Genomic DNA, 144,179 nt, shown 5'->3' with positions numbered 1-144,179 from the left:
GAATGCTCAAAAATGTTTTTTTGTTTTTTGTTTTTATCCAAATGTGTTTTTTTTTTTTTTTTTAAATCTGTCTTCATTTCACAATCAGATTTTGCTAGTTCTTGCAGGAATGTTTTTATCAGCTGTTTTAGGTGAAATACAATTTAGTTTGAAAAAAGGGAAGAGTACCAGGTGTGTGTTTTTAGTATGCAAATGCTTTTCTATTTTTATATTTACATATTGATGACTTGCTATCTGAATTGCTTATTTGGAATTTAACTGCTGTGTGACCTAAGATTGCTAAAACTAGAGATTTGATAACCAAGCCAGAATGAATTGCCAGTAGTGTGCTGAAATTCCTGGTATTGGTGGGGTTTTTCACCGTGTAACCTACTAAAACAGTCTTTTTCTTTTAATTTAAAAAGTTTTTTTTTTTGCACCTGAAACAATTATTTCCTAAAATCATTAATCAGAACATAAGAATATCTTTCTAATGATGCATCATTTAAGTTGATACTCTGTGTAATTATCTGGGTATCATAAGATTCACTTAGATTCAAACAGTTGTTTTTTGTTTTGTTTTTTTTCTGGCATAGTTTATGACGGAATTATATCTGCTCCCATTTCTTTTTATGGACATACACCTTGGGGTACTAACTAATGGCCAAAAAGGTGAATATATTTTGAGGGATACTAGTCTTCAGTGCAGCTAGGGAGAAATATTCATAGAAATGTTGCGGTATTTTACCATTCAGATTTATTACTGAACAGTTCAGTGTACCTGACTTGATTTATCTTTCTGCTGAATTTTACTGGTAGAGTAATGTATCAGTCTTGGACAGTTGTGTAAAAATAGTGAGTTACCCATTAGCTTGCTGGTAAAGATGGTGCTTTGACAGTTCAATTAAGGTTTCATTAACAACTGTCTGTGGTGTTTTATCTCAAAGTAAGGGTTCCGGCTTACCAGGTAATGTGATCAGGGGCAGCTTGAGATACATTCATTGCCAATGATAGATGTTGCTCATTTGCTTTTAAAACATCATATATAATTTGACCTGCATTATCAAATGTCAGGACTTCTGGGTGCCCATATGGACATTTTCATAATACAGAAACAAAACACAAACAGTAATTTCTGTCATTTTGGAGAAGATAATATGAATGTATCCCCTTTTTTGTAGTTCACCTTTGCTAGAGAAAAATACCGAGCTTTAAAAATGTGACAACTTTGGAACAAAGTGCTTCAGGGTCTTATGAAGTGTATAGTTTAAAGAATTGGGGAAAGCTAGCCACATTAGAGCAGTCTGAGGACTGCTAAAGTCCAGGCGGTTTTGACATTGTCAACATAAAATGTAGATTGGATTAATGCTACATGCTTCCTTGATAAAAGTGAGTCCAAGAAAAGCCTCTACTTTATAAAAATTAATGTTTTAGCTTTTGATTTGTCTGATTAATTAAAAGATCAAAGATCCTTGGATTCATCTGGTCTGTTGTCTTTGTACTTCAAATAAAGTTGGGAAGCTTTGAATGTTTTTATTTTAATACCTTTAGCAAGTTACTTTTATCTGTATTTCAAAACTTTAGCATCACTGTGGTGACAGTGACTTATCACTAAGCTTTGTGATGTTGATAATTTACTCTTTCAGTCCCTCATCTGTGAAATGGGGATGGATCATAGTGCTTATGTCAGAATCAGTACTAGGTTAAATGAGGTGATTGTTATAAACCAATGTATCTAGTATACAGTAAGTCCTCAGTGGATGCTATTGTAGTTATTGCTGGCTTTAAAAAAAAGGTCAAAATGCTGTTGTTAATGTGCAGGAAGAGTCTTCCTAGGTTGTCAAATTTTCCATATGATATCAACATGCAAATTATTTTAGGAGGTATGACTTTAACTACTATAGAGTGGCCTCCTCGGTTGTATTCATGCGAAGGAGATAAAGAAGTTTGAATTCAGAGCCAAGGAGAAAATACTCTTGCATTCTCTCACTTAGAGAACAACAAAACAGAGCTAGTATGGGTGTAGTTTAGCAAGTGTTCTAGTTATCAGCTGTGCCCTTGGAGAAACTATTGTGGATTTACATACTGGGAAGTAACAAGTGAAGGATGTCATCACTGTTTAAGTTGCTGTAGCAGAAATTCACCTGTGTTTAGACGAAAAGTAAATTTCCTGTGAGGTGGGGGAAATGTGTGTGATTAAATGAAAAATTATTCAGTGTAAACTTTCATGCATGACAGAGATTTCTAACTTGTTCATCTTGTGAAAATTAGAGGTGTATTTTCTGTGGTCCTCTTACTCTGTAAATAAGAAATTAGATGTTGGAAAAAATGGAGAATGCTTTTGGGATGTTTGGGGAAAATCCTGGATTTAGTTACTTCAGAAAGAGTGGTAATACACTAAAAGTGTATTTTGCAATCAACTGTTTTCCAGGTTAAGAATCTGTAGTGTAGAGAAGCTTCACTTCTATCAGCCAGGATTAACAGACCCTGCTGGGTTCTGGGGGTTCTGCTTTGTGCGAAGAGCTTTGAAGATGCGGAGCCCGCACCATAGAAGGAAATAGTAGCTCTTCTAGACATAAGAGCATCCGTGTGAAACCAGCTGTAGGGAAGTCTATACTGTTCATTGCAACTACAAATAAACATATCTTTAGAAACCACAGGTTCTTGATCATAAACAAGAGTTAGAAGATAGAAGTTACACAGTCTAATATTACTGCATCTATTTCTTGGTGACTGAGAGCCTTTAGTCTGTAACATTCAAAATGATTTTAGATTTTAACTCTGAAGATTATCCATATTATGTTTTAAAAAAATCACAGTATAACAAAGAATAAGCTTGTTTTATTATTGGAGATTACTTTAATGATATACTACTAAATATCAACTTAGGAAAAAAAGACTTTTTTTTTTCTTCCTTTGAGACAGGGTTTCTCTGTGTAGCCCTAGCCCCTGGAACTCACTCTGTAGACCAGGCTGGCCTCAAATTCACAGAGATCCACTTGCCTCTACCTTCTAAGTGCTGAGATTAAAGGTGTGCACCACCATCACCTCCTGGCAAAAAGACTTTTTATTTTTTTAATTGAAAAATGAAAAGTACATTTCAAAAAACATTACCTTTCAGACCAGCTTAAGCAACAGTATCTCTAAATTAAATGACTTCTTAGACATTAGTCAGTTTGGGGGATGGTACGGTCCCCCTTTCTATTTGCTATGCCAGAGGAAGGTATTTGTCAAATGAATTAACTGGGTATATGTGTGGATATAGATTTCAGGGCTTTTTTTCCCCTGCAAAGCATGACATCTGAAGATCAAAGTTATTCTTTGATGTAAAAATGACCTCTACTAGCACACTGGAATGTTTTCCTTTATTCTTAGACTTGTCCAAGTTTTTATTGGCTTCCATGGTATAACAGAGTGGCGAGTAGCTGTTTTATTATATTTTTAAAACTTAAAAAAAAAATCAGGCTTATAGTTGGGTGGTGGTAGTGCATGCCTTTATTCCCAGCACTTGGGAGGCAAAGGCAGGTGTATCTCTGTGATTTTGAGGACAGCCTAGTCTACAGAGTGAGTTAGTTCTAGGATAGCCAAGGCTAGAAAAATCAGGTTTATTGATATATTAGCAATTCAAAAATCAACTTCTTATATTGTCTGTTGCCTTAATATGCTGATTTACTTTATTTGATGGAAATTGTCAAGGCCAAAGTAATTTCTTCCAACTGTCATTTAACCAGTAAATGGAATGAAGCTGCTTTGTAGATTATGTTTGGTTTTAGTTACGATTCCCTGTGCATCCACGCTACTCTAGTGAATTATTTGTTAACTGGGCCATCTAATGCACATCAGCAATGATTTCCTAACCAAAATAGCTTGTCACTTTGATCCTGTTGTAGCTTGGGGGTAACATAGAGAGTGCCTGAGGCATCAGTTATAGTGTACTCAATGAACATGTGACCAGTCATGATAGATTTCATTGGTAGTTCAGAGGTGCCTAGGCAAGAAATATTAGCAAAAATTCTAGCACTCTGAAACTATAAAAAGATGACTTCTAAGGAACAACTATGCTGAGATTGAACTTTTAACAGTTCATTATAATGGTGTGAGTGGGAGTAGTGTATACAGGGATGTCTGACATGGATAGTGATGTGTTCTTACACCTAGGTTCACATCTGTATTTTGAATTCGTTTGGCTAACTCTGCTGTCAGACAGTGAAAGTTTTTGGTACTTGGGACTCACTAGTCCATATCTTTTTGTTGTTAGCTTGCGATGCACTGGCACTCTTAAGAGACAGTAAGTAAGGATAGTTAGTTCTGTGGCTGATTTTGGAAGCCTCTTTCAAGTTGCTTCTGTCATTTCTGTTTGTGGTGTATTGTACTGCGTTACAGGGAATTATCTTGTCTTCTAAGGGTTATGATCTTGTCCTGAAGGAGTTTATAGTAACTAAGTAATTTGAAAAATAATGTTCTTTACTCTCAGGTAGTTCACAAAGCCTTAGTAAAAACTGAAACTAGTTAGGAAGATGAGCATGATGACTCAACTTCTTGTTTGTAATCCCAGCACTCAGAAGGCTAAGGCAAGGGGAATGCTGTAAGTTCAAGGCTAGTCAGGACCACATAATGAGTTCCAAGCTACCTTGGGCTCAGAATAAAACCTTACCTAAAAAACAAATAAACAAACAAACAAAAAACTGAAAATCCAACAAAATAAAACTCTCAACAGCTTAAACAGTGCAGTATTTTCACTTCTGATAATACCTGTGTATTATTGTGTGTAGGTCGACTGTTTACTAGTCACTGTGCTAGGTGATAAGAATTAAAGATGTAGTCTCCCTGTGGCAGAGAGAGTTGTAAATGGATAGTTATAATTCAGGGCCATAAATGCAGCAAGCTAGGTGGTACCTGGATATTATTGAGGGCATAGAGAAGGGATTCTTGTGGAAGGTGTGCTGCTTCCTAGAATAGGTAAACTATTCATGGAAGAAACCTGCTTGTTGGCAAATGGGCAGTTTCTTCATGTAAATTTGTGTCGTGTTTTTGTGATAGTAGGTGGATGGGCCCAGATGCAAGAAGCCACTTGGTTGTAGAAAGTGTTGCACGTGGGGTGGTAGGGGATGCAAGCTAGAGCTAGACCAAAAAGAGGTTGGGATGTCATGCTGGAGTAGAGGTTATTGATGTGACAGGGGTGAGAGGGCAAGACTCTTAATCTTTCCATGAAGAAAGTACCAGATATACATACAAGGTATCTAGAGTATTAAAACTTCACAAGGGGAACGATTAGAGGAAATTAAAAAAAAAATATTTTTGTGCTTGCTGTGTGTCTGTGCATGCATGCACACACATGTGTGCCATATGTTGATGCTGGGTGTCTTCTTGTGTCTTGTATCTTCTTTTATCTTCGCTCTATCCTTTTTGAGACTGGGTCTCTCACTGAACCTAGACTGGCTGGCCAGCAAGCCCCAAAGATCCTCTTGTTTATGCTTCCACTGCGCCGGGATTATAGGTCCTTGCCACTGCCCTGATTAAACTGAGTTCTTGGGATCTCGAACTTACGGCAAACACTTGACCAACTGAAGCAGCCCCTCCCTCCCCTTGTGGGGGGAGTGAGAATAAAAAAGAGGCTGAAACCCTGTAAATGACAGCTATTGAAAGTTTTTAAGTAAGAGAATGAAGGATTAGATTTAATTCTTTGAATGTTTAAATTAAAAGATAGAGTTGCTAAGGACTGTCTGAGCCTTAGGGGATATTCTGCTGTGGTGGAAGAAGTTGCTGGAGGCCAGACTAAAGCTCAGTCAGATGGGAAATGTGTTCACCATGAATGACAGCCCTGTGTGGTAAGAGGCTGTTAGGAGAAGAGGGGTGATCTTGGTTCACATTAAAAGTCAAGGAAAATTAGCATGAAGAAAAGGCCATTGCATTTATCAAGAAGATAAATCATTGATGGCTTTTGAAAGAATGATTGCATTTGATTTTCTCCTTCCAATTGTGTGTGTGTGTGTGTGTGTGTGTGTGTGTGTGTGTGTGTGTAATTTCTCTGTGTAGCTTTGGAGACTGTCCTAGAACTCACTCTGTAGCCCAGGCTGGCCTCAAACTCACAGATATCCGCCTGCCTCTGCCTCCCGAGTGCTGGGATTAAAGGCGTGTGCTGCCGCCACCACCCGACGAGAGAGATATATTTTAATGTGTGTGTGTGTGTGTGTGTGTGTGTGTGTGTGTGTGTGTGTAAGATAAATGCCACCATGTCCAACTTTGAGATCAGATTTTTTTAAAAGTTCTAAAAAAAGATTTATACGTATGAATGTATGTATGTATGTATATATGTATGTACATCACATGTGTGCCTGGTTTGGAGAATAAGAAGGGGGTCAGATTTCCTGAAACTGGAATTAAACATGGTGTGATGTGTGCTGGGAACTGAACTTGGGTCCTCTGTAAGTGCAACATGTGCTCTTCGTTATTCTTGTTTTGTTTTGTTTGTTTTGAGACAGGGTTTCTCTGTGTTGTTCTAGTTGTCCTGGAACTTTAATGTTTTAGATTTCCTCTCTTGGGGCCAGTGAGATAGCTCAGTGGGTACAAAAGCATTTGCTGTGTGATTCTGAAGACTAGAGTTCAATACCCAGAACCCACAAGTTATCTTCTGGCTCCCATAGGCCTGCCATGGCACATGCATGATTCGCCTGCCCCCAGACATGATAACAATAACAATGATAAAATAGTTTCTCCCTCTCCCTACTTTCTTTTTCTCTCCCTTTCTCTTCTACTAGACATTCAACCCACCAGCCTTTAAAAAATATTTATTTTATTTTTAATTGTGTGTGGGAGTATGTACATACTAGTTAGGGGCCTATTGATGGGATTATAGGAAGCTGTGAGCTGCCCAACATGCTGATAGTTGAACTCAGGTCCTCTTCAAGAGCAACAGGAGGTGCTCTTAACTGCTGAGCCATCTCTTCAGCCCTATACCACTAGCCTTTTATTTGATTGGTTTCTTAAATATTTGGAATGACCTTTTCTTATTAATAATTTTTTTTTCTTGAGACAGGATCTCACCATCATCTCCTAGGCTGGCTTAAAACTTCTTGTGCCCCATCTTAGCCTTCCCTACTGCTAGGACTCATTTTTAAATTTGCTTTTTGCATACTGGGAAATGAACCTTGGGACTTGTCCATACTAATTGAATTTTACCACTGAGCTACATACATCCTGAGCCCTTCTTATACATTTATTTCTGAGGCAGGGTCTCACAAAGTCACCCAGGCTGGCCTTGAACTCACTGCAGCATCCTCCTGCTTCAAGTTTCCAAGTCGTTAGGTTTATAGGCTTTTCAACATCAGGCCCTGTTCAGGTTTTTTGTTTGTTTGTTTGTTTTGTTTTCTCAAGACGGTTTCTCTGTGTAGTCCTGGCTGTCCTGGAACTCACTCTGTAGACCAGGCTGTCCTAGAACTCACAGAGATCCACCTGCCTCTGCCTCCCGAGTGCTGAGATTAAAAGCATGCGCCACCACTGCCTGGCTGTTTAAGTTTTAAATAAAACCTAATAAAAAATATTTGTTTTGTTGTTGTTGTTTTGTTTTGGGTGTATCATCAAGTAAGATGACTGGGCAATAGTATGTGTTTACATTACTTTATAAGTTAAGTTCTGAAATTGGATAAGGGACTTACTAATTTGCAGATAGACTTCCCAGAAAATGACTGTTGGCCCAGCTTTTTTTTTTTTTTTTTTTGGAGCTGAGGATCAAACCCAGGGCCTTGCGCTTGCTAGGCGAGCGCTCTACCACTGAGCTAAATCCCCAACCCTAGCCCAGGTTTAAGGTTGCTGCAGGGAAAGACTGTGACTTCCTATATTGGTTTTGCAGGGGAAGGAGCTTTCAGGAATGCACCCAGCAAAGCGTAGTGCTGCCCAGAAGGAAAATTATGAATGTGGTTTGACGTGCTCTAGACACAGTGGGGAAAAAAAGGCAAAAGAAACAGGTGGAATTGTTTTTAGTAATGTGTTTTATTAACTCATTATATTGAACATACTGTCATTTCTATTAAAAATTACTAATGATGTATTTTATGTTTTTCATACTAAGGCTACAAAAATCCAGTTGCTTAGAGCACATTTCAATTTGGACTAGGCGCTTTTAGAATAGGTTTTTAATAGCCACATGTTCTGTCTGCCTCATTGACCAGCACAGTTCTAGTCTTTGGCCCCTTCTCAATTTATCCACACGTCTGTACCAGTCCCTGTGAATGGAGATAAGATGTTAAAGATAACTATTTAAAAAGTTTAAAGGAAGAGGAAAGCCTGGGGATACAGTTCAGTTTGTGGAGTGCTTGTCTAGCAAGGACAAAGCCCAGGTTCTGTCTTAGCACCACATAAAATTAGAGCAGTCTGGCTCACACCTTCCTGGCAGTCAGCTGTAAGAGGAAGGGCTGACTGCAAGCAGTGAATTTGGGAAGGGCAGTCAGTCACCAGTGACTGAGGTAACACATTCATGTAATTTATGTCAGACTTAGACGAAGTAGAATCATGTTCTTTGCAGAGGAATTGTCTTGTCTGTCCTGCATTACTTGGGGGTATTTTCCTTTGTTTTGAAGCAGAAAGTAAAATTGGTACCCAGTCCTTGCCATGTTTGCTTTCTGTCAACTAGAGCAGATATCTCAGTTGAGTCCTTTCTTTTCTTAGTGTTGTAGTTTATCATCTAGATAAGGTTCTCAGTTTTGTCTTCAACTTAGTACTGTAGAACTCGGTGGTGTCAGACGGCTAACTCCTTACTGGGAAATAAACAACACAAGCTTTTGCTTATCTGTTCCTTGACCTAAAATTCTTGCTTTGAGCTACAGAGAAAGGTGAAGTGAGGCATTTGAACAAATAGATAAAATTAGTCGTTTGACCTAGATTGCAGCTTTTCCCCCCTTTCTGTCTGCATGGATAAAAATCATCCTCCAATTTACATAAGCAGGTGATTTTTTTTTTCTTGCATGCTGATTTTCTTAATGTACCATAGCAGAGAGCTATAGAATTGCAAATTGTGTAAGTAAATTGAACTAAAGCAGGTGACTTTATTTCACTGTATCATCTCACCTGTACAGAAGCACCCAAAGGGTGCAGTTATCAAGTGCTTGTCTGGAAAGCTGGAAGTCAGCCAAGCTAACCGAGAGCGGTTGTAAAGGCTTTCATCCTACCCTTGCTTTGCTTTCCTCTCTTCTCAAGTTATTTTGATTCCCATAAGACTGGACACTTAGTAATACAAATGTGGGGGAAATTTGAGCATATTAAAATAATCTAGAAGCTAAATAATTAAAAGCATGTAGGTACTATGCAGATATAGGTGTGTTTGCATTGGGCTTTAAGAATAATGTGAGAACTTTTAACTGCTTAATTGGTTGGCATTTGTATTTGTTTTCCCAGGCTCTTTACATTATAGTAACTGAAATTGTGAATTGAGTTGAGTGTGTACTATAGCCACAGTTGGAAGTAAAAATTGATGTGATATTTTAAAAAAGTTAATGATGATGTGATTAGGATATTTCATTAGAATATTTCTAAAATAGAAATTTAGAAAAGTATCTCAGTTGGCTTTAGGGACTGTTTCTAAGAAATCATGAGGGGAGATATCAATCAATAAAGCATCTTTATTAAAATATTCCAGCATTAAAGTTACTAAAGAATGCCATTCAGTTCCTTTCATGTTTTAGTTGTGCGTGTGTTTGTGTGCACATACTTTTTAACAGTGCTAGTGATGGATCTAGGATCACACATGTGCTTGGCAAATGTTCTACCTCTGAGCTACAGGTCTACCCTGTAGCTCAGAACCACGGATGTTACAGTTTTCTTCATTTATTGGCATATATGGAGACTAAATTATACTCTCTGTGCCTTTGAATCAATGACATGGAAATGAATCATAATTTAAATGAATGAACGTTCAGTGAGGCTCCCCCTACATACTCTTTCTCCCGAGTTTAGGAAAAGTAGAAGAGCTTGTGGAACAAAAGTCAAGAGCAAACGGAGGGCAGCATTTAAATACAGAGGGACAGTGGCAGTGTGGCTTAGAAGCTGTGTCTGCCCTCTGATTAAGTCCTGGTTCTGACTGTCATTGAATGTGGGCACATTATTTTCTCTCTGTACTCAACGGTCTTCATGCATTAAATACTACGTGTGGTGGCAGTAGGTCACTGAGGAGTGCTTAGTACCATGTAATGTTAGCTGTCACTTACTGTCGACTTTGGTTGTGTACGAATGTTTGCTTGCATGTGTGTTTGTACACCATGTGTGTCCCTGGTGCCTGAGGAAGCTAGAAGGTGTTGGATCTCCTGGGACTGGAGTTACAGGTGCTTGTGAACCACCATGTGGGCACTAAAAAATGAACCGAGATCCTCTGGAAGAGCAGCTGGTGCTCTCAACCATTGAGATCTTTCCATCCTCTCTTTACTTTTTGAAAAACTGAAAGCCTCAGAAAAATTTAAGAATTACTCAGTCATCTATCTAGATCATTGTTTATTGACTTTCGATTTAGTTGGGTTGAGGCAGTTTCTGCAGAAATGGCTGAGATTGAGTTTTGATTTAATTTACACTTAAAATGTTAAGAAATTTCTGGTCACTACATCAGCTTACTGTTACGGAGTCAGTTTGACAAGCTTTCCACTAGAGAAGGCTCTTGGAGTTTGAAAGCTTGTGACTCTTCTCACACTTAGCATGAAATCCAGTGCAGATCACATGTAGAGCAGAAATACCTCACTCTGCAAGGGTGTTCCTTTTTGTGGAAGTAAGAGAGTGTTCTCAAAATATGGGCCCAAAGATCAGGTTTCACAGTGTTGGGATAGAGGGCATGATCTAGACTGTTGTGTGGTCAAAGCTAAATTTTAACTTACCACAGTTTTTAAAATTTTAAAGTAAATTGCCCTAACACAGTCTCATGAGCTGCTGCTGATGTGATTTGTGTCACCCAATTCACTGCTCTGTATTTTTCCATACCAAATAATTCCTTTCTTAAACTCATTTTCAGTAAACGAACCATTGTTTCCCAAAGGGTAATGATTATCTCTCTATATAGTACAAAGCCCGAAGAAATAACTTTCCAGTCTAAAACATTAGTTAATGATTAGGAATGACTGAAGTCGTCATTCTGTAGGTTAAACTACAACTGTGTGTATGAAAGGGCAGCTGCTGTGTCAGCTCTGGGCCACATGATATCCTAGCTTTACCAGAAATGAGCTGACAGCAAGACTTGAACCATGAAATCTCTTGGTTTAGTTATCAAAGGAGTTTTCTGTCGTCAGCACAGTTATACTTTTAACAGAGTTTCGTAAATGCCTAGAAGAAGGTGGTTGGAGTTGAAATCAAAATGACTCCGATAGGCCACAGTTACTGGTTTACTTGATATAGTTGATATCAGTATCTGCAGATAAAGTCCCCCAGCAGGAAAGACAAAAATAGGGACACTAGACTGCTTAACTGGGGTAGCTGGTTATAGTATGTTAGCTATCTCTGTAGGTGGATAAGCTTTAAATAACTAGGTTTTAGGTGGGGGTGTAGTGGCTCTTGCCTGTAATCCCTGTGCAGAGGGGGCTAAAGTGAGAAGACTGCTTCAAGTTCAAGGCCAGCCGGTGCTATAGAGTAAGATGCTGTTGATTTAGAAAACCCAAGCACACACAAAACAAAAACCAAAAACCAAAAACCAAACAAACCAAAAAACAAAACTCCGAGAATGTAGTTTTTCCTTTTCTTTTTCAATGCTAATGAAAACTAAACACTTATAATCACCATGGGAGAATGTAGTTTTTCTTGTCTTTTTCAATGCTAATGAAAACTAAGCACTTATAATCACCATAGCACATTATCTTCCCCACGGATCTCCTGAAAGGGACGTGACAGTGGCTCAGACCTTGTTCACTTCCTCAGAGCAGAGTGCTTATTGTTTGTTCTTTAGTTGAAAGTTTCTAACACAAGTCACTCTGGGATGGTGGTTCTTAAAAAACAAGCGCTGTCACATATTTTAGGATCCCTACTTGCTCATGCAATGGAAGGATTTCTGTGAGAGGACACTTTTGATGGTGTTTAGACAACCCCTCTGGTGGTGGTTTCGTCTTTTTAAAGAAAGAGCCCTAATCTAAAAATAGCATAGGGTAAGCCAACTATATTTTCAAAAATAACCCTTTATTTTGAAGAGGAAGTCTCTTCCCTTACTTATATGTTTTCTGTGATCTACATAAAGAATATCCTGGGTTGTTAGGGAGAATAGCAAGGCCCTCAATGCAGTGCTGAATCTCATGGTAGAAAATGGAAACTGTTCCAAGTCACATCTAACATCAAAACCATGCCAAAGCACTCTGATGCTAGCCCAGGAACAGTTTAATTCTGAGCTTGTTTTTCTTATTTCCTTGTTTCTGTTTTATGAATTTAGGAGTAAATGGTGGCTTAGCACTGCTTAGCGCCTTCGACAGATAGGGGTGTGCTTAGATGAGTCTGAAAGCTAGAGCAGCCCTGCTTGTCCTTATCAGATACGTGACTTGCAAGTAGATCCTCCCAGTCTGTGGCATGTTTCTTATTCCTCTGAGGCTTTATTTCAAGAGGACTTTGACTGGGGTATAACTTATTTACAGAATTCAGTGAACTCTTATACAGTTGTGTAAATGTCACAACATCCAGTCTGTAGAACAGTTCTGTTAATCACACCAAGATACCTTAAACTGTATTGTTTACTTTTGCTTATTTGGAGGCTTTATATAAATTATGAAGATTAAGTTTACTTTATTTCAAATGGCTTAAAGGAAAGTATAAATAGAATGTGTGGAACTTAATAATTTTTTTGTTCTTTTTCTAATTAACAAAGGTAATAAAGAATTGAAATGGGTTTGCTTTATTCTGTGTCAACATTTTAATGAATCTTTGAGGAAATGAATATTCAAGGTTTCTATAGAATCTGTGTGGTGAGTAAATGCCCTCGCCACACAAGCCTGGCAGCCTGAGTTTGATGCACTGGCACTCACAGTAGAAATAGAACTGCCACCCACAAGTTGTCTTCTGACCACTACACATGCATATGAATACATTCCTATCACAATAATACATTTTTCAATTATGAAAACAGAAAAAAGTAAGGGATCTAAATGCTTCATAGCATGAGTACTCTGTTTATTTGAGCTCCACAAGCTAGGGGAGAGGCTGAACTGGGCCAAAGGTGGTGTGTCTTTTAGGGCCAAGTGTGCCAGCCCACTCCTGAAATCCCAGCACTTTAGAGCTGAGGCTGAGAACTGTGAACTTGACGTTAGCCTGGGCTATCTCAAAACAATGTCAGTAGACAAAAATTCTCCTTTGAGGCATACCTATGCTTTTTCTTTTCTAGCTTTGTAGTGTCCACCCCTGCATAGTATTTGCATATTTTTCACCTTATAAAACTTTTTTTTTTAAATTAAACTTGAACTTTTTCTCCTCGGGCCTCCTAGGCAAATCAGCTCGTGAAGGTAAAACCTCATCTCTCCTTCCCTTCCTTCCACTGCTGCCAGAAGCTAATTGAATGGACCATGAACATAAACTTAATACTTTATGTGAAGCATTTGGCCACAGAAGTTGCTGTTGATGCTTGGGGTGAAGAATGGAAGGATTGTGTGGCCTGAACTGGTGATGGAAACAACAGTTTTCCTGTGAAACAATGTGTCTTGATGCATGACTAGGTGACTTACTATTGAATAAGATGCACTCCTGGAATAGACCAAGGAGAACTGGAGAGAGCACACAAAGAAATCTGGTGTCTCATAGTAGATGCCAATCTAAGCGATCTCAACTTGACTGTTACTAAAAAGGAGAGAGAATATTCCTGTATTTACAGATAACTACTATGCTTCTCCATCTATGACTGTGCTGGCTAGTTCTATGTCAAAAGGAGGGAACTTCAATTGAGAAAAATGTCTCCATAAGAACCTGCTGTAGGAAAAACAAAAGGACCTGCTATAGGGCATTTTCTTTCTTTTTTAGATTTATTTATTTATTATGTATACAATGTTCCACCTGCATTCTTGCCTGCAGGCCTAAAGAGGGCACCAGATCTCATTGCAGGTGGCTGTGAATCAACATGTGGTTGCTGGGAATTGAACTCAGGACCTCTGGAAGAACAGCCATTGCTCTTAACCGCTGAGCCATCTCTCCAGCCCCAGGCATTTTCTTAATTAGTGATTAATGAGGGAGGACACAGCCCATTGTGGATGGTGCCACCCTTGGGTCGGTGGTCCTGGGCTCTGTAAGAAAGGCTGAACTCTTCCATGGCATCTGCATCAGCGCCTGCCTCAAGGTTCCTGCCCTGCATGAGTTCCTGTCCTCATTGCTTTTTATGATGAATTAATAGATGGAATAAATCCTTTCCTTTCCAAGTTGCTTTTGGTGTTTCATTGTAGCAATAGTAACCCTAACTAAGACAGTGAGAGAGCTTGCAGGACCTGCTATTTTCAGTCTCCCTAAACAGAGTGTCTAACAGTCTATTGTCTAAAATGCCTTTAAAAAGATAAGAAATTGAGAACCAAAGCACCCAAGACTCAGCCTCTTGTTAGTCTCTGTCCTGTAATACAAACATGGTGTTTTGGTCGGAAGAAGTGACATGATGCTAGAAACAGTAATGAAGAGGCTGCAAAATACCCTAGACGTTTAGCCAAGGCAGTAACGGAAGCCAGAGTACAAGGAACAGAGTGCAAACAGACATAGGTAGTTCTACTGCCATCTTCTGCTTCCTACCTGAGTCTAGTCAAACCTAAGAATCCCGGAAAGAGGAGATGGTTCAGCAGGTAAAAGCATTTGCTGCCAAACAAAGGATTAGACCTTAAAGAGGATATGGTGGTGGGGGAGAGAACTGAGGCAGGGGAATCACTTGAGAGTTTTAGGCCAGCTTGGGCTATAATAGTGAGTTCAAGGCTAGCCTGGACTACAGAATGAGATGGTAAATCTCAAAACAAACAAATCAAAAAACACCTGAAAAATGACATTTAGTTATTTTGTGTGGGTGTGTGAGTAACACAGCGTGCATGTGGAGGTCAGAGGGCAGTTTGCAGGGGTCAGTTTTCTTCCTCCTCCATATGAGTTCCTGAGGTCCAACTCAGGTCGTAAGCTTTGTCAGCAGCTCCCCGAGCCAATGATTGGTGGGTGCAGTCTCACTATGTAGCCCTGGCTGGCCTGGGACCCACAGGGATCTGCCTGCCCCTGCCTCCAGAATTAAAAGCATGTACCACCTTATTTTATTCTTTATTACATTTGTGTTGGGGCGGCGGGCTCATACCAAGGTGTACACATGGAGGTGAAAGGACAACTTACACTTCACCAGCTAAGCCGTTTTGATGGCCCCAAACCTAGAATCTTATATCTATGTGGTGTGTGTGTGTGTGTGCGTGTGCGCACACACACGTACAACATGCTAAGAAAAATAATGAAAATGCTGCGGAATATTTTAAGCTTTTATCCAAGAAAAGCACAGGGAACAGGGTACAAACTACCATAGTCAGTCCTTGCTGACAGTTGTCCCCAAAAAGTATTTGCTGGGATGACATCCTAAAGAGAAGATAATGTGACAATCTGAAAGTCCTTCCATGTTGCTTCTGTTTGTCTTCTATAAATAAAGTCCCCAATTCCTGTCTCAGAAGTTGTTCTAGAGTCAGACTTAGGCAAGTTTTACCCCTTTGTCCTCATAGACGTTCACTTAGTAGTGTGGAACATCTCATCTTTCATTCTTGGGATTTTTTTTACAAATGAGGATTAGCAGAAAGGAATTAAGACCAAATGAGAACCCTGAGAAATGTGTGAATGAAATGGGAAAAGGGTGTTTACTTGCTTATTGAAAAACGGCAAGCCAGAGAAAAGTTTGGGTAAAGTCATGCTTATGGAAAGCCCTACTAACATAAGAGGTCTATGTTTTTAGCCCTTTAAATAGCTTATGATTTCAGTTAAATAGCACTATGATTTCAGTTAAATGGTTCATGAAAGTCCAAATTTAAGATGTCAAAAGCAAATTTTCAAACCCAGCTATGGGAGTTTGTAACATTTTATCAATAATTTGGATAATAACAGAAAGCTTATCAGATTTGTAGATCATTGGGAGCCAAGAAAGATGGCTATAAACATGGTAGATGACAGCTATTCAGAGTGGTGTGAGAGCGACAGGCAGAAATTTAATCAAAAGACTTGTTTGAACTTGGTGTCATCTCTTAAGTTGGGAGACAAATTTGTTGAAGACCAGTGTACTAGGCTTTGAAAGTTGAGGTAAACTGGGACTCTAATGTTGTACAGGGAAGGCAGACACGAAACAATTTACTTTTAAGTTCTTGTGTCTGTACAGACTCACATTCTGGTGCTTAGCTGGTGGTGTAATTTTTAGTTACATTGGCATTGCATCTCCGGTTTCCTTGTCTATCAAGTAGAGACTGATGGTATTTATCTTGGATTTTTGTGAAAATTCAGCATAATAATGATCATAAAATGCTACCATGTTTTATTCCTAGTAAACATCAAGACAGTAGCTGTTTGTATTATTATGTATTAGCACATCTCATCCGGGTTTTATGGAGAAAAAAGTGAGTGATTGTGATAACTAGTCTTGTGGATGAGGCCAGTGAGGCTTTCTCTGGTACTGTTCCTATCTGGAAGAAACATAAGTACTTGAATATTTGTAAATAAATTGCAGTTAAAGTATGCATCCAGGACTGGAGGTGTAGCTCAGTTGTAGTGTGTTTGCTTACTATATACATGGCACACAAAAGAATAGAGATATGCACAGGATGCTTATTGTGGAAAGACATGAATGATATACCCAGAGCTTCAGTTTGGGCAAATCTAAAAGGACACTTTCCCAATATTACGTTGTACATAGTATCTTGATAGTTACATAGTGACTTCTTTTCTTTTTAATTAGACTTGATTAAGGGAATGACCCCTCAGGGAAATTTTGATGATGAAAAGATGCAGGCACATCCAACCTTTTTATGTTGCAACATGACATTGTCATCTACAAAGTTTACTAGAGAACCTTTTAAGAGCACTTGTTGCTCTTCCATAAGGAATGACCCAGCACTCAAATCAGGTGGCTCACAACTACCTTCAACTCCAGTTCCCTCCATGGCACCTGTGTGCATGATACACATACATATGCCCCTCCCACAAGTTTTAAGAAAAAAATTTAGTGTTAATGTTTATGATTTTGTGTTGAGCTACATTTATAGCTGATTTGGCATCTGTGGCCTATAGGCCACAAGTGGGGCACAGAATTTTTTTTTTGTTTGTTTGTTTGTTTGTTTGGTTTTGGTTTTTTTTTAGCCTGTCCTGGAACTCACTCTGTAGACCAGACTGGCCTCAAATTCACAGAGATCGCCTGCCTCTTTCTCCCAAGTGCTGGGATTAAAGGTGTGTGCCACCACTGCCTGGCCAGAAATTTTTTTAAAAATTACAGTGTAGAAGAAATATTTGTACAGTACACATCTGAAAGATCACTTATAACTAGAATCCTAAAGAGCACTCAAAACCTAGGACTGAGCTACAAGTACAGCTCAGTATCAGATAGACTGCCTAGCATGTGCAGGGCCATCAGGTAGATCCCAGCATCCCTAAAGGGAAAACAATGTTAACGAAACAAACAAACCTTAAAAGTGGGCAAAGGCTTGAATAGAATTGCTTTGCAAAAAAAAAAAAAAATTATAGAAATATGGCTTAGAAGCACTTGAAAAGATGTTCAATATCTTCAGTCATCAGGGGAAGAAAAAACCTGCAATGAGACAGTACTACATATCTACTAAAATAGCAGTAGTTAAAGAGAAAAAACAGACATTACCAGATACTTGCAAGGATGTGGAGCAGATCAAACTCATACTTTGCTGGGGGTGGGGTGTGTGTGTGTAAAATTATAATCACCTTTAAAAACAGTTTGCCAGTTTCTTAAAAACTTATATATGATGTGGCCATTATACTTATAAATATTAACCCAAAAGAAATGAAATTCACTGTCTATATTAGATATATAAATATGGATGAATGTTCATCACAACTTTATTTGTAAAAGCCAAAATTAGCTGTACATGGCGGTACACATCTTCAATCCCAGCACTGAAGAGGCAGAGAGGCAGGTGGATCTCTGAGTTTGAGGTCAGCCTGGTCCTTGAAATGAGTTCCAGGCCAGCTAGAGCTACACAACGAGAGACCTTGTCTCAAAACAACAAAAGCTCAAACTAAATGTTGGTGAAGAGGTCTCAAGTTACAATGTACAAGTGCAGTGAAAAGAAACTGTTGGTGCTGATGCATGCATGTAACGATGTAACACAGATCACAAGGACTCAAGGCAAGATTGGGTACCTTTAACTGTTGGATAAGTGATGGGCCATTTGTTAGAACAGTTTGAACTGTATGGCATGTGTGGATGGCTGTAAAGCCTTGTGTGTGAGGACATGGAGGCTTTCCTGACACAACACTTGAATGTTTGTAAATAAATTGCAGGTATGACATATATACAGGGCTGAGGCTACAACTGTTCTTTCCAGGAAAGTGACTGTAAAGGCAAAGAAAAGTTCAGTTGGTACTCTAGGGTTGAATTGAGAGATGGGCTGATTTATAGGCTAAAGGGAAGTACCATAGAGAGGAAGAGGTTAAAAACTGAGGACCAAATGATACTGGATAGAGAATATGAAAAGAGAATAGGATCCAGAGACAGGAAGCAGAGAAATGCTGAATATATTGATAATAAACTGGGCAAGGGTGGGACAGAAAGCTAGCCAGTCCTTGCATCCTTTGCTTTGTTTTCTCTGTAAGAGAGCTGCTGGCATCACTAGTAGACAGTGAGGAAAAAGGAGAGAGGTAGAGCTTCAAACAGCCGAGTGAGGAATCGGGAAAAGAAATAACTTGAGACTAGTGCTAAGATTTTGAGAGAACTTTGAGGGTTTGCTCATCCAAGAGTATAAATATATAAAACTGTGAACCACATCAAATAACCAGTCATATCAAATAACTATAAAAAATTCTCAGTATCTGGAGATAAGGTCCATGCAAGTTATGTTTTCATGTCACTGCCAATCTGACTTAAATCGGGATGTACAATAGGAGTATCACTGACCCATACTACTGTAGCTACATTCTCCCAGCTTCCAGATCTGTAGTTACTCTACCAGTGGGCCTCAACTTTCCTAATGCTGCAACCCTTTAATACAGTTCCTCATGCTGTGGTGACCCCCAACCATAAAATTATTTCATTGCTACTTCCTAGCTGTAATTTTGCTGCTGTTATGAATTATTATATAGATATCTGTGTTTTCTGATGATCTTAGATGACCCCTAAGAAAGGACCATTTGCATCCTAGGGGGTCATGACCCACAGGTTGAGAACTGCAACTCTAGACCATTCTCCTTAGTACTCCCCCCCCCACCACCACCACAGGGTTTCTCTGTAGCTTTGGAGCCTGTCCTGGAATTTGCCTTGTAGACCAGGCTGGCCTCGAACTCACAGAGATCCACCTGCCTCTGCCTCTCGAGTGCTGGGATTATAGGCGTGCGCCACCACTGCCTGGCCTTAGTACTCTTTGATCCACCTTTTTAAGAGAAATCTGGCCGGGTGGTGGTGGTGGTGGGCGGTGGCTTCGGCTCACAGCTGTCTGTGACTCCAATTCCGGGGGACCCGACACCCATGGCAAAATACCAATGCATATAAAATTAAAACAAAATAAATTAAAAAAAAAAAAAGAAATCTGATCACTCTAGTCAACTGTTTAAATCTATTCAATAGCTTTCTAGATTCTGATAAAATCATGAGGTATTAGCAACTAAGGGTTTTCATAATCTGACACCTCACCTTTATTTTTTAGCAATTGCTCCCTCAAGCTACACTCTAGGCCACAGAGAACACATAACACGATCTCTCACGTACCAGTGGCTTTGCACGTGAAATACACTGTGCTTGTGGTGCCTTTCTCTATACCATGGCTTTGCTATTGCTAGGTGGTCTCTGCTACTGAGCTTCAGTCCTAGGTTTTGAGTGCTCTTTATGATATTCTAGATATAAGTGATCTTCAGATGTGTAGTATACAGATATTTTCTTCTACACTGTAATTTAAAAACTATTTCTTCTGTTTTGTTTGAGGTTATAATATAATTAAATCATTTCTTCCTTTTTCTTTCTCCAAACAGTCCCATATACCCCTCCTTGCTCTTTTTAAAATCTTGGCCTCTTTTATCATTGTTAAATTTTGTGCTTGTGTGCATATGTGTGTGTGTATACATATAGATATAATTCATTCTTAAATACATAGGTATGATGACCTCTTCAGTTTGTATAATGTTACTTGTATATATGTTTTTAGGGCTGACCATTTGGTATTGGATAACCAATTGATGTACTCTTTCCTGGGGAAGACTGTTTCTCCCATTCTTAGCATTTTTTTTTTATTGCCTGTAGTTCTTTGTGTAGGGTTGAGGCTTCCTGTGTGCCCTACCACTACTAATCCCCATTAGCACGTCTTCCGTTGAGCTCACGTTAGGCAGACAATATTGGTGAGACTTTATAGGTGTAGCTTCTCACATTCCTAGGAGCAGCCTCCCTGTCATCTGGCACTTAAAATCTTCCACTCCTCTTCAGCAGTGATCCCTGAGCCTTAGGTGTGGGAGAAGTATTGTAGATGTACCAGTTGACTGGGCTCCACAACTCTGTATTTTGATTGGTTGTGGTTTTCTGTAATTGTTTGTCTGTTACAAAGAGAAATTCCCCTAATGAGGGTGAGCATTGCACTTATCTGGCTAGACCCTGGAGAAGGATGTCTACACTGCAATTAAAAACTTTCTCTTTTAATGTCTTTTATAAGTCAGACATTTTAATTTTGGTGAAATCTAGTTAATTTTTTCTTTCGCTTATCTTGGTTTTTGTGTTTTATCTAGAAACTCTTGGCTAACTCAGGGCATTTATATTTATCCCATTTTCTACTAGAAGTTGTATGGTTTAATGGTTTATGTTGCATAAACATAAACCATTTTATTTTTCCTTTATAGGTTATATAGAGGTATGGTTTTAATTCTCTAAAATCATACTTATTTTCAAGTTATGATACAATTTTGTGTGATACAATTTTGTTGTGATGAGAACATATGGTCCATATGCTATCATTTTCTTCAAAATTGTTGAGATATAGCTTGTGGCCTTGTATGAGATCAGTTGTTACATACATTCTGTTGCCTTTGAAATGTTTATTTTCCATGTTGAGTGTAGTGTGGTAGTTTACATATGCTCACCTACTGATGGCTGTTAATTTTTAATATTAGTCTTTTATGTCTAAAGCTTTTATGAATTTGGCTTATTCCTTATCGATACAATGACAAACTTTTATTGTAGAGGTTCTGAGGTCGGACCAAGGGCTCTGTGCGCTAAACAAGTGCTCGAGTGCTATGTCCCTCTCTCTGCTCTTTTTTTCTCTGTGTTGGGAAAGGCACTAAGTTGCCCAGGTTGACCTTGAACTCACTGTGTTGGGAGTGGGGGTTGATTTGAGTCAAGACCTGGCTTAAACAGATTTCAAGTACTCATTTTGATGAGATTTTAGTCAGCAGTCAACTAAGATTCACAACATTTTCATCAGATTTCAGTCATACTTCAATCAAAATTGATTTTTATCTCCTTAGGAAGTGCACCCCAGTGAATTCTAACCATGCATCCCCCTCCCCTTTTCTGCCCTAGGCAACCACTTTGGGTTTTGCCATCTTTGATTAGCTTTTTTTTAAAATTTTTTTATTTGTTTTTAGATTTTATACAGCTAACTATGCGGTAAAGATATGTACATTCTTAGGGTTCAGGCTGTTCACTGTGTTTTTACAGTTCATCCATGTCACTTGCATTTATCAGTGTTTTCAGTACTGAATCTTACATCAGTGTGTGCATAGCACAATTTATTCAACTGTATGTTGTTCCCAGTTTTAGGTTGTTATATTTGTTCTCTTTTCTCTGGGGATAAACGTCTAGATGTAGAATTGCTGAGTTGTAGAGTAGATATATATTTAACTTTAGTGAAACTGCTAAACCGTGTTCCAGAGTACTTTTTTTGTTGTGCACCACTGCCCCAGAGGTGTGAGGTTCTGCTTGACTATGTGTGTATACTTGGAACATATGATAGTCTTTGAAGGGGGCCATTTTAGTGTGGGAAACGGTATCTCGTTTTAGTTTTAATTTGCATCTCCATGGTGACTAATGATACTTGGCTCATTTTTGTGTGTTTATTGGCTATTAGCATATCAATTTTTTGTCCAACTAAAAAATTGGTTATTATCACGATAGTTTAGGAGTTTTATATTCTTTTTCTGAATATCAGTCTTTTATTTGTCCATATTTTCTCCTAGTCTCTAATTTGCCTTTTCATATTGTTAAAGTATTTTTTGATGATCAGAAATCTTTATTTGGGAGAAAGAGACAGGTTTCTGCGTGTATTCCTGGCTGTCCTGGAACTTGATCTGTAGACCAGGTTGACCTCGAACTCAAAGAGATCTGCCTGCCTCTGCCTCCCGAGTGCTGGGATTAAAGGCGTGAGCCACCACTACCAGGCTAAGCTTACTGTTTTTTCTTCTTGTACTGTTAGTATTTTTTGGTTTGTGTAAACCTTTGCCTACTCCAAGATCAGGAAAGTTTTCTTTTTTCTTTTTTCCTAGAAATTTTGTAGCTTTAGTTTGCTTGTTTAAGACAGTATCTGTCTCATTAGTTTTGCATATGGAATGAGACAGGATTAAACAGTCAGTTGCTACTTTCTCTTAACAACAACCTAGTTTTGCAACTTTAAAAAAAAAAAAAAAAAAAAAGAGGACTTGTTGAATAGCTTTGACCTGCTTTGAGAACCAGTTGACTATGTAGACATGGTATAGTTTTGGATTTTTATTCTGTATCCCTTTGTCTATTTTGTTTGTTTTTATTTTTTGAGCCAGGGTTTCTCTGTGTAGTCCTGCCTCACCTGGAACTCACAAAGATCTGCTGCCCTGCCTCCTGAGTGCTGGGATCAAAGGCGTACACCTCCACTGCCTGGCTTGTCTGTGTTAGTAATACTGTATTTTCCTGATTACTATAGCTTTGGGATAGCATTTCTCAGTATTAGCACTATTGACATTTTGGGCTGAATAATTTTGGAGGAAGGCTATGTTTTATATGGTGTCCAGTGTTCCTGGTTTCTACCTGCCTACTTGAGATAGTCTCTCCAGTTGCAACAGCCAACAGCTGTCGCTATATAATACCAAGTAACTTTGGGGTGACAAAAATAATCTTTGGTGTCCCGCCAAGGTTAAAGCAATCCTGGAAAATCAGCTCTCCAGTTTTTTTGTTCTCATTTTAGATTGTTTTTATTCTAGAAACTTTTCTAATGATTAGAGAATTAGCTTGCCACTTTCTTTAAAGAAAAGTTGTTTGGGATATTTATCAGGAAAATGTTAAACCTATAGTTCAAATAAGAGATTTTACTTCTTACATTGAATTTTCTAATCTATGAACATAGTATATCTGCTGACTTACTTAGTCTTTAAATTTTTGACAATATTTTGGAGCTTTAAGGTTTTCAATGAAAGGTTGATAAAGATTTTGTTAGAGGGTACAGATGTGGAACATATTTTGTAATTTTTCAATGCTATTAGAAGTATTATTTTCACTTTCAATTTTACTCCCCAGTGCCAATGACAAGTAACCCCTCTGGCTTGCTCCCAATCTTAAACTCAATTAAAACATGGAATTTCTTGAGGGAAATCTCTCTCAGCAGTCCTGTTTGTTCTACATGAAGGCCCCATGAGAAAGAATCTGCAGGCGTGGTACAGAATCTTGGACCTAGATATCTTCAGGTTTCTAATGAATCAAACTAACCATTTTCAACAAGGAAAGGTTGCTGAATGACTTTTGTTAAGGGCTAGAAATGTAACTCCATGCACAGGCCCTATCTGTTCAGTTCATAACAACACACACACACACACACACACACACACACACACACACACACACACACACAGATTTAGCCCTTTCTCTTCACTGTTCTTATGAATGAAAAAGACTAGTGTTTTCTCTTTTAGCAAGGGCTTGTCTTTTTTTCTGGAAGTTTGTTCATTTACACTTTCCTTGAGCTCCCAACTTTCTGTGTACAGCCACCTAACCAGCCAGCCAACAAAAACTATGACTTTGTTACATACCCAGTCTTTTTTTTAGTCTCCTGTTTTCTTTCTTCATCCTAACTAGAAATGGCTAACCACTTCCTTTGTTTAGTATTTTCCTATGGCTTTTTACTATAACCCCTTATTATGCTCTTCTCTGTGTGTGATATGTGTATGTACGCATGCATGACATAGTGATCTATAGAGGTCAGAACGCAACCTTGGGTGCCAGTCCTCGCCTTAGACTCGCACCTTGCTTCAGATAGGCTCTCTGCTAGCTGGCAGTTAAGTTCCAGGCTTTCTCCTGCCTCCACCCTGGCTTTTACATGGGCTCTGGGGACTGAACTCAGGTCTTCAGACTTGCGCAGCAGGCACTCTATCCACCAAGCCATCTCCTCATCCCTATACTTTGACTTTTGACAGTTCTGTGTATTCATATTTTATGTGTCTCTGGATAAAGTCTAGTTTAACATCTTCCAAGTGAAGCGTTTAATCCATTCATGTTAATCATGGTAATTCTTTTGTATGTTTCAGGGTTTGGTTCTTTGGTCTGTCTACAAATATTCAAGTAATAGGACATAAATAACATGGTATTTGCATATAATCTACACACATCATCTATATATCATTATTTGTTGTTGTTTTTGTCAGTGCCTCACTGTGTAGCCCAGTCTGGCTTCAGAATTCATGATCTTCCTGCTCCAGCCTCCTGAGTACTGAAATAACAAGGTGTCCGTCACCCTGCCTCACTTCCTGTGCACTTTAAACTATCTTTAGATTATAGAGCAAGTACGTTCATCGTAAACAGTTCTATACTATATTGTTTAGGAAATAAAGACAAGAAACGTCCGTTCACTGCACATGTTTAGTACAGGCTTTCCCTCCTGAATATTTTAGTTGTTGAGTCTTTCTTCTTCCTATTGTATGTCTTGGGACATGTTGCAGATGCTTCATTTTTGTATTGGATTAGCCTCTCCCCTGCAGTCTTTTTGACATGCTCTGTAGTTTTCACTGGCTGTGACTTAAGTGCTTTTATGTACTCATAGTCATTGGAAATTTATTTCTGGTAATTTTGAAGCTGGAAATTAGGGATTTTGTTTGTTTTAGAGATGATCTGGGTCCTAGAATGGCTTTGAACTCATGGCCATCCTCCTGTCTCAGTCTCCAGAGAATTCAGAATACAAGTGTGTGCCACTACACCTAGTCCCACCTATGTATCAGTAAATACTTGATTTGAGCTTCCTAGGGTAAACAGCTTGCTTGAATTCTAGCCTCATAGGTATAAACCTGTGTCCAAGCATTCACAATAGACAAAATCCTATAGCATAAGTTACTTAGTTTCAGCCTATCTGCAATATAAATGTGTTTCTTATACCTAGATGGATTGAAATAAAGTTTTAAAAAGAAAGGTGAGGGGGAGAATTCAGTTCAGACATGTTTCCATTTTACTGTTTTTCTAAGAATCAAGACCAGTGAAGACCCCCATTTCCCTTATCTCCATCTGGGTATTATTTTTCCTATTTTAACAACTAATAAGGCAGCCTTGTATGGGATCTTGACCTGTTTATAACAGTCTGTGTCTCTGCTAGGGGCCAGGTGGTTTTCTGACATGCCATTAAAAACCTATATTTTATCTCCCAACAGTTGGCCAATACCTTTGGAAAAGCGCTGGCTGTAGTGTTATGTACCCTTGTGAACTTGTTACTGTCTTGCCCTGGCCACTAGGCATTCACTTCCTCCAAGTTTAGCCACATAGTAAAGCACACATTTTCAACCAAATTTACATAAAATTGATACTTGTTCAATATTTGGGAGTTACCTCTAAGCCATTTCTGAAATAATGTTTTTTGTTTTTGTTTGGTTTGGTTTTTTGAGACAGGGTCTCTCTGTGTAGCCCTGGCTGTCCTGGAACTCACTCCGTAGACCAGGCTGGCCTCAAACTCTGAGATCCTCCTGCCTCTGCCTCCCAAGTGCTGAGATTAAAGGCGTGCGCCACCACCGCCCAGCAGCGGTGACATGATGTATTTTGGGGAAATATCTACGACCTAGGATGCTCTTCCTCCCTGTCAGCATTCTTCCCTCACCTCCTGTGGACTGCCTTTATGCTTTTCCCCCTCTATCAAGATCAGCACTCCTCTCCACCCATCCCCCAGACAGGAGGATTACTTTCTTTGTTAACATACTTTATATTCTTTTCTTAAAGGAGCTATACCTGTGAACACAAGATACAGGATTTTATTTCTAGTTCTCGTGTGTATCATAATCATTGTCTAAAGTTCATTGAATCTAGCTCTTTAAAATGTTTACTAAGTGAAAACTGGAAATTAAAAAAGGAAAATGTGTTTGGGAACGTGAGCTATCTATCCAGCCCCCAACTCTTCAAAGTTCTAGCAAGGGTTGTTTCCAGTTTTCATTTAATAAATATTTTTGAAAATTCACTTTAAGGAACATTTTTCCAAAGGAGCCTTTTGTTTTAATGTTTCCCAAATCAGGATGTTTCTTAAAAATCACTTACATCCTGTAGATTAATAAATACTATTTATTTATTATTTTATAATTCTATTATATAAAATAATAACTTTTTTAACCAGTGGAGACTTTGTTAATGAAATATGGTATAATCTTATTGCTCATAAAGAGAATTGGCTGTATTTACACTATGTGATCTGGCAGACAAATCAATTTTTAAAAGCATTCAGAAATAGACTCTGGGCATTAAACTGTCACAGACAGCTGACTGACTGTGGTGTGACTCGGATGGAAACAGCTCTAAGGTGATTTGTGTGTAACTGGCAGTTACTTTTTATACAAGGTCCTGTTGAACAGACTGTTCCAAGTACCAGAACCGATGAATCCAGTGCAGGCAGTCACTAGTCGAAATGCACACCCCTCTCCTACTCCTGCACCTGAGGGGCCACTCATGAACTATGTACAAATTATTATACAAGAGTGGCATGGACAGCAACTGCTTTGCATTGCTTAGGCAATATCTCTGTATACTGTGCCTCAGTTTCATCTGTTTCTAGTCTTGAATTTCTTTTGGAATTTTTGACATAATTTGAGCCCACAGACTTCTTTCTTTTGTTTTGCTAAATAGGGATTTGAATGAAGGGAAAATGCCTAACTTAAAACCGTGGCGGGTTTTCTTCATGAGCTTTCACTGCAGAGCCCTGAGCTGGTATGCAGCCTCCTCTGCTGAGGACTCGGGAAGCCTGCATTTTCCGGATAGGATAGTACCACGTTTGCAGTCCTCTTGCCTTCAGTTCATCTTTCTGACCCATTTTCCTCTCCTTAGACTCTTTCTTCTTCTCTCTTTAAACTGTACACTGTGTGCTTTCTTCTTAGCTACCTTCCATCTGTTTTGAAATGGGTAGGATATAAATAAAAGCTAAAAACAGCAACAAACAAAATTATGTTTTAGCAGTGTTTTTGCATGTAGTGAAAACAGTAACTAAAGCTTGTGAAGTGAAAAGTCCAGTTTGTTTTTCATGTGTCTTAAATGAGGTTGATGTTTTGAGGAAAGACGAGTTCTCATGTGGGGGTTCTCAGAACTGTTGTGAGCCATTTCATGTTATTTCCAACATAGAGACACAGGACCTTTACAGAAAATGGTGAAAATGAGGATGGGGATGGCAAGATGGCTTAAGCTGGCGAGGGCGTTTGCCACCAAGCGTGATGACCTGAGTTTGATCTCTAGGACCTACATGGTGGAAAGAAAAGACTTTAACACCTGACATCCTCTGACCCTCACACTCACACCTTGGCCTCTGTGTTAGTTAGCACATGCACTGAAATATATACATAAATTCAACAATAATGTAAATCCAAGTTTGATGCTTTTAAAATTTATGATTGAATTCTATTTGGACAGTTACAACAAAACTCACAGGCTGTGTAGTTTATAAACAGCAGGCTTCTTGGTGGCTCAGAAGTTCAGATCAGGGCTCCAGAGGATACAGTGTTTAACTAAGGGCTGATTTCCTGGTTCTAGACACAGTGTGTCCTCACATGGCTATGAGGGGGAGGCAGCTCTCTGTGGGCCTCTTTTTCTGTGGAAGTGGTATTTTACCATGTAATCCAGGCCTGTCTGGTGCATACCATCATCCTAACTCAGTCCCCTTCATGCTGTGATTACAGATATGCATACATGTTACTGTGCCTGACTGTATAGGTAACTTTTACAGTGTTGTGGTATATTCTCTCTATACCTAGTTTGTTGAGGGGTTTTATTTATTTATTTGGTCATTTTTGTTGTTTGTTTGCTTTTGTTTTTGAGATGGAATCTCACTGTGTAGTCTGGATTTATCTCAAACTCATGACACTCCTTCTGCCTCAGCCTCCTGAGTGCTTGGATAATAGACATGACACTGTGGGCTGCCTTGAAACGCACATTTTCAGAACTGTAAGTGGACTGACTCATCTCACCACATTTGGATCTCTCACCAGCTGTACTAGTCATGAGAAGTACATTCAACCAAGAGCCTAAATGCAATGAGTGACCCCAGATGAATGCTGTGTGTCATTCCCACCACGGCTTCTGCTTTGCTGTACACTTCTGTTTCACACACTGGGTACAGACCTCATTCCTTGCCTTCTCTTTCCCTGTTTTGCCAGCCCTTTGGTATAAAAATTGTTACTGAGAATTTATTTTTTGGGAATATTTAAATAATTGTGCCGTCTCTAAGTTAATTTAAGACATTAATCTAGAGGTAACATTAGGGTTCTTGATCAGTTTGATGCAGTAGATGCTAAAAGTTTGCATTAATATTAAGGTATGTGGGCATTTCAGATTTTTGACCACGATGTGTTTGAATTCATTCGTACTGGAGACGATAGAATAACTTTAGATTTTTCAGGTTTTATAGCATTAACATTGCATTACTGTGTTAGTCACTGTTCCTTTGCTGTGAGGAGACACCATGACCAAGGCAGCTTGTAAAAGGAAGCATTTAATTGGAGGCTTGCTTACAGTTTTAGAAGATTAGTCTTTGGTCATGGTGTGAAGCAGACAGACACACATGGCACTGGAGCAGTAGCTGATCCATAGGGGCGGGGAGGGGGGAGGAGATTGGGATTGGTGTGGGCTTTTGAAAGGCCTCCTCCAACAAGGCCTCACGGCCTCACCTCTTAATTGTTCCTAAACAGTCCATCAACTGGGATTAAACACTCAAATATGTGAGAGCCTGTGGGGACGTTCTCATTCCGTTATCATAGGCCTCCTGTAATCTTTGAAAGAAATTTAATTATTTTAAAGAAAATACAGGTTTAAAGAAAGTTTCAGGGGGTGGTGATTTAGCTCAGTGGGTACAAAGGCCTGGGGTTCCATCCTCAGCTCCAAAAAAAAAGTTCCACTCTTATCTGGACAGTGGTGGCACACGCCTTTAATCCCAGCCCTCGGGAGGCAGAGACAGGTGGATCTCTGTGAGTTCAAGGACAGCCTGGGGTACACAAAGAAACCTTGTCTTGGGGGGGCAAAAAAGAAAAAGAAAGTTCCAATTTTTTCCCCTCAAGTATATTATATTAGAATTTATTAAACAAACTGGGTGTAGTATCACATACCCATCATCCCAGTATTTGGGAAGTAGAAGTTGGAAGAACAGTCTTGTTAATATCATGAGTTTGAGGCCAACCTGGACTACATGAGACTGTTTCAAAAAATAAAAGGGGAAAACAGCCCACTGGAGTCGTTAGGAGGTTGTTCTTCGTAACACGTGTGTTTGTGCACTGCCTCTTATTTTGCACTGAGGAGGAGGAGGAGGAGGAGGAGGAGGAGGAGGAGGAGGAGGAGGAGGAGGAGAAGAAGAAGAAGAAGAAGAAGAAGAAGAAGAAGAAGAAGAAGAAGAAGAAGAAGAAGAAGAAGAGGAGAAGGCGGCAGTAAGCACCGTGCGGAGCCAGTTAGCTTCTGCCCAGTGCTGCAGCATTTCCAGTGGCACAGGTTTTGAAGTCAAATGAAAAACTACGACAAAAATGGTATTTAATGGAGCGCTAGGGGACAACTAAGAAGTGCTTATCATGGCAGGCTAGGCAGTACTGTGGCAGTCCAAGCTCCCAGAGAGCACATAGGATTATTTGTAATGAAGCCTTGCATTTCCAATATAAAGTAAATAAAATCAAGTTCTTATCCAGGCCTGGTGTGCACATCTGTAACCCCAGCACTCAGGAGGCTGAGAGGAGGTGGGGGTTCATTGAAAGTTTGAAACTTAACCTGGGCTTCAGGGTGAACCTGCCTCAAAAAAAAAAAAAAAAAAAGTTCATTATTAGATTTCCTGACAACATGACAATATGCCTTTTTTTTTTTCAAGCATTGAAATGAAAGTGACTTTCAAATTTCCTCTGAGGGCCGGTAAGGTAGCTAGCTCATGGGAGAAAAGCACTTACACCAAGCCTGACAACAGAAGTTTGATCTCTGTCCACATGGTGGAAGATGAGGACTAACTCCCTCCACACACTAACCCTGCATGCAACACACATATAACACACACACACACACACACACACACACACAAAATGTTAAAAGTAGTTGTTTCACCAGGCAGTGGTGGCGCACACCTTTAATCTCAGCACTAGGACGCAGAGGCAGGCACATCTCAAGGTAAGTAGAGTTCCAGGACAGCCTGGTCTACAGAGCTAGTTTCAGGACAGCCAAAACTACATGGAGAAACCCAAAGTCTCCTTTAATGACCTTAAAATAGAATAGAGACACTTTAAGAAAGAGTAGGTTTTGTTTTTCAGATTAGCTTTAGTTTTACAACAGTTGATCTTTGTGGTTTATAATAATTTTAATTTTATAGCTAAATTGATGTGGAAATACAGCATTCCAGTCTGTGTGTGCCACGCTCACACAGCATCCATAGCTAGCAACATTCCTGCTCTTCTTAAGGCCAAATAACATCCCTGTGTATGTGTGTGCATGTGCATCCTTTATCCATTCATTGACTGATACACAGATGCTAGCTATTACAAATAATGTTACAGTGAGCACGAGTATGCAGTCCCTTCAGGGTCTCACTTTGGTGAATTCTTTTAATCCTAGCTAGCGCTTGGGAAATTGTTGTTTATTTTTGGTCTTTTGCTCTTTGGGAGGCCTGCCACCCAGCTCCCAAATAAATCACACACAGAGGCTTATTCTTAATTATAAATGACCAGCCTTAACTTGGCTTGTTTCTTGCCAGCTTTTCTTAACTTTAAATTATCCTGTCTTTTCCTCTGTGCTTTTACCTTTCTCTGTTTTTGTATACCTTTCTTTCTTTATGTTGCTGTTTGTGCCTGGACCCTGATATCCTCCTCCTTCTCTGGTTCCTTCTTTTTCCTTCCAAATTTCTTCTTCTGTGTATTCTCTCTGCCTGCCAGCCCACCTATCCTTTCTCTTGCCTTGGTATGGGCCATTAAGCTCTTTATTAGACCATCAGGTGTTTTAGACAGGCAAAGTAACATGGCATCACAGAGTTAACCAAATGCAACATAAACAAAAGTAACACACCTTAAAATAATATTCTACCACACTTAACTGTTTTCAGTAATGACTGGGCCAGTTTGCATTTTTGCCAACAATACATAAGGCTTTCATTTCTTTCACATTCTTGCCAGCATTTGTTATGTTTAGAGTTGTTTTGGTGGTGGGCATCTTAGTGGATGTAAATGGTACCTACAATTTGTGTTTCCCTGATAGTGATGTTGAGCATCTTCCATGGGCCTGGTAACTATTTGTGTGTCTTTTTTTACATTTCTGTCCTAGTTTGCTTTCAGTTTGGTGGTAAACACCGTGACAAAAGCAACTGGAGAGGAAAGAGTTTATTTTAACTCACAGTTTGAGTAACAGTTCATCACTGAGGGAAGTCAGGGCAGAAACACAGGGCAGCAACTTGAAGGCAGGGACTATGGCAGAGACCAGGGAAAAACACTGCTTGCTTCCTCTGCTTATCTCAGCTACCCTTCTTCAGTTCAGGCCCACACTATCCACTGTGGGCTGGACCCTCTGATATCAGTAAGCAATTAAGAAAATCCCTCACGGGCTGGAGAGACGACTCAGTGATTAAGAAAGTACTGACTGTTCTTCCAGAGGACCCGGGTTCAATTCCCAGCACCCACATGGCAGCTCAGAACTGTCTGTAACTCCAGTTCTGGAGGATCAGATACTGAGTTACACACAGGCAAAACACTACACATGAAATAAATAAATTTAATTGAAAAGAAAGAAAGAAGGAAGGAAGGGAAGGAGGGAGGGAGGGAAGGAAGGAAGGAAGGAAGGAAGGAAGGAAGGAAGGAAGGAAGGAAGGAAGGAAGAAAGAAAGAAAGAAAGAAAGAAAGAAAATGCCTCACAGACACTGCCACAGGCCTGTCTGATCCAGGGTCCCTTCTAGGTGTCTGTAGGTTTGTGTCAAGTTGACAATTGAAGCCATGATAACTGGGTCATTTTGTTGTTAAGTTGTAGATATTCCTTCTAGACATTAGCCTCTTGTTTCTATATATTCTATCTAGAATAAACCTCATGGTTTGCAAATGTTGTCACCCATTCTGTGGGTTTTCTTTTCATTGTGTGGCTTATTTTGCTGAGCAGAAGATTTTAAGCCTTAAATAGTCCTGTTTTTTGGTGTCAGATCCAAGAAGTCATTTGGATCTGACTTAATGTAACTTTTTCTCCTGGAAGCCTTGCTATTTTGGATGTTACATTTAGGTCTTTCATTTGTGGTTGATTTTTGTATGTGATATTAAAACAATCCAACTTCATTCCTTTTTTGTTTTGCTTGTTGTTGTTTTGTTTTTTTGAGACTGTTTTCTCTGTGTACCTTTGGTGTCTATCCTGGATCTCGCTCTGTAGACCAGGCTGGCCTCGAACTCACAGAGATCTGCCTGCCTCTGCCTCCTGAGTGCTGGGATTAAAGGCGTGCGCCACCACTGCCCAGCTTCCAACTTCATTCTTTTCAGTTTTCCCTGCATAAAAGGAAGTTTTCCCTCCTGAAATCTGCTGCTTATTGAGTAAGCCCTTAAGTAATAATGTTGCATCTGCATCATATTAAGATTGACTTCTGACAAGTTTGGCCAAAGACAGTACTTTTTTATGTAATCTTTGTGTGTTTAGCCTCTATTAGCTACTTAAAGGTGCTTATGTATGTACATGTATGTTTATGCTTGTGTATGTGTACACACTTTTGTGTTTGTGCACATATGCATTATGCATGTTTGTGTGTTTATTTGCCATAATACAGAAAATCTGTTTGTGTTAGCTGAATTATAAGAAAAATACTTTGGCAGAATGCAACTTTACAAGACTCTGATGCTTAAGTATGAATTTCTGCTGATACATTCATCACACTTTTATGAATTCCTTGTTTCTGAAATTAGGACACATCTCCAGCCTTTTACAAAGGGGCAGGTGGAGTTAAAAGTACAGTCCCCTCTGTTCCCTTCTGCTCCTCTTATCAAAAGATCAGTTTGGGATTGTGAGCTGCAGTTGAAGAATGCAGTCTCATATTGACCTCTAAAGTTGATAGTCCAAAGAGATTTGTTTGTCTTCACCAAAGCTTGTCAGGTTTTGAATTGACGAAAGTGCTTTTGGCTGCAGGAGCTTTGAAAGGTAAACATTGGGGGATAGCATGTTTGGAGAACTCAGTAATAGAATATCCGCAGAAGCACATCTTAGGATTTCCTCATTAATCCTGAGTGCTGTACATAAATAGTCATTTAAGAAAGACCTTTAAGCTGTTAGGATCTGTTTACCATGCAGTTAGTGTGAGCTTTTGTGGCTCTTGCTAAAGAATGTTTTAGTTGGTCATAAAAGTATTCGGATATTGGAAGAATAGCCCAGTGGGTAGAAATGAACAGGAGCCCACATTAGGTTGTTGTATTAAATCTCACTCCTCCATGCTGTCTTTTGCTTGCTGGCTGTGTTGTCTTTGTTTTCAGAATTCTGTGCGCCAATGAAGTGGCTTAATCTCTAGAATCTAATTTTGTTTTGTTCTTGATATGAAGATGATGGCTGTTGTGATGATGCCTGGCACAGCACCTTGTTGAATAAGGAAGGTGATATATGTATCTCCCTTTTGCATAGCACATGAATTTGTATGTAGAGAACTTTATTACTTTTTTTTTTTCTTCAGTTTTTCAAGACAGGGTTTCTCTTTGTAGCCCTGGCTATCTGGAACTCGCTGTGTAGACCACCTGCCTCTGCCTCCCAAATGCTAGGGTTAAAGGTGTGCACCACCACCACCTGTCTATATTACTTTTTAACAACAACAAAAATAATAATAATATTCTCCATTTTGGAATACAGAATATTATTTTATGTGATATTAATAGGAAGTCACATTTAAAAAGGAAAACTTCTGTACTAGATTCCTACATAAATTTGAGAGTCTTAGGTATCTAGTGAATGCTAACCAAAGGGATGTAAATACCCAGTTGTGTATAGTTTCTCAGGAAGGAGAGAGGGAGACTTTTTTTTTGGGGGGGGGGGGATACAGTCTCTTTAAGTAGCCCTGGCTGTCCTTGAACTTTGTCAACCAGGCAGGCTTTGAACTCACAGAGATTTACCTACCTCTGTCTCCCAAGTGCTGGGATTAGGTTTGTGCCACCATGCCCAGCCCCAGTTGTCTTTTTATATTTGTTAAATTTTGACATAGAATCTCACTAAATTGCCCATGTTGACCTTGAAATCAGTCCCCTGCCTCACTCAGATTTCTGAGTTGCTGGGATTATAGGCCTGTATTACCAGGCCTTGTTTACTTTTGTTATTATTGTTGTTTTGTTTTGTTTTTTTTTTTTGGTTTTTTGGTTTTTTTTTTTTTTTTTGTTTTTTTTTTTTTTTGAGACAGTGTTTTTGAGACACTATAGACCAGGCTGGCCTCAAACTGATGACAGTCTTTCTATTTTAGGCTCTTTACTGCTGGAATTACAGATGTGAGCTCTGCCGGGAACCCTGTTGTGGATTATAGTTGAGATTGTTGTGTGATAGTGTTATAGCAATTAAGCATTTTTTTTTTTTTTTTTGGCAACATGGGGTTTTGGCCATAAATCTCCTATATGTTTACATATATTAACTAATAAATCTCTCTGACCATTCAGTAGAAATAACCTTTTCTTTCAGAGGTGGAATTTTCATGTTGCTAGATAACCATGAGAATTTTTTTGACCTTAAAGGAATAAACATGAAGAGAATATACAGAAGTGGCCATAAAGGGAAAATTCAAACACACTGAGTGGTTCCCAGATTTCTCTGCATCTAGACACTGAGCGCCCCTGTCTAACACAAAACAGTTATGAGAGAAACAAACTTGGGACTGTGACAAAATCCTCTTAGCCTAATATTTGTGAAGACAAAGGCCCATTGAAGTTAAATATAGTGAGTTGAAGGCATGGTTCAAAGCAGCAAACTAGCTATGAGCACCTTAGTCAACACATCTGGATCTTGTTTTCTCATTGCTTAGGGGGCAGTAAAAGAATCTGGGTCAGCTTACACACACGTTAACCTTTATTGGCTTATAAAGGAAGACTAGGACAACACTGCCAGACTTTGTGTTCATTTTTATTAGTCTGTCTTTGAGACAAGGTTTCTATTTCTAAGAGCTCAAGTCAGCTGTGGTCTTACTATGTAGCCCAGGATCCTCCTGACTCTGCCTCTTGAATTCTGGGAATACAGGCATGTACTTCCAGTCTCAGTGTTTTTTTAAAAAAGTTTTGAATTAGAAAATACTACTTTATTAAGTGTATGGAAGCTATGAATGACTGAGCCATGAAAAAACAGAGGTGATAATGAGGCTAAGGTTTTCACGCCCAGAACTCTGAGAATTCTGTGAGCTGTCAACTGTCCCGGTCTGAGTTCTCACTGCTGCCTTTGAGTTTCTGCGGTACTGTTCTGTGCTGTGAAAGTCAGTTTCAGCACATTGAAATTCAGCATCTCATTCATCACAAAAAGCCTGGCTACAATAGTGGCTTTATTTTAGTTCAAGTGTTTAAGATTTTTGTTTATCTGATCAAGTTAAAATGGTTGTCTTATGTACCCTGCCTCCCAGGATACTATACCGTTAGCAACTTTTTCTGTTAGCAAATTTTTATGACTGATAGGCTTGAAACAGTTTATTGAATCTTGCAGAAAGGAAGTTTCTGTTAGTTCCCTCCCTACTAAGGGTATTTTTCTAAGTAAATAATTAATTCCACACCCAACTGAGAGGGAAAATACCCATTTTATATTTTTTAGGTTTCTTCTGGAAGAGTAAATAGTTTGTGTGTATGTCCTGGACTCACATATACTATTTTGGAATACATCCTTTCTAACAGAAGACACGGGAATGGAATATTTACCTGAGTACTGTGCTGCCTTCAGAAGTCCTGTCTCCAGGGCTGAGGAGAGAGTTCAGTTGGTGAAGCACTGCTGGAGCGAGCGTGAGGACCTGAACTCAGCCTCTGGCACCCACGTAAAAGCATGCCAGAGATGCTGCTGTGCACTTGTAGTTGAAAGATAAGAGAAAGAAAGGGAACTAGAACCCTGCTTGTTTGTCAAAAAAGCATCCCAGCACCAGGGAAGCGGAGATGGGTGAATCCCTCGGGCTCTCTGCCAGTGGTAATCAGTGAACCTTAGGTCCCAGTGGGAGACCCTGTCTCAAAAACCAAGGTTGGTTCCTGGGGTTGACTTCCATCCACCACATACAGGTGCACCCACCGTCCTGCACCCCGACCTCCATGTGGATTGACTGACAAGCTCGATTGAGAAACATCTTGCTCTTTCTTTTCACTAAACCACAATTTAGAGAAGCAGCTGTGGGAATGTTTGTCTTTTATGTTTTGGTCTGCCTTAGGTTGTTTGTGTATTTGGTTAGGTCTCTCTGTGTAGCCCAGATTGGCTTCAGTTCACAGTCCTCCTGCCTCCTCAGTGCTGAGATTGCAGGCATACTCTGCCTGGCCCCATAACTACAGTTTGTTCTTTAGAGTATTTTCAGTATAATGTCTGTACATGATTGAAAAGCTACAGAATGGGTTTTTTCTTTTTTCTTTCCTTTTCTTCTTTTTCTTTTTTCTTTTTCTTTTTCTTTTTTTTTTTTTTTTTGAGACAGGGTTTCTCTTTAGAGCCTTTCCTGGAACTCAGTCTGTAGCCCAGGCTGGCCTCAAACTCACAGCGATCCACCTGCCTCTGCCTCCCGTGTGCTGGGATTAAAGGCGTGTACCACCACCGCCCAGCTCAGAATGCTATTTTTCATATCTTCTACTCAAGAAAAAGGATACTGAGGGTTTTGGTTTTGGTTTTGGTTTTTTAAATCCTTCCTGGAAATCATACATAATTCCATCTATACCTCATTGACCAAAAATAAGTCACACCAGCATCGTAGCTGTGAGAGAAGGGAAATCCAGTATTTTAGTTGGATATATTGTTGCCTTGACAAAGCTTGCAGTTCTGTTTCTGATGAAAGGGAGAATATACTATCAGCAAGAAGAAGTTTGTGGAATACCCTACTGATATGTACTGACCAACACAGTATGAAAGTATGTTTACACAGGGTGATGGTGGCACACGCACTTGGGAGGAGAAGGCAGAGAGAGGCAGGAGGATCTCTGTGAGTCTGAGGCTGCCTGGTCTACAGAGGGAGATCCAGGACAGCCAGGACTGTTACACAGAGAGACCTGTCTCAATCCCCCTCCCCGTAAATGTTTGTTTGGTTACTGTGTATAAAGCATGTAGGACTTCTAATGGAGATAGACCCTGCTTACACTTATGTCTCATTTTAAAATGAGAATTAAATGGACAATGGACAAGCAGAATAATTTTTGTAAGGATTTTGGTGAATCTTTTACTATCAAGTAGACAAATATCTGAGTTTTCACAGAGACAGAAAAGCTAAGCACCTTACATTCATGTGAGCGTTCCTGCCTCGTTTCCAATATGCCTAGAGTTTATATCTTTACAAGTTAGGATTTCATTTGGTAAGTTCAAACCTTTATACAGGTTGCCTATATATATGTGTATGTGTGTGTATGTATGTCTATGTGTGTGTGTGTGTATATATATATATGTGTGTGTACCTATACATACATATACATACATACATACATACATACATACATACACACATACATATATGTCCCGAGTGAGAAATAACTGCGTCAGAGGTGAGTTGGAGTGTGGAGGAGCAACAGATGGGATTGAGTCAGAAAGGTCTGTTAGAGTCTCTGCTTCTTTGCATTTTGCGCTCTAGCCTCAATGTCAGGGACATGGACGTGATCATTATGCCTGGGAAGATAGGTAAGGTCGGGTATACATGGAAGAGAGGATATAACCAGAAGTAGATTTGGCTTCTAATGTTGGATAGAAATTTAAATTGTATTGTTTTTGTCTCTCTCTCTCTCTTTCTCTCAATTTCTCTATGGTCCTAGTTGTCCTGGGACTCACCATATAGACCAGGCTGGCCTGGTGCTCACAGAAATTGACATGTGCCACCTGGCATCATTTTTTGAGTTTTTTTGTTCCAAGTGTTTGAAGAAGGAAGAAAGTTTGCATTAGGTGAGACTACTAGGTGAATGTTAGGATTGGACAATCTATAAGTTCCTTTAGGCACTACGAATTGTAACTTACAATGAGGTTGGATTTTAGGCATGTGTCTGTGGTGTCAACTTGAGAAATGCAGTGTTCACAGGCTTTTAGCTTGATACAATGATGAAATTACCAAGGGGAAAGTTTAGAGAAAAAAAATGGGATAAACTTTTGGGAATGCCTACATCCTCCATAGCTCTTCTATGTTTTGGTTTTTTTTTGTTGTTGTTTGTTTGTTTGTTTGTTTGTTTGTTTTTTGAGACAGGTTTCTCTGTGTAGCCCTAGCTGTCCTGGAACTCACTCTGTAGACCAGGCTAGCCTTGAACTCATTTTAATCCCAAGTGCTGGGATTAAAAACATGTGCCACCACCACCTGGCATTTCTTTCTTTCCCTCCCCCTCCCTCTCTTCTTTCCTTCCTTTCTTTTTAAACCCATGGAGTTTAATTTTGTGGGGTTTGGGTAATTTTAGTTTCTTACAGTCTACACTTTACCGGCTACATCTGTGTTGTAGGATGTTACTCCAGTATCCCCTTCCTTTCTTCCTTCCTTCCTTCCTTCCTTCCTTCCTTCCTTCCTTCCTTCCTTCCTTCCTTCCTTCCTTCGACAGATATCACTACTTTACTCGGCAGTGGTCTGTACTTAATCAAGAAGCATGTAATAGCCAGGCAGTGGTAGCTCAGGCCTGTAATCCCAGCACTCGGGAGGTAGAGGCAGGCAGATGTCTATGAGTTTGAGGCCAGCCTGGTCTACAGAGCTAGTCCAGGACAGGCTCCAAAGCTACAGAGAAACCCTGTCTCGAAAAACCAGAAAGAAAAAAAAGAAGCATGTAATATTGGAGTGTTTCTCCTGTTTGGTATTAGTAGTTATTAATGATAAACCATTCCATGTTTGTTAGCTAGGACATTTGCATAAAGTGAAAATACTTCATAGTCTATTTGATTACTTATTGAAAGGTACAGTTTGCTTATAAGATAAAATAAGTACATTATTTAATCACTATTTTCTTTTTTAAAAATAAGAGTGGGTGTGATGGCACATGCCTTCAACATTTTTTAAAAATTATATTTTGCATATGGGTGTTTTGCCTGCATATATGTCTGTGCACCACATGTATGCCTGGTGCCCTTGGAGAACAGAGGAGATCCCCTGGAATTAGAGTTACAGATGGTTGTGAGCTACCATATGGGTGCTGGAAGTTAAATCTAGGTCCTCTGGAAGAGCAGCTAGTCTCTTAACCATTGAGCCATCTCTCCAGCCCCCACTATCTATTTTATTTTATTTACTTGTTTACTTGTCTGTTTGGTTGGTTGGTTGGTTGGTTTTTCAAGGCAGGGTTTTTCTGTATAGCTTTGGACCTTTCCTGGAATTCACTCTGCAGTCCAGGCTGGCCTCAAACTCACAGAGATTCGCCTGCCTGCCTCCCGAGTGCTGGGATTAAAGGTGTGTACCTCCACCACCCGGTTCCCGCTATCTATTTTAAAATAATGACAGCACATGAAATGAATCAGTGGGTAAAGGTGCTTCTAGACAGGCCTAATGACCTGAATTTGATCCTGGGGACCCACATGATGAAAAGAGAGAATCAATCCAATAAGTTGTCTTCTGACTTCTACACAAATGCATTGACCACAAGTGTAAACACACACACACAATAAGTGAGTAAACAAGTTTTAAAAAGAACTGGTTCACTAACATCCTCTGATAGTGAACCATCGATGTTAGTTACTAACATGTGTAGTTAAGAGTTTTCCTGCCTGGCCCAGTCAGGACAAATCTCTCTTACCCGCCAGTCCCACAGTCGCTCAGAACCAACCAAGTAAACACACAGAAACTTACATTGTTTACAAACTGTTTGGCTGTGGCAGGCTTCTTGTTATCTACTTCTTCTGTCTTAAATTAACCCATTTCTATTAGTTTATACTTTGCCACATGGCTTGTGGCTTACCAGTGTCTTTACATGTTACTTCTCATGGCGGCGGCTGGAGATGTCTCCCCCAGCCTTCTACTTCCCAGAATTCTCTCCTCTCCTGTCCCGCCTATACTTCCTGCCTGGCCACTGGCCAATCAGAACTTTATTTACACAGAGCGATATCCACAGCACTTCCCCTTTTCTTTTTTTTTTAAAGGAAGGTTTTAACTTTTACATAGTACACTTACATATAACAAAACAATTATCAAGCAAGAATTACAGTTACAATATTAAAGAAGATATCCTATCTATCTTATATTTGTGAATCTAAGGTTTTATATCTAACTTATCTTTTATCATAACTGAGGAAATTATAACCATCTAGTCTTCAACCACATCAAAGACATCAGAAGGACTTAATATTACCTGAGAACCGGGAGAAGGATGTAAGCATTTTTCAGGAGTCTTGCAAGAGTAGACAGAGACAGCTGGCAGCCTGGACAGTCACCTAATGTTCCTTTGTAAAGTTGGGGCATCTGTTTTCAGCCCACAGGGCTAGAGTCTCTTGGTCACTTCTCTCAGTGTCCTGTAGAATGTCTGGCAGTTTCCTCTGCGAAGCAGGAACCTGAAGGACCATTTTGTCAAGCAAAGTTCAGTGGTCACCTTTCTATGGGTCCTGCACGTACAGTCGATCAAGCAGTCCAGGCAAGAACAGTTTCTTGCCAAAATGGCTATTTTTGACAAGGTGAAGATAAGATATGAAGTGTCTTCAATGCCCATCCTCGTCTCTGAAGTAAATAGGTGTTGCCAGGAGCAGACATGTCTCACTGTCCAGAAAGTCTAAATTTTAAAAATATTTTAAATGCCATATTCTGAAGGTCTTTGAAGTATTTGAAGATTACCTATCTATCTGAAATATCTCTATGTATACCTAGAAGACTTAACTAACATGGCTATGAGTATGATTATCACAGATGATTAATTATTAATCTATTTTTAATTATCCATTACAATTTTAAATGAGCTATACAAACACAATACCTTAAACACGAGTAGAAATATATACATAGTATAACAAAATTAACTTTAAGTTTGTATCAATAGACTAAAATCTATACCAATGTAAAACATTTTAAACAAGTTGTTGCTCTTTAGAAGTAAGTTCCTTCCTTAATCTACCCTTTCATCCTATCATATCTATATCAAACATGAACCTAATCTTCGGATACTTTCCTTGCATCGAAATTCTCATATTGATGTGCCCACTCTTTTGGTCCCTGGGATCCTGAGTCCTTTTGACACAAACCTAATAATCTGGAAGCTAGATGTGACAAAGTGTGTTAGTCCTCCCCTGCACACTGAGATAAGTTTGTATCAAGAATTCATATTAGTGATTTGAATTTGAGGTAATTATTAAAGTCCTTTCCCATATGTTGGGAACTCTGGTATTCAAGACTCTAGAAATAATAGAACTGCATATGAGTCCTCATCAGTTTTCTCCTGGCCCTTACAGCACTCAGGATAACAGCAGCATCCTTGCAATTAGTGAAAATAGGTCCATTTATTTAAACAGCTGTATTAAAGCATGCTTACTCTATAGCAAACAGTACATATTGAAGAATACAGTTTGGTAAGTTTGATACACACATGAAACCATCCTCTCAACTAATCTTTCTCTTCTATGCTTCAAGCCTCACCTCCATTTCTAAACCTTTTCCCATATATGTTTGCACTTTTCAGAATTGTATATAAATGAGATTGTATAGAGTGAACTCTCATTATCCCGTTTTTGCACTTCATTTTGAGATTCAACTATGGTGTTGCCAAAATCAATAGTCATTTTTTTTTTTATTGCTTAGTAGTAATCTCATAGGACTATACCATAGTTTTATTTATTCACCTGTCAATAGACGTTTGGCTATTTCTAGTTTGGGGATCTTACAAATAAAATGGCTGTGGACATACACTTTCATTTCTTGTAGGACGGAATGATTGAAAAATAGAGTGAACATATTTTAACCTTACTTTTTTCATATACTTCCTCTTTTTGACCCTATCTTGTAACTTTTAGACATCTTATACCTGTGTTAGTGGTAATATTTTACTATTAGTATTTGGCTAGCTGTTTGTATTTTTTGGATAAATATCTCTTCAAGTCTTTTCTTGGAAGAAGTGTGTGTGTGTGTGTGTGTGTGTGTGTGTGTGTGTGTGTGTGTGTGTGTGTTAATAATTTTTTTTAACTTGCAAATCAACTGTATGATTTGAGACAAGTTCTTTTAGTTTGTGGCCTGTGTTTCTAGACTGTGAGTAGTCCAGGCTGTAGTTCAGGCTTTAGTCCAGGCCAGCCTCAAACTCACTATGTCTTCCTGCCCCTGTTTCCAAAGAGCTGGGATCACAGTTGTGTGCCATCATGTGCAGCTGTGGGCTTGTCTTTTTTGCTTTCTCTTAACTGTGTCTTTTGAAGAGCAGATACTCTAAAATTTTATGACTGCTTTGTTTATGGATTGTGAGTGGTTTATGGCTCCATTTTATCCTCCATGTTAGCTTTGTAGCTGTTAACTTTTTGTTGTGCAATTTCATTGATTGAGGGTTTACAATATACATTTTTAAAAGGACTTAGTTAGTTTTACTTATGTGTATACATGTACCTACATGACTTTATGTGTACCATGTTGCATGCAGGTGTCTTCAGAGACCAGAGTACATCAGATTCCCAGGAACTGGAGTTGTAGGTAGTTGGTCCTGTGGGTGCTGGGAACTGTGCAAGGGGAGGAGGCACTTTGACCCAGTGAGCCGTCATCTCTCCGGCCCTTGCAGTACCCATCCCGTCTGCACCTTCACTGGCTATTGTACTGCTTTATGTACAGAGCAGAGCTTTACTGCCGTCTGCCTGGCCCTGCTGCTGCCACCGGCTCATACATTTTACTCCACTACGTGTTTCACATTTTTATTTTAGTGCGCACTCCCTCTCCCTGTTTTTTGTTTGTTTGTTTGTTTTGTTTGTTTGTTTGTTAAATGAAACAAGGTTTCTCTGTATAGTCCTGGTTGTCCTGGAACTCACTCTGTAGCCCAGGCTGTTCTTGAACTCACAGAGATCTGCCTGCCTCTGCCTCCCAAGTGCTGGGATTAAAAGTGTGCACCACCAGCATTTAGCTGACTATCTTTTAAGATTTAGATAAAGGTGTTTATATTCAGCTATATGTTGTTAATATTTCCCATTAAAAAGCACTTGTTTCCAGTGCTTTTTATTCCTTTGTGAAGATCCAGTCTTTTACCTGCTGTCATTCTTTGGGCTCATGCATACAGTGAGTATATCTAATAATAAAGTGTATCAGAAACAGGTGTAACATTAATAGTGTGTGATATCTTAATAAAATATATCTGATACACATGTGACAAACATTTTATGTGGACAGTGGCCTATGACTTATTTCTGTGTTTACAAATGTGTCTACTATCGATGTAAGACTTATTTTCTTAAAAAGCAGTTATGTAAAGTTTCATGGTACAGTAGTTCCCTCCACTTATCCTCCAGTGATGCATTCCAAGACCTCACAGTAGTTGCCATCCATGGAAGGCTGAATGTGCTGTGCTTTTCCTGTGTGCCTGTAGTGTTGCCATAGAGTACCACGTTTATCAGTCTTTCCAGTTCTGTGCCTAGATGTCCCATTTCCATCACTACTTTTGTGTTCTGGGAACATTATTAGACAAAATAAGAGTTGCTTAAACAATCCTGAGATGAGGCCGGGCGGTGGTGGCGCACGCCTTTAATCCCAGCACTGGGGAGGTAGAGCCAGGTGGATCTCTGTGAGTTGGAGGCCAGCCTGGACTACTAAATGAGCTCCAGGAAAAGGTGCAAAGCTACATACACAGAGAGACCCTGTATCGAAAAAAAAAAAAAAATTCCTGAGATGCCGTGACAGCTCAAATGTGTACAAATCAATAAGGAGGCACATAGTATATGTACTGTAGAAATGCTGACTGAAGGGATAAATTCGTGTCTTAGGGAGAGGTGGAATGGGAAAACTATAGTTTGCATCCTAATCAGGCAGTATTCTTTGAAAACATAACTTGCTTAATTTTAGAATTTTCACTTATTTTTTTCAGACTGTAGTTCACTGTGTATAGGTGAAACTTCAGAAAGCAACCTACAGAGAGGGGGTTTCTACTGTACTCTGTAAAATGGGACTCTGGTAAAACTTCTGCTGTTAAGAGGCCCTCATTAATTTCACTTTGAAGTATCCCAGAAGACACATTAATTCAAGTAAAACATCACAGTGGCGGTGTCCCTCTCCTCACCCTTCCTTCTCACTAACACATTTGTTATGTATCTTCCAAAAAAAGAACTTGTCATGCTGGCATCTAATTCTTTTCCTTTTGACAACCAGCTTGCTTCTGTATTCTGAATTTTGTTTTAACATCTTTTGAAATATTGCCGGGTAGGTGGCCCTTGTTGAACCAGAAAGACCAGAATCATTAGAGCTGACAATATACAGGTTTTTCTTACACGTGCTGCCAAAAGGGCATGGCCTTTTTAGATTGCTGCTATGTGGCACCTGCAGCCTTTTCTTCCCATGTCTGATGGGAAGGACTAGGTATCCGTGGCAGCACTAACTAACTTGTTTTGGCCCTATGCTCCCCTCTTACTGCAGTAAGATTACTGTGCTGCTGCTCATGGGACAGAGGAAACAGGGATAAGAGAGGGCGTGGAGACAGCAGTGATCATTTTCTCTCCTAAAAAGAATTTAGGTCACTGAACCGCATTATTTAAAACATTAGCAGTTTTGGAAAACAAGATGTGCACATTTCTTTATCTTCTTTTTTATTTTCCTCTAGTGCTGGGAACTGAACCAGGATCTTGTTCATGTTCACAAATGTTCCACAACTAGTCTACAAGCCAGCACCTTTTGTTTCTGTTTGTGGGGTTTTTTTGTCATTGGGTTGTGTGAGTCTGGGTCTTCTGTAGCTTGGGCTGGCCTTGGACTACATCCTGTAAGCTCTGGGTTGAGGGTATGCATCTCAGTATTGTCTTGCTCCCCTCTCCCCCAGTTTTACAATGGACGATCCTCCTACTTTCCTCCCCAGTGCTGAGGTTATAGATGTGTGCCACCAGCAACCTGAGATTTTTCTTCTCCTTTTGAGCAGTTTGGAGCTTTTGAACCTTGAGCTACATATTTCCTAGACAGATTCCCTACAACTGAGCTACATCCCCAGCCTCGAAGCCCTTTGTTTTTGTTTTTTGTTTTTGTTTTTTTAAGACAGAGTTCCAGTGTGCCTACCAGGCTGGCACATTGAACTCACTGTATAATTCTGGCTGACCTTGAACTCATTAGCCTTGTGCCCTTTTTAAGAGTGCTGGGGTTATAGGCATGTACTATTATATGCATTTCTTCATAACAAATAAAAATGGATTTAGATGAAAAAGACAAGCAGTACAAAAACAAATAAAATACACATACACAAATCTAGAACATTTGCTTAATATATGACAGTTCTTCCATTTTGGTTTTGTTTTTCTTTTTGGAAGCCCTGGGCAGGAATTTTTTTCTTTTTTGGGTTTTTTGAGACAGGGTTTCTCTGTGTAGTTTTGCGCCTTTCCTGGAACTCACTTTGTAGACCAGGCTGGCCTCGAACTCACAGAGATCCACCTGCCTCTGCTTCCCAAGTGCTGGGATTAAAGGCGTGTGCCACCACCGCCCGTCGGAATTTTCTTGCTCCCACTAAAAACATAAGAATTGGGGATGGGAGAGATGGCTTATCATCATGTTTTTGCAGAGGACCTATGTTCGGTTCCCAGGACCTACATCAAGGAGCTTATAATCACCTATAACTCCAGCTCCTGGAAGACCTGACACTTGGGATATCCGTGAGCATCAGTACTCATGTGTGTATATCCACACACAGACATGCACACATATACATACTTTAAAAAAAAATTAAAAACCATAAAACAGTATTGTAGGAATATTTAGTAGGCTATCTCATCCTCAAATTTAATAAGCTGTGTTTTATAGAATTTCTGTTTTCTAATTAGGTTTAACTTATTAAAACTACCCTTTCTTTTTCTTTTTCTTTTTTTTTCCTCTCCTTTGTTTTGTTTTTTCGAGACAGGGTTTCTCTGTAGCTTTGTACCTTTCCTGGATCTCACTCTGTAGCCCAGGCTGGCCTTGAACTCACAGAGATCCGCCTGCTTCTGCCTCCCGAGTGCTGGGGTTTAAGGCGTGCGCCACCATCAGTCAGGCTAAAGCTATCCTTTCAATAAACACTATTGTGTAATAAATGATTAGAAGATAATAGTAAGTGAAATAAATGTACTGTGTATCCTCCCCTTTTGTAGAAGCAAGTAAGAAACTAAATGACTTGTTTTTTGGATGTCCTTTAAAGTTTTTCTAAACTAGATTCTAGGAAATAGTCTCCCCCCCCCCCAATAAATTAACTGACCATCAAGGGAGTTGGAGAGGATGTACCTTAATAAAACAAACAGTTGCGTTTCCTTTGAAATATTCTTGTGAGCACATGTTGTAAAAGTTGATACAGTGGTTCTCTTAAGTTCTGACTCTGAAGTATGTGTATCCTTTCTTTATTTATTTTCTTCCAGATAGGGTCTTGCGCCCACTATGTTACCTAGGCTGCCTTCTAATTTATGATCCTCCTGTTTCAACCTCCTTAATGCTGGAATTTTAAGTATGCATCAGATGCCTGTCTGAAAGATACACATACTTAATGAAACCAAAATTGCATGCTTCCAAAAGAGCTTGATCTGTGTATAACAAGCATTTCTAAAACTAGAGCTTTTGTGGGGGTCTCCATTAATGCTCCCTCCATGTCCTCCTTGTGCATTCTTTAACTTACTCCACAGGCCTCCCAAGAGGATCACAGTTTATAATAAAAGAGGACTCCTGGTAATGGAATTTGTGGTCAGAGGGCCCATGAAAGTCCTTGGAAAGCTGTGTAATTGCTGCTTCTAGAACGTCACACTTCAGAGAGAGAAGCTGACCCTACAGTCCGAAGGACACTAACTGGAGAGCCCAGTAGACTAACTGACTCCTCAGTGGGCTTTACCGTCAGTGACTCAGGGCAAGTTTGTTAACTTCTTGTGCATCAGTTTTCTTGTCTGAAAAATGAAGGTAAACAATCCTTGCCGTGAATTGCACATCAAAGGCCTTCACTATTCATTTATTTCATTTGTTCAGCAAATGTATTAGTGTTGTCCTGGACATTTTAATGGTTTCTGCTACTGTTAATAATTGATGAACGTTATGTCAAGCCTTATTCTGCTGTCAGACTGCACAAATCAGGATATAGTCTTCATTGTGACATGTTAGCATTTCACCTGAGTGTCTCTAAAAAGAGAATGACAGAACAATTGAAAACAAAGACTCCTGCTTTCTAGTGTATGATTGATTCATAGACTTTACCAATGCTGATTATATTTTCATCAAGTGATCCTTAATATCTTTTTGTTGTTTTTTGTTTGTTTGTTTGTTTGTTTGTTTGTTTGTTTTTTCGAGACAGGTTTTCTCTGTGTAGCTTTGGAGCATTTTCTGGAACTCCCTCTGTAGCCCAGGCTGGCCTTGAACTCACAGAGATCCACCTGGAATTAAAGAGCTGGGATTAAAGGTGTGCACCACCACTGCCTGACTTAATATCTTTTGAATACATAAAAGGCCTTGCTATAGACTGAAGAGGTGGTTCAGTGGTTAAGAGACCTTTTACTGTGAAAGAGACCTTTTACTGTGAAGTCCTGAGTTCAAATCCATAACACCCATGTAAAAGGCTGGCATGGCTGCATGTGCATGTGCCCTCAAAAATTGGTAGGCAGAAAAAGGCTGGTCTCAGGAATTCCCTGACCAGTCAGCCTAGCTGGAATGTTGAGTTTGGGTTCAGAGAGAGTTAGATTGATCCTCTCTTAAAGGACAAGACAGAGCAAACTACAGGAAGACACACACACACATCACATACCCAAGTAGAAATTAAAATGAAATGACTTATTCTTATTTTTTTAAAGATTTATTTATTACATATACAGTATTCTGCCTGCATGTGTCCTCGCAGGCCAGAAGAGGGCACCAGATCTCATTACAGATGGTAGTAATGTGGTTGCTGGGAATTGAACTCAGAACCTTTGGAAGAGCAGTCAGTGCTCTTAACCTCTGAGCCATCTCTCCAGCCCGACTTGCTCTTATTTATATGAGATAAAATTAAGATTTCTGAAAGATTAATTTTTCAGAACTTTGTCATTCCTTATGTTTCTGAGCAAAAACACTTAAAACCAGGGGCTGGAGAGATGGCATAGTGGTTAAGAGCACCGTCTGCTCTTCCACAGGACCCTGGTTCAATTCCAAGCACCCACATGGCAGCTCACAACTGTCTGTAACTCCAGTTCCTGAGACCCAACACCCATGGCAAAACACCAATGTATGTGAAATAAAAATAAATAAAATTTTAAAAACAAACAAACAAATAGACACTTAAAACCAAATAGTTTGTGAGTCTGATTATTTCCTTTTTAGGAACCTAAAAGCAATAATTCGTTTTATTGTTTGTAATCTGAAGGCAGGGGGATGAAGATAAGAAAGTGAATTTTTGTGCAGGTGAAAAGGTGGGTGGGTGTAAAAGCTGGGCCCTTGTATTATAAAAGATTATCAACATAATCTCATAATTCACATAATCAGACTTCAGGGTGAATATAAGTAACCTTAGATACATTGCAATGCAAAAATTTGAATTGCTGAGATTTCTTTTTTGTTTGTTTTTTTGGTTTTGTTTTGTTTTTTGAAACAGGGTTTCTCTGTGTAGCCTTGACTGTCCTGGAACTCACTCTGTAGACCAGGATGGCCTCAAACTCAGAGATCTGCCTGCCTCTGCCTCCTAAGTGCTGTGATTAAAGGTGTGCATTACTAAAATTCTTCTGTCCTTTATCTGCAAATTGTGTTATTTTTCTTGTGTCATTGTCTCCGTGTACCAAGAAGCACTCTGCATCCTTACAACTCTTCTTTACCCAAGTCAGGGCCTTCCACTGACTCCTGTTTCGTAGTTCTAGGCTTTTGGGGGTGATGGGGGATATGTGATATGTTTACTGGCAGAGTAAAGTGGGAAGAAACTTTGACTGGAAAGAGAAGCAATAGACCCCTGGAGTGGAAATTGAAGGAAAGACTGTCTTCGTGGAGCAAGACTGGGATCACACTGGGTGTCAGTTAATGTTGCATGTGCTGCTGCTGCTGCCGCCTCCCTGCCTTAGGCCTGTTGCAGCTTCCGTTTCCTCCTGAGAGTGCAGTGCTTCTCTAGCTTTGAGGAAGTCAGTTTGCATAGTGGTCTGGACCCTGGGGAAGAGTTTGCTGGAAATCTTGTGTGGCGGCAGTATTTTCAGGTTCATTCCATTTGTAACTTGAGAGCAACAGCTTTGTAAATTGGAATTGTATTGCTTTCTCCCTTTTTTCTTTTTAATTTTCATGCTGTACATTATTGTAGAAGAAATTTAGATCTCATGGGAAAAGATGATGCATCTCTATCTAGCTTCTGCTTATAGAGGAAAGGATCCCAATGCTGCAATGTGGCTGTATACTGCTATTGCCAGGGCCTTTATTAAGAAGCAAGGTGCAGGGCTGGAGAGATGGCTCAGTGATTAGGAGCACTGGCTGCTCTTCCAGAGGATCAAGGTTCTTCTCCTAACACCCACATGGAGGCTCACAACTATCAATAATTCCAGTTATAGGGGATCCAATTCCCTCTTCTGGCCTCTGTAGGTACCAGACATGCACATGGTACCCAGATGTACAGGCAGGCAAAGCACCAATACACATAAAATAATATATACATTTTTATTTATTTATTTATTTATTTTCCCAAGACATGGCACAAGTAGAATCCACTTCTTGCTGGGCGGTGGTGGCTCACGCCTGTAATCCCAGCACTTGGGAGGCAGAGGCAGGTGGATCTCTGTGAGTTCAAGGCCAGCCTGGTCTACAAAGTGAGTTCCAGGACAGCCTCCAAAGCTACAGAGAAACCCTGTCTTGAAAGAAAAAAAAAGAAGAATCCACTTTTTGATCAAGATTAACCATCTGTATAGTTGAAATGAACATTGTTTGATCGCCCCTCATGTCATGCCCAGGGCTTATTTTATGTGCTGGTGGCATGGGGTGAGACAGGATCTCACCAAGTAGCCCAGAATGGCTGGAACTCAGAAGTCCACCTGCCTCTGCCTCCCAAACACTGTGATTAAAGCATGCACCACCACATTGGGCTCTGGCGTAGTTTTTAATGTGTCTGCTCTTGCAAAGGAAAATCTGCATAAATCTTTAAAGTTGCTGCGTAGAGTCCCATCAGCAGGACGGGCAGACGGCATCGAGACACTCACTAAGTATTCTAGGATTCTCTAAATAGCAGGCAGACATCGGAAGGCCGCCTTTCTCCCAAATGTATCCCCGTCCTTTTATCCTGCCTGTGCGTTTTAACTGTTGCACTTCGATTAAAATCATAAGCCAGAGTGGGGAATATTTTTTGAAGATTAAATTAGGTTTTATTTTACTTTAGAATCACAATTATTCAGTTCTGGTAACTACACAGATTAATGGGCTTCACTGTGACGTTTCCATATACATGTTTGTTTTGGCCACCGACTCACTACCACCCTGTCTTCCTCCTCCATACATTCACTCCTCCCCAGAATGGAGAATTCATGAGTTCAAAAATGTCCTGTGCTTTATTAAATAATGACATTCCAGAAATTGTCAGTACAGGTGTTCTTGTATAGGTCAGTGATATACTTAGTTTGGAAAAATCCAGTGAGTGGTAACATTTCAGGCAAATCTAGTTTAAATAACAAATAGATGTCAGTGAAATAGGGACTAATTTTTGAAGAGAATTTTTGGAAGTGTCTACATCCTTGTTCCTAGTGAGGAAAGTTTTTTACCTTTAAAATTTTGGTTACTATGATTAAGGCAAGAACACAGAAGGGACCAGACCTTGCAGAACTATTCCTGTAACTCATTGGATACAGACTTTTTTCCCCCCTAAGGAAAATTTCTAAAATATTTTTCAATCCTTCAGTATTGCCTCAGATTTCTGGTTTTTGTTGTTGTTGTTGTTTTGGTTTTTTTTCTTTTTTTTGGTTTTTGAGAAAGGGTTTCTCTGTAGTTTTGGAGCCTGTCCTGGACTAGCTCTGTAGACCAGGCTGGTCTCGAACTCACAGAGATCCACCTGCCTCTGCCTCCTGAGTGCTGGCATTACAGGCATGCGCCACCACCACCCGGCTTGCCGCAGATTTCTGAAGCTTAGAAGTTATAATCAAAGGAGTATTGAGGAGGTGAAATGTCTGCTATTTATATTTGGATTGAGAAAGATACAAGAGGCTTAATAATGGGAACTTGACACTTGAGTGTCAAAAGGGAAGCTTTTTATCAAGCCATTGATCTGTCAGAAGTCCGTGTAAGGAGCTGGAGAGATGACTCAGTGGTTAAGAGCATGGACTGCTCTTACAGAGGACCAGTGTCCATTCACAGCACTCACCTGGCAGCTTACAGCTTTCTGTAACTTTAGTTCCAGGGGATCTGACACCCTCTTCTGGCCTCTCCAGACACTGCATAGTCATGGTGCACAGACATACATACAGACAAGACAGCAGTAACTCACAAAGTAAAAATACATTAAAAAAAAAAAAAGTCCATGTAGATCTTGAAGGCACATTCTGACTTTGATTTCCGAGCAGCAGAGGAAAAGCCTGCATGCATCTGGGACATCTTAATTTTCCTCAGTAAAGAAATGAGGCCTCAAGCTGGGTGGTGGTGGTGCACACCTTTAAACCCAGCACTAGGGAGGGAGGCAGAGGTAGGTGGATCTCTGTGTGTTTGAGTTCTGGTCCACAGAGTGAGATCCAGGACAACCTGGCTACACAGTGAAACCCTGTCTGGAAACTCTCCCCCCCCCCCCCACCCCCCACCCCCCCAAAAAAAAGAAAAGAAAGAAAGAGAGGAATGAATGAATGAATGAATGAATGAATGAATGAATGAAAGCCTCTGACTGGGAAGATGGCTCAGCAGGTGAAGGCACTTTCTACCAAGCCTGATGACCTGAGTTCGTTCTCCAGAATCCACATGGTAGAAAAAGAGAACCAACTCTTGCCAAGTTGTCCTCTGGCCTCAGATGTGTGCTGTAGCATGTGTGTGTACACACTCTCGTACCCACAAATAAATATAATTTAAAATGTTGAAAAGAAAAGAAATGAGCCCTAATAAATCTACATAGTGTGGTCAGGGAAATGGTTGACAAAATCCTTTACCAATTGGCCGTGGAAATCATTTCTGTTACAAAATAGAAACACTCTCTTCCCTGAGCAGTTGCTTGTAGAGACACAGTGACAAGATGAGCCTTCCCCTTGCCCCCTGCTCCCATTAAGCTGTGCAACCTTTAAACAAAATAGTGCACCCACCAAGTAACTTATTTTTACCGCATAACTCATGCACGTAAATGCCAAACAAATTCTTAGAGTAGAGGGTTTACTTTTTGATGATGGGATAATTTAAATTACACTACTATTTATAATTGACCACGTTCCTAAATGCTTCTTTAATTTAAGAAAGTTTAATAAGTGAGTTTCATCTTTTTGCATATGTGTATACTTAACATGTTTTATTTATCAATGGGTAAATAACATTCAAGTCTTTATACTTACATACTAACGTGCTCATCATGTGAAAATTGTTGCCTCTGTTTCCTTGACAGATTGAATTTCCATTTTTGTCTCATAGCGAATGTCACTTGGGTTTTTATTTATTTTCTTATTTGTTTATTGCCTTATTTATTTGTCTTATCTTCCCAAGTTGGCCTGGAATTTACTGTGTAGCCCAGGCTGGCCTGAATCAGCTAGAAGCAGTCTTGTCTCAGCTTCCTAAGTGATGGAATTTCATGAGTAAGCTAAGTTGAGATCAACTGTGTTTTATTTGTGTTTCATGAGGTTTTATATAAGGACCCTGTCCCCACCCCTCAGCCATAGAGCCATTTTACAACTCGATTATGCTAATTGACAAAATTTTTTGTTCTTGATATTTTACACTTTCCAATTCTATAATTTTCAGAGACATTAACTGATTTTTAATAGACTAATTAGTCGTCCTCAAAACTAGAAATGACTAGTTCTAGCACTGTGACATTTTCCTTTCATAGATAAATTACAGTTCAGGTAACGCTAATTTAAAAGGTGTACACACAGCTTGTTTTTACTCATATCTGTTTGAGGGCAAACTGTAAGTAACTTATGAAACAACTTAATTTGTAGGTCAGAGTGCTCTGGAAATCAAAGTTGTTCATTTGAATGACACTTGAGTAAAGTCCTAAATCTTGTTGTTGCCGTTGTTGCTGTTGTTTTCTTTGTTTGGTGTGGTTTTTTGAGACAGGTTTTCTCTATGTAGCCCTGGCTGTTCTGAAACTCACTCTGTAGACCAGGCTGGCCTCGAACTCACAGAGATCCACCTGGCTGGAAATCTTGCTTTTGTTTTTGGGATAGAGTCACACTATGTAGACCTAGCTTGTTGGAACTCACAGAGATCCACCTGCCTCTGCCTCCCGAGTGGTGGGGTAACACCTCCCCAGAATCATTTATTACAAGAAATAAGCAGAAATTATAGCTTTGTGTGTTCATGGTAGGCTAAAGGGGGCAGGAATTAAGAATTTTCTTCTAATAGTAATTACTCATAACTCCCTCAAATAGGAAATGAACTCAGCCTCTTTTGTGCTGGGATTACAGGTACTGTTTGGTGTTTAAACTCACCAAGATTTAATCATGGGTGCAGTCCTTTCTTTTTCTGTGAGGTCTGCTGTACTAGTCGCCAAAAGTTTAACATCTCCATTCCTCACAAGGACACACATATGTTAATGACGGATATCTTGTTATTTAAGCAAACATGGAATTTGGGCATACAAGTTTGTTCTCCACCTCAACTATTTATCACAACTAGAGAAAGCTTCCAGTGCCACTCCTGCATAAGTCTCATTTGATTTGATTGTTTCTGTAGTTAGAGTTCCCAGAAATAGATTGCTAGGTCAGAAGTCCAGGTATTTTTTTTTAAGGATCTAGGTATACAATACCAATTTATTCTCTAAAAATATTGTGTTAATTAACACCTTCCATCATTAGAATAAATTTTCCAAGACTATGAGAAAATAGCTCATAGTTTTAATTTAATTTCTTTTATTAAAACTGCAGAGAACTGTTTCTTTTGTTTCCTTACTTTGCCTTTTCTTAAAATTAACCTTTAGCCAGGCGGTGGTGGTGCCACCTGTAATCCCAGCACTCAGGAGGCAGAGGCAGGTGGATCTCTGTGAGTTTGAGGCCAGCCTGGTCTACAGAGCTAGTCCAGGACAGGCTCCAAAGCTACAGAGAAACCCTGTCTCAAAAAACCAAAATAAATAAATAAATAAAATAAAAAATTGGAGCTGGAGAGATGGCTCAGCAGTTAAGAGCACCAACTGCTCTTCCAGAGGTCCTGAGTTCAATTCCCAGCACCCACATGGTGGCTCACAACCATCTGTAATGAGATCTGGCACCCTCTTCTATGTACATAATAAATAAATCTTTTAAAAAATTAAAAATTAAAAATTAACCTTTATTTACATACAATAGAATTTATCATTTCAAGTATACAGTTTAATTAATTTTGGTAACTATCTATAAATGTGCAGTCATCACCACAATCAAGATATAGACTGAGGCTAGGAATATACTTCAGTTGGTAGAGTGATTGCCTAGCACATATGAAGCCTGGGATTTGAGCCCTAGCACTCTGTAAACTGATCGCTGTGGTGCATGCCTATACTCCAGCATGTAGGAGAAAGAGGCAGGGAGTTGAGAATTCAAGGTTATTCTTGGCTGCATAGTAAATTAAAGGGTAGCCTGAGATCCTGTCAAAAAAAAAGGGGAAGGACCTGGGAGGTGGCTCAGTTGGTAAAGTGCTTGGTACAGTTAGCACGATCTGAACTTTGGTCCTCAGATTTCATGTAAGCCATGTACAGTAATGCACACCTGCGGTTCCCACACTCCTGCAGTGAGATGGGAAGCAAAGACAAGAATCCCTCAAGGCTCACTAGCCAACTAGCCTAGGGTTTACGGCTGCAAACAAGGTACTCTGTTTCAAAGTAGATGGAATGTGAAGTCTTCAGCAAAGGATGTCCTCCAGCTTTCCTCATGCACATGGTACACAAGCATCTACGGTCATGTGGAAATGCAAATACGTTGGTATATACATGAACGAAAGACAGCTGTGTATATTACCGAGTTATATTCTACAATATAGTTATACTAAAATTTGTCAACTGGTTACTTGAGTCTAGATTGTGCTGAATTATTGGCTTTCTTTTTGCACACAGATCTTTAAGCTTAATAGCTGTTGGGTGACTCCCTAGGAATAGCAATGCTAGATCACATGAGTATATGTATTTAACCCTGTACAATACTGCCATACTGCTTTCCAAAGTGCCTGTACACTTGACATTCCCACCAGCAGTGGATGAAAAATCAAAATGCCCCACATCCTTATTGCCACTTGTTTTTCAGTCTTTTTCTCCATCCATGAACTCATGACTTGGGAACAGGGAAATATGAATACACTCAGAAATGTAGTCTTAGTAGAGGTAAACATGGTAGTGTTTTTAACTGACACCAGTCCTGTGCATGTGTAGTGGCATCTTGCTGTGTTTTAATGTCCATATCTCTGGCTAGTCATGTTGGATTTTGTTTGTTTCCTTGTTTATTGACCATCTGCAAATGTGTACAAAATTTTTGCCCATTTTGAATTAGATTGTTAGTAATTCTGGATAAAGGCACCTTGTTAGATATGAATTTAAAATACTGTCATTTAGTAGCTTGCCATTTCATTTTTTAAACAGTGTCTTTGGATGAGCAAATTTTTAATCTTAAGAACTCAACTTCATCATGTATTGTGTTCTCTCTCTCTCTCTCTCTCTCTCTCTCTCTCTCTCTCTCTCTCTCTCTCTCTCTAGCTTCTTTGGGTCTTGGTGAGAAACTTTGTTAGCCTGAAGACACAAAACCTTTTCTGTGCATTTTTGTTTTCCTCTTCCTTCTGAAAATTTAATGGTTGCAGTTTTTACACTCATAACATTTAGATTTGTTGTCAACTTTTAATTGATTTGTGTGAAGTATAAAGCAGGAGGCTCATACCTCTTTTTTTCTCTATGGTCATCCCGTTAGTCTGACTTCACTAGTTGGAAGGTAAGGCGAAGGTAATTTAATCTAGATATCGGTTCTGAGGAGGTTAACTGTTTAACTAATGTATTTTTTTCTCTTGTAACAAGAACTTGATATATGCCAGCCTGGCCTCATACTCACTTGGCAAGGACTCTGCCCATTGAACACATTCCCAGCCCCATCTCTTTGTCATTCTAAGCAGTATAAACTGTATCTTTACTAAATTTAAGTGTAGTAGTTTTTCATGATTTTTATTATAAGTGGAATTTAATTTTTTTTAACTAATTGTTCACAGCTAGTTTCTAGAGACACAGTTATAAATTATAGATTGATAGATTGGAATATTTTATTAATTCACCAGCTTTTTTACATAGGTCTCTCAGGATTTGCTATGTGGAATATCATGCATATCATCTGTCAATGAGGACCATTTAACTTTTCCCTATCTGTGTGCCTTTTATTTAGTTACTTATTTTGATCCGTTCACATTGGATAGATATCCCAGTATACATGTATATTTATAACTGCTAGGTCTTGCTCATTAGCTAATTTTTTATGTATATAAAATGGTGTTATTTCTTCTAAAAACTTTCTCTTGAAATCTATTTCATCTAATTTTAACATAAGCATTCTTGTCTTAGGCTTGTTTTTTACTTGGGGGTTTTTTGTTTTGTTTTGTTTTGTTTTTTCATTTAATTTTTACCTGACTATGTTTAAAGTGTCTCTTTTGACAGTGTGTAGGTAGGCATTATTTATGTTAAAAAGATTCGACAGTCTTTGTCTTTTTTGTTTGTTTGTTTCCAACAGGGTCTTGGTACGTACTAGACTTTCTGCCCTTCTGCCTCTGCCTCCTGAGTGCTGGGATTACAGGTGTGTGTTTACATGCCCAGCTAGTCTACCCCCTGCCTCCTTCCCTTTTCTTTTTTTAATTGGAGGTTCCAGGTTATGAATCTTGAAGGTAATTAGTGATATACTGAAGTTTTGTTTTCTGGTTTTGTCTGCATTTTTAAAATTTTCCTCACTTCCTGTCCTCTTTACTTTTTAATAACTTGAACTATATTTTTTTTATCAAAATAGAAGTGGCTTGAATTACTTTTTAATCATCTCTGGAAGTCTGCTATTAATAGTTACTTTGCTCAGGGGCTGGAGAGATGGCTCAGCAGTGAAGAGTGTGGGTATTGCACTTGTCCCAGCTAGACATTTTACACCAAAACCTCCAGAAGACACAGCCCACTTAAGACATTGAACATGAAGAAATTGAGCTGGTGCCCAACTAAAGCTTCACCTTTTACCGACTAGTGTTCATGATGCTGGAAGGCATTTTCCACCTGACCAGAGCAGAAAAGTAGTCATGGATACCCACAACAAATCCTGCTGCCTATGATAGTGATGTGCCTGTAAATTATTCTGGTGCAACAGTGGTACAAAACTGTTCTGGGAGTAATCAGCCACTTTTTAAAATGGAATTAAGCTCACTTCATGAGGTGAAACCTATACCTTACACTGCTAAAGTGGCTTAAATTCAATAATCATGGGCCTTCAGGGAAAACCTACTTCTCCTATTCTGTAAAAGGAATACATTAATAAAATTATTCCTAATGACACATTGCTGTACCCATAGATAAGTGCATCCATCACTCAAGCCTCATCAGAGAAGCTTCTTCTTGTAGTAGATGGAAATTAACACAGAGACCTCTTACTGGATGATAGTGTGCAAAGTACCTTCCAGCACCATGAATGCTAGTCTTCATCAACAGGGCCTCAACCAGGAGCCTTGGCAATGGCATGTAGTGTTTGGGCTGAGGGCCTAAGGGACCCCTTTGGCCACAACTCAACAAGATGTGACCCATTTCTGGCACTGGAGGTTTTACTTGGTTGGCATAGGATGTCTAGTTAGGGTGTTTTTTCTCATATGTTGACTGTTTAAATTCCTTTCATATATATATATATGGAAGCTTCTGTAGTAGTAGATTTTCATATGGCTTTTCTGAAAATCCATAATCCTCCCTTTACCCTGTCTTAGTTAGGGTTTCTATCGCTGTGAAGAGACACTATGGCCATGGCAACTCTTATAAAGGAAAACATTTAATTGAGGTAGCAGCTTACATTTTCAGAGGTTTAGTCCATTATCATCATGATGGGGAGCATGGCAGCAAGCAGGCAGACATGGTGCTGGAGAAGGAGCATGCAGGCAACAGAAAGTAGACTATCTCACTGGGCATGGCTTAAGCATATATGAACCCTCAAAGCCTGCCTCCACAATGACACTTCCTGACACAGTGATAACTTTCGAATAACACGACACCTACTCCAACCAAGCCATACTTTCTAATAGTGCCACTCCCTTTGGGGCCATTTTCTGTCAAACCACCATGTTCTACTCCCTGGTCCAAAAGGCTTGTAGCCATATCATAATGCAAAAATGCATTCAGTCCAACCCCAAAGGCTGAAAACCAGCTGGGCCAACTCCAGACTTTGTATCCCCGTGTCTGGTGTCAAAAATGTTCTTCAGATCTCCAACTTGACTGCAACATACTTCTTTCTCTTGGGTTGGTTCCACTCCCTGTTAGCAGCTCTCCTCAACAGGTATCCCACACCTCTGACATCTCCAACATCGTGGAGTCTCCAAAGCAATCCAGGCTTCAACTTCACAGCTTCATGCTTTAGGGACACATGCCTGGCCTCAGCAGTTTTCCTTAGTCATGGAGGCAAATCCTATAACCCCTTCCTTCTGTCCTTAACTCTAAAGCCAGAAGAACCACATGAGTGAGTTGCCAAGTTATGCTGCTTTCTGGGCTGGAAGATGACACCCTCGTTCAGTTAAATCTTTACCACTTTGTTTTCCTTCACTGCCTAAGCTTGGCTGTCCTGGAACTCCCTCTGGCCTCAAACTCAAGAGATCTGCTTGCCTCTGCCATCCCAGTGCTGGGATTTAAAGCCAGTACCATCACACCCTACTCTAAACTTTTCTTTAATTCCTTTTCACAAGGTGGAAATTTAGCTGGGTGGGATCTTGCCCTGAGGTCACCACTCCCTTTATTCCATTTCTTAATCCATTTATCTCCATGAACACAGGATTTTCTCAATCTATACATTTTGTATTTTTATTTGCTCAGCTTGCTCCTTTTCATTATAAATCTTCATTAGCATTACCACTAATAACCACACATCAGAGTCTATACTAGGCTGTTTTGATATTTCCTCTGCCAATGGAATTAATTCAAAACTCTTCACTTTAGCTTCAGATAAACTTCTCAGACAAGCGTAAAAAGCAGCCACATTCATCCCCAAAATATCACAAGAAAAACCTCTAGGCCATATACTAAAATTCTTCTCTGAAACCTCTTGAGCCAGCCCCCCACAACTCAGATCATCCTCAACACCACTGTCTTCCATGCTCCTACTAGTAAGGTCCATTAAGCAGTGCTTAAAGCATTTCACTGGTTTCTGAACCCAAAGTACCAAAGTCCAAATTCCTGTAAACAAAAACATGGTCAGGCCTATCATAGCAATCCCCCAGTCCCTGTCCACAACCCTGTCTCCCATCCTTCTCTCCAGTTAATCCTTCTAGTTTCCCCCTTGATTCTACAGTCTATGTTCTATTTCCACTTTCTCGTGGAACCCTTCCTTCCCCTCTGGTCCCCTACTTGATACATAATATTTGGATTGTAGCACACATATAATATCCATATATAAGAAAAAGCATGCAAAATTTGTCATTTTGTGTCTTAGGTCTCACTTGGAGATGATTGTTTACCTGAAGATTTCATAATTTCATTTTTCTTTTTCTTTTCTTTCTTTTTTTTTCCCCCAAGACAGGGTTTCTCTGTGTAACAACAGTTCTAGCTGTTCTGAACTCGCTTTGTAGACTAGGCTAGCCTCAAACTCACAGACATCCACCTGCCTCTGCCTCCCAAGTGCTGGGACTAAAGGTGTGCACTAATACCGTCCAGCTCATTTTTCTTAATAGCTTAGTAATATTTCATTATGTAAATATACCACATTTTCATTATCCATCAATTGATGGGTGTCTAGGCTATTTCCAATTTGTGGATATTATGATTGAGCAGCAGTGAACATATTTGTAGTAAGATGTAGAGTCCTTTGGGTATTGTCAGGTTTTTGTTGTTGTTTGTTTTGTTTTGAAGACAGGGTTTCTCTGTGAAACAGTCCTAGCTGTCCTGGAACTCACTCTATAAACTTGGCTTGCCTCTAACTCTAGGCTTGCCTTTAACTCACCAAGATCTGCCTGCTTTTGCCTCCTGAGTGCTGGAATTAAAGTCCTGTGCCACCACTGCCCAGCAGTCAATTTTTTTCTTATCTGTGGATTTTGTGTATGTGCTCACACCTGTGTATTGGGCTGGAGCCTGTTGTAGTTACTTTGCTATTGTCATGGCAAAACACCATGACCAAGGCATCTTATAAAAGAAAGCATTTAATTTGGGGCTCACCTTTAGAGTCCATGACCATCATTGATGGGTGGGAGCATGGCAGCAGGGAGGCAGGCGTGGGGCTGGAGCAGTGGCTGAGAGCTTACATTTGATCTACAAGCACAAGACAGAACTAACTGGGACTCAAACCCATCTTTGGTAACACACCTCCTTCAATATGGCCATACCTCCTAATCCTTCCTAAACAGTTCCATCAGCTGGGGACCAAGTATTCAAACATGAGCCAGTGGAGGCCATTCTTATACTATCACATTCCTCCTCTTGGCCCCCCACAGGCTTGTGGCCATATCATGATGCAAACTGCATTTAATCTAACTTTAAAAATCCCATAGTCTTTCACAGTCTTAACACAGTTTAAAAGCACAGAGTACAAATTCTCTTCTGACACTCAAGGAAGTTACTGCTCTCTGGCCTCTGTTGTTTTCTGGTTACTCATTAATATCTCCTTGTTATTTCAGGTATTCCTTTTTCACCTTGATCTGTTTGACATTGAAGTGTCTGTGTATAGATCTCTTTGTGTTTATCTTATTTGGTTTTATTTTGATATTTATTTTTAAATTTCTATTTTTTTTTTTTTATGAATGAGTGTTTTGCGTGCATGTATGTCCATGCACCACATGTGTTCCTGATGCCTGTGGAGGCTAGAAAAGGGATCAGATCCCCTGGAACTGGAGTTACAGATAGTTGTGAGCCCTCATGTGGATAATAGGAATCAAACCTGGGTCCTCTGGAAGAGCAGCCAGGGCTCCTAACTGCTGAGCCACTGCTTTCTTTTGGTCTGAGTGTGGGCTTAGCCCTTTCCTCCTTTTCCTCACACTCAGGAAGCTTGGAGTCAGCCTGACGTATGTGGAGAGTTTGGGCCTTCTCTGGTATCCTTTGAGCATGTACTCAGCCTCCAGTCCTCCAGGGATGTGTCGAGATTAGAAAGCAGAGTATCTTTGTTGATTTCCTGGTTTGTGTTCATCTGGGGTAACAACCTCCTGGGCCTGGCAGGAATGTTCACCTTTCTGTGCCTTCTTCAGCAGCACCTGATACCTTAGCACACAGGCCCACTGGCTGTCGATTTCCACTCTTAACTTAGGGCACATTCGTTGCCTTAGGATAGAGATGCAGGTTTTGACTGCTCAGGCAGCACACTGACTTCTGTGAAGGTGGGGAGGGCAGCTCCAGAGCAGCCCCACACAGCAGTGCTAGTGATCTCCACTGTTCTTACTCACATTTCATCATTTTCCATAAAGACCTGTGAATTTGTCACTTGATGCTGGCCACTTTCTAGAGTCCTGCACCATTGTTTTTCATGTTGTCTGGCTTTCTGCTTGTTCTCAGCAGAGGATTTGCTGACCTCTTCAGTTTGCCACAGCTGGAGGTCTTGCTTCCTGTCTTTACAGTATTTTGTGTTATTTTTCACAGGCTAACTAATTAAAAACCTGAAGCACATCTATATTGAAGCTGCTTCAGCATTTTGCTTCACAATGGAAGAAGTTGGAAGATTGTGATTAGATCAGGGGTGGGACTGTAGTCTTAAATTCTGCTGACAGCTCTCTCCTGTGGAATGCTTTTTAATAGCATGTTCTTGTGTAATGATGAAGAAATGTTTATTTTTGTAAGCAAGCAAATTCCTTTGAAATTCTACCAAAACTCAGAAAAGATACAGCCTAATCCTCTCTGCAGAATGAGCCTTCAGCATAGTAAGAAAAATGTCAGATCCATTGGGCTAATGTAGATATGTGTAGTGAGAAAAATAATGGATTTTCTTTTTTCTTTTTTCTTTTCTTTTTTGGTTTTTCAAGACAGGGTTTCTCTGCGTAGCTTTGCGCCTTTCCTTGTAGTTGGAGAGCTTTTCTCCAGGTGCCACCAAACCCCCGAGGTCCCACAACCCATGTATAAAATAATCATATGGACATTTATATTATTTAAACTGCTTGGCCATTAGCTCAGCCCTACCATTGTCTAGCTCTTTCTCTTATATTTAGCCCATTTCTATTAATCTATACTTTGCCACGTGGCTTGTGGCTTACCATTGTCTTTACATGTTGCTTCTCCTCTTCCTTGTCCCGCCTACCCCATCCTTCCTGTATGGCTACTGGCCAATCAGCACTTTATTTATACAGAGTAATATCCACAGCACTTCCCCTTTTTCTTTTTTTTTTTTTAAAGTGGGGTTAACTTTTACATAGTAAAATTACAGATAACAAAACAATTATCAAGCAAGAATTATAGTTACAATATTAAAGAAGATATCCTATCTATCTTATATTTGTGAGTCTAAAGTTTTATATCTAACTTATCTTTTATCATACCTGAGGAAATTATAACTATCTAGTCTTCAACCACATCAGAGACCTCAGAAGGATATAATATTACCTGAGAACCCGGAGAAGGATGCAAGTATTTTTCAGGAGTCTTGCAAGGTAGACAGAGACAGCTGGCAGCCTGAACAGTCACCTAATATTCCTTTGTAAAGTTGGGGCATTTGTCTTCAGCCTCTAGGGCTAGAGTCTCTTGGTCACTTCTCTCAGTAAAGCAGGTACCTGAAGGACCATTTTGCCGAGCAAAGTTTAATGGTCACTTTTCTATGGGTCCTGCACATCCAGTCGATCAAGCAGTCCAGGCAAGAACAGTTTCTTGCCCAAATGGCTATTTTTGCCAAGGTGAAGATAAACTCCATATGAAGCGTCTTTAATGCCCATCCTCCTCTCTGAAGTAAATTGGTGCTGCCAGAAGCAGACCTGTTTCACTGTCCAGAAAGTCTAAATTTTTAAAAATAATTTAAATGTCATAGTCTGTAGACCTTTGAAGTGTTTGAAGATTACCTGTCTATCTGAAATATCTCTGTGTATACCTAGAAGACTTAACTAACATGGCTATGAGTATGATTATCATAGATGACCAGTTATTACTCTTTTTAATTATCCATTTCAATTTTAAACGAGTTGTACAAACATAATACCTTAAACAAGAGTAGAAATATACACACAGTATAACAAAATTAACTTTAAGTTTGTATCAATAGACTAAAATCTATACCATTGTAAAACATTTTAAATGAGTTGTTGCTCTTTATAAGTAAGTTCATTAATCTACCCTTTCATCTTATCATATCTATATCATATCCCCTTTTTATCTTTAGAAAGAGATTGCATTTATAATCAACCTGTTTTAAATAAAATATTGGTTTTTCTCTGTCCCACACCAGAGGGCTCTTTTGATTTGGGACATAAGAATCTCTTAACTTTTTTTTTAACAATGTACTTGGGTTTAGAGAAGGAGTGAGCCAATTCCATCTTCAAAGCCAGCTGGGAATTTGGGCGTAGTTTTTCTTACTACTTCCTGCTGGAGGGGGGCGCTGTATCTTATGGGGACACAAAGAAAATTTTAGGATTATGGAGTAGTCTGTGAGGGTAAACCTCTGAGCAAGTTGCCTTAAACCATTCTGGATATTGGATTATCTGGGCCATGGTGTCATCCCGGAGACCTTTCAGGTGGTCTTGGCTGATCAAACCTGATGTATCTTAATCTGGAACAAATCCATAGCCTCTGGCTTTCTGTGGAAACAAAAGCAGAGATTCTTTTCCAAAGCAACATATCCTTATATCCAAATTTTAAAGTTAAGGTACCTTTAAAATTTACATATTTGTTTAACTCAACAGCTTTTAAGATCAAATCTTTTTTTTGTAGTTAAAAATCCTAAAGACAAGACAAACCAGATTCTCTGTGTAATATCCATCTTTGTAAGATTGAAACGTGGCTGCTGGCTCCACCCACCTCAGCTTCCCACATGGCGGTGGTACAGTTTACTGCCAGCTCTGGGTTTGGAGCCATGTGTACCATTAACTATCAGAAGTAGTTCTATCAAAGCATTGCATAGCCCAGAAACCTTTTTTTTTTTTAAACTCACAAAGGTTAAATTCGCCATGCAGCAGAGTAAAGTGCCGCTTGTAGACTCCTCATTCCTGCCACACTGCAGGTCAGACGCGCACTCCAGGAACCCACCATAGCCTGCCGCTAACTTGAGAGAGACAACTAGGAAGCTGTTTTTAGCTCCATTTTAGAATCTTTTTTCTCAGGTTGTAGGTAGAAACTCTTGCCCCACGTTGGGCGCCATTTGTAGTTGGAGAGCTTTTCTCCAGGTGCCACCAAACCCCCACGGTCCCACAACCCACGTATAAAATAATTATACGGACATTTATATTATTTAAACTGCTTAGCCATTAGCTTAGGCCTACCATTGTCTAGCTCTTACTCTTGTATTTCCTGGAACTCACTTGGTAGCCCAGGCCGGCCTCAGACTCACAGAGATCCACCTGGTTTTGCCTCCCGAGTGCTGGGACTAAAGACGTGGCCACCACCGCCCTGCAGATCATCTTTTTAAAAGAAATTACTGTGCATATTTCAAGCTGAAATGCTTTTATTTATTTATTTATGGCTAGGAAATTAAATTCGTTAGTTTCAAAAGCTTTTGGCCAGGTGTAGTGGTGCATGCAGCACCTGAAAGGCAGAGGCAGGTGCATCTCTGTGAGTTCAAGGTCAGCTTGATCTACATTCCAGGACATCCACGCTGACATCTTCAAAAAAGGATGGGGGTAGGATAAGAGAGGTAGCTCAGCAAGTAAGAGGACCTCTTGCAGGGTGCCCAGGTTTGGTTCTGAGTACCCACTTGGAAACTTAAAACACCCAAAACTCTAAGGGACCCGCTGGCACTTTCTTCTGGCCTCTGGGCACCAGGCATGCACATAGTGTACCTACATACATACAGAAAAAACATTCATACGCATAAAATAAAAATAAGTAATTTTTTTTTTAAAAATGTAAAACCAAGCCAGGCATGGTAGCACACACCTCTAATCCCAGCACTATCGAGGCAGAAGCTGGGGAATCTCTGAGTTCAAGGCCAGCCTTGTCTACATAGGTTTCAGCCAGCCAGAGCTACTCAAAGAAAAAAAAAACTGAATTTTTAGTTACGTAGTTTACACATATATAGAAGCAATACATAGAATGCTGGGCTCCGTGGTTTTTAGTAAGTACAGACCTCTGTAACCACCACACCAGGCTGGCGGGAATGAGACCTTTTCAGCACCAAAATGTCCCCTGTAGCATTAATAGAATTAGAAGGACTTGATTTTGTTAACCCAAGTTGAAACGTTTTCACTATAAATTATTTGATTTGAGTGGCAAAAGCCTGTATTAGAAGGATAAACTTTAAGAGTGCTGCATAAAAAAAGGTTCTACACATAAAAATGAATGAGGAGCATAACAGTTTCTTGGAGATTCTTGCCAACCAGCTCAGAGATATTTAAACAACAGTTTTTAAATTTTTTCTGGTTTAACAGTGTTATAAGTGGCATTTTGGTGCCCAAGAAAGTATCTCCAGGGATAAATTTCAGCTTCGTTCCTTCTAGCCTTTGCGTTTGTCCATAACTAAAGCAGATATGTGCCACTGTCCAGGTTCCCTGGATTAAGAAAGCTTTCTTTCAGAGTGACCACAGAAGATCTCCAAAGCTCTCTGCTCTGTGGCTGTACTTTTTTGACAATCTCTGACTCTGAACTATGGCTGGTGGGCTCTTCTGACTTTTAAAAACACCTGATCTTGTGTCCTAAGTGCAAAGAAGGATTGATAGAATTTGGACAGATGCCAAGAGTGATTCTTTCTTAACCTTTTAAATTTTTATCATGGTGCTTGAAAAATCAAGTATTGAGTTTGTGATGTAGCTCTGTTGATAAGAGTGCTTGCTTAGTTTGCATAAGGCCATGAGTTCAATTCCTCAGCACCACAGAAACTGGGCATGATGGCACATGCCTGTACTCAGAAGGTACAGAGGAAAGAGGATCAGAAATTCTAGGTCATCCTCAACTACTTACCAAATTCAAGGCTAACCTGGGATACAGAGACCATTGAAGGAAGAGAGAGGGAGAGGAGGAAGAAATGAATGAATAAATGAGTCAAATACACCGGGCGGTGGTGGCGGTGCACGCCTTTAATCCCAGCACTTGGGAGGCAGAGGCAGGTGGATCTCTGCGAGTTCAAGGCCAGTATGGTCTACAAAGCGAGATCCAGGACAGGTACCAAAACACCAGAGAAACCCTGTCTCGGTTGGGGGGGGGAGTCAAATACTAATTTAAAAGTTAGGAGGTTCCACACGCCAGTACAACAGGAATGCTTCTAGGAGGTCAACCATGTGAATAGGCCAGTATGCTATTTTGGGCATCTAGTATTTAGCAGAGAAAATGACTGACCGCTCAGTAAATTACAGTTCTAAAAATGGCTCCTTTTTCTCAAAATAAAGAAAGGCGCCCTGAGTGTTATCCTTAGCTGTGGAGCCTCATTAACAGGTGCAGCTGAAATAGCCAGGATATTGCCGTGCAGAAAAACTAAGTACAGCAAGCCTTTGAATAATATAGCAAATAAAGGATTCCTACATTGTTCTTCCAAGGTTGCCTGTGCTCCATTGTATTGTTTCTACTGAAGTGAAGAATCTGCTGCCTCAAGTTAAGTGAACAAACTCAACATGGTGTGAATTTCTGCTCTGCCATTCACATTCATCAGAGTTATATTGTTACCAGCCACAGGCTTGACAGACTTCTTCATGAATAAGAGTAAATGCTGCTTTGTGACTTTTACCTTAAAACTGTTACACGAGACACATAGTAGCTTTGAGCCTAAGTGTTTACAGTGCGGGTTCACTTGAAAATAGCTTTACCTACCACAACAGGGTGACCAGTAGAATAGGTCAGGCTAGGAAGAACAGTATGAAGCCCTTGCTATTGACTTTTAAACTGGTATTTATTGGATTGGGTTGCTAAAGATACTAAAATAATCAAAGCAACCATCATGATAACAATTGATTTAGGTAAAAATCGTCATTGGATGCTGACAAGTACGATGAGGACTAGATTTACCTGGAGACGCCTCAATGCAGTGACTAGCATTATTAGCAGTAGTGACACCATGTGCCTCCTAATAGGATGCCCTCTGAAAGCACTTCTCTGTCAGCAGTGCATAACCTGATTCTTAATGGGAAAACACCAGAGAAAAACAAATTGAGGGACAATCTATGAAGTGACTGACCTGTATTCTTCAAAAAATGGTAGCAGTACAAAGGCATAAGTAACTGTTCTACTTAAAGGAGCCAGAACAGACTCAAATACAAGTTTGATCCAAAATGTTCCTTCCTTTTTATTTTATTGCCATTTTAGTCTTATACTAGCTATAGAAGTACTGTATTGAAAAGGGAACATAGCTTTCGGTTAATACTCTGACTGACTTACTCTCTCCTACTTTACTCTCTGACTTTATATGGGTTTTAAGTGGTGATATAGATTTTGCTTTTTATTTCCTATGCAACAGTCTATAATAGCAATCATTGGATTAATTTAGCTACATTTCAAGCTGTTGGAAACCCAGACTAGAGATGTAGCTTAGTGGGAAAGCTCCTGCCTGGCATGCACAGAGAGAGCCCTGGATTTGAGCTCCAGGACTGAAAGGCAAAAGCAGGTTTTGTGCGGTGCATACCAGTCATCCTTGCACTTAGGGAGCTGAGGTGGGAGGGTCACCACCAGCCTGGCCTACATCATGAGACCCTATATTTTAAAAAGGTAAATTAAAATGTGACTGTTTTACCAAATTTTCATTCAGTAGGACCTAAGATCAGTGTTCTTGTTTACAAATATGAGCATGCATCCCTTAAGTCTCACAAACGCTGAATAGGGCCATTACGATGAAGGAGTTCAGTGTGAATCTTAGACACACAGGTGGATAATGGGGATGCTTCATTTTCAGGAAGGCAGAATTTGATGGTCATCTGATTTTTGTGCATACAGGATAAGGAAATTGAGTGATTGTAGTTAATTGAATGAGTAATTAATCAGACAACTGTACCCAAGATTATGATTGGCTGTCAGTCCCATAAATAATTTCTGGTACTGTATTTAGCTGCTGAGAGCAAATCTGTAATCCTGTTCTAAGATTTAACTAGTAACTTGGATAAAGGTCCTTGATGGCACATGGGTCTCAGTTTTAAATGACCTGAGCCTAGGAAGAGGTACCTAGAGCACAGGGGGACGAGAGCAAGAGCTCAGAGTGGTCAGCAGGGAGAACAAGGGGCAGAAAGAATCAGCATCTTCTGAGACATCAGTTGCCAACTAGCCACTTAACGAACTGTTTCAAACACAGACATACAGTGCAGGGGTTAGAAGGCTGTGGGGTGAAAGGGAATGCTGAGCTGTTAAAGAGGCTTGTAACCATAAGGACAACTCATGCGACAAGAGTGTGGAAGCAAAGAGGGTCACCATTCAGGACCCCCAGGTTATCACTCAGACTTCTGAGGAGGGGACATCACTGTAGTAATTACAGATGTGCATCTGTATGAAGAAATCAAATTATATAAATTGTATTTGAATATCTTTTCAATCTTGAAAATGGTTCCAAAAATAGAATACAGTGAGATTTTATTTGATCATGTTGTCCTGTGCTGTTGCTTTGCTCAGGCTTCAGAACAGCTTTACCACTAATACTCTTACCTCAGATGAATGAGGTGATGAGAGTCTTCACAGAAGTGTAAATGAGAGGGAGTGGGGGGAGGGAGAGAGAATATATGAGCTCTTTGAGACAGGGTCTTCCTCAAACTCACCATCCTCCTGCCTCGACCTCATATTAAACTCTGGAATTACAAACCAGTGTCACCATATTTGGCTTCAGATAAGGTTTCCTTTAAACACACGACAGATGAGTTGGGTGGTTAGAAGACATTCTCTTTGTATGTATCCTTTTGCACTGAAGCCTTTTAGCATTATTATGTGGACTTGATAACAAATGTTTTTTAAGATATAAAATATTTGTCGTGATCTCTGAAACATTGGAGAATGAGGTTTAGAATTGATTTCTCTTTTTCCCTCCCTTTTCCCCCCAAATATTGCTTCTTTAGGTCAGTAACAGATCCAAGAGATGGAAAGAGAGTAGCACTCAAAAAGATGCCCAACGTCTTCCAGAATCTGGTCTCTTGCAAAAGAGTCTTCCGGGAATTGAAGATGTTGTGTTTTTTTAAACATGATAATGTAAGTGAAATTGGTGTTTGGGGGAAACTATTTACCAGACCTGCTTCTCTGACTCAGTTGAGAACAGCAGTGAGTTTAAAGGGTATAGAATTCAGCTGCAGTTGTATGCCAAACTCTGAAGAGCAGAAAGCACAGTGTGGTACTCTGAAATACCTATTGGCAGGCTCATTCCACACGATCTTGCTGAAAGGGTCACAAGAGATCCTAAGTTATGTTTTCATTGCTTTGCTTTCTTTTTATAGATTCTCTTTTATGCCTCTTAGGAGTCTTATATTTTCACTATTGAGATCAGTGCTTTACAGCTTTACAGTGTGTTAGAATCACTTAGGAGTCCATTTTTGCAAAATTTGACTTGGAGGCTTGAAAATTATTCTCCACAGTTATGACTTACACAAGACCTGACCCCAAATTAGAAAACACCACACACATTAACTTCCAGGCTAGCTTGGAATTACAGTGTATGCTCTATTTGTTGTTTTTGTTTTTGAAACAAGGTCTGTGTAGCCCTGGCTGTCCTGGAACTGCTATAAACACCAGTCTGGCTTCCAGCTCACCAAAATCCACCTGCCTTTGCCTCCCAAGTGCTGGGATTAAAGGCATGTGCTACCACAGCTGGCTTGGGTTGTCTTTTTGATTCAAAGAATTTAAGCTACTAAATAAATTTAAACACCCCCCCCAACACACACACACACACACACACACACACACACACACACACACACACACACACACAGGAACGTACTTGTGGGGAAAATGGGTTACAAAGAATCCATAGCCAAGATGCCAACCCAGGGCCTTGCGCTTGCTAGACAAGCACTCTGCCACTGAGCTAAATCCCCAACCCCCAATTACACCTTTTCTGTGATTGAACCATGAACAAATTTAAGTGGGTTCTAGGGTTATAAACCAACAAATTAATATTAAGTGAAGCAAAACAAATGTTGGTATTTAATGAGAAATAATTCCAATATTCAACACAAAAATAAAGCATGAATTTATAGAGTAATTCAAGTTCAGGAATCATTGGCCCTTGATTTTAAAATGTTTTGTTTTTTATCTTTTAATGTTTAGGTTAGGATGTAGGAAAAACAATTTCTGCTCTAAAGACAGGATAGTCCTGAAGGTAAGATAGATAGTTTGCCTCCGGCTGTTTAGAGATATGAAGACTCACAGACAGAGACTCACCACACTTTGAGAGACCACATCTCCTCAACTAATCCTGAGTTAAACATCAGATTCATGTACAGTTTACTTGGAGTTTGTTAGCATTGAACTGTCTTGTTTTCATATGAAAAGAGATGCCACATTATTCATATAGCACTTAACCATTTTGATTGTTGTAATTAAAACCTATCAAAAAAGATTTCTTGTGAGTCTGTGTGCTTGATGGCACAGAAGCCTTAGTAACTTCAGCCAAAGTTCCAGTCACACTTTTTTTTTTAAATTTCTTCCTTGTTTCTTTTTTTTTAAAAATAATTTATTTAACTTTTATTTTATGTGCATTGGTATGAAGGTGTCAGATCCCCTGGAAGTGGAGTTACAGACAGTTGTGAGCTGTCATGTGGGTGCTGGGAATTGAACCCAGGTCCTCTGGGAGAGCAGCCAGTGCTCTTAACCGCTGAGCCATCTCTCCAGCCCCCCCCCCTTTTAAGGAAGAAATGTGCTAAGGTTTATTTGGTTAAACCAAGATTATAAGACTCATTATATGGCTCACTGGAAGCTACTTGGCTTGACATGTCTTGATTTATTGATTATCCTTCATGAAATCCTTCCCTCTCTCCCTTCCTTTCTTTTTTTTTTTTTTTTTTCTTTTTGGTCTTTCGAGACAGGGTTTCTCTGTGCAGCTTTGCGCCTTTCCTGGCACACTCTATAGACCAGGCTGGCCTTGAACTCACAGAGATCCGCTTGTCTCTGTCTCCGAGTGCTGGGATTAAAGGTGTGTGCCACCACACCCCAACTCTCCCTTTCTTTCTTTCAAGACAGAACCTTACTCTATTGCATAGGCTGGCCTCAAACTCATGACAGTCTTTCTGCCTCATCCTCTAAGAGTTATAATTATAGCTGTGAACCACTGTACCTAGCTAAAACCACAGGGTTTTTTTTTTTTTGGGGGGGGGGGCGTGTTTCAAGACAAGGTTTTTCTGTATAGCCCTGGTTGTCTTGGAACTCACTATGTAGATCAAGCTGGCCTTGAACTCATGGAGATCTTCCTGCCTCTACCTCCCAAGTGTCAGGATTAAAGGCATGTGCTACCACAGCAAAAATCACATTTTCTTTAATTTTTCCAAAAAATGTTGCTGGACTAGATAGACACCTATAGCCTATGGTAGAGCACTTGCCCCACATGTTCAAGGCCCTGAATCCAATTCCCAGCACTGGGGAAAATGCTTCCTTTAGTCCATTCAAACTGCCTAGCACTGGTGTAATGTTTAAGTTTCAAAATACCATTCAAGTTGCTGGTTTATGACTTTATATATCAAGGTCCCTAGATTTTGGAAATGTAAGTTAGAATGATGTCTAATGCTTGCTTAGTTCCTTATTTCTTGAATTTACCCTGTTACCACCCAGCATTAGAGCACAGACCTGCTGAACAATGCTCCTTTCCAGTGAAAGTATCTGTGATAAAGAAATGCTTCTTTCAAAGGAGACTTCAGACATTCACTTACTGAAGATCTGACTTCTTTTAAAAAGGCAGTGGCATCATAAGCTGTTGTTTATCTTTGCTCAAAACCCATTCCTATAAAGTAATTAAGTTCCTAAGGCAATGCCAGAGTAAGTAGTGCAAGAAAAGAAATGGAATTCTGAAAATCACCTGTTCAAACAAACAGCCAGTTCTTTTTCTTTTTCTTTTGTTTATTTGTTGTTGTTGGTTTGGTTTGGTTTTTTCAAGTTTCTCTGTGTAGCCTTTGTCTGTCCTGAAATTGTAGACTAGGCTGGCCTTGAACTCACAGTGATCTGCCTACCTCTGCCTTCTAAGTGCTGGGATTAAAGGTGTTTACCGCCTGGCTCACATAGCCAGTTCAAATGGGGTTTGTAAGAGGCAGCTTGAGATCACAGCTGGATTTGAACTGTAGTTCTGATATTTTCTAATGATGTGTCTTTAGTTTGTGCAAAGTTTGAGCTTTCTTGTTTGTAAAATGAGCATGAATAACTGTCTTTGAGTGTTGTAGAAACTAAAAGTGTTCATGGTATCGACAAGTATACACACATACTTCTTAGAGCTCCTAATCTCTGTCAGAATATTTGTGACATCTATAGGAATATTTGACAGAAGGTACCAGTAGGACCTGAAGACGTTGTGACAACACTATTTTATTTCTCCTTTGCTTCAGATCTGTCTCCAAGGGCATCTCAGGAACAACATACTTGGTTTATGTAGAATGCCAATCTTAAGAGGCAGCTGATAGTTGATGTAGTTAAGCCACAGTTGGGGAAAGTGCAGTAACAGGTCATAGAGAGGATGCAAAAAGCTGGGCGTGGTGGCACATACCTTTAATCTATATATTCAGGAGGCAGAGGCAGGTGGATCTCTGTTGATTTCAAGGCCAGCCTGGTCTAATACAGAGTTCCAGACCAGCCACAGCCTTGTCTTAAACAAACTAAGAGACAGTTTTAAAACACTGTCATTTTTGAAGGGGATAAAACCAGCTGTTTAATGCATACAGTTATATGTAGGGAAATATGCTAGATGCTCATGTACACTAATTCATTTAATTCATAAAAATCTTGCAAAGTAGAACTTGTTAATCCCACTTTACAAAGAAACCAAAGGCTTATCTCCCACAATCATGATCAGAGTTAAAAATCTGTCTGGCTCCAAATATGAATGAACAGCTAATCCGCTTAGCAACTTGGATAAGTCTTACAGGCATGTGTGTATAAAAGAAACCGTGTGTAGATCAGTAAACAATTGGTCTCAGCCAGTAGAGATGCCTAATGTCAACCTTCACAGCCTAAGTTCACCCCCAGGGCCCACATGGTAGGAGGACAGGACTGATCCCCACAAGTTGTCCTCTACCCCACACATGCCATGACACACAATCACCCCTCTACATACACACAAAATGAATAAATGAAAGTGAAAAGTTTGCTTTTGTTTTTTGAGACAGGGTCTCTCTTTGTAGCCCTGGCTGTCATGAACTCACTCTGTAGATTCCACTAGGCTTAACTCAGATCCATCTGCTTCTAATTCCTCTATTTCCCAAGTGTACCACCATGCTCAGCTTAGAAAGTGTGATTTAAACAAACAAACAAAAAAGCAAACAAAAGACATCTTAAAAGCAATACACAGAAGAATGTACTTCATTTTGATTCAATTTGTGTAAGGTTTAAGAATTATGGTGACAGGGCTGGAGAGATGGCTCAGAGGTTAAGAGCACTGACTGTTCTTCCAGAGGTCCTGAGTTCAATTCCCAGCAACCACATGGTGGCTCACAACCATCTGTAATGAGATCTGGCGCCCTCTTCTGTATGCATAATAAATAAATAAATCTTAAAAAAAAAAAAAAAAAGAAAGAAAAGAAAATCATGGTGACAGAAGTGAGGCTTGTTACTAAAAGGGAGGGAAAGCACTTTTTTTTTCATTATTTTTTTGTTTGTTTTTCGAGACAGGGTTTCTCTGTCCTGGATCTTGCTCTGTAGACCAGTCTGGCCTTGAGTTTACAGAGATCCTCCTGACTCTGCTTCTTGAGTGCTGGGATTAAAGGTGTGTGCCGCCACCACCCGGCACACTTTCTAAGATGTTGAAATGCTTAATCTCTTCATCTGGGTAACTTTTACATGGCTGTGTATGCATAAAATTCATCAGATTATGCTCTTAGAATTTGTGTTCTTTATGTTACAAAAACTGTAGCAATAGTGTAGTCTCTCTACCTTAAGGGAATGCCAGACATGGAACTTAATCGGAGTGTTTATGTTTTACTCTTTGCATCCTTGGCAGAGTAGAAACTCTTGTTTGGTGAGTGAACACTTAGATTTTTATCACCTCCACCACCACCTTGGAGGAGCTCGTGCGTGCTGGTCAAGCGCTCTACCGCTGAGCCAAATGGTTCAATTTCTTGTCTCCAGACTTAGACTTAAGACAACTGAGCTACATGATCAGCATGTAAACACACGACTGGGAGATTAAAAGTCAGCTTTTCAGCAGTTCTGCAGATAATTAACGAATATGCATGTCTGGCCATGACCATCATTTTTAAAGAGTAGATCGAAGTCTGCTGGGGTTTCTTTTGGTTTGGGGTTTTGTTTTGTTTGTTTATGCAGGGTCTCATGTAGCTCTGGTTGACATGAAACAGGTAGGTAGACCAGGCAGGGCCTTGAACTCACAGAGATCTTCCTGTTTTCTTCCCAAGCTTCACCACACCTGGCTACTTTTGTCTTTTCTGCAGGTGGTGGGGCTACTTAGATTCCTTCCAAGGCATCTTTACAAGTGCCTTTCTGTTTACATCAAAAGGCTCACTTTTCTTCCATCACCCCAGATGATGGTGGAGGGAAGCACTCCTGGCTATTTAAATGGGAGAGTTGCGCAGGAAGCTCACTTGCTCATTCACACCGCTTTTGAGATCCTGGGCCTTTCTGCTGGTCTGAGTACTGCTTTTGTTTGCTAGAAACACTGTGCTGATGCACCTCCAGTAAACACTTAGATTAAAACAAAACAACAGGCATAACAACTTCCAGGCAGAGTTTAAACCAGTCCGCAGCCAGATGAGATAGGGCAAATGTCTGACCGTGTTTGTGCCTTTTCTACAGGGAGCCTCATCAAATATGGAATAAAAAAGCCTCAGTCTTGTTAAAATAGGGTTGTCACTTCCCACTAGCTAACCTCTAATTAGCACAGATAGGTCTGAAGTGTAAAATAGCGTTGTCTAATAGACACTGTCGCTCCTCGTATCTGTTTCCCCCAAGACAGAATGCATCTTGCTCAGGTACAGACTGAGAGTCTAAAAGACACCTAGTAACATGCTGATTTCTGATCACCTTCTTCAAGCTTCAGACATTCATGTTAATTTTTTTGTGTGTGTCACAAGTAGGAAAGTTACACAAATTTGCTACACTGGCCAATTAAAGATTTTAAAATACATAAAAGTGAGGTAATTGTTTTCATATGATAAAAATTTTCTTTGAAGAAACTGGAAAATGTTTTTTGCTTATCAAAATCAACATTCTAATTTAAAAGGAAATAGAACTAATCCTTATAGAACCATCCAGACTATTTAAAAACCTCTTTGTTTAATTGGCTTGTAACTTGAAGAAAGGCTTTTTCTTTTTTTGCCTTTTGTTTGTTTGTTTGTTTTGTTTTTTGTTTTTCGAGACAGGGTTTCTCTGTGTAACAGTCCTGGCTGTCCTGGAACTCACTTTGTAGATGAGGCTGGCCTCGGAACTCACAGAGATTCATCTGTCTCTGCCTCCTGTGTGCTGGGATTAAAGGTGTGTGCCACCACCGCCCAGCTGAAAGGCTTTTTCATTAAAGAAAGGTTTATTTACTGTATTTATTTATTTTTAAGATTTATTTATTATGTATACAGTGTTATGGCATGTATGCCTACATGCCAGAAGAGGGCACCAAATCTCATTGTAGATGGGTGTAAACCATCATGTGGTTGCTGGGAATTGAGCTCAAGACCTCTGGAAGAATAGCCAGTGCTCTCAACCTCTGAGCCATCTCTCCAGCCCTAAAGAAAGGTTTAATTGAAAACAAATTTTTTGAGACAGGATTTCACTGTACAGCTCTGGCTGGCCTTGAATTCCTTGTATAAACATGCTGGCCTCAGACTCATAGAGATACACCTGCTTCTACCTCCAAAGTGCTGGGATTAAAGACTTGTACCACCTACCTGGCAACAATTTTTTTTTTTCCATTTTTTGGTTTTTGTTTTTGTTTTTGGAGACAGTTTTGGAGCCTGTCCTGGAACTCACTCTGTAGACTAGGCTGGCCTTGTACTCACAAAGATCTACCTGCCTCTGCCTTCCCAGTGCTGGTATAAAGCTTGTGCCATCACCTCCTGGCCAACTTTCTTATTTAAATGAAAAGTGTATTGTGTAAATGCGGTGTAAAATCAATTCACACCACATCTGAGCGTGGAAACTCACGTCTGTAATTCCTGCCCTCGAGGGACTGAGGGAGGAGGACCGCCGAGTGTTTGCGGCCAGCTTGAGCGAGCCATATACCAAGTGTCAGGTCAGCTTGAACTGTGTGGTAAGAGACCCTGTCTTTTCTTTCTCTTTCTCTCTCTCTTTCTTCCTCTCTTTGGAGACATGGTCTCTCTGTGTAGCCCTGGCTGGCTTAGAACGGAATGTATCCCAGGCTGACCTCAAACTCAGAAGAGATCCACCACCTCAACCTCCTAGGTACTAAGATTAAAGGTGTATACCACCATGTCCAGCTGTGAGATCCTGTCTTACACACGCATCTTAAAAATCTCAAACAGTGACTCATAAATTATGTTTGACTAATGCCTCTATCATTTTTTAATTTTAATACAAAGATTTCTCTTCTGTCCCTTTTCTTTCCTTTTGTAATTCAATTGTGCAAGAAATCTTGTTCACTTTAAAGGTTTTTCTTTTTCTTTAAAACTATTTTTATTTCATGTGCTTTAGTGTTTTGGCCTACATGTATGTCTGTGTGAGGTTGTCAGATCCTCGGAATTGTAGAGGCAGAGTCAGGTGGGTTTCTGTGAGTTAGAAGCTATCCTGGTCTACAGAGTGAGTTCCAGGACATACAGGGCTGTTAAATAAATAGAGAAACCCTGTCTCGAAAAGAAAAAACAAAAACAAAAAAAGAAAAAAAAAATTGAAAATTTGAGTAGAATATTTGATAATACTGAAAAAACATGTGGGGCTATCAAGATGGCTCAGTGGTAAATGTTCTTATTGCCAAACCTGATGACCTGAGCTCATTTCCTAGGACCCACATCATAGAAGCAAGCTCAGGAGAGCCAGCTTCCGAAAGTTGTCCCCAGACCTTACAAACACACCGTGGCCCATGTGCACACACACAATAAGTGCTTTTAAATTTTAATTATGCAGTAAAAATGATCTAAACAAACTTAAATATTTAAAATATCTTAGATCTCTATGTGAGAAAGCAAACAAACATATTCAGAAAACCTTTGATTCCATCCCCAGCATGGTAATAAGTAAATAACTGAGTAAAAATTGAACAATCAAAATTTTAGATCCTGCAATTTTTTTATAGAAATACTTAACTGATGTATAGCTGATGCTTCAAATGTAAGGGGCGGGTGGAGGAGCTCCAAATGAGGTGGAGTGAACTTCTCAGTAACTAAGCTGGGCACTGACCACATAGATTTTCTTCTTTTGCCTGTTTTATAATTTCTAAATTCTCTACAAGAGAAAATATTTCTTTAAAGCTATGGTAAAACTGGTGTGTTGGCACACACCTTTAATTCCTCCCTCGGGAAGCAGAGTGAGGCAGATCTCTGCGTAGTGATTGCCAGCCATCCAGGACTACACATTGAGGCCTGGTGGGGTGAGGGATAGAGTGTGGGATCAGAAAGCTTGTGCTTTTTAGCACAATTTCTTGCTCATCTTTTCTTTGTCCTTTGAGCTCAGTATTTCTCCTTAGCAGTTAGGTGTGATATTCTAACCAGGACTCAACAGCAAACTAGACAGCTGTGGAAGCAAGTCTGTATACTATTTTCTATTGGTAGCTCACTTCTTTATAAAAAGTGCTGGAATTCCAAATGCCTAGTGTCTGTTTCCCCACTCCAGTAATTTCTTTTCTTGTACTTGGAATAAAGTCCATCATGTCTAAAGTGACTTAAGGAGACTGTGGGTGACGTATTTTCTGCCTTCCTCTTGGACTTTATACCACTCTGCTTTCCTCTGACCCACTGTGTTTCACAACTGAGGACTTTTGCTGTTTCTACAAGCTGCCTCTGTCCTGTCACATGACCTGTTCTAGTCTTAGAATAGTGTTAGTTCTGGGAAGTTCCCCCCCCACACACTCTTCTTAATTTTTTCCTGTGTAGTAATAAAGGGAGGGCATGGTTCTTATTGTGCTAGTGTTGTTTCATGTATACCTTCCCTTCTAGTCATGGAAATGGGGGTGCTAAATATTTTGTTCATATGTATAAACTAGAAACCTACCACAGTGTCTGACAGGTGGAATGTGGATAGTAAACATTTGCTGAACAGAGGAGCAGAGAAATGGAAGGTAGAGATGGTCTTCATGCTCTGAAAGCAACTGTGACATTCCTTCCCACCCCTCTTCCGACAGTGCTTGTAGTGTGCATTTACCCATTTCAGCTCAGCTCAGATCATCTCTTCAGTGACGGTTGTGGAGCTGTCTTAAGGAGTATTGCTTTTTTGCTAACAGACAGTTCATTTCAGTAGCCGGTTGTTCCTAAGCCTTAGGTCAGTAGTTAACAGCGTTTACTTGCATTTGTGTCAAGCTTTGTTTTCTTTTTCATTCTCTAAATTTGACTTTGTGTTTTGTTTTGTTTTTTCCCTTTTCTCAGGTACTCTCTGCCCTTGACATACTCCAACCTCCACACATTGACTATTTTGAAGAAATGTATCCTAACCAGGGAGTGTGAAAGAAGGGGACATATACAATTGTTACTGTTTAACATGTCCTTTTACCACCTCTTGGGGGTTCATGTCATTGTCTCATCCTTCCAGAAGTGGTTAAAACCAGGTAATTTTGAAATCCTAAGTCTGTGGTGGAGCTCATTGTTACCAAGAGGTCCTCTGTGATAACAGATGGACATCTGGACAAATCTGGTATTTATTCTCCATGTAGTTTTGTGAGCTACATGATTACTATCCCATTTTGCAGATAACCAAAGATGCAGCCATGTTGTACAGGAACTCCATGGAATGAGTGGCTTTGCCGAACCCAGCAACTGCCTGTCAAGAGGATAGATAATATTGTGCTTGCTTTTAACACTTAGGGTGTGGTGAAGTTAAATGTTGTGTTCCATGAAAAAAAAAATGGCGGTGGTGATGATGGTGGTGGTGATGATGGTGGTGGTGATGATGGTGGTCTGTAGCAATTAGTACTATACAGATGCCAAACACACTAAGTCCTTTACACATATTTATTTAATTCCTATAACAAACTACTGTGTGAAGTACTGTATTGATTCTCATTTTACAGATGAGTAAATTGAGGCACAAAAGGTAAGAAACTCGGTGGTTACCATAGAGCTAGAAAGTATTGGGATTGGTGTTTAATTCAGTCTGGCTTGAAAGTGTCATGTTCTCAACTCCTGCTTATAGGGACCTCTCCCACTTCCACTCATGCTGCCTAAAGATTGTTGGTTAGGTATCCAGAGTAAGAATGAATAGTAAAGTAAGGCATGTAACAACTTCTGAGACTGCATGAAGAAGAGGGAGATACAGACAAGGCCATCTTAGGGTTTCCAGTTGCAGGTAACCCAGTGAAGTGTCACATTAAAGATGGAGACTGACAATCCCGTCATTGAGCTGGGTGAAGTCCTGATTGTATGGTCTATTTGAACACGGGTTTTCTTTTCTTTTTTTCTTTTTTTCTTTTTCTTTTTTTTTTTTTTTTTTTTTGAGCTGAGAATCGATCGAACCCAGGGCCTTGTGCTTGCTAGGCAAGTGCTCTACCACTGAGCTAAATCCCCAACCCTTGAACACGGGTTTTCATGGATACTTTGGGCCTGTTATGAAATGAAAGCCAATCATTTGTTACTTTTCTGTTTCAGCACTGAAACAAATGAAAATCTTCCCTCTTATACTGGTAACAGTAGCTGGTAATCCCATCCTAGACAGCTGTAACTGAGAACAATGAAGTGTTCCCAGAGAGAGGGGGCAGCTTAGTGGGCTTGGGAATGGGGACCTTTAAGGTGGTCACAGTGGCAGTGAGCCACGTGGCTGGGGTGTTTCAGTCTGATAAACCAAGCTCTTAAGTGCTGTCATCCTTGGCAACATTTTAATCCATGAATCATTTATGAAACGGATCAGTACAGCCTGCTGCACTTGAGGTGCCTCAGCAGTGCACATTCTAAAGAGAGAACTTTTACCTTTTGTCTCTAACCAGGTCCTGGTTGATAAGAGAGTCTTTGTATGCTTTATACACTTTTGGGCCAAGCCAGATCATTCTCGCATGCATAAAATTGGCCCAATGTGGTAACACACATCCATAATCCCAGCACTCAGGAGGCTGAGACAGGATCTTGAGTTTAAGGTCAGCCTGGACCACATTGTGAATTCAAAGCCATCTTAAGACCAGGTCTTGGACAGACAGACAGACAGAGGGGGAGGGAGGGAGAAAGGGAGAGAGGCAAAAAAATTACCTAAGTGTCTGAAAGACCAGGAATTGGAAAGTACTTTCTCACCTCAGTTTGCTACTCAGGCAGAGGCATTAATTACTGCATTTCAAAGGCTTCATGAAAATTGCTTGAAGAGAAAGAAGGTGCCATGGGAGTGAGCAGCACTTCTTCATTCTGTGGAAGTGCCCTCTTAGGCTTGGCCCTGGCTACCTTCTTTAACCTTTAAGTTGATGTTGTCAGTCTGAAGTACTATTCCTGACTCTTTGGAAATGAAGTTGTTGAAACTAAACATTTATATCAGGAGAAATGTTCTTCTAGGTACATATTTTACTCTATTATAGTTTTTATCAGACGTTCCCAAGACGGGCCGCAGGATTGTTGGACTTCTGGAAGAACTCAGAGGACTCAGAAAAGCTGTTGTTCTCATGATTACAGTTTATTGTAGCAAAAGACTGCAGATTAAAATTAGCAAAGGAGGAGGCTCATTGGGCAGGTGTGGGGTTCCAATTGTGCTCTTTTAGTTGAACAGTAAGGACTCAGATTAGTTGTCCCAGCTATGATGTATAACAACAAGGGCAAGTCATACAAACCAGGGAAGCTCCTTTGAGCCCTTGCTGTTCAGAGACTATATTGTGGGTCGTATAAAGCCACCCATGCACCCAGTCTTCATCTCCAGCCGTCTTTCCCTCCTTTGCTAGAGGGCAGAAGAATACAACATAACACAGAGCACTGCACATACAAAAACAGGTGCTCACCAGAACTCATATTGTAAGTAGAAACTTAATGTGCCACAGCCAAAGCCCCCAAGGATACAGTGATACCAGTATCAGGCAGGTACTCCTGTGGCTCAAAGGCAATTTCCCAGCCTGAAGACTTTGGACTATATAGGGTTTGACTAAACCTGGATACTGAATTTGTCTATGCCATCCATAAACTATCTATGGAGAAAGAATGTTTTAATTTAAAAGAAAAAAATGATGACTATGAACACACTAAATACCAAACACATTTCAATTCACTTCATTGAACATGTCTAATTCACGATAACCATTTTTGCCTGCATTAAAGTTCAATCACATATTGTTTATATCAAAGACTAATTTTGCGTTCTAAGTTTTATTGGTCCTTTAAAAAAAAAAGATGGCTTAGCAGAGTAAGGGCACCTGCTTTCAAGCCTGACTACCTAAATTTGATCCCTGGGACCCACATGGTGGGAAGTGAAAGCCAACCCCCACAAGTTGTCTTCTTATCTCCACACATGAACACCCCTCACAAACACACAATAAATAAATAAGTAAATGTAATGAGATGGAATTTCTACCAGGCAGGTATTCTCTGTCACTTATTATGGACCATCATTTAATTGATCCTGAGAAAACCTTGGTTCATTATGACTTCATGAATTTTCAAAAGAAAAGTTAGGATAGTTAGATTTTAAAATCATTCATGGTATAGCTGACTTAGTAGTGTTAGTAGTCAATTTCAGTCCATTTTATTAATTAGCTAGCACATGTTTATGATTCATCATGAGTGTTCAAATAAAACCTTTGTCGGGAAATGGTGGCGCATGCTTTTAATCCCAACACTTGAGAGGCAGAGGCAGATGGGTCTCTGTGAGTTCCAGGCCAGCCTGGGCTACAAAGTGAGTTCCAGGAAAGGAGCAGCGCTACACAGAGAAACCCTGTCTCGAAAAAACAAAACAAAACAACAACAAAAACCTTTGTCATAAAATACTCATGGAACCTTCTAGTATATGGGTTGCTTAAACATTTACTTTTTTTGCTTCATAGTACTTTGTAGCTTCCTTTTAAAACTGACATATTGCTCTTAAAGTAATAGTAAAATCTTTCAACTCTAAACCTCAATATTCTTATGTTTCCTGTCTTCTAATTTTTGCTTAAGTATAATCATGAAAAGAAACAAGCTGGTTAACCTCTGTGAGGTGTTACTTGTGAAGACTGGATGCTTTCACTATGAGAAGAATCATACTGTGAGTGCCATACAGTTGTAAAGATTGTTGAGAAAGGCGTAGTTAGCTTGGATAGCAGTAGACAGCTGACAGATGAAGGGGAAGGAAATGCCTTGGATCCATGTGTACTCTGCCTTTGCTCATTCTTTCAATATCCTAAAATGAGTTGTCTGCTTTTGTTTTTCTGTAATGAAGATGAATTTGTTAGTGCCAAAGCAAAAAAAAAGTCTCTAGATTCTCTTCAGTGAGGTAACAAGAAAACTTATTACCTAAAACACAGATACATTAAAGATTAATAGGGTCTCAAGTTACCATAGGAATTGGATATATTATTTTCCTGTGTCAGAGCCCCCTCTATGTATCTCAGAAATATGTATACATACTGTTACACTTAGTTTTAGATAGTGGGTTGTTTTTCTCTTTCAAAGGGTTGCTATGTCTTTGTAGATTTTAGAGTGAATAGTATTTTGGCTTTTAAATACAGTTGGCCCTCTTTTGTTTGTGTGTTCCATTACTAAAATTCAACTATTCTTAGATGGAAATATTCATGAAAAAAGTTCATCTGTAACGAGTGTGCACAAATTCCTATCATTTTTTTCTTAATAATGTAACAACTATTTACACAATATATATGTTATATTAGGTATAAATCATCTAAAATGTCTTAAAGTAATGAGAGGAGCTGGCAATATAGACCAGTGCTTAAAACATTTGTCTAGCATGCACAACGACCTAGGTTCAGTATTCCATGCATGGGAGAATCTGTGTATTTGAGGGATTTTGGTATCTGATGAGGGGCCTAGAAACAAGCTCATGAAGATACTAAAGGAGCACATTGTGTATGGTCATGGCATAGTGCTGTTAGAAACTGTTTTTGAAGCCTACTTGAAACTTGTTTCAACAAGTTCTAAATATATTTGTTACACATAATGAATTTGTTTGTTTGTTGGATGTTTAATTGAAGAGCTCCATACTTAAAGTCGGTCTCTCTGCCTTGTTTTTCTCCCTCCTGCACTGCCCTCACCTCTGCATATGCTCACATATGTATTGCCTAAGTTGTAAGGGGAAAGAAGTAATCTGCCATTGTACATACTTTTACTATATAGTTACACTTTTCCTAAGATAAGAAAAATTGTGATGTTATGTTATGTAATTCAGTTTTAATACATAAGCATTTGTAAACCAGAAGGTAGAGGGGTGGAGAGATGGCTCAGCTGTTAAAAGCACTTACTGGTCTTTCAGAGGGCCTGAGTTAAGAACCCAGTATGTATATTGAGTGACCCACAACTACCTGTGTCTCCAGAGAGATCCTACCCCTCTGGCCTCCAAGAGGTACCTGTTTACACTCAGACACACATACAGACACATAATTAAAAATAATAAAAATGAACCTTTAAAACTAAAAGATGATTTGAATTGAATTGAAAGCTGGCCCTGGTAGCAAATTCCTATAATCCTAGCAGTTGGGAGGGGTAAGGTGGAGGATCAGGAGTTTAAAGCCAGCCCTCTTTATATGAGACCCTATCTCAAAGCTCCCACTATTTCCCCCCTAAAGCCCTAGTTGAATAGTTAATATTATTCTAGAAAATCTGAGTTTTCTGAGCATTTTGATAGCTTTGTACAGTTAATTATCTGTTTCCCCAGAGAAACTAAAATTAATAAACGTGATTATATTGATGGCTTATAAGAAATTTGCCTATCTTGTCTATCCATCTATCTCTCTATCCATCCATCTATCCATCCATCCATCCATCCATCCATCCATCCATCCATTCATCTATCCATCTATCTATCTATCTATATTTGTTGTTGTTGTTGTTTGAGACAGGGTTTCTCTGTGTAGGTCTGTTCCTTTCCTGGAACTCACTCTGTAGCCCAGGCTGGCCTCGAACTCACAGAGATCCACCTGCCTCTGCCTCCCAAGTGCTGGGATTAAAGGTGTGCGCCTCCATTTCCCGGCTGCTTACATTTTTAAATAGTATGATTCTGAGATTATCTAGCAACTAAAATTGGCCAGTATATAGATTATAATTGTTTCTATACCTGCCTGTAGAAGGCAGCAGATTTGGCCGAAGTCAAGTGCAGAAGGAGTAGGAAGTCCCACCAAGACCTGGTATACCTTCCAGTGTTACTTTATTTTACTTTTTTTTTTTTTTTTTTTTTTTTATTGTGTGAGAGTGGGCATGAGTACGTGCACACGTGGAGGTTAGAAACAACTTGCAGGCAGGCATCAGTTCTCTCCTAGGGTCCCAGGGATCAAACTCAGGTTGTCAGGCTTGGCATCAAGGGCCTTTACCAAGGACTGTCTTGCCAGCCTCAGCTTTGATGTTGTTGTTTTGTCTTGTTGGGTTTTTTGGTTTTGTGTTTTGTTTTTGTTTTTTTGTTTTTGTTTTTGTTTTTGTTTTGAACAGGGTTTCTCTGTACCTGGAACCTGTCCTGGAACTCATTCTATAGACCAGGCTCACCTCAGACTCACAGAGATCTGCCTACCTCTGACTCCTGAATGCTGGAATTAAAGGATGCACCACCACTGCCTGGCCAGCCCCAGTTTTTTGTTTGTTTGTTTGTTTGTTTTGTTTTGTTTTGTTTTTTGGGTTTTATTTTACTTTTTTATTTTATTGTATTTATTTATTATGTATGTAGTGTTCTGCCTGCAGGCCAGAAGAGGGCACCAGATCTTATTACAGATGGTTGTGAGCCACCATGTGGTTGCTGGGACTTGAACTCAGGACCTCCAAAAGAGCAGTCAGAATGGCTCTTAACCTCTGAGCCATTTCTCCAGCCCCCAGCCCCAGTTTTTAACAGAAAGTATCAACCTAGGTATATTATTTGACTTTCTTAAAGATTATGTATATTTTTCTAAATTAGTGAATTAGCTTTGAATGGATTACATTTTTCATTTTGTACTCTGAGTTTCTGTTAGAAAACTGAATGAAAACTGTTTGCAACATAATTACATTTGGCTGCTGAAGTTAAACTCCAAGAAGCAGTTCTAATTGTTTGACTGGGAAACTGTTTCCTTCAGTCAGGATTCTGCACCCCTTGCATTCCCAACTATGTGCAGTCAGTACACAAAAGCAGGCCTCTTACATAGTACCAGGTGATTACTAGACTAGAAGTAAATACTACTCTGTTTGGGGAAAGGCTTATTTTTAGCTTGAGATTCTTGGTGTTTTGTGGTAAAAAGTACGTATGATGCAAGTCTTCTGTGCTAGAAGCACTTGGTGGAAATGAGAGGTCTAATGGAGGACCATACATCCTCATTTGCAACTAGTCTTGGATTTTACCTTCATCTCCTGGTCTAGTTATTAATGTTAGTTATTCCACTCTCAGAAGTGACCTTCTTTGGATGATAGATTTGCATGGTTTTCTTTGCTTCGTTTTTTTCTTTTTCTTGTTCTTTTTTTTTTTTTTTTTTTTTTTTTTTTTTTTCCAAGACAGGATTTCACTGTGCTTAGGCTGAGCTTGAATTCCAAATCCTTGTGCCTCAGCCTTCTGATTACAGGTGTGTGCCACCATGACCAGCTTTTGGACGGTAGGCTTGGTATTACAGGAGTGTCTAGTGATAGTGGTTCCAGCCCATTAAAACCAGTGGTGCTGGGAGACAGCCATGTAGCCTTTGGAAAGTCTAGGAGCCAGTGCAGGGAAGAACCAGCAAATGAAGTGCATAGGTAATCACACGCATACACAACAGCTGTGTGGCACGGACCAGAAACCCGTCCTGAGACTTTTAAAGAGACACATTAAAAATTTCTTGTTAGCCAGGCAGTGGTGGTGCTGCATGCCCTTAATCCCAGCACTCAGGAGGCAGAGGCAGGTAGATCCCTGAGTTTGAGGCCAGCTTGATCTACAGAGCAAGTTCCAGGAGGACAGCCAGGGCTGTTTCATGGAGAAAACTTGTCTTGAAAAAGCAAGGAAAAAAAAGAAAAACAATTTCTTGTTGATATGTTCCATGAGCATAAGTATTATTAATCTTATTTGCAGGAATTTGTCTTTTTTCAGCACTGTGTTCCTGTCACTTGAAAAATGCCTGACATAATAGGCACAAAATAAACATTTTTAAAGGATAAAGTAAAAGAGTCCCTGCCCTACAGATTTTATAATCTAGTGTAAAATCCAACCATATAGATAATGATTATGATACAGGTTTGAAAGTATTGTGATTTAAAAACAGAGACTGGGAATGATAGTACATGCCTGTAATTCCAGCACTGGGAGGCAGAGGACCAGGGGTTCAGTGGTAGCCTGAGCTACAGGATATCTCCGGAAACAGGTATAGTGAGGACACCGGAGATCTGATTTTGACTGTTTTTTACAAGCCGGATTACTTGAAAAGCATTTGATGATTTAAAGCAAAAGCTTTCAGTTACATAGTGTCACCAAGCATGGCCCTTTATCACGGAAGTAGAGACAATGCCCAGAAGGCTAAAGCAGAACAAGCAAACAATAACCAAATTCCCAATCATTGATCATTTTGTCTGTGTCTGGTGTGCCTTGTTTAGTCATTCAGCCAAACAGCTGTTAAGTGTGTGACTTTAATTTCTGTGCATACAAACTTTAGAAAGAAATTTAATGTGTTCTGAATACTTAACTCCTATCTTCATTTCAAGATGAAGAAACTTAGGGCTGGAGAGATGGCTCAGTGGATAAGAGCACTGGCTGCTCTCGCAGAGAGGATCCAGTGACCTCTTCTGGCTTCACTGGGCACTAGGCACATGTGTGGTACACAGACTTACATGCAGGCAAGAAAACATTCACTTACATTAAATTTTAATTAAAAAGGAAGAAATAAAGTAGCTAATAATTGTGGTAGGATGTTCCAGTTGGAGCAGCAGAAGCAAGCATTCACGAATGCTCAGTCTTTGGCTAGAGATTAGCATACAGTTTCATAATAATTTAGACTGGTAAATGTTCTCAAGTCTCTTGGGCAGAATGACATTTTAAACTAAATTATCTGGACACAGAAGTAGATTTCTCAGACCTGTTGTCTGCTTGGACTAATTTGAGGTCTTGATGGCTTTTGGCGAATGAGTTTATGCTTGTTAGCTGTGTTCTGGGTTTGCACAGATGTGCAAACAGGGCAAGATAACTGTACTTGGAGCATGACGATAATACAGATAGTACAGGCTACATACAGGAGAGTTCTCATGGGCCAATGGCCCCTTCTCATGGTGTCTATAAGGAGAGTGTGGTTACTAAAAAGTGTAATTTGGGTGGTCTGTTTTGATTCATAGATTAGGTACACAGTTTTCCTTACTCAGCATGCACTCAAAACCAGTTTAGGCCAGATCAGTCTTTCCATTCTTCCTACCCAGATATATTGAAAATACATTTGAGTAGAAGTTGTCTAAACCTGATTGTTGTTAGGGTGGAGATACTTACACTACTGTTCAGAGAGGTGTATACTCAGCCCAGTTCAGGCGAAGGTCTGAGAGTCTGATGTTACTGGGTGCATTGTTTGGAGAGGGGGGTGATGGGCATAGCATGTGCAGATAAAGGAGTTCTGATAAGAAGAGGGAGGAAACATATGATGACCAAAACCAAATAGGGTCCCAGGTTACTAAACTATTCCCCCTGCTTGCCTTCCTCACACTTGTTGTATTGGGGGGAAAATCCATGTATTTTGCAACTTCTTGGACTCATATTTACTCTGAGTGTATTAAGACATCATTGACGATTTGACTTTTTATAAATGAAAACTGTGGAACAATAAAGTGTTCTCAGTGTAGGTAGAAGCTTACTTAAAAAAAAAAAAAAAGACACCTGTTTTGGATGGTTCTATTTTGAGACATCTGTGTAGCTCAGGCTGTTTTCAGGTGTGCTGTGTAGCTGAGGATGGCCTTGAGTTTCTAGTCCTGTGCTCCCACCTCTCAGCTGCTGCAATTCAGCCATGTCCTCCCACTGCAGTGCTGGGATCAAACCTAAGGCTTCTTGAGAGCTAGGCAAACATTCTGCCTAGCTACAGCTACAATTCTTAAAATTGTTATAGTCTTTCCCTTCCTTCCTTCCTTCCTTCCTTCCTTCCTTCCTTCCTTCCTTCCTTCCTTCCTTCCTTCCTTCCTTTCTCTCTTTCTTTCTAAAGGAAACTATTCTAGTCTTTGTGGCTTCTGTTGAATACTTGATTGACTTTTTTTTTTTTTGAATCAGGGTCTCAACCAGCCAAGGTTGTCCTGGAACTTATTCTATAACCCGGTCTGGCCTCCAACTGGGGTTTATGAATGTATGTGTTTTTGATGGTCGCTGTTGTGGATCATCAGGCTCTACCATCCACATATGACAGACACAGAGCTGGCTTATCTTCCCCAATGCACTTTGTAAAGGCTGAGATTTGAAATAACACCCTTTTTTCTGGGACGCTCTTTTGTCTTTTTATTTGTTTTTGAGACAGGGTCTTTTGTATCCCAGGCTAGCCTCAAAGTCCTGATTCTCTACTTCCACCTCCCAAATGATGAGATTACAGGTATGCACTACCACATCCAGTTTCCTAAAGTGCTGGAGACTGAATCCAGTGCTTTGTGCAAGCTAAGCAAGCACTTTATCAATTGGGCAGGCATATCCCAGCCCTCTTGTGTTATATGTATATAATTATAGTTTCAGTGACAGAGACTCAGCCGACAGCTTTCTGGACAATAACAAACTAAAGAGACAGCTTTCTACCTTGTGTGCTGGTTTTCTGTTGGTACAGTTGATTTTTAGTCAGTTTTTAAATTATTTATTTTTAAGGGTGTCTGTCTGTCTGTCTACCTGTCTACATGAGGTCAGAGGTATCCCATCTTTTTGGAGCTGGAGTTACAGGCAGTAGTGAGCCACCTGCTGTGGGTGCTGGGAACTGTGTGTTCAGTGCAAGAGCACTAGGAGTTCTTAACCAGTGAGCCATCTCTCCAGCCCCCATAGTTTTTAACTCAATTATAAATTGAAATTGAGGTAGTTTTAATTTTTGACATTCTGTACAATAAATTCCATTGCTTTAAAAGGGAAAAGAATTTGCCTTTGCCAGGGAAAGCAATGCCATTCAAATAATTGAGCAGGATGACCTTTTATCCCATTGATTTCTGTCGAGAAGCACGGGTATGTTTCAGAAAAGGTCAGTGGTTATAATTGAAGCACACACCGATTTTTCTCTGCTTGCAAAAGCACCATACTTTTTTTGTTGCAGGGATGATGAGATTTAGGGCTGACCATTTGTTAAAAGAGAACATAGCTTGCTTACATTGGCACATTGCTGTTTTTCTTAGAAAGCATTATTTGAAATCGACAATGTCCACACCAGAGTCTATGCCCCTATATTTAATGCTTTCATTTTCATTTCAGATTAAATCTAGGTTGAAATTTTCCTCTCTGTGGACTTGATTTAAAAAGGAGGGAGAAAGTAAAGGAAGAGAATTCATTAAGTCTTATGTATTTATGATTGGAATTTTCTTTCAACTAGGAATGGCAGGAGTTTAAAATTCATATTTGAAATGGATTAGAGAGTGTTTTAATTGGTATTCATGTATAAGAGAATCTGGCTGGAGGGTTTAATAAACTATAGTATGCAAATCAAGAATTTACTGTGCCCTTTGGAAAAGTCCCTTGACTGTCATATTTGTTCCAGCATGATTACATCAAGATGAAGATGTTTTAAAGGTGCTTGAGTCAGGCCTGACAACTTCAGTGTGCTCTCTAGACCCCCAGAGTGGAATGAGAGAACTGACTCCCCAGAGTTGTCCTCTGACCTTTATAGACAAGCTGTGATGTATACTCGCATACAGACACACAGTCTTACTCTTTTTTTTAATTAATTACTATTTTCTTTTTAATTAATCACACTGTTTTCTTCTTAATAAAGTGGGGATATGTGCACAGGGGTGCAGGTGTCCCCAGAGGACAGAGACTTCAGACAGATCTCCTGGAGCTAGAGTTACAGGAAGTTGTGACACTCTTATTCTTGATCAATCTAGAAATGAAGACCAGGTTCAATCCTAGCACCTGGGAGCCAGAGGCTGGCAGATAGATCTGTATGAGTTTGAGACCAGTTTGGTCTACAAATAATAAGAATAAGAACAATAAATCAATGAGAGAGTTTGTTTGTTTGTTTGTTTGTTTGTTTAGAGGCAAAATTTCATTAAGTATCCCAAGCTGGTCTCAGATTTGGAGGTTTTTCTGCCTCAGCCTCAGTTCTGGGAATACACACCTAACTGCTATACCTGGCTTAAGATGAAGATTCTTTTAAAAGAAAGAAAAAATAATTGTAGAACTCTCCAAGTGTGGAGCCTACTTAATATTTAATATTACAATATTTCTTTTTTCTAGTCTGGCTTAGTGTTGGTTGCTATCCAGTATAAATTGGAAACAGATTGGTGTTTCCATTATTTAAAATCATTAAAAACAAACAAACAAACAACAACAACAACAAAACCTGGGCAGTAATGGCATATGCCTTTAATTCCAGCCTGGGGAGGAAGAGGCAGGCCAGCCTGGTCTACAGGTTGAGTTCCAGGACAGCTAGAACTACACACAGAAATCCTGTCTTGAAAAAACAAACAAACGAAAATATCAGTAAATAGTGATTGGGATTAAGGTTAGCTTTAGCTTTTCGGAGCTTTCTCTTCACATTCATTCTACAGGAAACAGTTTGATACAGTGGGTTCTCCATTTTCTAATCCAGTTAGATCAGTTAAAGGCACTGGTTGTGTTCTATGAAAGTATATACCATCAATAGCTCATTGCATGTAGAGAACATTCTATTCTTCAGATACATGGGAAAGCCAGCCTGCTGTCCATTTGAACTCTAGATAATGAGTTTTTTAACCCAGCAAGTATTTTTAATTTTTAAAGACAGGGCCTCACTGTGTAGCCGTACTGGCCTAGAACTCAGTATGTAGACCAGATTGGCTTCAGACTCAGAGATCCACTTGCTGCTGCCTTCGAGATGCTGGGATTAAAGGCGTGCACCACCATGCCTAGCTAGATAATTTTTATGTAACTGTATCACAGCTTTTCTCTTGTGCTCAACTTGAATTGCTTTAGTTGCTAGCCCTGCTAAAATGCTTGCTTAGCCATATTTGATTTGGACATATTTGTGTAGCGTTTTAGCAGTATAGAGGAAGCATTTCTAATAGTTTATGAACTCAAATACTTGTCATTCTCTGAGTGTTATAATAAATTGTCTCTTTTGGTTTTCCTTGGCTTTGACTCTGTATGTATTGGTACATGTGGAAGCCAGAAGTCAACATCAGCTGTTTTCCTCAGTTGCTCTCCACCTAGTTTTTCTTTCTTTCTTTTTTTTTTTTTTTCCTTTGGTGATGAAAAAGGTTTATTTGGCTAACAAGTTATAGTCCATCCAGGAAAGCCAAAAAAGGAAGTGAGACCTTGGAGTTACATACTGGCCTGCTTCCCCCTAGTTTACTCAGTTACCTTTTTTTTTCCAGCTCATTTCATCAGCTTGTTTTTAATAATGATTTACTTACTCACTATAGAGGTAGGGGAACATGAGGAGGTCATTGTGGGAGATTGTTCTTTTCTTTGATCATGTGGGGTTTGGGGATTGCACTCAGGCCACCAGGGTTGGTAGCAATCACCTATGCTCACTGAACCATCTCGATGTCCCCACCTTATTTTGAACACAGATTCTTCTCTCACTGGCCTGGAGTTTGCCAGATGGGCTATCCTGGCTGGCCTGCAAGCCCTAAGGATCTGTGTGTCTCTGACTTCCAAGTGCACACAGCTTTTATACATGGCTTCTAGGGACTTGACTCAGGGCTTTATGCCTGTATGGCAAGTACTTGAATGGCAGAGTGGTCTTCCCAGATCTTTTTTTTTTTTTTTTTTTTTTTTTTTTTGGCATGGGTTCTCTGTGTGTGTAGCCCTGGCTGTCTTCTGTCTTGGAACTTGCTTTGTAGACCAGGCTGGCTCACAGGCCTCCTGCCTCTATCACCTGAGTGCTGGGATTAAAGGAGTGTGTGTGTGTGTGTGTGTGTCTGTGTGTGTGTGTGTGTGTGTGTGTGTGTTTAGAGACCAGGTCTCACTGAATCTGGAACTCACTGACTGAGCTAGACTGACTAACTATCAAGTCCCAGGGAGTCTCCTGTCTCTTCCTCTCTAGCATTGATATTACAGACATGCCACTATGCCCAACTGTTCTGTAGCTACTTGGGATTAAACTCAGGTCCTTAATGATCGCACAACAAGCACTTTACCACTGTCCTCCTCCCCACCCACCTACCCCACCCCACAGCCCTGACCACTGCCCTCCCCTACCACCTACCCCACCCTACAGCCCTGATCACTGTCCTCCTCCCCACCCACCTACCCCACCCCACAGCCCTGACCACTGTCCTCCTCCCCACCCACCTACCCCACCCCACAGCCCTAGATCACTGTCCTCCTCCCCACCCACCTACCCCACGCCACAGTCCTGGATCAGCTTTATTTTTTTCTCTTTATTCTAAGATGGGCTGGGCGACCAGACATGGGACTATGAAAAATTGACCTTCATCCCCTGTTTCTAGATTCTTCTTTTTTTCTTTAACTTTTTTTTAAAGACAAGATCTTGCTGTGTAGCCCAGGCTTGCCTCGAATTCATGGCGATCCTCCTGCTTCTACCTCCCAAATACACACACCACCATGCCTAGCCAGAGTATTCTGCTATTAAACTTTTCCAGCTGGATGTCTCCCTTTCTTGTGAATACCATAGCTTGGTGGCTTTTCCAATAGATGTTCTTGGTATTAGGACATAATTAATGGCAGTCTCTTAAGCCCCTCCTCCTTTCTTTCTGCCTGCCATTCTGCCTTCCCTCTGTAGTTCTAGCACTTAATAGTAGATGTCTGGGTTTAGTAACACATAAAATGGGAACAAAAGCTGGGTGTCAGAGCATGCCTCTAATCCGAGCATTTGGAGCAGTGTATGGCAGTGAGTAGTCAGGGAAGGTCACAGACAGACCTCAGTGAGACCTTAAGAAAGTAGCAAGGTGTGTTCAACCCACAAGTGTCTGATGGCATTAACATAAGCAGGTGGATTTCCTTTTTAAAAATGTTTGTATTCTGGTCATATTTATAGTCCACTCCTCCCAGTTACACCATCCCCCATTTCCTATTCCTTCACAACATTGTATCCTCTAGTGTCTTGTTTTTTAATGACCCATGGAGTTCAGTTTGTGCTGCCCATATATAATGGACTTGGGGCCACCCATTGGATTATAGTGTACCTGCCAAAGACCACACCCTCAAAGAAAACTGAGTCCCTCCAAGAAGCCATCATCTGTAAATAGCTCTTCCACTATATAGGAAAGTTGACTGGCTTGATCTTGTTCAGGTCTTTGTGCAGGCAGCTGCTATGAGTTCATAGGTGCCCAGGTAGACTTTCACAAAAGTCTAGAATTAACAAGACTACTCTGGATATAGTAGGGAAAGTTTTTATCTTTTTGTAATTTTTTTAAAGATTTATTTTGATTTTTTTTTTTCTTTCTGTGTATGAGTCTGTGTGGTTCATGGAGGCCAGAATAGGCCACTGACCCCCCAGAAGCCCAACATAGGTGTTGAGAACCAAACTCCTCTGGAATAGTAGTAATTGCTCTTGATCTCTGAGCTATCTTTCCAGCCCCTGAGTTTTATTTTTTTAATTATGTGTATATGTGTGTGTGGGGGGGGGTATGTTCATGTGAGTGCAGATGCCCTTGCAGGCCAACGAGGGTATTGGATACCCTGGAGTGGAAGATACAGGTGGCTGTGAGCTGCCTGGTATGAATACTTGAAATGAGCTTAGTCCTCTGTGGGAAAGAACAGTAAGCACTGAGCCATTTTTCCAGTCCTTGGAGGAGATCTGTTTTAATGACTTATTTGATTTTCTGTGTATTGATGTTTTGCCTGTGTGTATATTTGTGAGAGTGTTGGAGCCCCTAGAACTGGAGTTACAGACAGTTGTGAGCTTTCATGTGGTGCTGGGAATTAAACCCTAGTCCTCTGGAAGAGCAGCCAGTGCTCTTAACTGCTGAGCCATCTCTCCAGCCATAGAGTAGAATTTTGTGAAAGCAAGATTTGTTTAGTTGGGCTGGGAAGATGGCTCAGCCTTAAGATCATTGGTACTCTTCTAGAGGATCCGGGTTTGATTCTGTAATGCCAGTCCCAGGGGATCCAACGCTCTCCTTGGGTGTCTGTGGGCACCAAGCATTCATGTGCACCCACATACATTCAGGCAAAACACCCACACATGTAAAAATAAACATTTCTTTAAAAGAAAAATTTGAAGGTGTTAGCTTTTAATTTGGGTTGAACTTATTTAGTACCTTGTTTTCTTTAACCTTGAAGAGAGGTAATTCTCAACTCCTTAGCACTCCCAAACCTCCGTCCAGACCAGCTCCCCAGTGGACCTTTCCTCCTCTCCATTACCTTTGTCACACCTTTCTTACTAAGTAGAAATGTATGGCATAAACTGCTCCTTGAGCCTGAAGCCTCAAGAACCTCCTCCTGTAGCAGCTGTCACGTCTCCTTTAGGACCTTCCTGTCCACCCCCCTCAAAGTCCATTACAAAACCCTAGGGTTTCAAAAGAACCTGTTCAAAAGTTCTCACTCAGATTTTTCCCTTCTCTCCTTTTAAGAGAGTCACTATAGTTGGAACAACTTTTTCACACCAGCTCTTTGAAGCACCTCTGTTCCAGGTGAAATGGGGGGGAGATGGGGGGAGTGGATAAGGAGGGGGGCTCCACTCCAGTCTTTTCACCCTCTATTAAAATATAAATAGATCTCTAAAACTAGCCAGCTGGTGCAAACGAAATGCCGTCAGGTTCTCAACTTCAGAGGATCAAATCTACAAAGGCACACCTAATTGGAGCCTGTGAAAAGCCTGAGAACCCTATTATCATCTCCCAAACTGCTTAGCCTTCTGCTTAACCTTTGATTGTGAGCCGCCTGCCGAACTTAATTCAGGTGTGAGGGTTTAAGGAAACTCGTGGGACTGTGTGTGTTTGATCTTTCCTGTCATACCCCACAGTTGTGACTCCATTTCTATTTTTTTTAAGGTTGCTAGATACCAGGATGCATGTGTTACATGGGGACCTAGAGGTTTCAGAAGCCACTATAAATACATCAGACTCACCTTAATTGGAGGATGTGGGGAAATCAGTGGGGTGCTTAGCTACTTCATAGACCAGCTGTGTCTCCTGCTATCAACTCGATTTGAGAGCAGTACCTCAGGAAACTTAATAGACCTAACACTAGCACGAGTCTGTATTTTATCAGCGTGCTCTTTATTTCTCTGCTACTGGTTCTAATGCTTTGCTCTATGCATGTTGTTAAATATTAATATCCCTGGATCACATAATTGGCTGTAGGTTTAATGTTACATGTCTAATTAGAACTCTTTTCCTCTTACTGATGCTTACTTAGAAGAGGCAGGAAAACCAGATGGTAGAAAATAGGATTAGGTTGTATTGGACCTGGGGTGAAAGCCTCTGAGGAGGCTGAGTTGGAAACTGCAAGGCTTGCCTGCCTGGACTACAAACTAAGTTCAAGGCAGCTATTGTTACTACCTTTATCTATTTATGAGGGAGGGCCACTCACACAGAGGCCAAAGAGCACTTGCAGGAATTGCTTGGTCTGGCCTGGCCTTTGCCCACTGCACCACTTTCCAGCCCTGGGTTTGGTTTTGGGTGTGTCAGTGCTCACTTGCAAGATGCTGATCTGTAGCTACTTGTTACCATTGTAAGCCCAAGACTGCAGAACCCTTTTCCAGTGCCAGGAACCCACACAGGAAATTCCCTCGGTTTTCAAAGATTGACTCTTGGAATTGACCCTCTTTTGAGTTTTCAGTTTGTATGAAACCAGCCATGTAGACCTACCTACTTGTTAAAGTGACACACTCTGTAGAAAACTTTTTTCTGGCACAAGAGCTTTTGTCCTTATGTGACTGAACTCTAAAGAAATGTACTTATAGTGGACATAATGTTTTCCAGTACCAGAAAAACTCACATGAGACCTCATTAATACCTGAACAGCAGGAGCTAGAGATATGAGCCATCCCAGTGGTTAAGAACACCTGCTGCTCTTCCAGAAGACCTGGGTTCAATTCCCACCACCTATATAGTGGCTCACTGCCATATGTAACCCCAGTCCCAGGGGATCTGACACCCTCTTCTGGCCTCCTTGGGTACCATACGTGCACATGATACGCATACAATACATGTAGGCAAAACACCCATACACATAAAAATTAAATAAAAACAAACAAACAAAAAAAAGTAAGACCAGAAAGTTAAAAGGATTCTGTGAATAGCTAGGGATGGGCACATTTATACTCTCAGCACTTGGAAAGCTAAGGCAAAAAGGCTACCCTGGGCTACCCAGTGAGTTCCAGGCCAGCCTAGGCTACAAAGTGATAACTCTCTTACTTAAGAGTGAATAGTTTTCCTTCCCCTTCAGCAGTGGTGCTCTTTTGAGGTTGCCTGGTCTTTCCTGGCGAGATTACGCTGGTTTGGAAGGACTTGTTGAGTAGCTATTGGTTTCCCTTTCTGCCAGCAGAGTTTCGTTTTGCCTGGAGTCTTCCCTTACTGCCCCCCCCAACACACCTGGTAGGAGGAGAGACCAACGGAAGGAGAAGAACACAGTCATACATTTTTATTTCAAGCAGTCCTGAGTCCAAATTCTAATTCCCCTGCCCAGCTTGCTAACCTTGAAAGGGCTGACCTTGATGTTCTTCTCAATGGTGATGAAGATAGCACTCTTCCTCGAAGGGTGAGGATGAATTATGCAGAACATCTGGCTCTGATGTTCACTAAACTCTTCACCCTCCTCCCAAGAACGATGCTGCTGCTGACTGCCACCTCATTCCTTTCCCCTTTGTGCCAGACTCCGTGTGATTCTAAACCCAGATGCCCAGAGCCTGGCAAGAACATCCTGGTACCTATTTTGTAAGCCTAAACATGTGAAAAGTTACACGACACACCCAGCGGTCAAGGTCGTAACCCTGACCTTTTGGTTATTCATCACTCCACCTTCCCTCCGGCTAAATCGGTTCAGCCTCTCGTTTTCAAAGATCAGTCTGCAGGCCTTTTCCCTTCTGAAGTGTAATTATTTTGTTCTGAGCTTGTCATGTGTTTTTTAATTTCTGGGGTTGGCTTCACCGTTTAGCAGACAGGGTATAGTCGAGAGCAAGGGCTGGAGTCTAGCACTAGAGGTCTGCTTCAAGCTAGGTGTGACCTTTGACTCATCCATTCACCCTTCTAAACCTCCTGATTCTTCGTGAGATCATTGTGACAAAGACACTGACTTCTTGGAGTTGGTGGAAACAGACAAGGTAAAATAGAGACGTATAGAACGACGTATAGAGCCACTGCTTTCCCTTTTGGTCAAACATCTGTGTCCGTGTACCTAAAAATCCTGTTTCTTTGTTGTCCTTGCTGCTTCGTTTTCTGTCGGTGTCAGCCTCCAGTCCCTTGACTGTTTGTTTGCTTTGCATTCTTCTGTCTTTTTTCTCTGTCCCGTCATTGAGCTAGCATGCTCTCTACACGCACTTGGTACCCAGTCAGTATTTATTGATGTTGATGATGATGGTTAAACAAAGATGCTCTTGGTATCAGTCCTGCAAGCCGCTGAGACTGCTTGAGTAATCATGAATTCCTAAAAACAGAAACATAATCAATCATCTTACTCCTTAATAGAAGGTCAGAGTTTGATGTCAGCGTTTGTTTCTGTAGTGATTGTGTCACTTTGTTTCTGCAGAATTATCTCTGACAGTTGGGGCAGGCAGGATTTCTGGCATGAAGCTGACTATTCCTGTGCTCTTAAATCACTTTCGAAAGTAGATGTAGTATCCTAGAGATGGGTTAAATAAATATTGATCATAGTTCAGATTTGTTTTCATTGGAGTGTGAGGTCAGGAAAGGCTCAACATTGAAGTGTTTAATGGTGGCTGCCAGGCTCTAGATTAGGTTTCTAATCTCATAAATTACACAGACCTATTTTTCCTTCTAACAACCCTCTTCTCTCTCCTCCCTTCGGTCCCTCCTCGTTTCCTTGGACCCCGGAAGGTTTCTTTGCCCTGCCTTTCCCCTCTAACTCCATCCTGAGCAGCCCTTGTGGGAATCTGGCAGGGAGTGCTGCTTATGTTTAGTCAGTGTGCACCAGCAGCTCAGCCACTGACACACGAGAACCAGGCCTGGGTAAGGAGCCCATGCAGAGAGAGAAAGATTGCGGGGGGGGGGGGGGAGAACAGAACAGAGAGGAGTGTGTACTATTCTAAAGAATGCTCTGTCATCAGGGTTGGTTGAGTTTATGACCTGTTACTGGTGATTTTTAAGGTTTATTTTTACTTAACTATGTGCGTCCCTTGGTGTCTGTGTGGGAGTACGTGCATATGGTGGTGTTGCCTGTGGAGGTCAGAAGACATGGGCAACAGATTGATTCCCTAGAGTTGGAGTTACAGGTGATTGAGAGCTGCTTGATTTGGGTTCCAGAAACAGAATTCAGGTCATCTACAAGAGCAGTACATGCTCCTAACCACTGAGCTATCTCTCCAGCCCAATAATTCCCATGCCAAGATTTTTTCCAATAAAAGGATTTTAAAAAAATCACATGTAAAATTTTTTGCAGAAAAATATGAGATGGTAACCAAAAAGAAAATGCCCTATATGTAACCTTTCATTTGAATGAAAGTAAAGATTGATAATTCTTTTTTCCTTTTCCTTCTGGCTGTCTGCTGGGTTGGTTGGGTTTGGGTCCTGGAGATTGAACCAGGGTCTTGTATGTACTCTTCTACTGTGCTGCATCCCCAGCCCTTTTTCTTTTGAGACAGTGTCTTACTGAGTTGTACAGGCTAGGCTTGAACTCACGATGTAGCATAGGCAGGCCTCAGACTTGAGGTCTTCCTGAGTAGCTCCTGGCGACACTAAGCTACATCCCCAGCCACCTCTTTGGGCTGGGGATGTAGCTTAGTGTCGCCAGGAGCTACTCACTGTCCCCCTACCACTGCTGGGGATAGAATCCCAGGGCCTTAAACCTGTCTAAGCAAGCGGTTTTAACTAAGGTAAACTCCTCACCCTACTCATTTATCATGTCTCATGATTCCCAAACTTACAGTTTTTCCAACTTTGACTTCTCATCAAAGGCTTGCCTTTATATTTCTAATAATCTAATTTATAATAATTTTTTTCTGTTGTCCTATCAAGGGCCAATAACCAACCCTTCCATCTTACCACAGTCCCAAAATTACCCTGGAATACCTTGTCGTGTGTGTGTGTGTGTGTGTGTGTGTGTGTGTGTGTGTGTATGTGTACACATATGTATGTGGAATGGGGCACACATTTCTTTCAAAAGTAATAAAGATACGTGATTTAGGTAACCACATATGATTCATAGATGGAGAGAAAACATTTCTTGAATTGTCGGAATTCTGTAAGTTGACTAACAGGGTAAAATGAAAAAGTCTAGAGGCAGTGGGTACTCAGGGGGTAGAAGTGGGCAAAGACCTAGTGAAATAGACCTGTTTCTTGAGATACTTTTAACCTTTTTCAGTTTCTGGCAGAAGGGTAGCATCATTTGACCTGTCAACCTGCTGCTCAACACTGAGAAGGCAAAGGGTCAGAGTTCAGCACTTAGATTTCAGTGCATATTGTGTCAAGCACCTTAACCACTCCCAGCCTCCGTATATTATATCTCTAAATAGGAATAGTTACAAGTTAGATACAAGTGAATTGACACAGAGACAAATACAAGTTTTCCAATTAAAAAAAAATAAATAAATAAGGGAGGACTAAAATACTTCCTCTTTTTCTTCTTATGACCTGTAACTAAAGGTTACAGAGTTCACCTGTGCCTCGTTACAAAGTAGTCTGCAGTCCTGGTTGGTTTTGATTGTCAACCTGACACAGGCTAGGGTCATCTGAGAAGAAGGGACATTAGTTGAGAAAATGCCTCCTTAAGATTGACCTGTAGGCCAGCCTGTAGAGGGCAGTTTTCTTTATTGATGATTGATGTGGAAGGGTCTAACCCTTTTGGGTAGTGCCACACCCATGGGCTGGTGGTCCAGGGTGTATAAGAAGACAGGCTGAACCTCTGCATCACTTCTTCCCACATCCAGGTGTGTGGTGTGAGCCCCTGGCCTGCCTTCCCTGCATGATGAACTACAGGGTGTAGGGTGCTCCCAGAGTTGCTTGGGCTGTGGCGTTTTTTCTCACGGCAATAGAAAGCAAGCTGATATTTTTATGCCGTGGTGATACTTGATGAACAACATGAGGTTATAGGTGTATAAAGCAAACTCCTGTGGGAAGCAGCTTGATGAAGTATGGAGAAAGCACTGGACTAACAGTCAAGAAATCTCAGATAGGGGCCTGAAGCAATGGCTCAGTGGTTGAGAGCATAAATTGCTTCCAGAGGACTTGCGTTCAACTCCCAGCACCAGGCCAGATGGCTCACAACCACCTGTAACTCGAGCTTCAAGGGGACCTGATATCTATAATTTCTACAGGAACCTGCTCATACCAGCACTGCCACCCTGCATGCACACATAATTTTAAAATAAAAATAAATCCTTTAAAAAAAAAAAAAAACAGAAAGAAAAGAAATTGTAAGATAATCTTGACTTTATCCAGACAGGAAATGTGACCTTGGGAAAATCACATAAACCCTATAGCCTGAGTTTGTATGTCTATTAAGTAACATCCTCTGGCAGTCACTATTTGGGAAAGCAGTAAAGAAGTTTGAAATGTTAGCTTTTTAAAAGAAGCAGCTCCTTAAGCAGCGCAGAGATAGTGGTGTTGTCTTCAGCACCTGAGCCTAAGAGCTGCAGCGTCTGCTCCCAAACCCGTTTGTCACTGTTCATTTGCATCTTTCCTTTTCCTGAAGCAAATCAGTACATTTGGAAATTCATATTTCATGGAGCTGCTTAACTAATTGCTGCAATCAGCAGCAATTTATTTTATAGCAGGGCTGTTCAAATCACTCAGGTTGGCACACCACACAGTATGTTTTTAATGGTCTTATTTTTAATGACAAGTTTTTACCTAGGAAATGGTTAATCTGCTAATATTCTCCTGGAAGCCCAAGCTCTGGTTCTATAGGTCATCTTCACCCAATGATAACTTGAAAGAGCATAGCAAAGTCATTGACCCAGTAGGTACACCAGCTGTTAGAGAGACTGTCCCATTTAGAAGGACCAAGAGAGGGGAATAGCACCCTGTTTTTACTCTTGTGTGGAGACCTTCATTAAATTACTCAAACAATAATCAGATAGATGCTGTTCAAGTTAATGGCACCTCTGAGGCCCCGTCAAGAGAGCTTTATTTAATGTGCAACAGACCTGGAGTGATGCAGGGGCCTTTTCAGGTCCTCATTTAATTTAAGCAGCTTTAGTTGGCATGGCAACTGGTTTAGACATCTGGGAGACGTTATGCTGGGGATTGAGACTTCAGAGGGTTTTGCCAGAGCAAAGCAGAACCCTTATCATAATGCATTATGTGTTACCTCTGAGTTTTTGCAGATACAGTGCTAAATTTTTAAATTCAGGAATTGTGTTTTCTGAGAAAAAATTTAAATGTTGTCCTGGTGGTTGGATTGTTTTATGTGATTTTTTAGAAATGCTCCATTCGTGGAATAAAGATGTTCCTCTTAAGAATGTACTATACTGAACTTAAATCATGGAAAACTACCGTTTTAATAATTTTTTAAAAAGCTCATCTCTTAAACTTTTCAATGTTATGTGTTCAGAAGCAGTTAGAGGGCGTGAAGACATTTCTACACAGAGGTAACAGAGAAGCATAGACGTTGACAGGAGCTCTGTGTCATTTTGCCTAGACTTGTTGTTAACTAGAATTTGCTGACCCAGCCTGTCTTCTCCAGTACAAGACGCATTCATTTAAATTTCTCCTTAAGCCAGGTGGGGTGGCACAAACCTTCAATCCTAGCACTCGGGAGGCAGAAGCAGGTGGATCTCTGTGAGTTTGAGGCCAGCTTGGGCTACAGAGTAAGTTCCAGGATAGGCTCCAAAGCTACAAAGAGAAAGCCTGTCTCAAAAAAACAATCTCCTTAAACATCTTCCTTGAAAGATGGCTGGAAGGGTTTTCAAGTCCCTGGATCCTGAAGACAGTGGTATAGTGATATAGCTGCTTGGGCTTAGCAGAAGAAATGCCTGCTGGGAGTTTATGTTTTGTGAGAGATTTTGCACATGAATTTGTGCTCTTTATTTGGAAGCACTGACTTGTGTAAATCATCCTCTATTCAGTGGTATGAAATTCTTTTTTTGTTTGTTTGTTTGTTTTGTTTTGTTTTGTTTTTCGAGACAGGGTTTCTCTGTGGCTTTGGAGCCTATCCTCACAGAGATCCACCTGCCTCTGCCTCCTGAGTGCTGGGATTACAGGCGTGAGCCACCACCGCCCAGCGGTATGAAATTCTTGTTGCCAAACAATAATAGTCCAGTTTGTCCAGCTCTCTTATGTATGAGCCACATCTCTACTTGGTGTCTGTAAATGCTGAATGAAGTGTCATTTTTTTTTTCAGAAATTAGTAATTAGTTATAAAGTATCCATTGTGGCTGGAGATATGGCTCAGCTGGTAAGAGTGCTTCCTGCTCTCTGAATGTGCCCAGTTCAGTATATAGATCCCACATCAGATAGCTTGCAACTGCCTGTAACTCCAACCCTGGAATTGATGTCCTTGTCTGACTTCCATGGGTACCTTCACGCCAACACACAAATATAAATATAAATGAAAGTAAAAGTTGTCAGGCAGTGGTGGTACACACGTTTAATCCCAGCACTCGGGAGGTGAGTTCGAGGCCAGCCTGGTCTACAGAGTGAGTTCTAGGACAGCCAACATTACACAAAGAAACTGTCTTGGGGTGGTGGTGGTGGTGTATAGTTCAGTGACATTAGGTACAGTCACAGTGATAATGCAGCTATTGCCACCATCTCTCTCTAGAAGATTGTTTCTCAACCTTTGGGGGTCAAACAACCCTTTGGCAGGGGTCATATTGATATCCTGCATATTAGATATTTACATTGCAATTCCTAACAGTAGCAAAATGACAGTTATGAAGTAGCAATGAAAACTTATGGTTGGGGGTCACCCCAACAAGAGGAACTGCTGTATTAAAAGGTCTCAGCTTTGGGGAGGTTGAAAACCACTGAACTAGCTTCATGACTATACCCTGATAATGTGAAAATGAAGCTGTTGCCCTTTTGCTTGCCTGCATGCCAGCTGTCACAGCTGGGCTGCCAGTCCTGTAGTGCCAAAGGCAGAATAGATAGAGCCTGTTCTTCATCCAGGCAACACAAAAACATTGAGTGCCGGAGAAGAGAGCTGTGAGTAACGTTGGTAGACGTGACAGACGTCCTGTGAAGATAAGTGCTTTAGTGTATCCTTTAGGACTTGTTTTCCCCAAATAAAACCTCAACTTGACAACTGTCTTACTCCATTTGGGCCACTATAATAAAATACCAAAACCTGTATAGCTTATAAATGGCAAGAATTTGTTCTGGAAATTGAAAAGTGCAGAGTTAAGGCACCTGATAGATTTGGTGTTCGGTAAGGGCCTTCTTCCTGTTGAAGAGTCTTTTTACTATAACCTACAATAGTTTGAGGAACTAACGAGTTCCCTCGGGCTTCTTTTATGGGGACACTAATCCCATTCATGGGGCTCTGCCCTCATAACCTAATCACCTCCCAAAGGCCCTCCCTCCCAGTATTCTGGGGTTAGGATTTCAGCATGAGAGCTTTGTGGGAACATTAGCATTCAAACCACTGGAACACAATAATGGCATCTGTGCAGGTTTTTCTGTTTCACTTAGTTTTCCTCTGTATAATGTTCATTTACTTGATCCTTGAAACTTAGAGAGCCAACACAGCTCAAGAATTGAAGCCAGAAGTCATGGCATACACTTGTGAAAGTTGGAGGCAAACCTGGACTACATATAGTTGGTGATACCTTGTCTCAAAAATCTGTACGCATGTGTGCTTGGTGCAAGATAGTAGTGTTTTTCTGTTTTTGTCCTGTGATTAATGTGTATACAGAAGGCTTAATAGTCTTAACATGGAAAGCAGCCTTACAAGTATTACACAGTAGACAATACAATGAAGGGCAGGGCATGTGGCTCAGCTGCTTGAGTGTTTGCCTAGTGCCTTAGTTAGGGTTATTATTGCTATGATGAAACACCATGACCAGAAACAAGTTGGGAAGGGAAAAAGTTTATTTGATTAACACATATCACTGTACATCATCAGAGGAAGTCAGGACATGAACTCAAACAGGGAAGGAATAAATGCAGAGGCCACAGAGGGGTGTTAGGCACTGGCTTGCTCCCCATGGCTTGCTCAGCCTACTTTCTTATAGATCCCAGGACCACCAGCCTAGGTCGGCCCCACCCACACTGGACTGACTGCAGGCTTGCCTGAAGTCCAGTCTATGGGGGCATTTTCTCAACTGAAGCTCCCTTGTATCAAGTTGACTTTAAAGTAGCAAGCACACCTAGCACGTTTGAGTCCCGGGTGTTCCCATCCCCAGCATCTCATGAACCAGGTATGCTGCTCATCTGTAATCCCAGTACTGAGGATGGAAACAAAAAGAACAGGAATTGAAGATTGTTCTCAGCTTCGTAGTGAGGTCCTCCTTTTTGAGACATGGGAGCCTGTCTCCCAAAAAAAAAAAGGGGGGGGGGAGCTGAAGAGATGGCTCAGTGGCTAAAGTTCTTACTGCAAGCAAGAGGATCTGAGTGTTGTGGCCCAGAACTCAAGGTTACCATTGGCTACCATATTGGGCCAGCCTGAGCTGTGTGAGATCCCGTAAGTAAAATAAAAATGGGACAGGACAAGATTGGCTCTTACTACCATATTCGTCTTTTTTCCTCCTAATCACACATACATGTGACCAGTAAACATGTAAATGGGTCTCAGCCTGGAACTGTTGGTTTTCATGTCTTCCTACGGCCATCCTAAAATGTTGGTAAATGATTAAAAGTTTAGTCTTAAAAGGGCAGTTTAAAAACACGAAACCTAAGCTGTTTGTAGTGAAAACACCATGCAGGTTAATTCTTACAGGATGTAAAAGAAGCACAGGAATTGGAGGCATTAGGTGTTGCCTCAAAGCAGCAATGCAGATGAGTCACAAAAGACTGACTACTCGGTTTGGGGGAAGTAGCAAGACTTGACATCCTCCCCTAGCCTGCAAGAGAATACTGATCCTCGGCATGCTGATCCTCGGCATCTCTGACTCCTCACCCCACTCACAGGACCCAGGCATCCCAGCCTGTGTCTCTAATAGGGCTCTTTTCTGGGGAAATGACTTTACCAGAGAGGAGTCACACATAATTGAAGTACTCTTGGATAGCAGTACACACAGCTTCAAGAGCAACTCATGACATGGTATAGAAGAGGAATTTTAAGTAAGCATTTAATATAAAAGATGTGAGTAGCATGAGAAATTGTTTACTATATTTTAAACTTCAAATTGATGGACTGTGATTCAACTTGAAGAAATGGATCAGATTCACATAAAGCTGTATATAATGTTCATTTCAAGATTGTTTAAAATAGTAAATAAGAAAGATAACAGATTTTCAACAGTGATGGATCAATTAAATGAAAATTCTGGAAATGGGTATAGTAACATAAGCCTGTACTCCCAATACTTAGAAGGTAATGGGAAGATCAAATTCAAGGTTGTCTGCTACATGGTGAATTCAAGGCCATTCTGAGCTATGTGAGCCTGTCTTAAAAGACAGAAAAGGTGTCCTAAGTAGTTTTCATCTGCCAAGTTTTCTACAAAGAAAGTTTTTATTTTGCTTTGCTTTCGTTTTTCAGGGAAAAAAAAAACATAGAAAACTTCAAAAGTAGAGATAGACTATAACTCCTGCAGGACTCGGGAGGCAGAGGCAGGTGGATCTCTTGAGTTCAAGACCAGCCTGGTCTAAAGAGTGAGTTCCAGGACAGCCAAAACAAAACAAAAACAAAACAAAACAAACCCCCTGGATTGCCCAACTTTAACAATATTTCTTATTTTTTCCAATCTTTTCTATCCCAGCCCACCCTTTGGGCAAGGGCAGGAGTTTTTGTTCGTTTGTTTGTTTGGGTTTTTTTTTGGGGGGGGGTTGTTTTGTTTTTCGAGACAGGGTTTCTCTTTGTAGTTTTGGTGCCTGTCCTAGATTCCTAGATCTCACTCTGTAGACCAGGCTGGCCTCGAACTCACAGAGATTCACCTGGCTCTGCCTCCCGAGTGCTGGGTTTAAAGGCATGTGCCACTACCACCTGGCGGCAGGAGTTTTTTAAAACAGACTGCAAACATCACATTTAGCCTATAAATGATTTATCCATTGCCAATAAGGACCTCATCAAAACATAATGGATGTGCCATTATGGCATCTTAACAACATTGGTTTATTCCTTACTACCCATCCCTGATTGCCCCCAGGTTTCTCTTTGAACCAAGTTCTAAACAGAACCCACATATTTATACTTGGTTATTAAATCTCTTGATGCTCTTTTAACCCAAACATCCCTTCCACGGACTGGAGAGATGGCTCAGTGGTTAAGAGCACTGCACTACTTGTTCTTTCAAAGGTCCTGAGTTCAATTCCCAGCAACCACATGGTGGCTCACAACCATCTGTAATGAGATCTGGTGCCCTCTTCTGGCTTTCATGGATATGTGCAGACAGACACTGTATACATAAATGAATAAATCTTTAAAAAAAAAAAAATCCTTTCCTGCCTTCCCTCCTGTCACATGCACTTTTAGAGGAAGCAGGCAGGAGAGCATATGTGACTTAGGTTGTATGGTAGTGGTTGCTTTCTTTGGGTAGATGTAGCATGAATTGTTAGAAGGTCTTATGAATAAAAACAAACCTGGAGCCAGGTATTAGGGTGAACACTGAAAGATCAGAGAAACAGAACCAGCTACAGCTAACCTCACCACACCAATTCCTCAGTTGATCTTGTTTCCTCAAACTGGAAGCCTCTACGCCCTCATCCAAATGGATCTCAGCTGAACTGCTGCTCAAAAGCTTAACAGACTCTAGTTCCTGGTCCTCACGCCTTATATACCTTTCTGCTTCCTGCTATCACTTCCTGGGATTAAAGGCTTGTGTCACCATGCCTGGCTGTTTCCAGTGTGGCTTTGAACTCAGAGATACAGGCAGATCTCGGTCTCCAGAATGCTAGGATTAAAGGTGTGTGTACCACCATTTTCTGGCCTCTATGTCTATCTAACGGCTGTTCTGTTCTCTGACCCCAGATAAGTTTATTAAGGTGCACAATATATTGGGGAACATGATATCGCCACAGTAGAATAGGGTTTGGTTAATGTGTGATCAGAAGTGACCAGTGCCAATTAGTCCCAGCACTCTGGAGGCAGAGGCAGACAGATCTGAGTTCAAGGCCAGCCAGAGGTACATAGACCCTGTCTCAAAAAAAAAAAAAAAATTAAGATGTGACTACTCACATAAACCTCCTGCCTGGGTAGCACTGGAGCTGGGCTGTCCCCAGCCTGCTTGTAGCCCTTTCTGCTTAAGGGTTGGTTACTAGAGGGCTTGAGCTCTCTAACAGAAACCTTAAACATTATAATCTCTGTAGAGTAAATGCCAGTGTATACATAAAGACAAAACAATTTGTGCTGCTGTGTTTTAGGGATCTAGGGTCTCCAGTCAGACTGATAGCAGGTATAATGAGAAGAGGCCTAATTGTAGCTAAACTCTGAAGATAAAGCCCATGGGACTTTCTCGTAGAAAGATGGACAGATTGAAATACCAAGCATGACTTCTAGGTTTGTGTTTGGTGGTGTGAAGGAAAGGAGTAGGCTGCATTTGAATATTCAAGAGGGTAAGTGTGATGAAGAGAAGGACTGAGGTCCAAGACTGCGGGGTTCTAGCATTCAGCGGAGAGGAAAGGAGAAGGAACAGAAGAAGAGCCAGAAATACCAGCCAGTGAGAGCCTCCTAAGTGTCCCAAGGCCATCTAAAAGCATCTCTAGGAGGGGGCAGTTTTCAACCATGTGTCAGCTGTGTTGTCATTAACTGCAGCTCCAGTGCTACCCAGCAGGAGGTTATGTGAAGAGAAGATTATCAAAAGAAAAGTTCCAATATACTCATAAAGTCATGCAAACCTTTAGTGAGTTTTTAACTACACATAGGGTAAAATACAAGTCTATTATTCTAACATAAATAAGAGCAAAAAAGGAGTTCCTTAATGTCTCTAACGTTTATGTATCTTGTCCAAATTCTGGATTCCACCTCTCCATGGCTCCCAATCTCCTGCTTTTGATCTCTTGCCCTGTGTTGATTGAACAAAAGCCTTAGACAATGTCTCAGTACAAAGTAGCAGAGTTAACTGAGTGGAAGGTTATGTTGTTCTGATTATGGCGAGGCTTGGACTTGAATTTGCCAATTCATGTGTTTTGGGCAGTACCATACTTTATATAGTCCACAGTTGATGGGTAGATTGTGATCTTTTTTGCTGGTGTTTTAAGATGGGCTCACCAACTCCATCTTTTAATTTAAAGGACACCCTAGTTGCTCACCAAAATCTTGAGACTTCACACTTCTCGGTGATCTGGTTGCTACTTGTTCTTTTCTCTAGTGTGTAATGATTGTAGAAGATGACTGGTTTTTTACTTCCATTATTAAACATGTGACTTCTTTTAATTTAGTAGTGTCTGGAATTCTCACCTTCATCAGGCTAGACGATAGCTGTCTTCACTTTCCAGCCTTGAGAATGGAAGTTGTTACTCTTTAATCTGATGACTGCACTAACGGGGGTGGGCCAATTCTCTGACACCTCCTTAACTTAAAATTTGAAGATATGTTGTCACAGAATTGATGCAGAGTGACCTACATAAAATTATCGTCTCTCCTCAGCCACTCAGCTCAGATCATGTCAAAGTTTTTCTTTATCAGATTTTGCGAGGTAAGATTTTCCGTTATCATGAAAAGGGCAGTGTGGTGGTGTAAATGAGTCGTTTTGCTCTTCGTTTGAACTGTGTCCTGGCCTTCCAAGCCGCCTTCCCCAAAGATCTTTCTATTTGAACCGAAGTTATTTCACTGTTTTTGTATTTGATATTAAACAAGAGGTGTGGGGTTAGAGGTGCTAGGCATTGAACTTGGATTCTTGAGCATGCTCGTCACATCACTGCCAACAAGAGGCTTTTAAGGTGACCAAATATTTTTTGTTTTTATGTTCATTAGGGCAGAGAAGGCAGGCAAGTGGATTGATCTAGAAAGGCAAGTAAACAGTGGTTTGTCACAAATCCTGCTAACTGCCTTTAGCTCTTCACAGCCTGTGGCATCAGATGACTAAATTAAAAAGTGACTGTCCTCTATGGAAGACATCCACCCTTCAAGTCTGAGTATTGCCTGGTATAGCCGAGCCCCACTTAGCTCAAAATGATCATTAAAGCCCAAAGCAGATGGAGCAGACTGTAGAGAGAGCAGCTAAGTAACTCCAGACTGTGCATGAAGAACAGAGACCTGACTGGGAAGCAGTTTAGGCCACTGTGATTGATGCCTCCTCTAGCCACGAGCTGTGTCCAGAGTTCTACCTAACTAACAGAATTAGTTAAAGGTGATACCACTTTCTTGTCTGCTGAATACATTTTTCACAGTATTCACAAACATTACATTCTACAAAGAAATTGAAAATCAACATCTTCCAAGGATTAAAACACTAAGTAATATTACAACAAAAAGTTTACTTATGATGGATCTGTTGATAATTCTGTGTTAGGGGTAAATAGGAAAGATTCTTGGCTCATTTACAGTTATGAAGAAAATGTCTTACTACGTTTTTTGTTTTGTTTTGTTTTGTTTTTTACCAAAAAAAAAAAAAAAAAAAAAGAATCAGCATGAGATTGAGACTTAGAGGGTACTGATGACCAGCTTTTAAGATGTCAGATATATTTTGAGATGATTAAGTGTCTTCTTGGCTGTCAGTAGTCACGAGTGCTGCTGACAGCTGGGCATGTCCCTGAGTTTTGTCCTGTCACTGAAATGCCTATCCTGGGAAAAGCCTCTCCTAGGTTAATGGAAACTTCTTTGTTGGAGCAGGTTCAGAGTCACAGGCTGGGAGTATCAATAGCCGAACTCCAGTAACCACACAGAGTAGCGTGGCCAGTCTTAACTCCAGGGCCTGACAGCCTCGCCTGTGCTTCAAGCCATGTAATCTTTTAAATTATAGACATTGTCTCTGGCATGTGCAACACCCATTGGGACGTTTTATCATACTGCAACAAAATTACAGTGTTTTGAAGGGGACTAAGTCAAACTTTTAGTAATATTCTCTAGCTTTTGTTTAAGGAATAATTTTAAGTCTTCTAGTCCATTTCCATTTAAGGCTAAATATATGCAACTAAATGTGTTTATTATTTCAGGTTTGAAATATCTCCATTCAGCTGGCATTTTACATCGAGACATTAAGCCAGGGAATCTCCTTGTGAACAGCAACTGTGTTCTAAAGGTAGCTTTTCAGTTATTTAAACATCTGAGAAGAATCAAATGTCTGGCTCAAGAATATCATTTTCCTTACTTCACCAGAAATAAAGAGAACAGTTTTCTTTAGTCCCTTCATTTGTTGAGGCCATCGGAACTAGTTTGTGATCCTGGCTCTTTTTTTTTTTTTTTTTTTCTTTTTTTAAACATGTTTGCTTCTGTTTCAAACACTTAAATGAGGACTATCATGACACAAAAATGAATGGCAATTTTTCAGAAACTCTTACCTTTTCAGATTGTCCCATTATTATGAGAAGTTAAGAGCTAACATGACCATGGCAACTCTTATAAAGGAAAACCTATATTGGGGCTGGCTTACAGTTCAGAGGTTCAGTCCATTATTGTCGTGGTAGAAGCATGCATGCTGGCAGACATGGTGCTGGAGAAGTAGCCAAGAGCTCTACATCTGGACCCACAGGCAGTAAGAAAGTGAGACACACTGGGCCTGGCTGGAGCACCTGAAGCCTCAAAGCCCGCCCCCAGGACATACTTCCTCCAAGGCCACACCTCCTAGTGTGCCACTCCTGTGGGTCTATGGGGGCCATTTTCTTTCAAACCACCACAGAGGTGTTATCAGAAGAACTTAGACTCTCAGCTTCTTCACCTGTGACAGTGAAGGGTGGCTTTTAGACAGGTGTCTGCATCTTAAACAGCTAGCATTACACATGCTGTTGCACTTCAGTAGCAAAAGGAAGTAGAGCCATGCTTCAAAGTTCAAGTGCTAGGCCAGGAAAGGGCATATGCACCTGGTGAGTGTAGTTCTACAGTGTGATAGTCTGGGGCTGGGGATTTAGCTCAATGGTAGAGCGCTTGGCCCTGAGTTCTGTCCCTAGTTCCGGAAAGAAAAACAAAAACAAAAACAAAAAAACAAGCTGCACATGTTTTTACATGATAGTAACCCCCGTATTTCAGAAGTAAAGGCAGGAGGAAAAGAACACCTAAAACAAGTATCCCCAAACTTCAAGTCATCAACTTAATTTTTACTATTTTCCTGGTTCCTACTTCTCATTGTCCTTTGTTAGTTAATAGTAAACTCCAGCTGGGCAGCAGTGGCGCACGCCTTTAATTCCAGCACTGGGGAGGCAGACGCAGGCAGATCTCAGTGAGTTCAAGGCCAGCCTACTTTACAGAGTGAGCTCCAGGACAGGCTCCAAAATTACACAGAGAAACTCTGTCTCAAAAACCAAAACAAAACAAAACAAAAACCAACAACAACAAAAAACTTGGCAGTATGCATTTCTCAAACCTCTAAAGTAAATTTTAAAAGAAAAGTAGAATCTGGGCGGTGGTGGCACACACCTTTAATCCCAGCACTCGGGAGGCAGAAGTGGGCAGATCTCTGAGTTTGAGGAAAGCCAGGGCTACACAGAGAAACTCTGTCTCCAAAAACCAAAATAAGAAAAAGAAGAGGAAAACAGCATTTGTGCCAAGCCCAGCAAAATGGGCCTCTTTTATCCTACCTCCTTCGATGAGTCAGTCCATCTGGAAATAGCTTGGTGAGGCCTGATGTATGTATGTATTCAGCTGTGTTTGGAGTTCATTGGTTTTGATTTTGGTTTAACTATCAGTTTAGAGTAGTTGAAAGTTTTTGGGGTTTTTTTGGTTGTTGTTGTTGTTGCTGGGCATTGAACCTAGGCCCTTGCATGTGAAGGCAGGTGCTCCTTTCCCGAACCACATCCCTAGCCTAGAGAAGAATAGTTTTTGAAAGATACATAATTTTAAAGGGGAAGGGACACTAGAGAGATGGGGCAGTGGTTGAAGCACTGGCTGCTCTTCCAAAGGACCTGGGGATCAAAAGGATCTGTAACTCTAGATCTGATGCCATTTCCTGACCTCCATGGGCACCAGGCATACTTTACACAGATATACATACAAGCAAAACTGATACATACAAAATAATGCAAAATTAAACTACATATGATTTTATACAGAAACGTTAAAGTTGAGATTTTTCTCCCTTTTGTCCAAATAAGGCCATATTTTTATACTAGAAAGGAAAATATTATGTCTCTATCATGTAAGACTTTTTAAAGTTCATGAGTCCAAGGTTTTTTCGTTTCTATATCACATGGTTTTCTTTGTTGCTGCTGCTGTTTCCCTAGGCATAAATGTGTCTGTCTAGCTGAGTATCTTAGTTTACTTTCTATTATTATGATATGATAAAGACCATGACTAAAATCAGCTTGGGAGGGTGATGTCTGTTTGGCTTACTTATCCAGGGCCACAGTCTATTAAGGGACACCAAGACAGACTCTCCAGGCAGGGACCGAAGCAGAAGCCATGGAAGAGTGCTAGCTTGCTCAGCCTCTTTTTTTTTTTTTTCAAACCACCCAGGACCACCTGCCCAGGAATGTTATGGCCCACAGTGGGCTAGACCCACATCAATCATCAACAAGAAAATGTCCCATGGGCCAAACTTATGGGGCTGTTTCTTCATTTGAGGTTCCTTCTTCTCAGATATATCTAGGTTTGTGTCAAGTTGACAAAATCTAACCAGAACACTGGGTATATGGTACATGCCTGTGATCCCAACACTTGGGAAGTACAAGACAGAAGAATCAGATGTTCAAGGTCATCCTCAGCTCTATAGCAGGCTTAAAGTTATACTGGCTCAAAAATGAACAAAGGAAGGTAGGTATCTGCTTGATAATGTCCTAACTGTCTTTTCTATTTAGATTTGTGATTTTGGATTGGCTAGAGTGGAAGAATTAGATGAATCCCGTCATATGACTCAGGAAGTTGTTACTCAGTATTATCGGGCTCCAGAGATCCTGATGGGCAGCCGACATTACAGCAATGCCATTGACATCTGGTCTGTCGGATGCATCTTTGCAGAACTACTGGGCCGAAGAATATTGTTTCAGGCACAGAGTCCCATTCAGCAGGTGTGATTTTGCTTTACAGCTTTATTTGCTTTTGTTTTGTTTTTTGTTTTTGTTTTGTTTTTTGTTTGTTTGTTTGTTTGTTGGAGCTGAGGATCGAACTCAGGGCCTTATGCTTGCTAAGCAAGTGCTCTACCACTAAGCTAAATCTCCAACCCCTTATTTGCTTTTAATTCTGCTATTTGAAGGGAAAGACATCTTGCACACATCTTGAGTTTATTCATTGTACTGACTTAATTGACTTTTAGCAAATTCAGGTTCACTCAAAAGCCAGAAAGTTATAAAGTTGAAGATTGCAGATGATCATATTGCAAGTTAGGAGCCTATTAGAGAACGTGTTGGCTTTCTCACATGCACTGGTGCATGGCAGCAGACTCAGCTGTGCAGTTGCATAGGTGTGGTCTTGCTTAGAAGGCATCTGTTCCCTCCAGCTGAATGGTTGTGACTTGAAAATGTATTCGATGACTAGACTATACAATTTTAATGTTGATGTCTTCAAATCTGAATGTTTAAAAAAAATTTATCTTGGGGTTGGGGATTTAGCTCAGTGGTGGAGCGCTTGCCTAGCAAGCTCAAGGCCCTGGGTTCGGTACTCAGCTCCAGGAAAAAAAAAAAATTATCTTGATTATTGGGCTAAAATATTTAGTTAGAGCATAGAACACCAGAAGATAATTAAAATATAGCTTTAAGGAACCATTTGCAGTCAAGTGTGGTGCACCCCTGAGGCAGAGGCCATAGAACTTCTGTGAATTCCAGGCCAGCCTCATGTACATATCGAGTTTCAACGTTTCAGACTAGCCAGAACTATGTAGTAAGACCCTGTCTCAATAAAAAGGGCTGGGCAGTGGTGATGCACACCTTTAACCCCCCAGCACTTGGGAGGCAAAGGCAGGCAAATCTCTGAGTTCAATGCCAGGCCACTCTACAGAGCAAATTCTAGCCAGAGCTTCACAAAGAAACTTGGTCTCAAAGGAAAGAAGGAGGAGTGGAGGAAGCTATAGAGATGGCTCAGCCATTAAGAGCACTTGCTGTTCTTCCAGAGGACCTGAATTTGATTCCCAGCATCCACATCTGGTGGCCCACAGTTGCCTATCACTTCAGCTCTGGGGGATCTAACTTCTCTGACCTCTAAGAGCACTTGCACACAAGTGTACACATGCAATTAAAAACAATTTTTTGCCGGGCGGTCGTGGCACATGCCTGTAATCCCGGCACTCGGGAGGCAGAGGCAGGTGGATCTCTGTGAGTTCAAGGCCAGCCTGGTCTACAAAGCGAGTTCCAGGACAGCCTCCAAAGCTACAGAGAAACCCTGTCTTGAAAAAAAACATAAATAAATAAATAATTTTTTAGGCTTAAAAATAAATTGAAGGTAGGCATGGTGGCATATGCCTGAATCCTTGTACTTGGGAAGCAGAAGCAGTGATCCTCCCAGTTTGAAGCCAACCTGGTCTACATAGAGAGTTCCAGGCCAGCCAGGAGACCCTGTCTCAAAAAGAAGGGGGGAGGGGAGCTTAGTGTGTTAAGAGCACTGGCTGCTCTTGCAAAGGACCAGGGTTTGATTCCCAGCACCTATCTGGCAGTTCACACTATCTGTAACTCCAATGGCAGGAGTTCTGACACTCTTCTGCTGTCTTCAGGCACTGCATATGCCTGTTGTGCAGACAAAATACCCATAAAATAAAAATAATAATTTTTTTTTTTAATTTATTAAGAAGAAGAAGAAAAAGCTCATTTGGAGCTAAGTGTGGTAGTGCATCCCTATAATCTCAGCACTTGAGAGAGAGGGGAGACCTCTCTAAATTCAAAGCCAGTCAAGTCCACATACGTAACAGGTTCTGGAGAAGTATGTGTGACCTTCCAGTCTTACAGGACCACTGAAGAACTCCTCTTCTTATCACTGGTGCCTGGTGGGACAATCATCACAGAAGACAGACATATTCGGAAGTAGTCTAAACATGGAAGTAGTCATTTTCTCCTGCATTTTCTATTTTTGAGAAATAAATACACTGGATGCTGAACAGCCAGTGGACTTTATAAGCGTGTTTCTCATAGATCTTTCCCACTGTAGACAACTTTCTGAGCATGTCCATCAGGCAGTCATTTCCTTCTGCCATTGTGTGGTGGTTAGAGTTGGGCAAATGTCACCACCATGCCATGTCAGAAGGCTGTCCAGAGATCTCCAGGGGACAGCAGGCTTCTCCAGCAGTTCCATCACCCCGTAGTGGTGCTGATGGCTGTCCTGGTGTAGATGGGTGTGGAAAATGGTGTTGTCTGTGCATTAATTTCCCATCCTAGAAGAGCCAAATGAAATGGTAATTAGGTTATAGAGTCAGAACAATTTCAGAACTGGAGAAAACTGGTGAGGTGGTTTGCTACCTGCAAAGACTTGTTTACAGGGAGGCTGCTGTCAGCCTCCTTTATTGTGTCCAACTGGATAAATGTGGCATCATAGTTTCCTAAGTTCCACATTTTTCTGCCAGTGTAAGAGGTTTCTAGAATGTAAGAGGTATGCACTAGTCCAAACATTGAGTGCTTAGCTTTTATTTCAGGTGTGAACGTTTTGGATGTTTATTGTATCACATGTATCTGATGTGTAGATTAGCCCCTTGATGAGCTTGAATCCATTTGAAACATTAAAATCTACTCATTAACTGTTTGAAAAGAACAGTCATGGGGCTGGAGATGGCTCAGTGGTTAAGAGCACTGGCTGCTCTTCCAGAGGACCCAGGTTCAATTCCTAGCACCCACATGACAGACATCTCACAATTGTTTGTAATTCTAGTTCCAGAGGATCTGACACCTTCACACCAATGCACATAAAACAAATTTAAATAAATTATTTAGAAAAAAAAAAAAAAGAACAGTCATTAGCCACTGTCCGCAAAGATAAATGCTATATAGTTTTAAAACAGTAGGGCATACAGTAGACTCAAGTTACTCTAGTGTTAGAACACTGTCCAGCTTTCCATGGAATGTAGCTCAACTGGCCTCAAACTCACAATCCTCCTGTCTTAGCCTCTCAAGTGGCAGAATTATAGGTATGTACCACCAAAGCTGATTAAAAAGAAAAAGAAAAAAGAAAAGAAAGGGACAGAAAGTGAAAGAAAGGGTTCTTCTTTTGTTTTGGTTTTTTTTGTTTGTTTGTTTTTCAAGACAGGGCTTTTCTGTATGACTTTGGAGCCTGTCCTGGAACTCACTCTGTAGACCAGGCTGGCCTCGAACTCACAGAGATCCGCCTGCCTCTGCCTCCCGAGTGCTGGGATTAAAGGTGTGCGCCACCACCGCTCAGCTAAAAAAAGGCTCTTATCAGAGCTTATTTGAAGGTTCGTGGTTCTAAGGTATAAAAAATAAATAAATAAATAAATAAATAAAATGGGGTTGGGGATTTAGCTCAGTGGTAGAGCACTCACCTAGCAAGTGCAAGGCCCTGGGTTCCATCCTCTGCTCAAAAACAAAAACAAAAAACATGGCATTTATTTTAAGGCTGGAACTTAAGTCTAATGAAGTTGTTTCTGTGAGCTGCTGTTAACCTGTGTTTCATGTTCCCTTGCAGTTGGATTTGATCACAGATCTGTTGGGCACGCCATCCCTGGAAGCAATGAGGACGGCTTGTGAAGGTGCCAAGGCACACATACTCAGGGGTCCTCATAAACAGGTAAAGAGGTAAAGAGGGGAGCAGTCTGTCTCTGGTGGCCAGCTGTAAGGGAAGGTCTTCTATTCCAAAGATGTTGCTTGTAGGTAACAGACGCACATATGTACATCAACACATGTACACAGAGATGGTCTACAAGTAAGACCTCTGTTATGTGGATATGACCATAAATAGAAAACGGCTTATGGCCATGCCGAGTACCATAGGAGAAGAGCATGTTTTTATCGCATCATTGCTTATTGACCTCTTGGTGGTCTCCTGGTTTATCAGTATGTGGGAAGAAAGCTTTGGCCTCAGTGTGTGTTAGTCAAGATACCCTTTCCAGATACTGAGCTCAAATAACTGGTATCTCTGCCTTGCAAGGATGTAAAGCACTTGCTGTTGTACTCATACCACTAGCATCAAATCAGACCCAAGTGTGGCGAGAAGTATAGTTCTTACTAATCAATATCTCTTGCAGCCAGCCAAATCACTGCTGAGAAGCCGGGTGGTTTCTGTCTGCACTCTTGATTAAGCAGTATTTTCTGCCAGCACTTTCCTAATCCCCTCTAGAGAAAACAGCTTAGTGATGTGAAGAGTGAGTGAAGGGAATGCTCTTCCTAGGAAATACGCAGAACCAATAAGGCTTAAGCCAGACAAGCCAAGGCTAGTTTCCCCCGAATTGCCTTGGTTTCTTTTAAATTGGGCATTTAGGCCATCTGGTAAATTGTTTAGGTGAACTGATTGGCCGGCCGAAAGACAAACTGAGTTTGCTATTCTTCCCCTGAAATTGCCCACCAGACATTTGATCAAGGCTTTACCCTCCATTTCATTTCTCTCTGTGTAACCCCAGGGACTCCTGTGTGCACAGGTGCACAGGTAGTAAGGTCAAGTGTTCTCTAACACTAGCTCAAGCCAGTAAATAGGGAAGGATAGGTACTTATGTTTATTTTAATTCATATTTGTTTATTTGTGTTTGAGGCAGGATTTCACCCTGTAGCCCTGGCTTATCTCTAGCTCACTGTGCAGATCAACTTGCCTCAAGCTCACAGCAGGTCATCTGGCCATGCTTGTATTTAAAGAGCCTCCTTATGGGTACAGTTTTTGGTTGCATTTTGTTCAGACTAGAAATAACTTGAGGTCCTGACATCATTAGAGGAATGCAGTAGCTTCTTCAAAGATTTATTTTATTTAATTACGTCTATGTGTCTGTGGATGTGAGCACATGATTGCAGGAAGCTTGAGGCAGACACCCCTGGAGCTGAAGTCACTAGCAATTGTGAACCACCCATCCTAGGTTCTGGGAACTGAATTCAGGTCGTCTGCAAGAACAGTACTTACTCTTAATCAACAAGCCATCTCTCAAGCCCTTGGGAATTCAGTAACTATAACCAAGAGGAGGCTCTATATTTCAGTAGAAGCTAACAAGATCTGTTATGCTATTTATTGGCCAGCATCAGGAACATTAAACTAATTCATTAGTGTCTTGTAGTAAATATATCCTTCATAGAATAATTTCCCTCCTGTATTGACCTCATCAGTTTAATAAGTCTGCCTGGCCAAAGAGAACCAGTCATGAAATGTGAAGAACAAACATCCTGGTATTGCTCGCCCTTCCCTAAAGGTTCTGACTATTGCTAATGGCTGTCAGCTAGTTAGCCCTTCATCAAAGTGTTACTAACAACAGCCCAGAGGGCAGGCCTTTCTGAGATATTCCTAACATGTGAAATGTCTTACTGCACCAAAGTGCTGTGCACAACTTTGAGCATTCTGAGCAAATGAGTTAGTTTCTCATAAAAATTTTGAGCCCAGTGTCTGTAAAAGTCTAGAGCCCTCAACTGGATGTGGTGGCACATTCCTATAACCCAGCATTCAGGAAATGGATTGTGAGTGGAAACCAGCCTGAGATACCTCTCCACAACCCTGTCTCAAAAAAGGACTTTTAAATCCTAGATCTTTCAATTAAAAAAAAAAAATTATCATATTACTTTCTAAAACAAGAGAGGGAGGAAAAGAAAAATTTAAAGTTCTATTTTATTTTAAGTTAAATAAGCTCAAGTTAAATGAATTCTATCAGAATCCTTTCTTCTATATTTTCACATGACTGACCTCTTGGTGAGGGGTACCTCCTGAACGTTAAGGCTTTGCTCACCAGGTGGTCTGGGGGGAGCACCACAGCGGTGTTAGTCTTGACATCAGAATATTCAGATTGGTAGGGTGAGAGTTAAGAGACCTGCAGCCCAGAGGTGGTTGCACTTTCACATTCTAGAGTTGAAGCTTTAAGAGCGAGGCTTCAGCAGTGCTGGGAGCTTCTCTCGGGCCGGTAGGTTTGCACAGTGGATGCTGTAGCTGCTGTATGCAACTGACTGTAGCTAAATGGTTCTATTTTTCCCCTCCAGCATAGGAATTGGCTTTGATCTGCATTTGCTAGTTGACCTGAGTTCTGAGTGAAGTTCACAGGCTCTTGAAGCTCCTTGTATAGGTCTTTCCCCCTCCTCTTGCCCCTCCAGCTCCACTCATGATACACAGTCACTCATTAGCATGCTAGCAGCTTCACTGAAGCTGTCGCTATCCGTGACCTGACTTCTCACAGCTGAGGTTAGAAGACACAACTGCAGACAAGCTTATTCGGGATGTAGATAACTGTGGATGGTTTTCACAACATTTTCTCCCTGTTCTTTTAGTTTTTGGTTCCTTGTTTTTCATTTTGTGGATTTTCTTACGTTGTTATTTGAGTTTTGTTTTGTCTGAGTTTTTTGAAATAGAGTCTGGCCTCCTCTTGTGCCTCTCCAGTGCTGGGATTATTGGTTTATGTACCCTGCTTCAAAAATTAGTTTGGTCCCCAGGATACAATGTGTAGCTTGTGTAGTTTTATAGGTTTGGGTCTTCCACAGAATACCTGGTGTTTAGTTGACTCAGGGCTTGGCTTGGGGTATGCAAGCTCAGTTTCTTTTTCCCTGGGCTGTATTGAAGAATGCAGGCTATGGTGTCAGTCTCGGGCTTACCACATTACACAGCAGGTTGAATGGTGTCCCATGAGTTGTACAATGCTATTTGTAGCACATTGTATAAGGATCTAGTAACTCATTCTATGACCTTGGGCAAATTATTTAACCTCTGTGAGCCTCAGTTTCATTCTTCAATAAAATAGGGATAAAACTAGTTTCTCTGGCTGGTAAGAATGGGTCATTGGGTAGCATACTGGCCTCCAACCCTGCTGGCCTGCTTTCAGTCTCCAGAACCCATATGGTGGAAAGAGAAAACTCACTCCTAAAAGTTGTTCCCTAGCATCTGCACAATATGCTTTGGCACCAGCACCCACCCGCACACCTACACACACAAAGTAATAATAAAATTAGTGCCCTCCCACATCAGTCAACAATCAAGAAAATGCCACAGACATCTACAGGCTAGTCTGATGGAGACAACTCCTCAGTTGAACCTCTTTCTTCTCCGGTGTTTGTAATTGACAACCAACATTAGCCATCACACTAAGCTTTTGTTTTTTTAATCACACTAAGCTTTTAAGTAGTTCTTATTTAGACTCTTTTTACTAATTACTCCAAGCTAAGGAAAAATTAGTTATTTTGTTAGTAGTAATTTCTAGCAGTAATTAGAAGTTTGCTATGAATATGTTCTGAGACTTGTCATAAATACTTTTTATATTCTACTCATAAAAACACTGTTATTATCGCTATTAATTCTTTTGTTCAAGGAAGATGAAGGATTGCAGAAATTAGATAATAATGTTTTAGGTTATAAGCCTGATTCTGAAAATTAAGTCAGTCAGTCAGTCAGGAAGTCTGTCTGTCTGTCTGTCTGTCTGCCTGCCTTCCTTCCTTGTTTCTAAAGTAAAAGTGGTTTATTCATGACACAGTACACAAGAGGCGAAGTATCTCTTATCATAGAGGGCACATCCAGCTCCCCAGAATGTTCATTTCTTTGGCATGAAGGAGAGAATGAAGGGAAAGCTAGGCAATGCTAACCAAGGCAGCTAAGATGGGGGATGGGTCTCTATTGTCATCTTCACAGGGAAAACTCAGGGGCCCATTAGTGGCAAGTTGACTCTCCATATTGTTAGGTGGGGGCACAGGTCAGGCCACTTGTGGGTGTTCCACTCTGCCAGGCCCTTCAGCTGTCTCCACCACACAAGTACAGTGTTACCCTTGGTGTCTTGCTGAATGTAGTAGTACAGGGGCTTGCCATACTTCCTCTTGAATTCAGTACTAATTTTCAGCATGTCCACTTGGCTTCAGGTTACCATGATTCTAATCAGGACTTTGTTGCGATGCCCCTTGCCCTTCATGGAGTCATATAGCCAATTAGCGAAGTGTGGTAACTTGTTCTGAATGTACTTGACCAGGTTCAGGAAGGCATTTTCCAGGTCTCCTTTGGCCTCCCTTCTTGATGCTCTCCAGCATGTCATAAGGGCTGTAGTTCTTGTACCTTCCAAACATTTTCTAGAGGTGGCACACAATGGTGTTGGTCGTGATGCTCATCCACTTGGAAACATAGATTCCATTTGTCATCATCCCAGCATCGTAAAGCTCTCAAGCATCCTGGTCAATTAGTTTGTTGTCATTGACTGAACCGTCCCCTGCTCTTCTGCCCTTTGCAAGAGCAACCATCAGCTTGCAGAAGTTGCCAAATGTGTTGGAAATGATGTCCTTCTCCAGAGTGGTCTTGTATGTCTCCTAATACAGTCTGTTGATCATCTGCAGCTCCTGGTTGGTTCTTGAACACATGATCTGGATGAGGAAATCCTCAGTCAGTCCCCAGCCCCTTTACAGAGGCATCCAGTGCAGAAGTACTGGGGAGGTGTCTTCAGTAGGTCCAAAAATGACTGTCTCCAGGTGGCCAGATAAGGCTGACTTCAGTGCTGATAGGTGAAGGCAGTGTCTTGTCTATGTTTGTTGCTGTAGTTAGTCAGAATGTTGATGATGGTGACCTCATCAATTCATTTGGTCTTGACAGCCAACTCAAGGTTCAGAGTATCCCTCTCAACATCAAAGTTGGTGTAGGCTTTGGCTGACCCATAGGTACTTGGAGGTGTGGAGTGATCACCTGCTTGCACAGGATTTTGTAGACTTTTTCTTAACTAAGCGTGGTGTTGCTAATCTGTAATCCCAGCACTTGGAGGTTGAAGCAGGAGATCTATAGACATAGCAGGCTAAAAAAATGAGTGGCCAGCTTTCTTATTCTAAATGATAAAGTAAGGGAGAATGGGTTGGGTGTGTTGGGCCTGGCCATCTCATTGCCTGTTTAGGGATTTAGACTATGAATCTATCCTGAGAGTTGAAGAATGGTTCACTACAAATCAGGGGTCCTTGGCAGGCAAAACTACTATATAGCATTTTTATTGTATGGTCTTTTTTACACCTCAGCATCTTAGCTTGGGAAAGCTTAGCTTAGCAGACACAGTCCTGTCTCCTGCAGGGACCACACCTGACATTCAACAGGCTCAAAGGGTAATGGAGAGTTGGTTCTGGTAAGGTTTCTTTATGTACATCCTGATATCCAGTGTGCACCGTGTATCCTCAGTTAATGTGCTGACTCAATCACAGGCCCTTTGGTGCCAGCCAAAGTCTAAACCTTTTGATAGTTGGATGGAACTAAAGGAACACCTGCCAAGGACACTTGTACAGCCAGGCAAAAGCCACCGTAGCAAGAGCAGACCCGTGAGGATGTGGTCTAAGCTTTTTATCTTTCTCCCTCCTTAAGCACGTTTTATTGGACAGTTCTCATCTGTCACCATGTTTGTGCCCTGACCTGTTGTGCTGCGGGGAGTCAGTGAGAACTGGCCCTTCTGAAGACTGGCAATGGGGTGAAAGCAGTCCCTTTGAGTCTAAACTTGTTTGTACTCACTCATCTTTTTCTCACCTTTTTTTGTTTTTGTACATTTTGGTTTTTTGTTTTCTTTTTCTTTAAGATTTATTTATTTATGTATACAGTGTTCTATCTGCATGTATGCCTGCAGACCAGAAGAGGGCGCCAGATCTCATTACAGATGGTTTTCAGCCACCATGTGGTTGCTGGGAATTGAACTCAGGACCTCTGGAAGAACAAGCAGTGCTCTTAACCTCTGAGCCATCTCTCCAGCCCTGGTTTTTGTTTTTTGTTTTTTTGTTTTTTCAAAACAAAGTTTCTCTGTGTAGCTTTGGAGCCTGTCCTGGAACTCAATCTTTAGACCAGGCTGGCCTTGAACTCACAGAGATCCGCCTGCCTCTGCCTCCCCAGTGCTGGGATTAAAGGCGTGTGCCACCATGCTGGCTTTTTTTTTTTTTTTTTTTTTAAAGCTGTTCTGAGACAGGGTTTTACTGTGTACCGCTGGCTGGCTTGACAGTCACTCTGTGGACCAGGCTGGCCTCAAACTCACAGAGAGATCCACCTACCTCTGCCTCCTGAGTGCTGGGGTGAAAGGTGTGTGCCAGCACACCTGGCTCACAACATCTCTTTGAGCTGGCTGACTTTTTGCTATCAGTTGACTATATTCCATATCCACATATAATACCTGAAAGCCTAACTGCTTGAATTCCTTCCCCTTTTCACAGCCATCTCTTCCTGTGCTCTACACCCTGTCCAGCCAGGCCACACATGAAGCTGTTCACCTGCTTTGCAGGATGTTGGTCTTTGATCCAGTAAGTAGTGTTCACGTTTATATTTTTTTATTTCTGTTCCTTTGTGCTTGAATGTTGTGCCTGCATCTATATCTGTGCACATGTGTGCCTGATGATCCCAAGGTCAGAACAGGGAATCAGATCCCCTGAACTGGAATTATAGATGTTTGTGGGCTACCATGTGGGTGCTAGAGTCTGAATCCTGGTCAGATGCTAGAGCAACAAGTACTCTTAATTGCTAAGCCATTGCTCCAGCCCTATTTTAAAATAGTATTCTAAGAAGCATCCTGGCTTTGACTGGACTGGCAGTGTAAATAATGATTGGAAGGACAGACTTTGGCCCTTTTTTATGTTACCCATACTAACTCATTACACGGACATTGAGTATTGATGCTTAGATTTAAGCAAAACTTAGGGAAAGATCTAGAAGACATTACTATTCTTATGATCTTGGACTTGACACCAAATTAAATCGGGTTGGGGATGTTAATTGTTTGAAAAATCACCCATTGTATAGCATTCAGAAATATTTACTCTTTGGGTTGAGGCTGTGACTTTTCTCAACCTCCTTTCTGGACTTGACTCTTCAGGACATGTACTACAAACTGCATTGTGATGTCTGTTTATTTGTTCATTCATTCAAAGATTAGTTGTTATTCATATCTGTGCCAGTAATTATTGTCAACAAAGATTCAAATGGAAACATTTAAAAACAAAATGTACTTGATAAGATACAAAGAAATCACTAAATACAAAATACAATAGGTATTTAAAGAAATTTTTTTAAAAACCACAAAATTATGAATAGTAAGGTTACCTAGGTCTGTGGTAAGAAGAGAACATCTTTCTCATGTAATAATCAGATCCACATAACTATCTGCAGACAGGACCACAAGAAAAATTAGGGGGCTGGATGTGGTTGCACATGCCTTTAATTTCCAGCACTTTGCAGGAAGATCTCTGTGGGTTCAAGGCTAGCCTGATAAGAATTCCAGGACAGGCAGGTCTTTGTCAGAGAGAGTCAGAAATTAGGGGCAAAAATAGTTGGGTTTGAACCAGGCATGATGATGTATACCTATAAACCCAGCTTCACTTGCAGGGTGAAGTTGGGGTGTTAAGGTCCTCTTTAGCCACAGGGTGAGTTTAACGCCACCTTACATGAGACCTTGAGCTAGTGAGATGATGTAGCTGTGGCCTTAGGAACCTGAAAACCTGAGGTTGTGTGAAGGGCAGCGCATCCTAGAATCAGGGCAGGGTGTCATTTTCACTCTCCCGTTGAGCCCATCCTTGAGTCCCGTAAGATCCACTTCCCCTTCAGAATCCACTGAACACTGACGATGGGTGATTTTTTTCTTCAACTTTTTTGCTGGAGTTGAAGGTTTATGGGTCAATAAGTCTGATACTCTGGTGTGTTAACTGTTCTGATTGAAAGGCCCCAAAGGCCAGGAGACAGGCTGCAGCTTCTGGTCTCAGCCTCGCATTCACGCTGCCCCCACTGTTAACCCTGCAGCTTTTGGGTGTACTTTGCCCTGTCAATCTGTGTTCAGAGAGAATAGAAGTTCTAAGCAGCTTTCTAAAATTGCCAGCATGATCCTATCTCCTGTGCTGACTTCTTCAAAGTGCAGCCTGTTGTCTAAAGTGCAAAGCATATTTAAATGTCATGGTATCTGTCATTTGGGGCCCTGTGTACATCTGTTTCAAGGTAAGAGCTTTCCAGATTTTTAGTTGGCCGACATTTCAGAGTGACAGCTGTTATTCTAAGTCTACTCACTCTCCTGTCACCCAGCCCTAAATTCAGTTGTCCCCCCCTTTGCCCAGAATGTTCTATATATCAAGTACAAGCTGTGTAATATAACTCTGTCTTGGGAAAGATTCTACACGGACAGCCATGCTCATCTGTAGTGTTGATGTGCTGGTCTCTAAATTTGATTTCAGTCAAAAAGAATATCCGCTAAGGATGCCCTAGCCCACCCCTACCTAGATGAAGGGAGGCTGAGGTACCACACATGTATGTGTGAGTGCTGCTTCTCCACCTCGGCGGGAAGGGTCTATACCAGCGACTTTGAACCTGTCACCAACCCCAAATTTGATGACACCTTTGAGAAGAACCTCAGCTCTGTCCGACAGGTTAAAGGTGAGTGCCTTTTGACATCCAGACACAGTCACCGGTGACATCTTTGATTACACAGTGGAGATCCAGAGCCGGGGGCTTGCCAAAGCTGCCCGCCGTCTGTTTCAGCTTTGCATGTCTGTGAAAGCATGCGTGTGTGGAGAGAATGGCGAGTTAGCATGATTTCTACAGGAAGATTAGCCAGAGGCATGGAAACTGGGTTTCTATTCCGAGTCGTAATGCCTGTGGCTCAAAATATATTGTATCTATATTCACAGTGTCACTTCATTAAATAAAACATATTGAACTTCTTTATATAACATTTGACTTTTTTTTTTTCCCACAAAAGTAGAAGTCCGCTAGAGAGAATGGTGATGAGAAAGGGGAATTCGATAATTTACTCATAATGTTATGCTGAGAATCCTCACTGTGGTAGAGGTTGAGGTGATCTTGGGTTTAGAAGACTTCCCCTATAACACCACACACGCAGACTCTCCCGCTGGTGCAGGTTCCAGCCAGCTGTGCAGAGCCTGTGGGCAAGTTTTTGTTGGTTTTTAGAAACAACCATCATTTTGGCTTCAGAAAAGGAGAACTTGATTCGGACTGATAGGGGTGTGTGTGTGTGTGTGTGTGTGTGTGTGTGTGTGTGTGTGTGTGTGTGTGATTTAACTAACATAGCAGGCCGTTGTGTTCAGATGCTGGTGTGTGTGTGTGTGTGTGTGTGTGTGTGTGTGTGTGTGTGTGTGTGAGATTTAACTAACATAGCAGGCCGTTGTGTTCAGATGCTGGCTGCCTTAGCTGGGAATCCACACTTCCAGCCTGCGTTTGGCAACAGAGTGGACAGTGTTTGTTTTCTCCACAGAAATTATCCACCAGTTCATTTTGGAACAGCAGAAAGGAAACAGAGTGCCTCTCTGCATCAACCCGCAGTCTGCTGCCTTTAAGAGCTTTATTAGGTAATTATGTCTGTACAACTCTCATATCCCAGAATCAAAGGAACGGTGCTGTATTGTGTTTGTTACTCAGCATATTTTTGGTGTTAAGGGTTTTTTTTTTTTTAACTATTTATTTTCACGTGTGTATGTATGTGGGAGTCAGCTCTCTCTGCGTGAACTATGTGTACTCTGGGGATCAAACCTAGGTCATCAGGGCAAGCACTGTTTCTTGCTGAGCCATCTTGCCATCCCTATTTCTTTGTTGTTTTGTTTGTTTTTGTTTTGTTTGTTTTTTGAGGCAAGGTTTCTCTGTGTTACAGCTCTGGCTGTTCTGGTACAAGGTGTGTCCTCAAACTCACAGAGATCCACCTGCCTCTGCCTTCCAAGTGCTGGGGTTAAAGGTGTACCACCACTGCTTAGCTGTTTTTGTTTGTTTGTTTGTTTGTTTGTTTTAACAATACGGATTTTTAAAAGTTCAACAGAAGCTGGGCGTGGTATCACATGCCTGTCATCCCAGCACTTAAGAAGTGGAGTGAAGAAGGGAGTTCGAGGCCAGCCTGGGCTACATAGTGAGTTCAAGCCTGGGCTACATGAGACCATAGCTCAAAAAAAAAGTTCAGTAGGAAGATGATGTTATAAATGTCAGGAAGCCTCCTTCTGCATCCTGGGGCTGACTCCCAAGGTGAGGTTAGCAGTTTTGTTTTTTCCCAGAGAACTATGCTGCTCAGTTGTGGGGGCAGCTCACTGACTGAGGTATCACCTCCGTGCTGGCCCCTTCCTGTCTTCTTGATAACAGGGCCAAGGGTTCTCCGAGTGGCCTTGATCTTCATCATTTGTTTGTTTGGTCGGTTTGGTCTGGGTTTTCACCAGGTGATCCCAAGCTAGCCTTGTTCACATGATCCTCCTGCCTCAGCACTGTGATCCAGGCCTGACTCGCTCTTTGTTTATCGTGTTTACATGTTTTATCTTTGAGACAGTGTCTCATACCCTGTAGCCTGGGCAGTTCTCCTGTTCATCTTCCTGCCTTAGCCTCCCTAGTGAACAAGCCTAGGGTTGGATGGGTTGGTTGGGGGGTTGGGGGGCGGGCAAACAGTAGATGACTCCTATCTCAAGGAGCAGCTGGAGTGCTTGTCAGAGAGCTATGAGTGAACTTTGGATTCTAACAAGCTTCATTCTGGTTGTCTCTCTTCGCTTGTTTCCAGTGGAAAGACAGAATACACTTTAACCATGTGTGGAGATTTCAGTACTAGGCGTTGCTAGCTGGGTGGCAGTGGTGCACGCCTTTCATCCCAACGCTTGGGAGGCAGAGCCAGGCAAATCTCTGTGAGTTCAAGGCCAACCTGGTCTACAGTGTGAGTTCCAGGACAGGCTTCAAAGCTACACAGAGAAACCTTGCCTTGAAAAACCAAAAAAAGAAACAAACAAACAAAAACCTAGAGATTGCTAACCAGGAGAAGACACCTAAGTTCTAAAGAGCATAAAAGTGGCTTCGGAGGTGGGCAGTTAGGGGGTTTGAAGTAGCAAATTGGAAGAACCCTGTATGAACCAACAGAGAAAAAACAAGGAAGAAATTGAACTCAGAGGTCCCCTCCCCAGGAGCCTTTTTGGAGCAGGTCTGCATCCGCAGGACAAGTGAGGAGGAAATGTGCCAAGGTTGCCAGAAAGGCACAGAGAAACTTACAGAGAGCTTGAGGCCAGGCGGTGGTGGTGCACACCTTTCACCCCAACACTGGGGAGGCAGAGGCAGGTGGATCTCTGTGAGTTCGAGGCCAGCCTGGGCTACAAAGAGAGTTCCAGGAAAGGCGCAAAACTACACAGAGAAAACCTGTCTCAGAAAGAAAGAAAAAAAAAAACAAAAAACAGAGAGCTTGAGTGGACAGGGTCAGAAGCAGGACTGGAGGCTGCTGCCTGACGCTCCAACCTGCAGCGCCCTCCTGTGCCCGCTGTTGGCAAATCCGAATATGAAGGCAGGCAGCAAAGGAGACCTACAAGCAGCTCTGGCTCCAGTTTCATGACACAGGACAAAGGGTGGATTTGAGTTTGAGGCACCACCCCCACCCCCACCCCTGACCTGTCTCCCTCCTTTTCACCCTCTCCCTACTCTGTGCTTTTCCCACATTGAAGTAGGGCCTTCCCTGTCTTGAGGCTATTGGACCAAATCCAAGAATTGTGTATGAAATTAGTAAATCAGTTGTCTTTCATCCCTTCCATTTTTCCCACATAGAAAGATGGCGTTAACTTACATTTTTTACTTTTCTGTGTTTTTTCTTTTCTTTTTCCCCCTATTCTTTATTAAGGAAAAAATTTTCATTCATTTTACACACCAATCAAAGATCCCCCTCTTCCCTCCTTCCGCCCCCCTTTCTGTGGTTTTAAAGTACTTTGTTTAATATTTTCCCAGGAGAGTCAGTGGCCCAGGCAGTGAGGTGTTCCAGCGCCTTCCAGGTGCTGATCATTGTTCTCCTGAGCTCTAGGAGGGAAAGTGATTAGCATTCCTTTCTAATTAGCAACCTTAGACTCAGGAACTAAGGAGTACTAGGTCTGTGATAACAATTGCTGGACCCCGGCTCATCTAAACCAGGAATGTCCTGAGAGAAGGCCCTTCACATAGCTTCCCACCTGCTGACACTGTTGTGAGAGGTGCTTCTTAAGGGGACTTTCCTGATTGAATATGGGCAACGCTGTGTACCTTACATCATGAAGTAGGCTCCATGGAAAGCACTGCACATATATCTTCCACATTACTCTGAGGCAGATGGCAGGGTCCTTCCCACTCCCCACTAACTAACACTGCCCTCTCCTGTCCCTGTGTAAACCACTGAAGGTTACCGCCTCACTCTGGATGACAGATCTCTGAAGGGTTTGCAACCAACTCCATGTAGAATGTAAAGCAACAGAAACAAAGATGCAGCAGTGAGCGGAGCTGCCCTCTCACCCTCTGAGGTGCCGCTGATTCTGGGGTCTCCCTTTTCTTGCAGTTCCACCGTCGCTCAGCCGTCTGAGATGCCGCCCTCTCCTCTGGTGTGGGAGTGACAGTGGAGGACACTGTACTACTGAAGATGTAATGTAGCTTTCACTGGAGTCTGGGATTTGCAATTCTGGAGGGTTAATCATGCTTGTACTGTAATTTTACTAATGAAGTTTTAAATTAACAACCACTACTTGTATGATATGAATAATATTTAGAAATGTTACTAGACTTTTAATCTTGTAAAGTGGTTGTGCTTTTAGAAGAAGAAAAAATATTTTACCCAGAGCTGCACATGGCTAAAGAATCAGTGCAGCTGCCATGGCTCGCCTCAGAACAAACGAGAACTGAACCAAATTTGGGCGTTTGGGGTTTATGTTTTGTTTTCTTTTCTTTTTTTAATGAAGTGAGATTGTTCACATGTACACACACACACACACACACACACACACACACACACGCAGAGGACAGTCATACATTTTGATATTTGAGCCATTCCTAAAGATTAAGGGTTTTCTAAAACTGAAGAGTCTAGAAAGCTTGCCTGCGACCAATCATGGAGCCACGTGAGCTGATCGTGGCTGCACGTGGGGGAGGGGCGGGAGGGGCATGTCACCTAATGACCAAGCCCTATAACTGGCTTCTCATTAGAGCCGTGATGCTGGTGTGTGCTGTCTGAACTCCAATGTCGTACGTAGAGAGACTGAATCTGACTAGGAGAGACTAACCCTGTTTTCCTTACCCAGTATAAATATATATAAATATATATATATTTAATCTATTTTTATTAGAAGTTTTTCTGCTCTTTCTTACATAAAAAAACAAAAAAGACCCAAGCATGCATCTTTCATGTGTGTAAATAATTCATTTCTGGGCTAATTTCAAAAGAATCCCAACACTGCTGTATAGAGAGAGCTAGCTTGCACATTTTAGTCTGTGAAATTCTGTGAGACTTTTCCTGCACTGGACAGTGAAAAATAATAAATAAAAGACAAAAAGAAATTTAAAAAAAAAAATTAAAGCCACAAAGGCACATAGGGAATCATGTCAAATGTGTTTGTGTCCTTAGGCAAAGCTGTGGGAGTCCTGAAATGTCACAGTAGTAAATAGCTTATTACTTTCTGACAAATTCTTTTTCCTGCTGGAACACTGAACTCTGTGCATATGTAAATAGAACACCAATCGAAGGCCTCTACCTCCTGGAGTTACACAACTTGGCTTGTTTACCTCCACACGCTGATGATGACTATTTTTTTTTAAGTTCAATGTGGAGACTTGAAACTTGAATGTCCCTTCCAACTTTTATATTAAAAATAAAAAGACAAGAAAATGGAAGAGCGTTTTTCACCTGTACAACGAGTACTAATGGATCGTCTTAAAACTGGTCTAGGAAAAAGCTTGGTGTGTGTTATGGACAATTAACTGTTAAAGTTATTGTAAGTTATCTGTATTTAGCAGAGTATTTTCATCTTGAGTGATCTGAGCTGAATTTGAAGACTATTAAGTTATGTTTGGAAGTTTTAACTTCAATGAAGTAATTATTTGCTGTGAAAGAAACAAACATTGAATTACTAAACAAAGATGGTGCAATATCTTTGTTTTTGTTTTTGTTTTTGTTTTTTTTTATGAGGCTCCTGAGAATCAACCCAACTGAAGCATTTCAATTCACTTGAATGAGAAACGTGTTTAGTATCAAAAGAGCCCGAGAAGACACTGGTATGAAAGGTACAATCTCAGAGGTTGGTCAGTTACCGTGGCACACTTTCTGGTCACTTTGTACAATGTAGATTTGAAGTACAGTGGTGAAAACATTAAATGTGACATTTAAAAATGATACGTCGCTGTTTTATTTCCACCCTCCCTCTGTTTCTCTTCAGTACAGCCTCGTCCTGACTTTGCAAAGTCTGGAGACACGTGCTTCCATCTCCACTCTTATCTTTGAGGACATTATTTGTTTGTTTGTAATTCTTCCCAGAAACTTAAGATTCCCAAAAATGTGTCAGAAGCTCAGTTTAATGACACCAGAGATAGCGTGATATAAATATGTACAGTATGGATGTCTTGTTTTCCTGTGGGATCTTCCACTACTATATTGGTGTTGAACACATTAAATAAAAGTCAGTTGCTATGCCAGGCGGTGGTGGTGCATGCCTTTAGTCCCAGCACTTGGGAGGCAGAGGCAGGCGGACTTCTGTGAGTTCAAGGCCAGCCTGGTCTACAGAGCGAGATCCAGGAAAGGCACCAAAACTACACAGAGAAATCCTGTCTTGAAAAGAACCAATAAATAAATAAGTAGATAGATAAATAGATTAGATTAGATAGATAGATAGATAGATAGATAGATAGATAGATAGATAAAAATAAAAGTTGGTTGCTGTGGGAAGACACACGACCTTCTCTCCTCCTTAACCCTGTCTTGAAAAAAACCAATAAATAAGTAAATGAATGAATGAATGAATAAATAAATAAATAAAAATAAAAGTTGGTTGCTGTGGGAAGACACGTGACCTTCCCTCCTCCTTTCTGTCCCCAGAAGCCCTAGTCACTAAGGAGGAAGTCAGGCCTTTGTGGCAGTGTAGTTCAGACCAGAAACCAGACTGCCTGACTTTCCCAAATGTGTCCTGAGGCTGGACAAAATAATATGTATTATCTTTTTGCCCATGCTGCCCTTGAACTAAGTGTGAAACCAAAGATTACTCTCTCACCCCACCCCAAGACAGGATCTTTCAGGATATCCCTGGCTGTCCTAGAACTCACTATGTAGACCAGGAACTCACAGAGATCCACCTGCCTCTTCTCCTAAGTGCTGAGATTAAAGGTGAGCACCACTACCTACCATCTGGCTCACTAAAAATTACTTTAAACTTCCAGTCCTCTTGTCTTTGCTTTCCAAGTTCAGTGCCAGGATGGAACCCAGGGTTTTGTGCATGCTAGACACTGCCACCTAAACTGCACTCCCAACTCATGCTGTTGTGCACTCTTGCATCTGAAAGTGGTGTGTTTATATCCCCCTTTTTGTCTTTGCTTTCCAAGTTCGGTGCCAGGATGGAACCCAGGGTTTTGTGCATGCTAGACACTGCCACCTAAACTGCACTCCCAACTCATGCTGTTGTGCACTCTTGCATCTGAAAGTGGTGTTTATATCCCCCTTTTTTGTACTACTGAGGCTCAAACCCAGTGCCTCAAGCATTCTAGCAAGCACCATACCACAGAAGTATATCCTCAACCATTTTGAGACGGCCGGGCTGAGTTCCCAGCCTGGCCTTGAATTTGTGACCTTCCTGCTTCAGCTTTCCCAAGAGCTTGGATCACAGACTGGGGAAACCAGGCATAGCTCCAACAAAAGGATGGATTTTTTTCCTACAGATATGGGAAAGTTGACTGTTCATATTTTGTTGTTGGTTTGGTGTTTGATTTTGTTTTGTTTTGTTTTGTTTTGACATAGGATCTCTCTGTGTTATAGCTCTGGCCCACGTGAAACTTAGACCAGACTTGCTGTGACTGGGCAGTGATCCCCCTGCCTCTGCCTCAGCTACGCAAGAGCATTTTAAAATGTACATTTAACTTTGAACCTAAAGTTCTTCACAGACAACAAGTAGAGAGAACATATTGATGTCTTTCTAATAGGATCTGCTTACCAGTCCAAGAGATTTGTGCTTTGGAACTTCAAAATTGCTAAGGCTTCTAGAAGAGTGAGTATGGGTAAGTATAATCAGCTGTAGTTACTAGCAGTATAAGATCCTGGAAATAGTCTCTTGTTTGGAATTTGTATTTTCTCCTCCATAATATATCACTCAAAATGTTACTTCTATATTAAAAACATCAGGGGCTGGAGATGGCTTAGTGATTAAGAGCACTTACTACTCTTCCAGAGGACCGGGGTTCAATTCTCAGTACCTACATAGGGCAGCTCAAATGCCTGTAACTCCATCCCCAGGGGGATCAGATGGGTCAGACCTCAGACCCACACACACGCATACACACATAATTAAAAATAATAAATCCCTGGGGCTGGAGAGATGGCTTGGTGGTTAAGAGCTCTTGCCATAGCGGAGGACCTGCGTTTGGCTCCCAGCACCCACATGGTGACTCACAACCATCTGTAATTCCAGTTCCAGGGAACCCATTCCCTCTTCCGGCTTTCAAGGTCATCAGGCACATACATGGTGCACATTTACAACACAGTGCACGTATACATATGTAGGCAAAACACTCATACTCATTAAATAAAAATAAATGAATCTTTAAGAAAAAGAAGTCAGCCAGGCAGTGGTGGCACGTGTCTCAAATCCCAGCACTCAGGAGACAGAGGGAGGTGAATCTCTGAGTTCGAGGCCAGCCTGGTCTGCAGAGCAAGTGCCAGGACAGCCAGGGCTACACAGAGAAACCCTGTCTCAAGAGAGGAAAAAAAAAAAATCAGGACCAGAAAGATGACATGGTGGTTACACTTGTTTCTCCTAACAGTCTTGAGCCTGTGGCTAGCTAGCTCCAGGGTCTCTGTGGCACACACACACACACACACACACACACACACACACACACACACACACATGACATAAACATAAATAATAAAAACATTAAAAAATAGATTGCATAAAGGTTGAAACTTGATGCAGATCTTGCAGAAATCTTTAATTTGAAATTAACCACACCTCACTAAAAGTGGTTCTGAAGAGGGAAAGTCTTCCTTTTTTTTCCTGTGGTAATTAAAAGCCCCTGACAAAAGCAAGCTCTAGGGAGAAAGGGTTTGTGTCAGCTCAGTGTCCGTCATGGAGGGGAGGCTGAGCAGTGGGTGCTTGTGCTCAGCTCTCCTCTTCATACAGCGGTGGCAGGGCACCAAGCCTAGGGAATGGAGCCACCCACTGCTAGTGTGAGTCTTTCTACCTCAGTTTAGCCTAATTAGGGCGGGCAGTCACACACAGGCCGGCCCAGAGGCTGACCTGTGCTAAATAATCCCTCCAGGTCATGATGCTTGTTTCTAGATGATTTCACAACTTGTCACATTGACAATTAACACTGTTCATCATGGGATCATTTTACTTCTGGAAGGAAAGCAGCTGAAGCACTCGGGAGTCGGGAGGCAGGTGGATCTCTAAGTTTGAGCCCAGCCTGGGCTACAGAGTGAGTTCCAGGACAAGGTCCAAAGCTACACAGAGAAACCCTGTCTCGAAAAAGGAAGGAAGGAAGGAAGGAAGGAAGGAAGGAAGGAAGGAAGGAAGGAAGGAAGGAAGGAAATAGAGAGAAAAGCAGCTGAGTATAGTGCTGCAAGCCTCTAATCCTAACTACGGGGAAGCAAATTTATTTGTTCAAGGCCTGCTTGGGCTATATAATGAGCTCGTCACTTCATGTCAAATTTTTAAAAAAATTTTGTGAGGGCCTGGATCTGTATCATTGGTAGTGTTTGCCTAACAGCATAAAGCCATAGGTTCAGTCCCCAATGCCAGAAAAATTAGGAAATAGATGGATATGTTATACACTGTAATCCCAGCGCTTAGAAAACTTGAGGCAGAAGGTCATGAGTTCAAGGCCAGACTGGATACAACTGAAGGCCGGTGATGTGGCTCAGTGACAGGTACAAGGAAATAGGTTAGATGCCCAGCAACATAAAAGAAGAAAACTGGAATCAGGGCTCTAAGGCCAGAATGACCAAGAAAAGTGGTCTCAAATTCCAGATGAATGGAAAAAAGAAAAGGACATGACTGCTCCTAGGTACAGTGGAGGAGAAAGTTTATTGTAGATAAAAGAGACAGCATAGTCAGAGGCAGGGACATCTGAGAGTCCAGAGTTGGCCATGACTCAGAGATAGGGGAGGGAAGAGCCAGGAGACCAAGAGGCCAGGAGGGTAAGGGGTAGACGAAAGGGACAAGGTAACTAAAATGTCTGGATTATATAGGGCAGAGCAACCCAGCCCCTGGGCTGGAGAAGTTTCTGATAGGGGGCAAGGTATGCCAGCCAGAAGAGCCCTTGTAATTTGTAGGGACTGAGGGATGCTGGGAGAACCCAGTGTCCATTTTGATATGTTAAGTACTTCAGTCTTTTGTCCCAGGTTTGAGACCCAACAGTTAACACATAGTGGAAACTGAGCAAACAGACTGCATAGGACAGTTAAAATGGCTTTTAGGAAAGGTAAGATCAATTGCAGCAGCACACTGTTCTTTATGATTTTGAGACTGAGTCTTACTATGTAGTCCTGGCTAGCCTGTAGACCAGGCTGGCCCCAAGCTCAGAGATCCACCTGCTTCTGTTTTAAGTGCTAGGATTAAAGGCATATGCCACCACACCTGGCCTATGGCAGCATTGTATTTTTTACTACTTAATGTGTGTGCACACATGTGGAGGTCAGATGACTGTTTGCAGTAATCTGTTACCTCCCTCTTCTGTGAGTCCTGGACATGAAACTCAGATGTCAGACTTGGTGACGCTTGCCTTTACCCATTGAGAGTCATCTCCTTGATCCTTATTTTATCTTACAGATTTTGTTTTGTTTTGTTTTTGTGTTTTTTGTTTTTTTGTGGGTTTTTGTTGTTGTTGTTGTTGTTGAGACAGGGTTCCTCTGTAGCTTCGGAGCCTGTTCTGGACTTGCTCTGTAGACCAGGCTGGCCTCGAACTCACAGAGATCCGCCTGCCTCTGCCTCCCGAGGGCTGGGATTAAAGGAGTGTACCACCACCACCTGGCATCTTATTGATTTTTTTAGTGTATATAATGTTCTGCCTGGAGATCAGAAGAGGGCATTAGATCCTCTGGAACTGAAATTACAGATGGTTGTGAGCCTCCATATTGATGCTGGGATCCAATCCTGGATCTTTTGCAAGAGTGCAAGTTGTTACGAATTATTGGGGGGGAGGGGAGAGAAGGGTATCCCGCCCATGCAGGGAAACATGCTGGGCAGATGCACACCATTCCTCTGGCATGGCGGCAGATGCCAGTAATTCACAACCCAGATGCTGCATCCATGTTGAGTTTATTATACTAGAGAGATGAAGAGAAAGATAGAGACAGAGAAAAAGAGAAGAAGAGGTCAAGGGTGGGATTTCAAGAAGCGGATCAGAATACTAACATTCCTCTGTGGGGGAACAAGGGCATTGAATTCTCGAGGCTACTTCAAGCTGACGAGTAGGAAGATCTCAGGAATGTTCCTGGAGGGAGCTGAGAAGGCAGGCTGCAGCAGTGGTGCTCCAGGAGCTTGGGGGATGGCACACGAAATCAGGAGTATGGAAGCCGTGGCATCTGCTGTTCCTCTGCAGGTCAGGTGGGAAGAGTGAATCTGCAAAATATGCTCGGAAAATAGGTGGGCTCAGCAATGGGCTCTGGAGAGGGTTTTCATCAGACCAGATTCTTGATGCAGTAGCAAAACTTTTCTCAGGACCCTGTAGGTGTCTGTAAGACAGCTGGAATGGATTTACATCACGGCAAAAGGGTTAAAAATCCATTTAAAGCTGGGCTGGGCGGTGGTGGCACACGCCTTTAATCCCAGCGCTCGGGAGGCAGAGGCAGGTGGATCTCTGTGAGTTCGAGGCCAGCTTGGTCTACAGAGCTAGTCCAGGACAGGCTCCAAAGCTACAGAGAAACCCTGTCTCAAAAAACAAAACCAAAAAAAAAAAAACAAACAAAAAATAAAACAAAACTTTGAACCTCTGGAGTTATATCTTAAACTGATTTATCCTGTACCATGAAGTCTGTGAATGAGGCATACCTATCTGTAATTGGAGAGAGTGTATGTATGTATGTATGTATGTATCTATGTATCTATCTATGTGTGTATAAAATCTTGGGATTGGGGCTGTTAAACTGATACTCTAGTCATGAAACATTGTCAGATCTAAGAAGGATAAATTTAAGAGGTGAGGCAGCTTTTCAGCTACCTAGGCAGCAGTCCCAAGTCTCTCCATGGTCGTTGGGGGACAGAAGCCCCAAAGGCAGCACTTGTTCAGCTGATAGGCCCAGGTCTGACAGATTTTTTTTTCCTGTGGAGTAGAAATTTGGGGAGACTGACCCACCTTGACTTTGAAGTATAGGGCAATCAGTCCTCCATTGTTCCACTTATTCACAGTCTGGACAGGATCTCAGCTTTTCACTGAATGGCCAGCTTGCCATGAGCTTCCAGGTGGAAGTTCTTACGTGGCCATCTATCTACTTGGAGGAGATACAGGATGCTGCCAGGAGCTGACATGTCTCTCTATCATAAAAAGCTTTTATATTAAATGCCATATTCTCAGATCTCTACAGGTGTTTGAGGACTGGGAGAACAAAATCTGTTAGATGTATTTATAACTTTGAGAGTGTGTGTGTGTGTGTGTGTGTGTATATATATATAACTTAAATCTGAATGTACAGGTTTCCCAGTTAGTTACAGATTAATGAAGTTAGCAAGGACAGGGAGGCTCACGTTCTTAAGCCTGAATAGACCTTGAGTAAGGAGAGGCATTCTTTAAGCTGTTGGCAGTGATATCTGAATCTATTACCATTTTTAAGGCCCTGTAGCTGTAGTTCTGATCTTTGAGTACAGCCAGATTATAACCCTGAATGACTTACATAGAAATAATTCTTTCTTAAGCTATTTCCTGAGAAGGCAAAGAAGATTGACAGGGGAAGACCCCAGGGCCGAATGAGAACAGGAGCAAAGGGCCTTGTGAGTCAGGGTGCAGCCCAACTCTGAGAAAAGGAAAGGGACCCTCTTGGTGGACTCTATGCCACCCTAACCCAGCCCTCCAGTCTGTCCTGGGAACAGGGAGCACAGGACATGTTCTCCATAGCTGCTTCAAGCTGAAACAGGGCACAGGTGGTCTGGAGGACTCTGGCTAGTTAGGGGGGGGGGGGGGGGAGACCCAGGCACGTGGTCATCTGACCTGGCTGTAGAGGCAGGGAACAATACGATTGGCTGAGTGGTCCACATCACATAGACCAGAGTCTCTGCTGACATCTGTAGCAGGGAAAGCGCTGCAGGTTGTGACCACGCTGCTGCTCCGATGTTTCTGCCAGCCTGCTGAGATACAGACTAGAGACGGGAGTTAAAATACATGAATTTATTTGGAGCCTTTTGGCCCATGGTCTTAATAATTGGGAAGAGCAGGAGTCCCAAGACCAGGAGAGAGAAAAAATACCATCCTTAGGAATAGACAAGTGAGGAAAAAATAAAAGTTTTAGTAAATTAGTATCACCAATCAGAACTGAAATCCATATGATGGAAAAGCAGATAATGAGTAGCCAAGGAAAATTTAAAATCTTGAGCCTTGTGACCCTAAGTATATAAGAATTGTATTAATGTTAAGATCTGAAATTTTAAAATCTTTATATTAATTTTAAAATCATTAATTAAAATCATTATATTAATGATACCACCTGCATGTGGTTCCACTGATGCCCCGGAGGGGAGCGTATACCTCTCTGGGCTCCACCCACGTGAGCGGCCATGGAGGAACAAATGGCATATGGGAACTGGACTTCCACCCTGCACAGATAGCTCACCAGGCCAGAGGACTTTTCTTTGTCCGGTGAATCAATGCACAGCGCGAGGTGATTCCTTAACCTCCCTCCATAGAGACAGCTGAGCACCCTGTGCCCCGCCATGCTACCCTTGGTAAAGATGCTGGGAGGTCATATGACCTCCTGTTTTGACCTTAGCCAAGATAGCAGCTAAACCACGTTGTTGCACTTATTTAAGATGGTTCTGCCTGGTCACACCATCATCCCTATCAAACATGGAGCCTGACTACATGTTCATATTGGGGTTATTTGTCTTTTAAAATCAACTGAGCAGATAAGGAACAGATAAATTGAAACATTTAAAAGTCAGTCAGAAAGAAATATAAATGGCCATATCAATCATACATTTCCATTTGCACATAGGAAATAGACTTTGTGAAAGAAAGATGAAGTAGCAGTGCAGCCAGGCAGGAGAGAGGGCCTCCTCCTTCCCCTGGGCTGCAGCATGGTATGAGCAGCCACAGGGGAACGAACCCAAGTCATGGTTTGGTGGCAGTGGTGGGGGCCGGGGGCCATAGGCACATTTTTCCACAATGAGGTATAAGTTCCAGGGGACCCAGAGGGTCAGTGAGGGCCAACAATAACAGCACAAGATAGCCAATGGACTATCATCACAAAGGCTATGGGCCATGGAATTGAGAGGGCACAGGCTGTCTCCATTTGCCATCACATAGGGATGGAGGTCAAGGGGCTTAGAGCCTGAAAGACACGTGGTACCAACAAGCGAAACAAGATGAATCTGACCTCCAGCATCCCAGAGAGTTGGTGAGGACTAATGAACGGCGCCAGATAGCCAATGAACTGTCATCACAAAGGCTATGAGCTGTGGACTTGAGTGGGCACAAGCCATCTCTATATGTTGTAGCATAGGGTCGGGGGCCTAGGGGCTTAGAGCCCAAAAAACACGTGGTACCAGCAAGCAAAACAAATCCTCACTTGGGGGAATATGGCCAGAAGGGGAGGGAGGAATCTTAACAATTCGGTAGGGTGAAGAGTCTGTCAATGCTCCAGCCTGAAAAGTAGCAGGTGGTACAGGATTCCAGCGCTCCTCAGACTGCCAGCAGGCAGGAGAAAGCAATGTGGTTGCCTGGCGATGTTGGGCACCAATGTTATGAATTATTGTGCTGGGGGGACCCCCAAGGGTATCCTGAGTATGCAGGGAAACATGCTGGGCAGATGCACATCATGCAGGCATGGTAGCAGAGGCCAGTAATTCATAACCCAGATGCTGAATCCACATGAAGTTTTTTATAATAGATGGAGAGACAGAGGAGAGGGAGGGGATCAAGGGTGTACACCCTGAGGGAGGAAAAGCAGAAGAGAGGAGTTTTTCCTTAGAATGAGGCTTTTATGTCAGGACGTGGGGCAAAGCCAAGCAGTGGGATTTCAAGGGGCGGATCAGAATATTAACACGAATACTCATAACAGCTGAGCCATCCCTCCGGGACTCTCCCCTCTTAATTTGGTTGGTTGGTTGGTTGGTTTTTCAAGAAGGGTTCTCAATGTAGCTTTAGAGCCTGTCCTAGAACTCACTCTGTAGACCAGGCTGGCCTCGAACTAACAGAGATCCTGTCTCTGCCTCCTGAGTGCTAGGAATAAAGGTGTACACCACCAATAAAGGCTGGCTTATTGGGGTTTTTGTTGTTTTGTTTTGTTTTGTTTTTGATTTTTCAAGTCAGGGTTTCTCTATGTAGCCTTAGCTGTCCTGCAACTCACTCTGTAGACCAGGCTGGCCTCGAACTCACAGAGATCCACCTGCCTCTACCTCCCGAAGGCATGCGCCACCACCGCCCACCTTGATTTTTGTTTTTTTAATGATGGAGCCTCATGTATCCCAAACTGCCTTGAGCTCCTGATCCTTCTCCACTTCAAAAGTGATAGGATTATTGGCATGCACTCCCATCCATGCTCAGAGCACCATTTCAACTAAGACACAGCCTTGAAGACAGAAGATTCTATGAAGTACCTGGTGTGGGTGTGGGTGTTTTGAAAGGTCTCATGGAACCCAGGCTGACCTTGAACCAATACGTAGCCAAGGATGTACTGAGTACTGATCCTCTCTCTGATCCACTTGGCTCCACTTTCCAGGTGCTGCAATTACAAGCACCTGCTGCCCAGCTGGCTGTGTGGGACTGGGGATTGATCCAGGACTTCACATGTCTAGGCAAGTGCTCTCATCAGCTGAGCTACATTCCCTGCCCCAAGTGTTCTAGGGTTTGTTTTTATGTGTATGAGTTTGTCTGCATGCAAGTCCCAAAGAGGGTCATGGGTTCCCCTGGAACGGCAATTATGGATGGTTGTTATTTATTCAGTGACGTTATTTACCAGGCACGAGAAAGCACAAGGTACAGTGGAACGCACTGTAGGAGTTTTTATTAGGGAAGGGAAAGGGTGGAGGTGAGTAGGCCTACTGAAAAGAAGGGTGAGAGGGGGGAGAGAGCAGGTAGAGCCTGCTTTTATAGGTCACCTCACACGTGCATATATGCACTTACGTAGCTAAGTAGTTGTGACCTGCTGTGTGGGTGCTGGAAGCTGAACCCGGGTCCTCTAAAGAGCAGCAAGCACTCTTAACCACTGAGCCATCTCTGCATCCCCACCCCTCCTCACCAGTTTCGGAGAACCTTTGGCAGAGTTTTCCTCCACCTCTGTCCTCCCACATCAAAAAGAGAAGTCCTGCTAGTCTTGGATAATAAAATGCAGTCTTCAGAGTCCGGATTGCCAAATAAAGAGACAACTTGAATAGTTTTGTTTTTAAAGACTGTAGACCGGGGCTTGGGCTCAGTGGTTGAGCACTTGTTTGCCATTTTCAAGTACAAGAAAAAGAAAACCGGCCAGGCGTGGTGGTGGTGGCGCATGCCTGTAATCCCAGCACTCGGGAGGCAGAGGCAGGTGGATCTCCGTGAGTTCGAGGCCAGCCTGGTCTACAGAGTGAGTTCCAGGACAGGCTCCAAAGCTACAGAGAAACCTTGTCTCAAAAGAAGGAAGGAAAGGAAGGAAGGAAGGAAGGAAGGAAGGAAGGAAGGAAGGAAGGAAGGAAGGAAGGAAGGAAGGAAGAAAGAAAGAAAGAAAGAAAGAAAAAGAAAAACTGGTAGGCTGAGTGAATGCACGGCACAGCTCAGTTTTTTTTGTTTGTTTGTAGAAACAAAATGAAGGCTGGCTTTCTCCAACAGAAGGTAAGTCTGTTTTGATTGCCTGCTCGGCCAGTGAGGACTTTACAGTCTATATGATATATATTTTCCATATTTGGAATTAGCCTGAATCTGCAGCTTAAAAGTTCTAGCAAAATATATTTAAAGCAAAAGATTAAAACGTGTCAAAAAAAAAAAAAAAATGTTGCACAAACGTTGGCAAGGATGTGCAGAAGTTGGAAGCCCCTGGGCATGGCTGGTGGAAATGTAAGTGGCACAAGAGCTTAGAAAGCAGTATGTCAGTTTCTCCAGGAAAAAAGTAAGCACGGAGCTCATCTCTGGGTCTGTCCGCCTAACAATGAAGACTAGAGAGGCGGCACAGTGGTTATGGATGAGCACAGCCCCGCAGAGAACCTGAGTTCAGTCCCCAGCACCCAAACCAGCCAGCTCACAACCACCTGTAACCCAGCTCCAAAGGGATCCAGCACCTCTAAGCTAGAGTACCTGCACACGTGTACATACCCCCCCACACAGCTACACATAATGAAAAGTAAAAGACATCCTTTTTA

General features: G+C 41.1%; 1 protein-coding gene and 1 non-coding gene across 2 annotated transcripts; one reads left to right on the top strand and one right to left on the bottom strand.

Moving 5' to 3' along the window:
* Positions 1-70,069: 70,069 nt before the first annotated feature.
* Positions 70,070-132,832, top strand: Nlk (nemo like kinase). Its single transcript, XM_036196926.1, has 10 exons — positions 70,070-70,194; positions 79,674-79,729; positions 110,172-110,278; positions 111,738-111,823; positions 114,531-114,740; positions 118,291-118,392; positions 124,920-125,006; positions 126,921-127,119; positions 127,958-128,051; positions 131,009-132,832. The coding sequence occupies exons 1-10, from the start codon at positions 70,111-70,113 to the stop codon at positions 131,061-131,063; spliced, it is 1,080 nt and encodes a 359-aa protein (XP_036052819.1). The 5' UTR covers positions 70,070-70,110; the 3' UTR covers positions 131,064-132,832.
* Trnaa-agc lies at positions 114,819-114,893 on the bottom strand. Its single transcript has one exon. It is a non-coding gene; the product is annotated as a tRNA-Ala (tRNA).
* Positions 132,833-144,179: the final 11,347 nt, after the last annotated feature.

Source organism: Onychomys torridus, chromosome 8, assembly GCF_903995425.1.
Source record: "Onychomys torridus chromosome 8, mOncTor1.1, whole genome shotgun sequence".
Lineage (NCBI taxonomy): Eukaryota > Metazoa > Chordata > Mammalia > Rodentia > Cricetidae > Onychomys > Onychomys torridus.
The sequence above is the reverse complement of the archived record's forward strand: the minus strand, read 5'-3'. Positions and strand labels throughout refer to the sequence as shown.

What these genes read in the sequence shown, in the direction of transcription:
- Nlk (XM_036196926.1), top strand. Translation starts at nt 70,111, where the DNA reads ATGCCCAACGTCTTCCAGAATCTGGTCTCTTGCAAAAGAGTCTTCCGG. An exon ending in ATTGACTATTTTGAAGAAAT is followed by an intron (nt 79,730 to 110,171) that starts GTATCCTAACCA and finishes TAAAATTTGAAG; the next exon opens with ATATGTTGTCACAGAATTGA. An exon ending in TCTTTATCAGATTTTGCGAG is followed by an intron (nt 110,279 to 111,737) that starts GTAAGATTTTCC and finishes TTATTATTTCAG; the next exon opens with GTTTGAAATATCTCCATTCA.